General features: G+C 43.5%; 4 protein-coding genes and 1 long non-coding RNA gene across 16 annotated transcripts in view; 2 read left to right on the top strand and 3 right to left on the bottom strand.

Annotated features, from left to right (window-relative positions):
* Positions 1-3,109, top strand: part of LOC8061651 (phosphatidylinositol/phosphatidylcholine transfer protein SFH11) — a 6,327-nt gene extending 3,218 nt beyond the window's left edge. For 4 of the 9 annotated variants that reach the window (XM_021454488.1, XM_021454486.1, XM_021454487.1 and 1 more), the window contains 7 exons: positions 68-117; positions 186-291; positions 397-474; positions 2,120-2,194; positions 2,405-2,506; positions 2,589-2,659; positions 2,779-3,109. In XM_021454488.1, coding sequence (XP_021310163.1) covers positions 68-117; positions 186-291; positions 397-474; positions 2,120-2,194; positions 2,405-2,506; positions 2,589-2,659; positions 2,779-2,806 — 510 coding nt within the window. In that variant the 3' untranslated portion in view covers positions 2,807-3,109. Of the gene's footprint in view, positions 1-67; positions 118-185; positions 292-396; positions 475-2,119; positions 2,507-2,583; positions 2,660-2,778 lie in introns of those variants that run through there. The other 5 variants (XR_002450370.1, XR_002450371.1, XM_021454489.1 and 2 more) reach the window with 5 other exon arrangements.
* Positions 5,468-9,449, top strand: LOC8059758 (luc7-like protein 3). Of its 4 annotated transcripts, XR_002450192.1 has the most exons (9): positions 5,488-5,666; positions 5,759-5,887; positions 5,978-6,017; positions 7,322-7,397; positions 7,465-7,659; positions 7,752-7,955; positions 8,202-8,618; positions 8,707-8,760; positions 8,850-9,449. XR_002450192.1 is itself a non-coding variant. In XM_021454102.1 (8 exons), the coding sequence occupies exons 1-7, from the start codon at positions 5,624-5,626 to the stop codon at positions 8,574-8,576; spliced, it is 1,062 nt and encodes a 353-aa protein (XP_021309777.1). In that variant the 5' UTR covers positions 5,488-5,623; the 3' UTR covers positions 8,577-8,618; positions 8,707-9,438. The 4 variants fall into 4 exon arrangements, 2 of the variants coding, with proteins under 2 accessions (XP_002461945.1, XP_021309777.1); XR_002450191.1 differs by having other exon boundaries at positions 5,468-5,666; positions 8,202-8,760; positions 8,850-9,438; XM_021454102.1 differs by having other exon boundaries at positions 8,707-9,438.
* Positions 64,297-65,251, bottom strand: LOC110432224. Its single transcript, XM_021452212.1, has 4 exons — positions 65,108-65,251; positions 64,783-65,039; positions 64,620-64,692; positions 64,297-64,510 (listed from the first exon to the last, which is right to left on the bottom strand). Exons 1-4 carry the CDS (start codon positions 65,219-65,221, stop codon positions 64,382-64,384), a joined length of 573 nt encoding a protein of 190 aa, XP_021307887.1. The 5' UTR covers positions 65,222-65,251; the 3' UTR covers positions 64,297-64,381.
* Positions 65,466-66,383, bottom strand: LOC110433195. Its single transcript, XR_002450621.1, has 3 exons — positions 66,236-66,383; positions 65,952-66,034; positions 65,466-65,863 (listed from the first exon to the last, which is right to left on the bottom strand). It is a non-coding gene; the product is annotated as an uncharacterized LOC110433195 (long non-coding RNA).
* On the bottom strand, positions 67,937-116,202 carry LOC110432635 (protein transport protein sec31-like). Its single transcript, XM_021453409.1, has 5 exons — positions 116,069-116,202; positions 69,603-70,147; positions 68,767-68,839; positions 68,587-68,672; positions 67,937-68,333 (listed from the first exon to the last, which is right to left on the bottom strand). The coding sequence occupies exons 1-5, from the start codon at positions 116,200-116,202 to the stop codon at positions 68,266-68,268; spliced, it is 906 nt and encodes a 301-aa protein (XP_021309084.1). The 3' UTR covers positions 67,937-68,265.

Genomic DNA, 144,179 nt, shown 5'->3' with positions numbered 1-144,179 from the left:
TATTTTTGTTTGCACTATTATTGTTTGACAAAATAGAGTGAATGCTTACCTCTATATTACTTGTTAGGTTCTGGGGACCAATTACCTTAACACAGTATTAAAAGCTGTTGACCCAAGGTAAAAGTGCATCAAGTCACGTGCAACGTTTGCATCTTTAGCTGCTTGAATGATTGCTCCTTCTGCAGCAATTTACCAGACTTTTTAGGCGGAACATGCACTTGTCCAACAGGAGGATGCTTACTCCAAGATAAAGGACCCTGGACTGACCCAGAAATGGTTCGTGCTTCTAAGGTAAGGTATGTTTCTTTAATAGGTCATTTGAAATTTTCTGGAAATCTGAAATAAAAATGAAAATAAAAATTGTTGGGAGTGATAGAATCTATTTGTGATTCTTAGGAAGCATTTGGTAAAGGTCAGAAGTCTTTCAATGAATTGACTGCCACAATTGCCTGTGAAAGCTTTACAGGTTGTCAGGTATTATGGTATATATTGTTCTTATTGTTCTTGAGCCTTTATCAGCATAGGCCTAATCCTATAGGGTGTTTGTAATATTGTTCTGTGGTCATCAGCCATTGATATGAGTGTATTAAGCCTTTTGGAGTGTTAAACACTTAGCACCTTATCAACCATGATTGTTCAGTTTATAAGCCTGATTGTCACATCTATTTTTTTCTCGAACAATCCGTTGACCTAGTTTATAGAAATAGAGGCCCCATTGTCACATCAATTTTTTTTCTCGAGCACACAAGAGGATTGCGCATCATTTCGTTAAGAGAGAAATTGTCACATCTATGATCTTCCTTTCCTCTAATATGATCCCATCTTTCCCTACTGCCCTTGCTCACCTCTCCACTGAGATTCTTTTTCCTATCTATCCCTCTTTATGCTTTTCACCACTTGGTTTTCTTTTCTGAAGAGATACAATTATCACACAACTTGTGTGCATGCACACTAAGTTACACGGATACTTCAGGGTACACGCGTATCCCGTATCCGATACGGATACGCTGCCGATACGCGGCCAGTACGTACTGGAGAAGTATCGGAATTTTGTTTTTTTTTAAATAATGCGATACGTTTGCCTGATACGTATCCAGCACTAGACACGCGTATCAGGCAAGCTGGATACGGCCCAGCCCATTAAGAGGGCCATATGTGTCGCCTGGGACGGACGCGCAGTCGCCCGACTCGCGCCGCCTCTTCCGCGACGGGTGAAGCACTGAAGCCGGGAGGCCACGACGCCCGCCCGACGCCCGCCGGCCGCCAGCGCCGTCCCTGCTCGCCGGCGACGAGCACCGTCCTTGCTCAGCCGTGGAGCCGCCTGTGGAGTTTCTGCGCGCGTGCTCCTCTTCTTCAGTTCTTCCCGATCCAGATCCCGTGACATCGCATCCGCGCTCGCCGGCCGCGGACCACCTGCGACGAGCCTCTGCTCGCCGGCGACGAGGCCTGCTGGCGCGGAGGCAGCGGCGTGGTGGGAGCAGTAGGAGGCCCACATCCCCTGCTCTCGCGCCCTGATGTTGGGAGAGATATACGAAAGGGAGAAGGGCGGGTGGCGGAGAGGCAGCAGTGTGGTGGAAGCGATGGAGAATTGGAGATGTTACGGGAGAAGTGTCTGGATTGGAGAGAGGACATGGGAGACGTGGGCTGTTGTTGGGAGGCTGGGAAGAGGATAAGATCGACAGCAGAGTTGGGCAGCCAGGTCGACAGCTGTATTCTTTTGTCCTCTTCCTCCCCTTTCTATTTCAGAGTTCAAGGTGATGTAGAACTGCTACTTGTACTGGCTACTTTCAGAATTCTAATATATGTCATTATTTATTTATTTTAAAAAATAGTAAAATGTATCCGCGTATCGGGTTTTTTAGAAAATTGCCGTATCCACGTATCCGTATCCTTCCGATACCGATACGCGTATCCGTATCCGTGCTGCTTAGCATGCACACCTTGCCTACCAGAAAATTATAGTCAGAGAAAATAATCATTACATTGCACCTACTTGTTTATTTCCTTTCCTTCACTTAGTGCCATGCCCAAATGAAGTTGGCTCTCCTGTCTAGTTCTCCCTCATTTTCCTTGCCATAGAATCATCATGGATTCTTGATTCTTTGTATTTTGTTTGCAGGAGCCTTCCGCAAAACAAGTAGATTCCACTTCTCGTAAGAAAAGAACTCTTGGCATGTTGTTAAAAGATGACCAGGTCTTATTTGTGTCATCTTCTTTATTTTCGAATTTCATTTCTATCCCAGTGGAGTTTCACTTCATATCAGGGAAAAAGATGCGCCAGTAAATACTTTAAAGTTTCACAAGGAAGCAAGTAAAGAAAAATATGTCTATGCCAGTTCAGCCAGTATTCCTTGTGTTATGCACGAAAAGTCACATTATTAATACTGAATTCTCTATGGGACAGGTTGGAATTGATACAGGTGAAAATACTCTACGGAAACAAGTCGATGAACAGATCTCGGATAAGATCCGAGAACTTGAACACTGTGCTGCTCAGAGTAAGGAGGTGAGCAAAGGAACCCAAATTCAAGAAATTGCAGCCAAGAAATATCTATATAGCAACTGAATGTAGTTTCTTTGTAGTTCAGACCCTGCAGACACTAATATGTAAGCAACAAGAACTCACTGGCCACATCGAACAGCTGAGAAAAATCCTTCAGTGAGAATTGCACCCCTCCTAGTTCGTTCATTCCTTTAGATGCTGCTGTCTTGCATAGCATTCAACATCCCAAACTAAGAAGATAATCTCTCTACTTTTCTTTTGTTTTTCAAATACAGGGATGGCGTGGGTGCAGATATGAAATGAAAGCCAACATACAAAACTCGAAGTAAATTAGTGCTTGCCGAAGGTGAAGAAAGCCAAAAGGGACAAGAAACGAACCCATCGTTGTAATGTAATAAAGAAGAAATATGCACTAGTTTTCTGTGATGAGTCTTTAACCCCTATGAGCTGTTAAAAAACTCAGTTGTGAATGTCATAGTATTATTCTCGCAACGCCTGTCTGCGGCTGTCTGGACGTCCTCTCAGAAGTCCTGTACCATGTTAAATAAATGTTACTCATGTAATTTACCGTCATGAGATTTAATTCAAGTCACACATCTCAAATCACTCAGCACTTTGAGGTTTCATATGCACCGGAGCGAAACCGCAGGGGGCTTCCAAATAAAATAAAATAAAATAAAAGGCATTCCCCTGTTTTTTTTATTTTTTTATTTTTACAGCCTATGATTATTGTGCTTGCACATTTTTAAAAGAAACTACAACGTCCCTATATGTACTCGTTCATTACAAAATAGAACAAATTGTTTGTTTAGTTTGGGCAAGGCTTTAACTAAAATTAATCTACTAATATGTCATTTATGTGATGCAAAATCATAATCACAAGTAACATGAATCCAGGAAGGTTAGTTTTGTATCAAGACAAGAAAATGAGGTGATAAAGTAATTGTTGGTCAAAGGGTAGTCATAACTAAAGGGATTAAGGGCAGTTTGTGTTCTCCTCTAAACTTTAGAGCACTTTCTTGACAAAAAATCTTTTTGTAGATATTGTGGCGTAGAAAAGACAAGGTTTACACAAATGGTAAGCCTTAACTAGTGTTCCTCTACTACAAATGCACATACTCCCTCCATCCTAAATTAACTGTCGTTATTGGTTTTCGTGCCACAAGTCTTACGTGTAATATTTGTAACTCCAAATAAAATTGTCAAAAAACTAGATTCAAAGATCTTTCAAACAGTACTAGTTATGTACCATAAATATTAATATATTTTAATATATATTTACTCAAAGTTGTTTCATGGAAAACACAAACGATAGTTATTTTAGGACAGAGGGAGTATGAGTTATGACTATCCCTTAAACATGATGTACACATTTGAACATTTTTTTTCTTTGTTTGGTTTTTTTAACACAATGTATTTGTGTGAATATTTTGATAATTGCATATGTATAAAAATAAAAGGGATGTGTTCAAACCATAGGACATGTTTACTTTTGTCCGAGGGTTAAGTGCTTGCTTTATGTTGGAGAAGTATAGCATTTTCCCACAAAAATGAGTAGATGACACACATGTTCCTTAACCGCTCCGTGCTACATATGCACCGAGCAACTCTGTTCACTTAACCCTGTTCACTTAAGGTTATCTGTTAGAATCTGTCAGCCATTCAGCAATGTTTTTCTTTCACAACAAATCAGCGAATAATACTTTCAGTTATAACTTATCAGCCAAGCAAGTAGGAGTGTGATTAGAACAGATACGGACAAATATCGTCCCTTTCATATTAGTTCTTATATTTTCTTTCGGATTTAGGATGAACACAGATAGCCATCGGTTATATATATGTACTAATAAGGCATGTAAATTGCAGAGGAATTGAGATATAATTTATGAACTAGACGATTTAGCTTGAAATTTGACATTCCATAACTTACAAAGTTTAAATACAAGCTTATCCTAAATTCATGGAGTAAGAGATAGAATTTGATTCCATAGATCCTCATGCTAAGTTTCTGCTCTGGAAGAGCATGCTATTTGGCTCGCTCCCTGCAATAGAGTGTAATATATAAGTATCTTCATCAAATGACCAACAATAACACACAAGTATATTTAGTATGTGGCCATATTAATTTAATTGATCAGTGTCGAATGAATTTCAATTCCGAAGACGATCCAAACGGATCTTTAAGAAAACACGACCTAGTACAGGAAGACTATAGAAAAAGGAAAACTATTTATCCAAATTGTAAAATATGCATTCCATAAATTTCATCTGATACTTGGATTTTAGTCACATTTTGTATTTGCTTGTTTGGATGCCAGAATAGTATTCGCTCTATCAAAAAGAAAAAAAATCTCATTCTTGATAAATCAAACAATTTTGAATCTAACTAGGTTTATATATAATAAGCATACTTCCTTTGTTTGAAATTATAGGATGTTTTGATTCTTTTAGATATATAGCTTTTGCTATATATTTATGTATACACTATATCTAAATATATAATAAAAATAATATACTAAAAAAAGACAAAACGTGTTATAATTTGATGAAACCGAGGGAGAGAGTATTAATATTTGCATCTTCAAATATATTATTAGGATATGTATTTCGTGATTAATAAAACCACAGTTATTATACGTCATAAATATTAGTACTCCCTCCATATCAGATTTAAGTCGTTTTGGACAAGATTTGGGTCAAATATTGAGAATATAAATCGTCAATAACCTTTTGCATATGTGAAAATTATATGAATAGGTTTGTCTTGAAAAATTCTTTCATAAAAATATACATATATCATTTTTCCTAAATATTTATATAAAAATAAGAGATCAAAGTTGTGTGTTTGAAGACCGTGTCACTATCCTAAACGACTTTAAAATCTATAACACACTTATATTTATATTATATTATATATATTGGTCAATCTTAAAACTATGTCCTCATGAAATAAAAACTTTCTTTATGCTATTGAGTAGCAAGCGCTAGGGTTCTCTCCCTTGTCTCTTCCTAGTTACTACTAGGACGAACCCAAATCCAAACCCACCTGAGTATAGGGGAAAGTGAAGGAAGAGGGCCGCCAGGCTTAGGGTTTCTCGACGCCTCCTTCCTCTCTCCGCCATGGACGCGCAGCGAGCCCTCCTTGACGAGCTCATGGGCACAGGTAAGTACCCACCAGATCCCCCCTCGCCCGATCGGTGCCGCCCCATGCCCTAACCCTACCTCTAACCGCGCCGCGGGTGCGGTCGTTTGCAGCTCGCAATCTAACGGATGAGGAGAAGAAGGGGCACAAGGAGCTGAAGTGGGACGATCCGGACGTGTGCGGCCCCTACATGGTCCGGTTCTGTCCCCACGACCTCTTCGTCAACACCAAGAGCAATCTCGGTACGGCCGTTCCTTCGTTTTTTTTTTATTTAATGCGCTTTGCGGTGGATTTTATTTTACTCATGATAAGTTGGGTTGGGGTGCTTGCAGGGCCGTGCTCGAGGATCCATGATCTGAAGCTCAAGGAAAGGTGATACTGATTGTTATGCTTAATTGATTGAGATGTATAAAGAAATAAAAATCAACAGGCTTCTTGTAAAAACAAATAAAGTATGACTTTGTTGATGTATAATCTCTTAGTAACTTGTTATATTTAGGAAGCAAAGTAGGGTATTGGATAGACTGCAACTAGGAATAGAGAGACCTTGCTATTGGGAGCCATATGGCATGACACCAAAGTATAAGAGATGATTGTGTTATATGAATTCGTTGAATGGTAGAGTTGAACTAGTTTTTAGTTGTGAGGATTAAGCCATCTTATGTTTCTGTTAGGCCACAAGTTTTAGTTTGATTGACACATCTTTTGTGTGAAATTAGAACTGTTCTGTATGACACCCTCCTATCTAGTCTAAAAAGAAATAGTTGCTCCAGGATAAATTGCACATCCTACAGCAACAATGTTCTCCCAATTTTAGAAGTATATATAGTACATTTTTATACCAAGACATCCAAAAAAAAAAAGGTTCAGCGCTATATTGAGAGATCTGGTGAAGAAGCAATGTTGAATGCGTATTAACAAAGGGTTCGGAAATGTGCCTAGGTATTCTAAATATTATATTTTGTGTAAATTATTAAAATCCTTAGGTGAATTAAGTGAGTTGCATTAGATTAAAATTTAAGAGATAGCTGCCCAGCCTTTATAGTTGGCAAATAGGATATAATTAGCACCCTCATTCCCAATTGACGTCTAGCCATGCTGTATTCTCGTGAAACGATAGTGACTTTTGGCTTCAACTAGCGGGGTTTTTCTTTAATCCAGATGAATATAAATGAACATGTCATATGTGCAGTTCATTTAGCCATTCAGAATTTCATGCTATTGTTTCGCAGTTTGGGATACTTTTTAAGGGTTCTGACAGTTGTAGATTTTCTTGTTTTGTGATCTCATGGAAGTTTTAACAGTTCCATCTAGCGAATAATTCTAAAACAATTATACCACGTTACCAACATTGAGTAATGCTCCTGTAAAACAAGCAAATCAAGCTACTAACATTGAATAATTTGAATAAATGTTAGCTCACAACAGAGACTATTGGTTCAGATTGAATGCTATAATTACTCAGGACAAGAAATTAATATTTTTTTACCTTCAGCCGGTGAGGTGGGCGTTAAAGTTGGTGGTTGTACTCTACTGGATTGGCTTTGTGACTTCAGTTTCATCTGTAGAGATTGCTTTGAACCAATAACTCACATCCATATGATTATATTTTAGCTATATAGGGTAGATATTGAACTATCTATTTGTATCTCACATGGGTTTTTGGGTATGTGCAGCTTTGAGAAGTCTCCCAGGCATGATACTTATATGCGACGGTTTGAGGCAGAGCTTGCACAACAATGTGAGAAATTGGTGAGTCACTGCTTGCTCTTGCAAAAATTTCTGAGTAGTACATTTACCTTTGTTTATTCTGTTGTAGGTGATGGATTTGGATAGAAAGATAAGGCGTGGTCGAGAAAGGTTGGCTCATGATTCTGCTGTGCCAATGCCAATCCCTGGAAAAATAGCTGAGCAGCTTTCAGTGCGAGAAGAACAGGTCAAGAAGCTGCTGGAGCAAATCGAGGAGCTTGGTGAGGCTGGTAAAGTGGATGAAGCTGAGGCACTTATGAGAAGGGTACTGATATGCAACATTCATCTTGTTCCTTTATTATGTTTGAACACTACTTCATCAATTTGTGAAATTCTCACTTAAATTTTGGTTTGCAGGTTGACATTCTAAATGCTGAGAAGACAGCTTTAGCTAACCAAGCAGACAACAAAGTGGCTATGCTTGAGAAGAAGATGGAACTTTGCGAAACATGTGGATCATTCTTAGTTTCTGATGATGCTCTTGAGAGAACGCAGTCCCACGTGACTGGGAAACAACACATTGGTTACGGTATGGTTAGAGATTTCCTGGTGGAATACAAGGTGAATTATCACTTCACTAGAATCGTAAATACTTAAGGATGGGGACGGTGCTCCAAACGGGTACCCGCGGTTCTTCTCTAGTGTAACTAAATGAACTAAATGAAAAAAATGAGGAAAGGAATTGTCTCTTTAGTTCATTAAATTACACTAGAGAAAAACCGCGGGTATCCATTTGGAGAGGCCTCCCCATCCTTATAAATACTGATTTAATTTATTGAGTACTTATGGTGGTTGTATCTAATCCAGGCGGCAAAAGAGAAGACAAAAGAGGAAGAGAGGCTCGCAAGGGAGCAGAAAGCAGAGGAGCGTCAGAAACAGAGGGGAAAAGAGTATGATAGTGGGGGCAGGGATAGAGATACCAGAAGGGAGAGATCTGGGGAGCGTGACTATGACCGTGATCGTCAATATGAGCGAAGCCGTGGAAGAGACAGGTCCTATGATTACAGACAGAGAGGATCAGAGCACCGAAGCAATCCCTACTACAGAAATGGGAGGGATTCTGAAAGAGGCGGACACAGATACAGGAGTGGTGATATGACAAGCGAACGAGGGAGAATGAGGAGCAGATCACGTTCTCCAACCAGACATGGCTATGGAAGATCTAGAAGTCCAGATCATTAGCTGAACATTTAGATAGTTTTATTCACAGTTGGGACTCATGAGGTAGACCGTTCCCTTCTGCTATTTATTACTGTACAATGGGTTTTATTGCAGTGTCGCACCTGTTTAAGTTTCTGCTCTGCTGTAACAGCTCTGTTGGAACCCTACAGACTTCCTTTTTTACATGGGAAAAAAAAATTCTCAGGTAGGTATCCATTGTCATTCCCACAATTTTTGTGCTTCTGATATTCTATATGTATGCTGAAGCTTTGTTTCGATATTTGGAATCAAAAGTTAAGTTAGTAAGGCCGGTACTGGACTTCATATATGGATGATGATGTTTACAGCCTAGAGCAGGTAAACCTTGAACATCAATGTTTCATGTTACACACTTTTTATTTCCCTTGAACTCTGCTAGAAACCTTAGTTGTGCTCTTTGGCTTAGATTTTTACACTGCTCAGGCCAGGTATCTTTTTCTAACAAAATTTATGTGCATAATTACGAGTTATGTACCTTTAATAGTTGACTAGTTGTCAATTTGTCATGAAGTAGTATTGTATTCAGGAAGAACAATCAGACAAATTGATCCACCGTCATTGCCAATCATCAACAATTTCTTTTTCTGGAACCGTTGTAGTGTACAAGAGATCAAGCTTTGCTTTGTAGGTTAGAACCACCAGGATTGGGCCTATTTCCTGACTGTCTAGTTAGTGGCTCGAAGTCTAGTTTAGAGAAGTTCTGTTTCCATGCCAAAATATTAGATAACTTTGCAGTTGTGGAATCCTGTAATTGGTGTGCTGTTTGAGCAGAGTGTATTTTAACTATGCAAACTAATAGATGATTGGCTTCAGTGTTTTTGACATATTAATTATATTTTGGATCGATTGGCGTCACGATCTCGTTGGAGCAATGTCTACTGATGTTATGTTGTTTGCATGACATTCACTTAACATAATACAGTAACATGCTTTGCCATAATTGAGTTGTGTGATGTCTTCGATGAGACTTGAGGTCTCAAAGTGGTTGCTCCAAGTCCTGAGGTAACCACTCTTCTCCAGTTTTGGTGAATAGTTGCCGATGCAAATGATAGAGAAGGTTAGGCCAGATTCTCTGGTGATTGGGAACTAAAGGAGCGATTGCCAGTCCATAACTCCATATGATTTCCGTGTTCTGTGTTCATAATAACTGAAAAGGGGATGTGGTTGGGCGTGAATGCTCAGGTTTGCCCGGTTTCTGGTTTCAAATTTGAACCCACATTTGTTGGAACGGATTGGGTTCAGCACGCATTAAAAACCGTGAAACCAGCTAAACCCGCCCCTATTCGTGCTTGCGCTCCTCATCGGAGCATTGCCGCCGTGGGTATTGTGATGGCGGTGTTGGCGTGGTCGAGAGCCGAATGAATTTGGCTCTAAAAGTTCAAAGCAGCGGCCTCAACTTGCATGAACGCTAAACAGCCAACAACCTAAGTTTCTTGTGCTAAAGTAAACCAAGGGCATGGCCACGGCTCATGATTTGAAAAAGCTGTCGTGCATGCGCAGGATATAGCTTTCCTCAAACCGGTTCATTGTTCTCCAGTCATTTTGGGCCCACATCAACCCATCAATCTTGTGCAACTCCATGCAGATGGTTTCTCTTGCAAAGCAGCAAACAATCTTTTATAGTTGTTTACGGCCAATGAATCGATGCAAGATGTTATGTTGAGTCGACTCCTCTCTGTCTCCGTGAATCGATCTCCTCCAGCAGTTGAGGCGACTCAAGCCAACTCACGTAAGATGATGAGTCACTTTTCTTTTGGCAATGGAGAAGCCCTAAGAAGTCCTTAGGCCATCGAATTTGAACAAGTCATTAGTAAGATTTACTTAAGGCATGGTTCATTAATAGCATGTCAAACTATAAATATGATAGTTTTTTTATAGATGACTAAATAAAGTGATTGCGTAAGCTATTAACTTGTGTAAGTTGTTTTGTGTTATTTGTATGAGCATGAATAATTGATGAGTTAAATACACCGGCGGCCTTTTAAGTTGTCGCCCTGTGCCACTTTGGTCCATGAACTTGCAAACGCGAAAAAGAGGCCTCTAAACTTGTCAGCATGTGCCACTTTGGTCAATAAACTTGCAAACGTGAAAAAGTCTCCCTAAACTTGTCAACGTGTGCCACTTTGGTCCATGAACATGCAAATTTCAAAATATACCGGCTGCATGGCACTGTTTTGCTACGTGGCCGCCTCTGGTAGGCCATGCATGGCACCGTTTATGGTGCTGACGTCAGCAATGATGTCAGCACTTCTTTTTTAATTTACAAAATTGATATATTTTTATTCGTAGCGTCAAATATATCAAATAATATATCAATTTCTTGCATTTATTAATTATAAAAGAGATAATTTTAAAACAAGTAAAAATTATTCGTTTTCTAGGTTTCATATTTTTTCTAGGCAGAGTACACATGAAGAGGCTACACAAAACATTTCATGAATTTAGCATTTCATTAATAATTAGTTATGAAATAAATAAATATTTGTTGACGCATTGAAAGATCCTTTACACGTTTATGGACCAAAGTGGCACAGGCCGACAAGTTCAGGGGCCACTGTTTTGCGTTTGCAAGTTCATGGACCAAAGTGGCACAGGCGGACAAGTTCAGGGGTCACTTTTTCGGGTTTGCAAGTTCATGGACCAAAGTGGCACATGCTGACAAGTTAAAGGGCCGCCAGTGTATTTTACTCATAATTGATTTATGATTCTACGATTTATTGTGGCTTGTGAGCTACTTTATGTTATCCATGTATAAGATCGACATATTCACGTGTTATTTAACTATATGAATTTATTAGTTCATATGATTATGATTTCGGTATTGCTAGCGTCCGGACGTCCGGCGCCAACAACACGTCTGGACGCCGAGCCCCCCCACTCAAACCATACGAAGAAAAAGGAAAAAAAAGAAAAGAAAAATGAAACCTCATCTGCCCCTAACCAATCTGCCTTTGCCCCACTCACCCCACACAGAAGACCGCCCTTTGTCCGCTCTCTTCCAACTAACTCGCCCCGCATGGAGGACTGTCCTTCATGCGCTTCCCGCGCAAGGAGTCCGTCCCCACCCCACGAGCATGGGATCCGCCCCTCGCCTTGCCGGTCCCTAGCAGATCAGCCTGCCGCTAACTTGTCCCCATAGTCTTCCCCCATAAACTTGACACTGCAACACAATGCGCATGACAGTGCAACAACACCAGACATACTGCTACAACAATAGGTTGAAACAGCTGAAACACTATAAACATAGTATTACAACAAATAACGAACAACTGCTGCAACAACATGCAAATAACTACTACAACATACATATTAAAGTATTGGATGAAACAACTAAAACACCATAAACATAGTATTACAACAACAACGAATGGCTGTTGCAACATGTAACAACTAATACAACAACATAGATTAAAGCATTAGATGGAGCAACTGAAACACCATGAACATAGTATTGCAACAACCTGTTGCAACAACATGCAATAACTAATTGAAGCATTGGATGGAGTAATTGAAACACCATGGACATAGTAATACAACAACACTGAGGCCTTGTTTAGTTCACCTTGAAAACCAAAAAGTTTTCAAGATTCCCTGTCACATCAAATCTTGCGACACATGCATGAAGCATTAAATATAGACGAAAACAAAAACTAATTACACAGTTTGCCTGTAAATCATGAGACGAATCTTTTAACCCTAGTTAGTCTATGATTGGACAATATTTACCACAAACAAACGAAAGTGCTACAGTAGCAAAATTCAAATTTTTTCGCATCTAAACAAGCCCTGAACAACCATTGTAACAACATGAAACAAACTACTACAACATACAGATTGAAGCAACTGAAACAATATCTCAAAACACAGTACTGCAACAACGACTGGATCGTCTAGAGAGAACCATTGCAAAAATGATGATATATGAATCCGAGAGCTCGCTGAAACCCTATCCTACGGCAACATCACCAAAAAACATACTGCAAACAACCAGAGAACATCATTGCAACACGCATGAGTACTAAACCCCAAGAGCTCGCTAGAAACCTAACCACCACAACATCCCATAGATCTAGACCCAAAGGAAGAGGAGGAGGACAAGGAGGAGCTAGAGCTAGAGCTAGAGAGGAGGTGGAGGAGGAGCAGAGGAGGGCTCAGATCTAGATTCACAAGAGGAGAGAGGGGAAAGGGAGAGAGATGCCTTAAATTGTCACACCCAGATGTAAGAGAGCATTCGAGTGCCAATCACGTGTGCGCTAGGATCTTAAATTCACACACATGAGTTGACATCATCAATGGTACAAAACACAGTGTTTAAACGAATTACAAGAACGAGTATAAATGTACTATTATTACAAGCCTTGAATCAAAGTATGAACGAAAACTTAAACCAAATTGTTCAATAAATAACTAGGGAACTAATATCGCTGACGAAGCGGGACCACCTTGCCACAAAAAAGGTCGACGTGAGGAACACACGAGCCTAACAACCGGGCGACTCAAGGTAATCCTCGGGAAAGTCGAAGTTGTTATCTTGATCGTCTGAGCAACCTTTAATGATTATAGTAAGGGTGAGTTCATGTCGAACTCAGCAAGCACAGACAGAAAGTAATGGCATGCAAAGCTTAAAACAAGGTACAAGCTGACATGGTTTGACTGCGGTAGCTTTTTAATGGATCACTTTTATTATAACAACCTATTACTATTAATGAGTAGCGGAAACCCAATCCCTTATTTATTTAGTGTAAGTAATCATTAGCATCTTTTAATAAGACTATCCTAACAATTATTATAGTCCGGGGATCCACCCCAATTAAGAGCACAGGATAACAATTCTACCAACACGGAATAGCCATTCTGCCAAAGCACGAGGTAGTAACCTCAAACAAGTTCCATATCCAAGTATCATGTGATTCCAATTTGCTCATCATGTGAGAGTCTAGGCCGCTCGTGACCGTGAGCACGACTGATATATCAGTTTTACACTCTACAGAGGTGTGCACTTTCACTCCAAGTCGTGATTCCCATTTGCCTGGAGTCGCGAGTCCCCAAAACACTACCAAGGTGAGCAGGCAGGGTCTCACTACGAGACCTTTCGTAGGGTCCAACTAATAGGATGCCACTCGTAAGTTTTGGCCAGGGCGCTCGGCAGTCGTGCCCATAGCCATGGCGCACCGATCAACCGACAACTTAATATTTATTACCCAAGTTACTTTCTTACGCCTACCCAGAAAGTAACACCCTACTAGTGGAGGTCCTGCTAATTAGTCAAACCAGAGCCATATAGCTTAGAGCTGCACTGTATATCCTAGGGGGCGCTCCATGACTAAGTCTTTACAAAGAGCAGAGACGGGTACGTCTGGCAACCAAGCCAACCACCAATACCCGCTCCCCCTGTCACCACCATCATCACAATGCTCGCAAGCATCCAACATCTTCATCACTGCAGTGACCAAAGATTTAGCACGTTTTAAGCATCAAGTTGAGTAGGGAATATTCTTTGTTTAAACATGTGTATAAGGTGAGTAGAGCAACTAAGCATACTACTAAACCCTAGTCTACCCATATACATAACCTTAGGTACACAAAGAATAGCAAGTAAAGCTAGTCGGGTCCTTAGGGTTTGCATTTATTGGACACATGCATGAAAAGTAAATGACATTAATGTATAGGTTCAAGATGATCAAACAGTGTCTTCACTTGCCTTGATCGAATTTGGGTTGCTCAAACTCAGCGGAGGTCCTACTCCTCTTCCTTCACGAATGTCTCGTTGGCTATACGCAACAATCATCACACATAAAGGCAATACAAGCAAGCATACAAACTTTAATTAGGAATAGTACATCAAAGCAATAAAAAACAATAAACAACTGCGTAACAGTAATCTACACGTCGATACGAAACTATAAGAACAAGAACCACCTAAATCAGAGTTAAAGCGTGAAAGTTATGGCTAAAACAAGTTGAATGCAATTCTGCAGTGAACTAATTTTGTAATTTAAATAATTAAAAACCGAATTGTAAAAGCATATAGGACTAAACCTATAAATACCACGACGCCAGGGGTTAATTCGTTAAAACCGAGACCTAAATCTAATTATATTTGAACTAACTGGACCGCGGGTTTATTTTTGAAAAGCGTAGGGTCTTTTCTACAAAAAGACCAGGGGCGACGCGTGAGAGGCGGGTCCACGACCTGCTGTGGACCGGGCGGTGGGGTCGTGGTCCACCTGGACCAGGGTGGGTGAAAGGTCCTAATATGGCTAGAGGGGGGGTGAATAGCCTATTTAAAAAATCTACAAACTCACTAGAGCAAAAGGTTAGTAAATAACAAAGCAAAGCTTTTTGCTCTAGCCCTAAAGGGGTGTTTGCAAGCCACCTACCCAACAATTCTAGTTGCTATGATCTCTATGTACATAAGAACTAAGTCTCTACAAGTTACACTAGAGAACTAAGCTACACAAGGCAAAGTAAGCAACTAAACTAATTACACTAGTTTGCGGTAAGTAAAGATAAGATGAGATAATTATACCGCCGTGTAGGGGATGAACCAATCACCAATATAAACAATCAAGCACCGGGAGAATGCCAATCAAACACAATTGAGACACCAATTTTTCTCCCGAGGTTCACGTGCTTGCCGGCACGCTACGTCCCCGTTGTGTCGACCAACACTTGGTGGTTCGGTGGCTAAGAGGTGTAGCACGAACCTCGTCCTCACTAGGACACCACAAGAACCTACCCACAAGTGAGGTAACTCAATGACACGAGCAATCCACTAGTGTTACCTTTCGGCTCTCCGCCGGGGAAGGTACAAGACCCCTCACAATCACCGGGAGATGGCCACGAACAATCACCAACTCGTGCCAAAGCTCCTCCGCTGCTCCAAGCCGTCTAGGTGGCGGCAACCACCAAGAGTAACAAGCAAACCCGCTGCTCAACGATCACTAGTGCCACTAGATGCTCAAACTCTAAGCAAATGCAACTATGATCTCTCCCAATCTCACTTTGGATGAACAAATCTTGAACAAGGTGAGTGGGAAGTGTGGGAGTATGCTCACAAGGTGTATCAACAAGTTAGAGAGTCAAGAGAGTGAGCATGAACCGGCCAAGGCATATAAATAGAAGTCCCAAGCTTCAACTAGCCGTTGGCAGGAAAACCCACTGTCTGCGTTCACACCGGACGCGTCCTAGTTCACACCGGACGCGTCCGGTATGAGCCAGACCAGCGTCCGGTGCTCCTGACCGTTAGAAAAGTAGCCGTTGCCTCTGACACTGTCAAGGCACCGGACGCTCACTTTTGAAATACCGGACGCGTCCGGTGTCACACCGGACCCAAACTCAGAGAGCGCCGCAAACTTGAGTCAACACCGGTCGCCACACCGGACGCACACACCGGACAGTCCGGTGTGCACCGGACTCACACCCAGAGAGCTCTGCAAGAGGAGTTTGCACCGGACGCCAACTCGGACGCGTCCTAGTTCACACCGGACGCAAACTCAGAGAGTTTCACCGAGAAACGAACTCACCGGACGAGGCACACCGGACTCTACGTGAAAACTGTTTCCGTGTCCGGTGCCTCAACTCGGACGCGTCCGACCTCATACCGGACGCGTCCGGCCTGAAAGCACTGCGCGAAAAGTTTCTCAACTTCTACCCTTGCTTCCATGTGCCAACACCAAAGTGTCTCCACACTTGTGCACGAGTGTTAGCATATTTCAAAACATTTTTCAAGGGTTACTTAGTTAGCTCACTAGGTCCTAATGCACATGCAAGGAATCCAATCACCTAGTGGCACTTAGACAACAATTTTCACAACGAGATTACCCCTCTTAATAGTACGGCTATCTATCCTAAATGTGATCACACCCTCTATGGTGTCTTGATCACCAAAACCAAAACCCTAGGCAATACCTTTGCCTTGATCTCCATAGGGTTATGTTTTTCTCTTTCTTCTTTTCCAAGTTGAGCACTTGATCATCTTGAGGTCATCACCATCATCACCATGATCATCTCTTGCTCCATCACTTGGCATGTACCAACCTCATTAAGTCTACACACACTTAGCATAGAGGTTAGTACTAGGGTTTCATCAATTATCCAAAACCAAACTAGGGCTTTCAATCTCCCCCTTTTTGGTAATTGATGACAACCCTTTTTACAAAGATTTTCAATAAAAATTTGTTGGATTCATGTTGCTTGTCCAAGCATTTTACCATGTGCAAAGGTTATGGACAAGTTTCATAAACCCGAATTGGTAGCAATTGCTCCCCCTACATATGTGCTAAGAGTTTGGATTTGAAAGCTTGCACATATGCTTGAATAGGAAATACAGGAGTCAATTTCTACCAAATGATGCTAAGGTGTAAAGAATGGACCTTTGAAGCGTGATACCAATCGGAGTTGCCAATGTACACCATCCTTAGCACCATTAGTAACTAGACAATCACAAAGACTAGAACACCCCGTGAGATCAACATTATAAACAAGGTTCTAGTACCACTTGTGAAACAACTAAAAGTCTAGTTACACTACCTATGCATGCTAGTTCTTCATTTCATCAATCAAACCTATTACTAGTGTAACACCCCAGTGTTATGGTTGCATCAATCATGTGCATAGCATGAGCATCATCATCTATTCAAAGCATATCATGATCATCATCTATCTTGAGCCATGTCATTCTATGCAATTATGTGATTTAAATTGCTTAAAGGGGCTTCCTATGCTTATGTTTGAGTGAACCATGCTTGTGTTTGTGCTCTATGCCTTGGTAAGTAGTTTTTCTATGCTTAACTTAACCTTGGGAACAATGTTCATGTTGATCATTTCTCCAAAATAATCACTTAAGTCATACTTATACAAATAGGCCCAAAAGACCTCTTTTGCTTAGGCTTTTAAAAAGTGTTTCATAAAATGGTTGCATGTCAAAACTTCCTACAGAAAAGTTGTAGCAAATTTTATAAGGAACAAAAGTTGTTTTATGGCCATCTCATGAAAATGATCACAAATAGCTCAAAAGTGACCCACAAGGCAGATTTGGGGCTGTTTCCAACACTTAGAAAATTTTCTAAGTCTGGAATCACTGCAGTTTGCTTGAGGGGGTATTGTTCATCTTCCAGTTTGAATTCTATGCCGAATCAAGCCTTAATCTAGTAAGCAATGTTGGAGTACTCATGTAGCTCTCCAGCATGGAGCAATTAGCCAGCAAAATCATCGAGTGGTTTAGGAGTTAATCGTCGGGCAAAATCGAGTTTCAGTCGGTTTGGGAACTGAATGGAGCCGCCGTCAGACAGGGGGAGCTCGCCGGTGTTGCCGCGTGTCTGGACCCGTGGCGTCCGTACGTCGCCGTTGGTCCCGCACGTCAGTCCTCGACGCGTCCTTCAGCTCGCCACGACGCCCCGGTCGCGTGGACAGCGCCATTCCACTCCCAGTTCCCTCTCTCTCGCGTGCGTCGTCGTCTCCGCGTCGCCGCCGTTGCTTCGGCGAGCTCGCGCGCGCGTGTCTCCTTGTCTCCGGTCAAGCAACTCCGTCCAGTGCTCCGCAAGCCTCTCCACTCCACCGTCGTCAAGTTGGCTGCGACTGCCGAGCCTCGGTGAGCCCGCATTGCCTTCTCCGCCGCGAGCTTGCCTCGCCGGAGTTCCGCCATGGCCGCCGGCGTCGTGGCCAGGGCTCTGTAGCCCACCATTCTTTCTCATTCTTGTTCCAAAAGCTCCGCTAGCTCATGCTGATGCTCGTCCGCATCCTCTTCCGCTCTGTCTCCGGCCAGAGACGCCGGCGGTCGGCCGCGCACCATCGTCGTGCCGCCATTTGCGAGGGCGAGGTGCCTAGAGTCCGGTAGAGTTAGGGTTTTGGGTACCGCTCGATGCGGAATGCAGTGGAGAGCACGATGGTGCCCTTGGCCAGCGCCGAGACCTCGCCGTCGACGAGATCTCCGGCGGTCAAGTCGCGCCTCTGCTTTCGGGTCGCTGGCAGGTGGGGTCCGTTGACTCGCGGGTCCCCTCTGTCAGTCTCTCCTTCTCCTTTGTTTAAATTAGGGTTTGAGCTGTTTTTTGCAAAAATCATATCTCCTATTTCCGAGATCCAAAAATTGTGAAACCAATTTTGTGGTATTCCTTGAGATGGCTAGTTTTTAATAAAAATATAAAATGAACCATGTTTTCTGGGAAAATATTTATTAAGGATTTAATCTTGTTATTCATGGATAAATTCATATCTCTGGTCATACTGTTTAGTTTGCCATGAAAATTTTATGGTAGCCTCTGTGTGATACTAGAATGTTATGATAAATATTTCATGATTTTTGGATTAATGCAACTTTGATATGTAATTTATGATTGAATTGTGGCTTGTTTCCTTGATTAAATTATATAAAATAATTGGTACTTATGCTGGTGCTCTACTTTGGTAGTAAACCTGTTTATGGCATTCCTCATGTGTAAATAATCTGAAATCTGTTGTTTGGCAATATACAAGTCATGTTTTTCAATTTATGAAATAAGCACCTAGCTACATGGTAAATGTATATCTTTAATTTGGTATGTGCAATTGCTGAAAAATTTTTATGGTGATGCTTTGATGCTTTACTTGTGTTTCTGTAATTTTTGTAGATTTTTGTGAGCACTTTGACTAGGCATCTTGTAATTATGCTCTTTTCTAGAGTTAATTAATAAATGCCTTGTTAAGTAAATGTTTGGAAGTTTCCATCTGGTGTTCTGGTTGTGTTATATTATGCTTGTGCTCATAATCTATGGAGTTGGCATGGTTTATGTTTTGGTTATGTCATCAAATAATTCATTAAAGGGTTAAAAGCTGTTCTGGACAGCAAGGAAGTGATTTAACTTTTGCTTCATGATAACTTGGCCTTCTGAGGAACTTGTCTAAATCAAAGTTGTTGTAAACTTATTGAACTAGCTGTGGTTTAAATTTGAGGTCATTTGGCCAAGTAGTTTGAAAGTTATAGCTGTTCCAAGTTGGGTTCCAGAAAATAGGTGCTCTCTGTTTTTCTGGGATAGAACCTGGAACTTTGTTTAAATGACTGGTTTAATGTTTGAATCTTGCTGTGATGTTTAAAGATGATTTGTAGACAATTTCATAAGCTTTCCAGAATGTCCTCACTTAAGTGTGTTGGACCTTCGTAGCAGTAGTTATGATTTATTTACTGAGATACTCCTGTTTTATGTTGCTTGCTGTTTTAGTATCATGGTAAGTTTTGGATTAGGTTAACTTGTTAGCTTGTGTGAACTTGTTATAACTGTGTACTCCATAAATGAGTGCCCAGTGAGTCCATTATGTTAGCAAGCATTCATTCTTTTGTATGCACACTTCTTATTCACCGAGCATGCAATAGGTGCATCGGACGCGGCTGTCTCCTTCGATCTGCAAGCGAATCCCGAAGGCCAGGAAGGCAGCCAGGAGGTGGAGGTCTAGCAAGTCGGACCCGAGGAGCCAGAAGAAGAAGTTGAGTGCCCAAGTCACGAGCCAACCTCGTTCGTGAAAGGCAAGCCCCGGAACATTCGCTGTGTTTCTGTTGAACTATTACGATCTTGGTTTGTTGCGAGTTGGTTTGAAGTCCTTAGTGATTTCGATTGACTACCGGGATTATATGGGCTCAAGTTTGGAAACTTGATTGCTTGTCGATCGTTTCTACACTTGAACTCTTATAATTTGGTCGGTTCTGTGACAGCTGGCATCGGAGCAAGTTCAGCATTATAAATGCAGCGTTTGTGTATTTAAAAACAAAAGAGTTTTTAAATAAAATGGTGTAAATCAATAATTAAGTTATGCCAGTGGTCGAATCCTCCTTGCCCACATAAGGACTATAGGTGGCTAATTAAGTACTGACTTGGGGGGTTTTATTTATGCATCTCCGGCAGTACTCAGGTATGGATGTGTGATGACCGCACTATGCTACCTTGTGGTCTAATGGTGGAGGTAGCCTTCATATGTGAATTAGCCACATATGTCGCTAGATTTAATTTATGCAACGTCGCACCTACGCTCTGGTAAGCGTGAGTTGTGAGAGCATGATCGTCCAAACGGCGGTCTAGGGGAGTGTTCGCGGTGGTTTTCTGGAGTGGTTACATGTCAAAACCATGGAACCACGAAAAAAACTTAATTGGGGAGCATTTAAATTCTCGGGTAGCTGTGGTGTCATTGTTTGTGCATGTTGGGCATGTCCAAGCAATGTGCACTTAGTTTACTGCTTTCTTGAGTGATATTTTGGGGAACTGTTGGGCTGAAATGAAGTTTTCTGCAGGTACTCTAACAGTGCACGTGTAAATCGATAGTTATCGTATCGAGAGACGAATGTATGCCACCGTATATCCGTTAGAATATTAATCTTCTAAGTTTGTGAGGACGTACGGTTCGTGCATGCATCATGTCGCATTCATACTTACATTCTGTCTACTCCTTCCCTTACAATGTCGTCCTCTTTTACCCATGGTATTCGTATTCCTTTCTCCAGATGGACGCACCCGCTTCACCTCGTCCCAGTGACACTTTCTTGAGCGAGTTTGGCACTCCTACTTTGCTCTGGAGAGTGCTTTAGTCTGTCGGGTATACTGAGCCACCTCAGTATTCCTGGTGGGAGTTGGAGAGCACAGGAGGGATACAGTGGTTTGCTGTGCAGGGAGTTGTCCCTCCACGTGGGGACAAGCCTGCATGGACAGGATGGACTTGTAGCTCAGATGGGCAGACTCCTTGGGAGGCAGCTCAGGTTGCAGCTCAGACTATCCTGCTCGATATCTGTCAGAGGTGTGGTGATGACCTGACGGGAGGACCAGCGGCCTCCATTCCCCGTGCTGACCCAGCAGCAGCGGAGTGGAAACAGCCTGATGGTTATGCGTTGGTTCGAGGCGGGGGAGAGAGAGCTGAGAGTTCTAGTCCTGCTATGAGTGCTATGATGGCTGTACTCAAGCTGATCAGTCAGCGAGAGAACACCTATGCACAGGTGATGGTGGCTGTTCGCCAGGCTCAGGAGATGCAACGGAAGGCTGAAAAGCGTGCTCGCAAGTTTCGCAAGCAAGTTAGACTCCTGGAGCAAGCTCAGAAGGAACGCAATGACTGGGAAGACATTGCGGAGTACCGTAGGCAGCAGTGGGTGAAAGCCATTAGAGAGAGAGATCATAAGCAGGATCAGATGAGTCAGTTAGCTATAGAGAAGGAGACAGTTCAGGAGCTCTTGGTGCAGATCACTCGTGAGAGGGACACTGCACTCCGCGTGTCGGAGAACAGGCGTAGAGCATGGGAGATGCACCGAGTTCAGTCTCTTGAGCGGGAGAACTATCTGCAGGATCAGATTGAGGCTGGTCTTGTGGAGATTCACCGTCTCAACAACTTGCTACACCCTATTCCTCGCCCTATACCCGTGTATCTAGAGGTGGGACCTCAGGTGATTGTGGCCGATGATGATGGTATGGAGGTCGATGGACCAGCAGTGGCTGCACCACCTTTGCACGAGGACGTGGAGGACGAGGAGCTTGAGCCGGTTAGCGACGAGGATGGAGAGGCGATCTTCGACGATGACTCGGACGACGAGCCTGGAGTGTAGGGAGTAGGGGGTAGTGTCTTGTGAGGACCTTTTGTAGTCTGGCAGTTAGCAGTGATGCTTTTGTAACCATGTTGTAATATGGAACCTTGACCTTGACTCATGGCATGTACTGTGATGGTGTAATAACTTTATGGACCCAATGTGCAATCTTAACATGTTTGTTATGATATGACGACGTTTCCCGTTGAGGTGCATTTTGCGGATATCTTTGTCATGTGTGGATTGGTGATGTTGTTTTGTGGAATTAAATTATTGTGCCTTTTCTGAAAAGCTATTCTCTCGAATACTTTCAGGCATAAATATAAGTTCTTCTGCGGCAAATCTTGTCATCATCAATGCTCACTGACTGTGTCTTTTCAGATGTCTCGTGGCACCCGAGGTGCGGAACAGCGTGCAAACATGAATCCACCACCTCCTCCTCCACCACCCAACCCTGCTGAGTTAATGCAAATGATGGTGGACAATCAGAGGATGCTCACTGAGACCATCAATCGGATGGTGAATCAGGGTGGTCGTAATGCGCATGAAGGGCCAGCTCCTAACCAGTACAGTAGCTTCAAGGACTTCATGGATACAAAGCCCCCATCTTTCAGAGAAGCTGAAGAACCCCTTCAAGCTGAAGAATGGCTGAACACGGTGGAACAAAAGTTCCGCTTGCTTCGGTTGACTGAAGGTTTGAAGGCAGAGTATGCAACTCGTCAACTGCAGGGTCCAGCAGGCATCTGGTGGAATCAGTATCGGGAAGCTCTTCCAGCCGACACTGTGCTTGACTGGAATCTGTTTCGTGATGCTTTTAAAGGGCATTTCATTCCTCCTGGTGTTATGGAGATGAAACATACCGAGTTCATGCAGTTAACTCAGGGCAACAAGACTTTGAAGGAGTATTTGCATGCTTTCAATCATTTGTCGAGATATGCTCCTGAGTTTGTGAACACGGAGACGAAAAAGATTGCTAGTTTCAAGCGGGGTTTGGGCCCCAAGTTGCTGAAGACTATGGGCCGCACTAAGTGTGCAACTTTCAATGAGTTTGTCAGTGATGCTCTCACTCAAGAGAACTATAACACTGTGTACACTATGACCAAGACTCGCAAGAGGGCTTTTGAGGCCGGGACAGGGTCATCTCAGTCCAAGGCTCCAATGGCAGCTAAGCCCCCGTTCCGCGCTCCAACGCCTAACCAGCGGTACCGCCCTCCGATGAAGAAGAATCAGGTCAAGACGGGTTTTCGCAAGGGGTACTCTATTGCTCTTCGTAGGGGCAACACGGGTCCCAACTATGCCAAGACTCCACCTGCCAACCGTCCGTGCTGGAACTGCAATCAGACCGGGCATTGGCAGAGCAACTGTCCTTACCCGCCAAAGAAGGTCAACCAGGGGAACGTCCGTCAGGGGCGTGTTCACTACACCGCTGTAGAAGTAATCCCTGCTGGTGAGGTAGTTACGGCTGGTAAGTTTCTGGTCAATCAACATGACGCGCTTGTGCTTTTTGATTCAGGAGCATCGCATTCTTTTGTGAGTTCTGAATTTGTGTCTAAGCATAATCTCAAGGCAATTACACTTGATAAGGGTAGTTATTGTATTAGTGCTGCGGGAAATGATATTTCCACCAATCAAGTGGTTTTGGGGGCAACTCTGGAAATAGGAGGCCGTCAGTTTCTTGCTGATTTGGTTGTTCTACCCAGTGTGGGCATAGATGTAATTCTGGGGATGAAGTGGATGAGTGGCAACGGAGTTCTTATCGACACCACCACTCGTGTAGTGATGTTGAAAGACCCGAATACCAAGGAGGCATTTCTAGTGCAACTTCCTCGTGATATTCAAATCCGTAGCACTGTGAATGCAGTTACATCTAAGGCTATTCAGGACATTCCGGTGGTGTGTGAGTTCCCGGACGTGTTTCCTGATGATTTACCCGGGCTTCCTCCGGATCGGGATGTGGAGTTCAAAATTGAATTGATTCCCGGTACCGCTCCTATCTCTAGAAGACCTTATAGAATGCCACCCAACGAATTAGCTGAGCTTAAGACCCAACTAAATGAGTTGTTGAAGAAGGGTCTTATCCGTCCTATCTCGTCATGTCCTTCTGATAGGTTGCCGATATGAATCGGTACGAGGGTGGCCCGATCTTCACGACAGTAGATCAAAAGAACAAGGATAACTTGCTGCGAACAGCGGGTAACTAGCTTTATACCTGACAAAGGTTGGATGCGACCAAGCGACGGGGAGAGAGGCACCGAAACCACGAAGACTTCGACTCGATCTCCGAACGACCGCAGAACCACAATCCAGAGCTAATCCACACAATACGGCGCAGCCGAACGGAAGCCGTAGAGCATGAAGTAGTGGAACCCAGAGGATTCACTTCACAAGTCCAAGAAGAACAAGAAAGAACAAAGGTTGAGTAAGGCACTCAGCAGCACGGCTGCAATATCATGTAGTTTATCAAATCATCAAAGGTTGCTGATAGCTTAGAGGTAGGGGATATTTATACTAGAAACAACCCTCCTAGATAGGTATGAAAACGAAATAGAGCTTCTAGGTGAAGGCAATGTGAAAGGACCCCTCGGAATGGATTCCCGAACTGGCTTCGCGTGACTGTTGGCCTCCAGAGCAGTTTCTAATAAACTGACCATAACTTTTTATTGGGAAGTCCAAATGATGAACCGTTTCTTGGGTATGAAACTAGACTCGAAGGGCTTTCCAGAAATGTATGCCATGTACCTCGAAACGTTGTATATTGGTACAGTTTTGCATGGCAACTTGTACCAACATTCTGTCACGGCAGACTGTTGACCTTCTGAGCAGTCTGTACTAATTCTGGTCTGCAGGCAATATGGTGTATCAAAACTGGTCGCCACTAGATTCATTGGAAAGTAGACTCGACAAGCTTTCCAACAAGTCCTCATGGGCCTTCATAGCTTTTGTGATTAAAAAGTTATGAAGATTTCTTTGCACTGGTCCGTTTTTGACTTCCACTGGTCCGTTTTTGACTTCCACTGGTCCGTTTTTGACGTGTCTTCTTGGACTTGCACTAGTTCGTTCTTCAGAGTCCGATTCATCCTTCTCTTCTTCTATATACTTGAGTACAATCAAGGTAGAACACTTAGGTAGTATATAATTCTCATTAATGTTAAAATGAATCTCACAAAGTAGCGCGTGGACCTCTTGTTGTAGCTTCTTTGCACGACTACGTGTAACCGGTCCATCGATGACTTGGGCTGGTGTCGGTGTAGGTAAAACTTGAGTAGTTGTAGCTTGACTTAGAGCTTGTGACATCTTGCTTACTGGCGTGGTCATATCATCCTCCCCTTCTTGAAAAGGAGTCGTCCTCGACTCTAATTCTTCTGATCCAAAGAGTTGTGCTAGGACATCGGTTTGTAATGTTGTGATAACATCGCAATCTTCTTGTTCCATGATAGCAAGGTGTTTGAATCTATAATTATATAAACCAAGTAGTAGCCTTGTATGTGGAAACCTAAATGATTTGGAATTAAGTTTAGCTTTCACCTTGAGTGGATGCTTGAATGTTGATTGCCTTGGTATGGTCTCATCATCCTCCCTCCCTTCAAGAAAAGTCGTCCACGACTTTTGTTTGCCTGAAAACAGCTCAGACAAAATAGAGGGTGGATTTCCTTGATAATTCCAATAATCATTTCTTTTGTTTTGTTTATTTGTTCCATTATAAATTATTTTTGCATTATTTCCTTTTCCATATAAGAAATATTCTCTCAACTTTGGTGAACCTGCAAACAGTTTAGAGGATGGGAGCACAAAAATTTCTTCCAATCCAATCATTTGATTCATGTTATCATGTTTTATCTTTAGAAGGTCAAACATTTCATCAAATGGATGTTGAGAACTAATGTTATTCCAATAATTATTGTGGCAGCAAAATTTATTCAAGGGTTTAGAAGTATAATTTTTAAACTCAATGCTCCAAGTTGTGGATGAACAACTTTTCAGTGTATAGGCTTTGCTTTGCACAAGATTTCTAACTTTAAGTGGATGGTGCAAACATGCTGACAATATGAATTGATCGAAACCATAAGCACCAAGCATTTGTTGCATCTTAAAAGATTTCTCACTTTGTTTATATCTCAACATTTTTGAGTCTAAATCAGCAAGCTTGTTATATGTTACACAAATTGCATGAACCTGGAAGGTATCTACAATATGTTCTGCAATCAAGACAAATGTAAACTGGAAGCTATGAGTAGTATTCATTGAACTCAAAGATGTTATGTTAGAAATTTTCTCAAGCATTTGTTCAATATTGATAGGCATGTTAAGCATAGTATAACACAAACATTCAAGAGGAGATATCCTTGTAAACAAATCAACACAAGTAACCGACTGGATGAGGTGTTGTTTGTTGTCATATGAAGTGTTGCAGGGATCATTCAAGGCACAAAGACTCTCATCAAAAAGAAACTCAGCACTTGCATCAACATGAGTTCCAGTCAAATCAGCACAAATGTTTTGGTTATGTTTTATTGCTGAAACAGTGATATCACAAATACTCAATATGTGTTGAACATTCAGGTTTGATTTATTTTTCATGTATTTTAAATCCAATGATTCTACATGTACCAAGGTTTGAATCTCTGAATTTTTACCTTCATTGTTGATCTTAGATGGTTTTGATGAATTAACTAAAGGGTTGAGAAATGTGCAGCCATCTCTAAGATGTATGAGCATTGAAACATAATGCATCGTATCACACATATGAATGCAAATCATCATGTATATGAACCATATCAAACCATAGAAAAGATCATGTATCATTGAACTTTGGTTATCAACTTGCAAAATTTCAGCACACGGGTGAACATGTGAAATAATCAAATCAGTGCAAATATTTCGTGTATGGTTAATCCCATTTGAACCATATGTATTATCATAATTACTTGCCTTTTTATTTTGCAAACTCAAATCTGATTTATTTTCAATGACTTTTAGACTTTTTGGTGGTTCAAGTACCAAGGACTGCACCTCTGAATTCTTACCGTTATCCATGTCATGGTTCAGGTTTTGGGCAACACACAATGGGTTTAGTTGAATGGCTACCTTCTCATTTCTCTCAACAAGTATGGTGTTGTCTTTAGCATCCATCTCTTCTCTATTCTCATCACCAACCTGTACATTTAGAAAGACAAAACTAGAAGTAGAGATGAGAGTGTTAGTTTCAAAGATATCCTCACTTGGCCTGCATTCTAAATATCTATTTTTCTGTAGTGTATCCCTCACACTCTCATTGTTGACACTCTCAACCTTATAGTGGGTGGAGTCACTCAACTCTCCTTTGTTTTCACTCTCTCTCATTTTGGCAAGGTGGCTCTCATTCTCACATAGGTTTTGATGCACAATTACTTCAACATCTTGTGAAGCCACATATGCATGTGTATCGTTGTTATTGACAATCACTTGTTCTTCCTCATCGAAGATTGGGGGCTGATCATAATTCACAACATCATTTTCTTCATGAACCTGCATCACAAAAGGAACAAGAATAGAAGGTATTATGATGTCAGAAGTAAATAATTCCTCACATGATTCATCTCTTTTTTCTCTCAATTTTTGTAGATCACTCTCACATAGAGTTTTGTGGCTCTCCTCAAATATTGTGGAATCTCTCATCTTCTTATTTTGAATTCTCTCACTGAATTTTGGTTGGTGCCACTCTTTCTCACGTATGGTGGAATGTCTCATCTTTTCCTTTTGATTTCTCTCACTCAATTTTGGTTGGTGGCACTCTTGCTGAATTTTTCTTTTGGGAGACACATAGTAATCTTCATCATCAATGAGCACACGGGGGCGAATGCTATGCCCATGAGCACCTCCTCCATGTTGTCCACTGTGGCCAAAGAGACCACGACGAGAGTTGACTGAGCTATGTTGTTTAGCCCGACCGCGCACCACAGGAAGACGTTCATCAAACATCTTCTCCATTGCCTCCACTAGTGAGTTTTGTAGTTGGCGTAACTCAGCCCGCGAAACTGATGTTTTTTTTCTCCATATCGACCACCACGAACGCTCGAATTGGATCCTGGCATGTTAGCACTTATGCAAGATATAGTGGAATGGGTAAATTTGTGGAATCACACAATCTCACCTCTTACTTACCAATACTCTTTCCTGTTCTCAAGGACAGTGAATTGTGCTAGTGTAGCAGCTCAACAGAAGTGATTCCGAGGTCGCAAGGATTACGAGTCGAAAGTCCCGGTTTCAGTTTTAGGTGGAGCTATAGGTGGCTAAACAAGGGAGGCTACGGTACTGAAAATCAAGTGATTTGATGTGCTCACAAGATGTAATGTTGCTGGTATATAAATCACCAAGAATCTGAATGTGTGAACTGAATTTTCAATGAGTAAACCGTAATACAACCCCTTTCCTCTTCTTCTACTTTTCCTGTTCTTTCTCTTTTCTTTTCTCTGTTTTTTTTACTTTTTTAACCCTTTTTTTATACTAACAGGGGTGCGGATAGCAAATGAAACACAACACAATATATGTAAAGAGGGTGACTAGCAACTTGATGAACACAAAACACAAGATAATAGTACCGTCAAAGGGCTCTAGGATTTTTTTTGGCTTTTTCAGTGGACTATAGGTGATGAACAAAACAGTAACAAATGATAGATAAACTAAAGGTAGATATGTGGATGATTGTGAGACCTACCGTGACAACGAAAGCTTTGATACCAGTTGATAGGTTGCCGATATGAATCGGTACGAGGGTGGCCCGATCTTCACGACAGTAGATCAAAAGAACAAGGATAACTTGCTGCGAACAGCGGGTAACTAGCTTTATACCTGACAAAGGTTGGATGCGACCAAGCGACGGGGAGAGAGGCACCGAAACCACGAAGACTTCGACTCGATCTCCGAACGACCGCAGAACCACAATCCGGAGCTAATCCACACAATACGGCGCAGCCGAACGGAAGCCGTAGAGCACGAAGTAGTGGAACCCAGAGGATTCACTTCACAAGTCCAAGAAGAACAAGGAAGAACAAAGGTTGAGTAAGGCACTCAGCAGCACGGCTGCAATATCATGTAGTTTATCAAATCATCAAAGGTTGCTGATAGCTTAGAGGTAGGGGATATTTATACTAGGAACAATCCTCCTAGATAGGTATGAAAACGAAATAGAGCTTCTAGGTGAAGGCAATGTGAAAAGACCCCTCGGAATGGATTCCCGAACTGGCTTCGCGTGACTGTTGGCCTCCAGAGCAGTTTCTAATAAATTGACCATAACTTTTTATTGGGAAGTCCAAATGATGAACCGTTTCTTGGGTATGAAACTAGACTCGAAGGGCTTTCCAGAAATGTATGCCATGTACCTCGAAACGTTGTAGATTGGTACAGTTTTGCATGGCAACTTGTACCAACATTCTGTCACGGCAGACTGTTGACCTTCTGAGCAGTCTGTACTAATTCTGGTCTGCAGGCAATATGGTGTATCAAAACTGGTCGCCACTAGATTCATTGGAAAGTAGACTCGACAAGCTTTCCAACAAGTCCTCATGGGCCTTCATAGCTTTTGTGATTAAAAAGTTATGAAGATTTCTTTGCACTGGTCCGTTTTTGACTTCCACTGGTCCGTTTTTGACTTCCACTGGTCCGTTTTTGACGTGTCTTCTAGGACTTGCACTAGTTCGTTCTTCAGAGTCCGATTCATCCTTCTCTTCTTCTATATACTTGAGTACAATCAAGGTAGAACACTTAGGTAGTATATAATTCTCATTAATGTTAAAATGAATCTCACAAAGTAGCGCGTGGACCTCTTGTTGTAGCTTCTTTGCACTACTACGTGTAACCGGTCCATCGATGACTTGGGCTGGTGTCGGTGTAGGTAAAACTTGAGTAGTTGTAGCTTGACTTAGAGCTTGTGACATCTTGCTTACTGGCGTGGTCATATCACCTTCGGTCTTACAAATGCACCTGCTCACTTCATGTATCTCATGAATTCGGTGTTCATGCCCGAATTGGACAAGTTTGTGGTGGTCTTCATTGATGATATCTTGGTATATTCCTGCAATGAAGAGGAGCATGCAGAGCACCTGCGTACAGTGTTGTCGCGTTTGCGCGAACATCAGCTTTATGCCAAGTTTAGCAAATGCGAGTTTTGGCTGAAGAAAGTACCTTTCTTGGGCCATGTCTTATCTGAAGAAGGCATATCGGTGGATCCGGCTAAGGTGCAAGAAGTGCTGGATTGGAAAGTTCCAACTTCGGTACACGAGGTTCGGAGTTTTCTTGGTCTGGCTGGATATTATCGTCGATTCATTCCTGAATTCTCAAAAATATCCAAGCCTATGACCCGGCAGCTTCAGAAGGATGAGAAGTTTGTGTGGACGCCTGAGTGTGAAGAGGCATTCTACAAGTTGAGGACATTGCTGACATCAGCTCCTGTCCTAGCTCAACCTGATATCGAGAAGCCCTTCGATGTCTTTTGTGACGCGTCGGGCATTGGTTTAGGCTGTGTGTTGATGCAGGAAGGTCGCGTTATCGCGTATGCCTCGCGCCAACTTCGAAAGCATGAGGTCAATTACCCTACTTATGACTTAGAATTGGCGGCAGTTGTTCATGCTTTGAAAATCTGGAGGCACTATTTGCTGGGTAATCTGTGTAATATCTACACCGATCATAAGAGCCTCAAGTATATCTTCACTCAACCTGAACTAAACATGCGGCAGCGAAGGTGGCTTGAGTTGATTAAAGATTATAATCTACAAGTGCACTATCATCCGGGCAAGGCAAACGTGGTGGCGGACGCCTTGAGTAGTAAAGCGCACTGTCACTCAATCCAAGTGGAAGATCCGTTGTTGTCACATCTTATGCATCCACTTGTGCTCAACCAGATTTCTTTGGAGAGTACTCTTCGCAATCGAGTCATCGAATTGCAGCAAACAGATGTAGGCATCCACCATATAAAAAGGAAAATGAAAGAAGAAGAAACCAAGCATTTCCGAGTCGATGAGAACGGAATTCTTTGGTTCAAAGATCGACTAGTGGTCCCAAAAGACCGCGATCTGCGAAATCAGATCTTATCTGAAGCTCATTCATCCAAATTGTCTATCCATCCTGGTAGTAGCAAGATGTATCAGGATCTGAAACCTTTGTTTTGGTGGACAAAGATGAAAAAGGAGATCGTTGCTTTTGTCGCTCGTTGTGACAATTGTTGTCGTGTGAAGGCTGTTCACATAAAAGCTGGTTTGCTTCAACCCTTGTCAATTCCTGGTTGGAAATGGGAAGAAGTCAGCATGGATTTCATCAGTGGACTCCCAACTTCTGTTAAGGGTTACGACTCCATCTGGGTAATTGTAGATCGTTTGACCAAGGTTGCTCGATTTATTCCAGTTCGAACTGACTATCGTCCGCATCAATATGCAGAATTGTATTTCGAGCACATTGTTCGTCAATATGGTGTGCCTCGAACAATTATATCAGATCGTGGACCACAGTTCACTGCTCGTTTTTGGGAATGTCTGCATGAGCAAATTGGTACTCATTTAGTCCGTAGCTCTGCTTATCATCCCCAAACTGCAGGTCAAACTGAACGTGTTAACCAAATCCTAGAAGACATGTTGAGGGCATGTGCTCTCTCTTCAAAAGGTTCTTGGATTAAGTGGTTGCCATTAGCTGAGTTCTCCTACAACAATAGTTATCAGGAGAGTATCAAGATGGCTCCATTTGAAGCCCTGTACGGTCGAAAGTGTCGAACCCCGTTGAATTGGGTAGAAGCCGGAGAACGAAGGTATTATGACATCGATTTCGTGAACGAAGCAGAGCAGAAAGTCCGTACCATCCAGCAACATCTGGAAGCTGCTCAAGCTCGTCAGAAAAGTTATGCCGACAAAAGAAGGAAGCCGATTGAGTTTTCAGTTGGTGACCATGTGTATATCAAGGTGTCTCCGATGAAGGGTGTACAAAGGTTCGGAGTCAAGCGAAAGCTTGCACCTCGTTATGTGGGACCTTATCGGATTCTCGAAAAGAAAGGGAATGTGGCGTACAAAGTTCAACTCCCAGTTACGCTTAGGGCAATTTTCCCTGTCTTCTACGTATCACAATTAAAGAAGTGCCTTCGTGTACCGGAGGAACGAGTGGAAGTTCGAGACATCAAGTTGAAATCAGATCTGGTGTACGAGGAGAAACCCGTAGCGATTCTTGATCGCAAGGAATGGGAGACTCGTAATCGTGTGGTTAAGTTCTACAAGGTGTTGTGGAGTAACCGCGGGGAAGAAGATGCTACTTGGGAGACGGAGGATTATTTAAGAGAAGCTTACAAAACATTCTTCGAAAATCAGTAAGCTTTCAAATCTCGGGACGAGATTTTTGTAAGGGGGGAGGGCTGTAACACCCCAGTGTTATGGTTGCATCAATCATGCGCATAGCATGAGCATCATCATCTATTCAAAGCATATCATGATCATCATCTATCTTGAGCCATGTCATTCTATGCAATTATGTGATTTAAATTGCTTAAAGGGGCTTCCTATGCTTATGTTTGAGTGAACCATGCTTGTGTTTGTGCTCTATGCCTTGGTAATTAGTTTTTCTATGCTTAACTTAACCTTGGGAACAATGTTCATGTTGATCATTTCTCCAAAATAATCACTTAAGTCATACTTATACAAATAGGCCCAAAAGACCTCTTTTGCTTAGGCTTTTAAAAAGTGTTTCATAAAATGGTTGCATGTCAAAACTTCCTACAGCAAAGTTGTAGCAAATTTTATAAGGAACAAAAGTTGTTTTATGGCCATCTCATGAAAATGATCACAAATAGCTCAAAAGTGACCCACAAGGCAGATTTGGGGCTGTTTCCAACACTTAGAAAATTTTCTAAGTCTGGAATCACTGCAGTTTGCTCGAGGGGGTATTGTTCATCTTCCAGTTTGAATTCTAGGCCGAATCAAGCCTTGATCTAGTAAGCAATGTTGGAGTACTCATGTAGCTCTCCAGCATGGAGCAATTAGCCAGCAAAATCATCGAGATGGCCGCGCACCATCGCCATGCCGCCATTTGCGAGGGCGAGGTGCCTAGAGTCCGGTAGAGTTAGGGTTTTGGGTACCGCTCGATGCGGAATGCAGTGGAGAGCACGATGGTGCCCTTGGCCAGCGCCGAGACCTCGCCGTCGACGAGATCTCCGGCGGTCAAGTCGCGTCTCTGCTTTCGGGTCGCTGGCAGGTGGGGTCCGTTGACTCGCGGGTCCCCTCTGTCAGTCTCTCCTTCTCCTTTGTTTAAATTAGGGTTTGAGCTGTTTTTTGCAAAAATCATATCTCCTATTTCCGAGATCCAAAAATTGTGAAACCAATTTTGTGGTATTCCTTGAGATGGCTAGTTTTTAATAAAAATATAAAATGAACCATGTTTTCTGGGAAAATATTTATTAAGTATTTAATCTTGTTATTCATGGATAAATTCATATCTCTGGTCATACTGTTTAGTTTGCCATGAAAATTTTATGGTAGCCTCTGTGTGATACTAGAATGTTATGATAAATATTTCATGATTTTTGGATTAATGCAACTTTGATATGTAATTTATGATTGAATTGTGGCTTGTTTCCTTGATTAAATTATATAAAATAATTGATACTTATGCTGGTGCTCTACTTTGGTAGTAAACCTGTTTATGGCATTCCTCATGTGTAAATAATCTGAAATCTGTTGTTTGGCAATATACAAGTCATGTTTTCCAATTTATGAAATAAGCACCTAGCTACATGGTAAATGTATATCTTTAATTTGGTATGTGCAATTGCTGAAAAATTTTTATGGTGATGCTTTGATGCTTTACTTGTGTTCCTGTAATTTTTGTAGATTTTTCTGAGCACTTTGACTAGGCATCTTGTAATTATGCTCTTTTCTAGAGTTAATTAATAAATGCCTTGTTAAGTAAATGTTTGGAAGTTTCCATCTGGTGTTCTGGTTGTGTTATATTATGCTTGTGCTCATAAGCTATGTGGTTGGCATGGTTTATGTTTTGGTTATGTCATCAAATAATTAATTAAAGGGTTAAAAGCTGTTCTGGACAGCAAGGAAGTGATTTAACTTTTGCTTCATGATAACTTGGCCTTCTGAGGAACTTGTCTAAATCAAAGTTGTTGTAAACTTATTGAACTAGCTGTGGTTTAAATTTGAGGTCATTTGGACAAGTAGTTTGAAAGTTATAGCTGTTCCAAGTTGGGTTCCAGAAAATAGGTGCTCTCTGTTTTTCTGGGATAGAACCTGGAACTTTGTTTAAATGACTGGTTTAATGTTTGAATCTTGCTGTGATGTTTAAAGATGATTTGTAGACAATTTCATAAGCTTTCCAGAATGTCCTCACTTAAGTGTGTTGGACCTTCGTAGCAGTAGTTATGATTTATTTACTGAGATACTCCTGTTTTATGTTGCTTGCTGTTTTAGTATCATGGTAAGTTTTGGATTAGGTTAACTTGTTAGCTTGTGTGAACTTGTTATAACTGTGTACTCCATAAATGAGTGCCCAGTGAGTCCATTATGTTAGCAAGCATTCATTCTTTTGTATGCACACTTCTTATTCACCGAGCATGCAATCGGTGCATCGGACGCGGCTGTCTCCTTCGATCTGCAAGCGAATCCCGAAGGCCAGGAAGGCAGCCAGGAGGTGGAAGTCCAGCAAGTCGGACCCGAGGAGCCAGAAGAAGAAGTTGAGTGCCCAAGTCACGAGCCAGCCTCGTTCGTGAAAGGCAAGCCCCGGAGCATTCTAAGCCTCCCTTTACTTTTAAAAGTTTACTTAATATGTTATATCTATTGATGCATTAAGTATAGGAGTTGTGATGAAGCCCTTGCTGCATTTTGACTCCATCCTTGTCCAGATACTCACTACCTGGTTATAGAGTTAGGATCGAGTAGCAGCTTAGCCATGCTTAAACGGTAGAAGTCGGGTGATTTCCTGTCACCTGCGCGATATAGGGTTATGTCGGATCACGATGGCCTATATGTGCTATCGTGGATGGAACCTGATTAATTTGACTTAAGCCGGGCGGAGTTTTGCGAGTTTGTAGTAACTCCATCTGTGGCAGCTAAGGACCGATCGTTGTACGTCCTCTTGTCATGTTGAACACATGCCTGACACTTAGTTGGCCGGATAACTCGTTCCGACCGCGAAGCCGAGTAGTATGACTCAGGCCGGAAGACCGGCAAGTATAAAGTGCGCACTACCGGAGGAAGTGCGGTGTGCGGGGGACCATTGGCGTAAGCCCAAAGGCAGGTGAGTTAAAATTCCTGACCTCTCTGGCAGAGTGGTAGCCCTGGGAGTGCGGCGCTGATCGGAGCCGCGATTCCTGAGTCGTACCAAAGGTGACCCGTTGGCTCTCCGACGGGGGATGCTTGGGTGAGTGCTAGGAATAACCCTCCAGCTGGATAGGAATTCGATTCGAATCGCCGTCTCTCCCGGTCAGTGAGAACTTGACAGAGCAGCGGCAAACGTAGCATCCACTAATGAACTTGGTTCAAGATAATGACGATAGCAAGAAGAACATATGATGAACTTGATATGGTTATTATTGCTTGTAATAATCAAGTGATGTGTTGTAGTACAGGTGCTAATCTAGTGGTAGGCTGATGATAAATAAATATGATGCTCTTACATTGTGTTAGTCTTAATAAAGGCTTTTGGCAAAAATGTCGAGTCAACCAGCTCTACTTTTATATCTTAGCCTTGCATGATCCTTGGTGTCTTTTATGTTTTACTAGACGGGTAAGTCTAGCTGAGTACATTCTCGTACTCAGGGTTTATTCCCACCTGTTGCAGATGACATCTTCTATGACGGTTTCTGCAAGACCTGTCTCCATCCCGCTAGGGATGAGGACTAACCGTTGGGCACGGTTCTCTAACAACCTCGTATCTGATGCTTTTGGAAGGATGGCATAGACTCTGACAGTCACTTGAACTTAAGAACTGAATTTGGAAAGAGTGTGTGTAACTATTTTGCTTCCGCTACTTCGAACTTGTGTTGTAATAACTTAATACTCCGATGTGGTGCCGCTTCGACGGCAATGTATGACTTTGTAACATTCGCTGTGTTTCTGTTGAACTATTACGATCTTGGTTTATTGCGAGTTGGTTTGAAGTCCGTAGTGATTTCGATTGACTACCGGGATTATATGGGCTCAAGTTTGGAAACTTGATTGCTTGTCGATCGTTTCTACACTTGAACTCTTATAATTTGGTCGGTTTTGTGACAACTAGCATACACCACACAAGCGAGGCATCAGAGAGAAAACTCCTAAAACTAATGCAAATGCAAGCAACCATATGTGATGCACATACAAATGCAACATACAAGTTTATGAGCTTGCTCCCCCTACTTGTGTGCTTCAAAATTTTAATTGATCCCCTTCTTTTATCATGTTACTCCCTTATCTTAAATCTTTGGAAAATTTTCTCCCCCTTTGTCATCAAAGACCACAAAAGGTGAGCTCAAATTTTAGATAAGTTAGTGTGAAACCAAGTGTAGTGAAATCATTTTCCCAAATTGGTCCAATCTAGATTACTTGCCTAAGATATTTAACTCGGTTTGATCCAAGGACAAGCTTCTTCACACCTCCAAATAAGGGTTATCTTGTACCATGTTGAGTTAAACACTTATAGCTCATATTCTAGATCAAACACTAGGATTGCAAGCCCACAAACATGTCATATGCTACCACTAGATCAAGTCAAGCATAGAAGCAATAGTGGTACCATATAAGCATCAAATTCATTTGATTTTCATGAATGATCCTAAGACATATAAAGGAATGACTAGATGCACTAAGCAAATCCTTAGCATAGGATGAATGATATGTCAAACAATTTTACCTTGCTTTGCTCGAAGGAGAGGCATGTCATATAAGTGGGGTGCATCAACACATATTTGAGAAGTCAAGTATGTTCAATTCATTCCTTAGCTTGCAAAACCTCTTCTCATCAAGTGGCTTGGTGAATATATCGGCAAGTTGATCATCGGTGCCTATGCTCTCAATGCAAATGTCCCCTTTTTGTTGGTGATCTCTTATGAAATGATGACGGACATCTATGTGCTTTGTTCTTGAGTGTTGAACCGGATTGTTGGTGAGCTTCACGGCACTTTCATTGTCACATAGCAATGACACTTGCTTGAAGTTGATTCCAAAGTCCTTCAAAGTTGCCTTCATCCATAGGATTTGTGCACAACAACTACCAGCCGCAATGTACTCCGCTTCGGCGGTTGATAGTGCAACACTATTTTGCTTCTTGGATGACCATGAGACAAGTGATCTTCCCAACAATTGACATGTGCCCGAAGTGCTTCTTCTCTCAACTTTGCATCCCGCATAGTCCGAATCGGAATATCCAACAAGTTCAAACTTTGCACCTTTGGGATACCACAAACCAACATTTTGTGTATGCTTCAAGTACCTCAATATTCTCTTTGTTGCCTTCAAATGACTTTCTCTTGGTGAGGCTTGGAATCTTGCACACATGCATACACTAAACATGACATCCGGTCTTGATGCGGTCACATAGAGTAGGCTTCCAATCATAGACCGATACAACTTTTGATCCACCATATTTCCACTTGTGTCACTATCTAGGCTTCCATTTGTTCCCATTGGAGTGCTAATTGCCTTTGCATCATCCATTCCAAACTTCTTGAGCATGTCTTTTATGTACTTGCCTTGACTCACAAATGTGCCATTCTTCAATTGCTTGATTTGAAGACCAAGGAAGTAACTAAGCTCTCCAATCATTGACATCTCAAATTCATCAGCCATCATGTTGCCAAACTCTTCACAAAATTCTTGATTGGTTGATCCAAATATGATATCATCAACTTATATTTGCAACACAAACAAGTCTTTGCCGATCTTCTTGGTGAAGAGAGTGGTGTCAACCTTGCCCATCTTGAAACCTTTAGAGAGTAAGAAATCTCTCAATCTCTCATACCATGCTCTTGGTGCTTGCTTCAAACCATACAATGCCTTTCTTAGCTTGTAAACATGGTTGGGTTTCTTGTCATCTTCAAAACCGGGAGGTTGCTCAACATAAACTTCTTCATTGATATAGCCATTGAGAAATGCACTTTTCACATCCATTTGATATAGCTTGATATTATGAGCACAAGCATAGGCCAACAAGATCCTAATTGCTTCTAATCTTGCAACCGAGGCATATGTTTCACCAAAGTCAAGACCTTCAACTTGAGTATAGCCTTGTGCTACCAATCTTGCTTTGTTCCTTACAACCATCCCATCTTGATCTTGTTTGTTGCGAAAGACCCATCTAGTACCAATAACATTGTGATCACTAGGCCTCTCAACTAATTCCCATACTTGATTTCTCTTGAAATTGTTAAGCTCTTCATGCATAGCATTAACCCAATCAACATCTCTCAATGCTTCATCAATCTTCTTTGGCTCAATGTGAGACACAAAGGAGAAATGCTCACAAAATGATGCTAATCTTGATCTAGTTTGCACTCCTCTTTGAATGTCACCTATGATATGATCCAATGGGTGATCTCTTGCAATATTTGTTGGTTGGAGTATTTGCACTTGATTGCTTGCACTTTGTTGATCATGGGATGATGTACTAGCTTGTTGATCTTGCACTTGTGTACCACTTGTAATAGCTTGATTTTGATCATGAGAACCACTAGCTTGCACATTAGAGGTAGGAAGCACTTGATCTTTGTCATCTTCAACATCAATCACCTCTCTAGGCCTTAAATCACCAATATCCATATTTTTCATTGCATCGGCCAATTGAGTGCCTCTCACATCATCTAGATTCTCATCTTCCTCTTGAGAGCCATTGGTTTCATCAAACTCAACATCATGCACCTCCTCAAAAGTACCACTAGCCAAATTCCAAACTCTATAAGCTTTGCTAGTAGTTGAGTAACCAAGCAAGAATCCTTCATCACATTTCTTTTCAAATTTGCTCAATCTAGTGCCTTTCTTCAATATGTAGCATTTGCAACCAAAAACCCGAAAGTATGCAATGTTGGGCTTTCTTTCATTCAAGAGCTCATATGGTGTTTTCTCCATCATTGGGTGATAATAGAGTCGGTTGCTATAGTAGCAAGCCGTGTTGATTGCTTCGGCCCAAAAAGAATGACTCACATTGTACTCACTCAACATTGATCTTGCCATGTCAATCAAGGTTCTATTCTTCCTCTCAACAAGACCATTTGATTGTGGAGTGTATTTGGCCGAGAATTGATGCCTAATGCCAAATTCATCACAAAGCTCATCAACTCTTGTATTCTTGAATTCACTTCCATTGTCACTTCTCACTTTCTTGATGGTTGTTTCAAACTCATTGTGTATTCTCTTGACAAATGATTTGAAGGTTGCAAAAGCATCACTCTTGTCACTAAGAAAGAATACCCATGTATATCTTGTGAAATCATCCACTATCACAAATCCATATTTATTTCCACCAATGCTTGTGTATGTGGTTGGTCCAAATAAGTCCATGTGCAACAACTCAAATGCCTTGCATGTACTCATGATGCTCTTCTTTGGATGAGTGTTGCCAACTTGCTTTCCGGCTTGACATGCACTACAAAGCTTGTCTTTCTCAAATGTGACATCTTTCAATCCTCTAACAAGATCATGCTTGACTAACTTGTTTAATTGTTTCATTCCAACATGACCAAGCCTTCTATGCCATAACCAACCCATGCTAGATTTAGTGAGCAAGCATGTTGACAATTGAGCTTCACTAGCATTGAAATCAACCAAGTATAGATTCTCATATCTAAAGCCTTTGAATATCAAGTTTGATCCATCTACACTTATGATCTCTACATCATCAACTCCAAATATGCATTTGAAACCAAGATCACAAAGTTGAGCTACGGATAGCAAATTGAAGTTCAAGCTCTCTACTAGTAGCACGTTGGAAATGCTCAAGTCATTGGATATAGCAATTTTACCAAGCCCTTTGACCTTGCCTTTGCCATTATCACCAAATGTGATACTATCAACACCATTGTCATTATTTGGATTGATTGAATTGAACATTCTTGAATCACCGGTCATGTGTTGTGTGCACCCACTATCAAGCAACCAATGCCTTCCTCCGGCTTTATAGTTTACCTACAAAACAAATCAATGTTTCTTAGGTACCCATACTTGTTTGGGTCCTTGGAGGTTAGTGACTAAGCTCTTTGGTACCCAAATGGCCTTCTTCTTTGGACCCACAATTGGTGTACCAACAAACTTAGCATGCACACCCTTCTCACCCTTGGTAAGCACATAACAAGAATCAAAAGGAATGTAAGATACATTAGCATTTTTCTTGTTCTTGTTCATTTTATTGCAATTAAGCTCTAGGTGCCCAACTTGCTTGCATTTGTTGCAATACCGACCATTGCTCTTCACAAAGCTAGGCTTATGAGTTGCAAAAGCTTTCTTGCCCTTCTTGGGGGTATAGCCTAATCCCTCTTTGTTGAGAGAAAACCTTTGGCTACCCAAGCACTTTAGCAAGCGGGCCGCACCACCATAGGCCTTGCCTAGGGCGTGAGTGAGCTCATCCACCTCTCTCTTGAGAGTCTCATTTTCAACCTTTAGTGAAGCATCACAAGTGACACTAACACTAGAAGTGGAGGTAGAGTTGGTGGTGGTGGATGAAGACCTACAAGAAGAGTTAGTGGCAACAACAATAGGTAGGTTGGGTGATTCTTTAATTAAGTCACATGTTGTGCCCACATCACATGATACAACAACATTTTTCTTGTTCTCTTCTAACAACAAGGAGTGAGCTTTCTCAAGCTTGGTGTGAGCCTTGCCAAGCTTCTCATGGGCTTCCACTAGCCTCTCATGATTAGCATTGAGCTCATCAAAGGATTGCTCAAGAGCTTTTAACTTCTTGGCCAATTCTTTGCACTTCTTGTTTTTAGATTGAATAAGAGAATCGGCTTGTTCTAACATGTCCATGAGTTGTTCATTAGTGAATTCATTTTCATCATCACTATCACTATCATGTTCATGTTCACTTTCACTTTCACTCTCATCATATTGTACCTTGTGGCCCTTGGCCATGCAGCATGAAGGAGTGTCGAAAAGTGATGGCTTGTTGTTGATAGCAATGCTTGCAAGCGCCTTCTTCTTGGATGCCTTGTCGTCATCACTAGAATCATCATCCGAAGAAGCATCACTATCCCATGTCACAACATAGGATCCACCCTTCTTCTTCTTCTTGAAGACCATCTTCTTTTCTTTCTTTTCTTTCTTCTCCTTCTTGTTCTTCTTGTCATGCTCATCATTGTCACTATTGTAAGGACAATCCGCCACAATGTGATCGGGGCTCTTGCACTTGTAGCATAGCCTCACATGCTATTTGTTCTTGAAGTGATCTCTTCTCTTTCTTGTGTGATAGTCCTTCTTCTTCATCATCTTGTCAAATTTGCGGACAAAGAGTGCTAGTGCTTCATCATCACTATCATCATTGGAACACTCCTCATCACTTGATTCTTCCTTCTTGGCCTTGCCTTTGTTCTTGCTCTTGGATGAAGAGCTAGCCTTGAATGCTACACTCTTCTTCTTCTTGTCATCATCATCCTTCTTCATGACCTCATCATCATCATTGTCATTGTATTGATCTTCGGTCATGACATCTCCAAGTACCTCATTGGGAGATACACCGGTCAATCCACCTCTAAAGATAATTGTTCTTAATGTCTTGAACCTCTTGGGCAAGCACATCAAGAACTTGTGAATGAAGTCCTCATCCTTCACTTTCTCACCAAGGCCTTTGAGATCATTGATGATGACTTGGAGCCTATAGAACATCTCCGGTATTGATTCATCATCCTTCATCTTGAAGTTTGAAAGCTTGTCCTTGAGCATATACAATTTGGCACTTTTTACCGTTGTAGTGCCCTCATATGTTTCTTCTAGCCTTGTCCACACTTCACTTGCTCTCTCAAGATCTTTGACTTGTTCAAATACCTTTGAATCAATGCCATTATAGATTGTGTTGAGAGCCATTGTATTGCATTGCTTGTTTGCTCTCTCATTGTCGGTAGGGTTAGCGGGGTCAAGGATCACAAAATCATTCTCCGTGACTTCCCACTCTATCATTTATTGATCCAAGGTACATTTTCATCTTTCTTTTCCAATAGTCAAAACAACTTGTGCCATCAAAGAACGGTGGTTTGCCCCCAACATGGTTGAACACTATTTGAGCCATAATTTGAGCACCGAGGTTGTTAAGCCTTCACAAACGGTGACCACAGCTCTGATACCACTTGAAAGGTCCTAATATGGCTAGAGGGGGGTGAATAGCCTATTTAAAAAATCTACAAACTCACTAGAGCAAAAGGTTAGTAAATAACAAAGCGAAGCTTTTTGCTCTAGCCCTAAAAGGGTGTTTGCAAGCCACCTACCCAACAATTCTAGTTGTTATGATCTCTATGCACACAAGAACTAAGTCTCTAAAAGTTACACTAGAGAACTAAGCTACACAAGGCAAAGTAAGCAACTAAACTAATTACACTAGTTTGCGGTAGGTAAAGATAAGATGAGATAATTATACCGCCGTGTAGGGGATGAACCAATCACCAATATAAACAATCAAGCACCGGGAGAATGCCAATCAAACACAATTGAGACACCAATTTTTCTCCTGAGGTTCACGTGCTTGCCGGCACGCTACGTCCCCGTTGTGTCGACAACCACTTGGTGGTTCGGTGGCTAAGAGGTGTAGCACGAACCTCGTCCTCACTAGGACACCACAAGAACCTACCCACAAGTGAGGTAACTCAATGACACGAGCAATCCACTAGAGTTACCTTTCGGCTCTCCGCCGGGGAAGGTACAAGACCCCTCACAATCACCGGGAGATGGCCACTGTTGGGTATTTTAAACGCAAACAGAAAAATCCGCAAGCGCACGGATACCGATGTAGCCTTCACCCAAGAGTATTCCAGAGTATCGATTTTCCACAGAGAACGTGAGTGTACTAATTAAGATCCAAGATCGCCCAAGGATAACTATATAATTATTTTTGGTGGGAAGAGAGGAAGTTTCCTGAGAGTTCTCTAGTTGATCTAAGAATCAAGAATTACTTCAAGATTATCTATTTCGGGACATCAGAACACTAACCACAGAAAGAGATGAGAAGGGGGCTAGGAAGCTCTGACTACGGTCCTACAAACACCGATCCGAACGAGGTGGAATACATCGACCGTTAGGGCTGTCACTACCCTAAGGCTACCACAACAATCCGCAGGATTGGGTGCAATTCCAGGTAATTGCAAGACTAAACACCACGTCTAATCTATTAATTACTACTCTAGCGTTATAAAGACTAGAGCACTTGATGCAAGCGGGAATCCATAAATAACTTGAATGTAAATAAAAGTAATTAAAGAACTCAGGAATTGTGAATTGAAGAACTTGGAGAACGATGAAGAACGAACCAGTTGCTGTAGAAGTACAATGTTGAGGAAGATCCGACAGATCCGGCTCCTCCTCCGCTCTCCTCTTCTCTCTCCCTATTTTCTAGATTACAACTAGAACTAACTAGAACTAGAACTAGAGGAACTAGAACTAGAGGAACTAGAACTAGAACTAGATAAACTAGAACTAGATCTAGATGAACTAGAGGTAGAACTAGAAGAACTAGAGGGATCCTCTCTACTTGGATAAAGAATTGAAACCCTAACTTTGATTCTGTAGAAGAGGTATGATCTCCAGGGGCCAGGGGGTCTGGTTTTATAGTCCCTTCAAGTGAATATGGGCCGTCGGATCAAACCGACATTGATTGAACGGTTATCCTTGATCCCTTAGGTCGGTGGAGCACGATCCGCGAAGTTGAAGCTGATTGGTTACTATAGCTGGGCGGGCACCCAAGGGACTTGGGCGGGCGCCCTGCCCCCAGGCCCGATCGGCCTCCCGTTCGTTCCCGTGGCTTCTGGAGTCTTCTAGATGGTAGAAAATTGCGCGACACGTTAATATCTCTATGTAAACCCGACGTGTGGGTCTTTCTTTCATATTTCCTGATAACCCCCTGCAGAAATAGACAAACACCAAAACTCATGGAATTCTGTCAGATAAAACCCTAAGTCTAGGTGTTGGTTCCATTTAGATCCTTTTCCATGATTAGTTGATGGTTAAATGTGAGCATTAAGGACCGTCAACAAGCTCCCCCAAGCTTAACCTTTGCTCGTCCCTGAGCAAAGATGAACTCAAGAGTTTCTGCAGTGGTTTCATGCCTTAAAGATACACATGCGTTCAAACAAGATCTCATCTCTAGGTTAGGGTAAACTGTTAAGATTTAAATTTACTCATTTTACCTTCCACCATGGGGCTTGTAACCGTCACTTGTGTCTTGAGTAGTTAAAAGATAGAACGGTCTAGTCAAGCACCATGTCTCTTGTTCTTCGATTAACTATAGCTCTGCAGTTTTTGCAGATTTTCAAATAAAACTCAGAGATTCCTTGTATGACTCTCTATAGTCTCTCTTTTGTGGTATTTCTGGATCCTTACCAAGGCAGTGATGGTGTATGCCTTCTCTCAAAGTATGTGGTATTTTTGGTATGAGGCACAGTGGCATTGCCTTCTCTCTCACCCTACTCTAATAAGGTTTTGATATCTGGAGCTCATAGGTGGGAGACAGCTAATACATACTTACAAGACATTTATTGCATAGTCAAACCATGGATCCAGAAGAACAAGTCAATAAGTCAAATCAAGAATTGCACGTGTGGCGAATGAATGGTGTATGGTGATGATGGTGATAACAATGGTGAAAGTCTAATTCTACTTTTGCTCTTTTGAGGGGATACATACCTTTCTTGCTCTTTTGAAACTTTTTGAGGAGAATGAGATGCTCTATATTTTCTTTTTCTTTTCTCTCAGGTAGGTATCTTGTACCCCTAATTCTACTGTCGGACACTTGTCCATTTTTACCTCTCGTCTCACTTTTTCTTTTCTTTCGAGGTTCCGGGCACTTGCCCCTTTTTATTCCCTCGTATCTTTTTTTTCTCTTTTTTTTTCTTTTTTTAGAGCACTCATCTCCTGAAATAATATAGCAAGTGGTAGTAACCAAGATAACTTGAGCATTTATTTCACAGGGAAAAACATAATTAGGAGAATGTTTTTGGCTATTCTCTCCCGGATTAGAAGTAGAATATTTTTGGGTGGTTCTGGAGATGGAAATGGATGGATATATGTGGATGCGTACTTCCGAAGTAGAAGTAGCATGTATGAGTGAACGTGCAAGTGAATCTTGATTTAACCACATGACAAGCTCCTAAGGGTCTACACAGCTTGACTACACTCAATGCTCATAAGTAGTAAAGTAAATGTGTGGTTCATAGTCTAGCAAGCATGTATATATGGTTGTGGTAGGAATTTAAACTCTCATCATACAGGAACTCATCATGCAACACTTTAAAGATTTTCAAAGATAAAATTCTCCAGAATTCTAGGATCTCTAGGAACAGATAAACAGCAGCTCAACCTTCCCATATCATATCCGTTAACGACTTAGACTTCAGATCAAGTACTCTCCCCACAAGTTCAGGTTTAGAGCAAATCTTAATTAATAACCGTCATGCCTAAACTTGAGAGAGATTTCAATTTTGAGAACTAGTCATGGTAGAACAACTATTCATCATTTCCATGTGAGAGCTTATCATGATGGTTCATAGCAAACTTTATTTATTTATTTATTTAGCAAACTAAGCAAAAAACTATATATAAGCACAAAATTTTTATTTGGGTTTTCATGATTATGCATCTTTTTATAATTAGAGTAAAGTACAAACGTGAATAGAATACTTAGCTGGATAAATGGGGGTGCTCTCCCCCAAGCTAGATTTTGACGTAATTTCTTCTGATGTAGCTGGTGGCAGAGGTGTAGTTGAATGTCGGCAGCACTCTGACAATGATTAGGATGTCCTCCGTCTGCTAGTCTTCTTTGATCCTTGAATTCTGTGGAGCTCAAATAGACAACAAAGCTTTGTGGAACTAGTTAAGTGTTAGCATAAATATTTAGCCTTTATCATGTTGAGCCTCCTCAATAAATGTTACTCTCTTTAGTAGGATCATAAATTTATTTTTATATTTTCATTTTTATAGGACAAGAATATATTTATTTTATTTTTATGCCACCACAGTGAATGTACTTATGGGTTTTATGCCATGAGCATACTCACATGGGGCTTACTATTTTTAACATTTTTATTTTCTTTTCAAGATGATATGAACCTGATTAACTAAGCAAACTATTTTAAAATAATTGAAAGGAAAAGGATAATTACCAAGTTTACCTCTTGGCAAGGCGTTCGGTGTTTTTACGTCCTCCGAACGGGACTCTCCGTTTCCTCAGTCGTCCTGGGATTCGCTGGATGGCATAGTCGGTGGTTCCGGCAACGCCTCCTCTTCATGTATAGCTATCTTCTCTCTCCACACTTGACTTGGTGCTACGGTCTCCTCAGGACAGTTCTGTTCAAGTTGTATGTCTTCAGACATTACCACTTCTCCTTCGTAGTCCGTCCATCCGTCCTTGATGATTTGCCTCCTCTAGTTGCGGTTGCATCGTCTTCTTCTTGTCCTGACCTTCTCAGAGGGGAAATGCATGTGGACTTCTCCGGTTCCAATGTAGATGATTGCTTTAACGGTGTTGAGGAACAGTCTTCCAAGGATGATGGGTGGATCGTACTCGTCTTTTCCCATGACAATAACCTTTCGGAATGTCTGATCTGCCATCTGGAGCTGAATGTATGTCGGTTTTAGGGGCATGGTTCCGAACAGGAGCTGATAAGTGACTGCGGCCATTATGTTGACGTCAGATCCGGTGTCGTAGAGTGTCTTCTGAAAAGAATATCCGTTGATTGTGCACTCGATGCTTGGAACACCAGGGTCGTCCTTCTTGATCAAGAAAGGCGACTTGAGTTGACGATCTTGACCTCCTTGAGCTGCAGTGACCATCTTAGCTGACTCAGTCCACATTTGCTTGTTCCTGTTCCCCCTGTTGATCCTCTTCCTTGGTTCCTTGTCGGGATTGATTTGAGATTTGTGTAGTCTTGTTTTTGAAGTAAAACGACTCCTTCCTCCCTTTGATGTAGAAACTGATCTTGGCAGCATTAGCGTAGATGACAGCTCCTGAAGTGTTCAAGAATGACCTCCCTAGGATGATGGGTGCCCTCTCATCAGTACCAGTCTCTATCACCACGAAGTCTGCTGGAGCATATAAGGTACCAACTCGGACGTAGAGGTTCTTCAATATTCCCTTTGGGAAACTTAGTGTCGATCTGCAAGCTACAAACACATGGTTGTTTCTAGGAAAGGATGTGTAAAGAATTGTTCATAGAGTACCCTGAGCATAATGTTAACGCTGGAGCCAAAGTCGCAGAGTGCTTCTAGGAAGTCCACCATGCCGATGGAGATCAGGATGACGGGGCGTCCTGGATTGTCTCTATTGACCGGCAGAAGGTCAGTAATTACTTCCACAACGGGGTTACTCCAGTAGTTACGTCCTCAAGCATCTCAGGGCAGTGATTGCCTGAGTGTCCAGTATCTCCAGTGTGTTTGTGCTCGTAGATCTAGGTTCTTCACTTGGTGGAGTCTAGGAGTTGTAAAACTCTTTCATATTTTGCTCGAAGTGTACCTGCTCATAGAGACAAGGCAGAGATCAAGTGCATGGGCCCTGTTGGTGGAAAACACCAACAGAACCAAAAGTGTATTTGTTCTTCTCTAACCTTAAGCATAGTGAGCAAGACAAAGTTGATGGATAATAAGATCATGGATGTAGCATTTAAAACATTTGTCAGATCAGATCGCTCAACCTAATGGAAAGATAATCTATCTATACTTATCTTTTGTTTATATCTTCCAGAGATTGAATGTGCAACATTTTAGCTTATATGATTAGGAGTGTGGGATCATGAAGGTAGTACTATAAACAAAGATTAAAGGACTAAACATGCTGAATTAATTGGGTTGGTTAATTTAGAGTTATAAATCATACATGTTTGTCTCTTTATTCATGTGAACGCTAGAACCAAGGAGAAGCTTATAGAAGTGATAGTCAAGTACCTTAAGATGTTACCTTACTTGAAGAGTGATGGCACAGTATCACCTTATGGAAGCTTTCCTTTCTTAGCGGTTGTGCATCGTGTTTGTGGCACCCTCCATGGATCATCTCTTGTGAGCTATGCCTTGCTTGTGTAAATTGTTAAACTTCATGTGTCTCTCTCTTTGTCTCCAATATGAGTTTATCTCAGGACTTCCCAGGTCGATATTGAAAGTTTTCTTGCAGGGGTTAGTCCAACAAAATATCCAATATCTACTATAGCATACTATCAGCTCAAAGATCAACCTAGACACCATGTCTAATTTGATTTAGGAGGGCATTTTAACCTAAGCATCATGCTTAATTTAAACTCCCTTGGAAATAAGATCATCATTCCAAAACTAAGCACCATGCTTAATTAAGAGATAAATGAAACTACTCCAAACCTAGACATATACTAAAGCAAATAAAGGTAGCATGAGAGCGTTTATAGAGATCTACTCAAGTGGAGATGAAGTAGTGTGATTAGTATTTAACAAATTGAGCATGTCTCAAAGGTAGGGACAACCAACATAGCAACGTGGCAAATGATGTTTTTATGTAAAGTACTCCCCCAACCATGAATTTTGCAAAATTCAAGTTTGGATGAATTTAATTCAATGTTGTATGATTGTTGGTTGGACATACCTTGTGCTTGTCATTCATCCGATCTTCTTGCTCCAATCCTGAAAAGGTTAATGACAAGAATACCCGAAGGAATTTTTTTACAATTATCCTTATATGCTCAACACACAAGGTAATGTTGCAAATAATTAAAAGCTCATTTTACAATCTGATCAGTGCTTGTTTTAGGACACTAAGCTTGTCCTTGGGAAACCATCAATGTATGTCGGCGAAGTGGTTTCCCCTCCAACGCTGACCTATATCAAGATCAACTCAACGAGATCTACAATATTTAATATAGACATATGCATCGACAACTGCCCTTTTAAAGTTTTTATAAATAGAAAGGATGAGGGGGTTGGAGATCTCGAATGTGGTGATGTTGGAAAAACCAATGGATTGGGAAGATGTTGCATATGAGCATGGAGCAAATGAAGTGGCTATGAAATAAATTCCATGCTCATTAATGCTTAGAGTGAAATCCATGTGGTATGGTGAAAATGATAAGGTGAGTGTGGTAAAAAAGGAAAAGAAAAAGGATACACGGACGACTTGGTTAGAAACTAGCACAGCTACCATTCCCCGGCAACGGCGCCAGAAAGCTTGTTGGGTATTTTAAACGCAAATAGAAAAATCCGCAAGCGCACGGATACCGATGTAGCCTTCACCCAGGAGTATTCCAGAGTATCGATTTTCCACAGAGAACGTGAGTGTACTAATTAAGATCCAAGATCGCCCAAGGATAACTATATAATTATTTTTGGTGGGAAGAGAGGAAGTTTCCTGAGAGTTCTCTAGTTGATCTAAGAATCAAGAATTACTTCAAGATTATCTATTTCGAGACATCAGAACACTAACCACAGAAAGAGATGAGAAGGGGGCTAGGAAGCTCTGACTACGGTCCTACAAACACCGATCCGAACGAGGTGGAATACATCGACCGTTAGGGCTGTCACTACCCTAAGGCTACCACAACAATCCGCAGGATTGTGTGCAATTCCAGGTAATTGCAAGACTAAACACCACGTCTAATCTATTAATTACTACTCTAGCGTTATAAAGACTAGAGCACTTGATGCAAGCGGGAATCCAATAAATAACTTGAATGTAAATAAAAGTAATTAAAGAACTCAGGAATTGTGAATTGAAGAACTTGGAGAACGATGAAGAACGAACCAGTTGCTGTAGAAGTACAATGTTGAGGAAGATCCGACAGATCCGGCTCCTCCTCCGCTCTCCTCTTCTCTCTCCCTATTTTCTAGATTACAACTAGAACTAACTAGAACTAGAACTAGAGGAACTAGAACTAGAACTAGATAAACTAGAACTAGATCTAGATGAACTAGAGGTAGAACTAGAAGAACTAGAGGGATCCTCTCTACTTGGATAAAGAATTGAAACCCTAACTTTGATTCTGTAGAAGAGGTATGATCTCCAGGGGCCAGGGGGTCTGGTTTTATAGTCCCTTCAAGTGAATATGGGCCGTCAGATCAAACCGACATTGATTGAACGGTTATCCTTGATCCCTTAGGTCGGTGGAGCACGATCCGCGAAGTTGAAGCTGATTGGTTACTGTAGCTGGGCGGGCACCCAAGGGACTTGGGCGGGCGCCCTGCCCCCGGGCCCGATCGGCGTCCCGTTCATTCCCGTGGCTTCTGGAGTCTTCTAGATGGTAGAAAATTACGCGGCACGTTAATATCTCTATGTAAACCCGACGTGTGGGTCTTTCTTTCATATTTCCTGATAACCCCCTGCAGAAATAGACAAACATGAAAACTCGTGGAATTCTGTCAGATAAAACCCTAAGTCTAGGTGTTGGTTCCATTTAGATCCTTTTCCATGATTAGTTGATGGTTAAATGTGAGCATTAAAGACCGTCAACAGCCACGAACAATCACCAACTCGTGCCAAAGCTCCTTCGCTGCTCCAAGCCGTCTAGGTGGCGGCAACCACCAAGAGTAACAAGCAAACCCGCTGCTCAACGATCACTAGTGCCACTAGATGCTCAAACTCTAAGCAAATGCAACTAGGATCTCTCCCAATCTCACTTTGGATGAACAAATCTTGAACAAGGTGAGTGGGAAGTGTGGGAGTATGCTCACAAGGTGTATCAACAAGTTAGAGAGTCAAGAGAGTGAGCATGAACCGGCCAAGGCATATAAATAGAAGTCCCAAGCTTCAACTAGCCGTTGGCAGGAAAACCCACTGTCTGCGTTCACACCGGACGCGTCCTAGTTCACACCGGACGCGTCCGGTATGAGCCAGACCAGCGTCCGGTGCTCCTGACCGTTAGAAAAGTAGCCGTTGCCTCTGACACTGTCAAGGCACCGGACGCTCACTTTTGAAATACCGGACGCGTCCGGTGTCACACCGGACGTGTCCGGTATGCACCGGACCCAAACTCAGAGAGCGTCGCAAACTTGAGTCAACACCGGTCGCCACACCGGACGCACACACCGGACAGTCCGGTGTGCACTGGACTCACACCCAGAGAGCTCTACAAGAGGAGTTTGCACCGGACGCCAACTCGGACGCGTCCTAGTTCACACCGGACGCGTCTGGTGTGCACCGGACGCAAACTCAGAGAGTTTCACCGAGAAACGAACTCACCGGACGAGGCACACCGGACTCTACGCGAAAACTGTTTCCGTGTCCGGTGCCTCAACTCGGACGCGTCCGACCTCATACCGGACGCGTCCGGCCTGAAAGCACTGCGCGAAAAGTTTCTCAACTTCTACCCTTGCTTCCATGTGCCAACACCAAAGTGTCTCCACACTTGTGCACGAGTGTTAGCATATTTCAAAACATTTTTCAAGGGTTACTTAGTTAGCTCACTAGGTCCTAATGCACATGCAAGGAATCCAATCACCTAGTGGCACTTAGACAACCGTTTTCACAACGAGATTACCCCTCTTAATAGTACGGCTATCTATCCTAAATGTGATCACACCCTCTATGGTGTCTTGATCACCAAAACCAAAACCCTAGGCAATACCTTTCCCTTGATCTCCATAGGGTTATGTTTTTCTCTTTCTTCTTTTCCAACTTGAGCACTTGATCATCTTGAGGTCATCACCATCATCACCATGATCATCTCTTGCTCCATCACTTGGCATGTACCAACCTCATTAAGTCTACACACACTTAGCATAGAGGTTACTACTAGGGTTTCATCAATTATCCAAAACCAAACTAGGGCTTTCAGTGGGCCGGGTGCGCGCGCGGCGAGGGGTTAGGCAAGCCGTCGCGGCGCGCCATGGCTGCGGTGGTGGAGCTCGCCGCGACGGCGAGGCGGGGCGTAGGGAGCCATGCCGAGGGCATGAGCGCGCTACGTGGGGCACGGCGGGTGCGGTGCGCGGGTTGGCCGCGCGATAGAGGGGTCGGGTCGAGCGGCCCTCACAGCGGGGCGGCTCGGCGGGGGCCGTGGGGCTCCGACGAGCCCGTGTGCGTGATAGGGAGAGGGGTAGGATGCTCCGAGGACACCTACGCGTTCGTCTCCTTCTTGCGAAGATTAGGACGTGCTTACCTTGACGAGGGGCGACGGCGAGGGGCCAGACGGCGACGAGGACGTAGGGCGGCGGCGCTTGAGACTTCGACGAGATCGAAAACAAGAGCTAGGGCTTTTGTTCTAGGGAGGCGTGCGGCAGCTGTGGGACGCCCTTAAATAGGTAGAGGCGAACCTCGGTTCGCATGCGGCGTGGAAACCGAGGCGACGACGCTCTCCCTGTCCGATTCAGACGGAGGTTAGGGGTGACTCCCCCCGACGGGTGGGGGCCCGCCTATCAACGGCGGAGCGCGGGTGCAGAGGGTGGGCGTGCGGGGCGGGTGGAGCTGGGCCACGGCCCACGCGACGCGACAGAGGGGGAAGGGTGCGCTGGGTCGCGCGGGGAGGGTGGGGGAAAGGAGCTGGGCCGACGGGAGGGTGGAGTCGGCCCTTCTTTTCTTTTTCTCATTTTCTTTCTTTGTTAAAAATTAAGTCAAACACTTTAGGCACCAAATAAAAATCAAATAATTCAAGCAAAAATAAATGCAGCAGCGTGAATGCATTCAAACAAGTTTTCTACCTTATATTTGATTTTAATTATGTTTATAAATTATTTAATATTTGCCTAAAATGCCAAACTCCACTGAATTTAAATCAAATTCAAACTAAAATTTGAAATTCAAAATTTGGAGTGTTATATAAATCGAAATCCCTCCCCACCTACCTCGTCGGAGCTGTGCCATCATCTTTAGCTCCAGATGCATGGAGGTCGCGAGAGCGAGGGAGAGAGCAGGAAGGAAAGGAGGCGTGCCACTCATTGGAAGCTGTTGTCGTCCCGCTCCACTCTGGTGGCATAGAGGGTGTGTGGGTCACAGCGGGGAGGGAGGGAGGGAGGGAGGGAAGGAGGGAGGGAGGAGCGGCTTGCTAGTGGCGCGGCAGAAAGTGCAAGCGTGTGGTGCGAGCGGCAGGAGCGGCAGCGAGATGAGAGGAAGACCGGAGATGGAAATGAGGAGTAGATAAGAAGACATGGAGAAGCAACGAAATGAATAGATAGGAGCGTCCGTACATCCGAACGTATGGTGTATATCATTACCGTTATGATTTTATCATTTAATATATCTTGAATATTGCCCATACCATTCGAAATCTTATGCTTGTGGACGAGTAAAAGTTAGGAATCGTCGGGGGGTCCACTATCATCCCTTGATGATACTTCCTTTGTTCACAAAAGAATACAACTATCATTTTTTAGAAGCAAAACAATTTAAACTTTGACTAAATTTTTATGAAAAAGTATGAACATTGATAGTATAAAATAAGTATCATTAGATTAGTTAAAAAATATATTTTTTATAACATTCGATCTACATGTATAGTAACCGTTCGATCTACATGTCATATTATATGAGCCTTCCATCATTCGTGATCTTACTCTCCCTTTTTAACAACCATTCGATCTACACGTTGTGCTATATGAGTCGTCTCTCATCCATAATCGTACATGTATAAGGTGTAAGAGTCCTTTTCAATCTCAAATATGTCTCACATTACGTGTAATGCCGCCCGTCATAAGTCTTACACTAGCAAAAATACCCGTTCGTTGCAACGAGAGAGAAAAAGCTATTAGATGTATATCTATATGTCTATTACCTAATTATATATATCTAGACCTAATAATAAAGAGGTAAAATTTTCAGGTCTTTTTTTGCCATCTTTTTTTGTCTGTCTTCCTCTAACTACCGAATGATGAAGAGCTTTCTTTTTATCTGGACCTATATATAACACGTGCTCGTACAAGTTAGAATAACTTGCGTCTAAACCAATACGGAGTAGGAGTCCTAATATAAATAAATTCCTCACATTCTAAGTATTCTAAATAGAGCTCTTAATAGTCAAAAGGATAAGAATTATGTTCTTTATTTTGCTCCGCTTTCTTTATTTAGTTAGATGTCAATTGGAGGTAAAAGAAAAATCAAAGTCCTAATATGTAGTTCCTTCTTCTTCTCTAATAATAAAAAGGTAAAATTTCTAGTTGTTTTGAATTTTGGTCGAACCCCATTTTGAATTTTGGTTGAGCTCAACTATTCACTTGTTTCGGTCTAAAATTGATTAAAACTCATGTTAGACTTCTGAGTTAGATCAGCCCATAACTTTTCTTTTTTCTCCTAACCCAATTGGATCAGAAGTCCTCGTGTCATAAACAGAAAAATAAATTAAAAATAATAAGAAACCAGAAGCATCGTTTAATTAATTAATCTTTAGATATGGTGAACTAAAATTTGTCTACAATCCTGCCCGTCATAAGTCTTTACATGTAAGGTGTAAAAGTCCTATTCAATCTTACATACGTCTCACAGTACGTTTATAATCCTGTCCGTCATAAGTTACATTTATTTTAGGTAGATAAGGCCTCGTTTAGTTCCGAAAAGTGAAAAGTTTTCGGTACTGTAGCACTTTCGTTTGTTTGTGATAAATATTATCCAATCATAGACTAACTAGGATCAAAAGATTCGTCTCGTGATTTACAGCTAAACTGTGTAATTAGTTTTTGTTTTCGTCTATATAGTTAATGTTTCATGCATGTGCCCCAAGATTCGATATGACGGAGAATTTTGAAAACTTTTTGGTTTTCAGGGTGAAGTAAACAAGGCCTAAGTCAAAAGTGAAGTACGATTTCTATCTTTGACATGCGCCATCTTTGTAGGTATGTACTGTTGTTGTGTATTGCGCCGACTGATTGCTTCGCGGCCGCTAGACGCCGCCAGGCCAAGGGTGTGCCGAGCACCTGGACGTAGACGGAGATGTAAACTGGTCTTTGACTTTAGGGGTTGGCATCAAAACTCATGGTTCCGGAAACATATTTCGGCGTCATAAATTTTGGCTCGGAGGTGGCTAGCCACGCTCGCAGGGCATTTTAGGTGGCACTAACGTGCTAGTACCTCAGAGCCACAGATCTTGGATCTGAGGGTCGGAGTTATAGATCTTGGCGTCGACCTCGGAGCCATAGATCTTGGCGCCGAGCTTAGATCTAAAAACTATGACTAAATTTTACTGTCTGAGTCTACTCTCATTTGTTCCTTCTTTCTCTCGGGTTCTTGTCGTTTATAGAAGCAACTACATAATATCGAAGTCTCTACACATTCAAAATAAGCAAAATTTATACACTCCAAATACATTGCCTAACTACATCACATAATAACATAACTATATATATATATATATATTTGCTATCTACCTATATAAAATAAATTTACTAAGGCCTTGTTTAGTTTCCAAAGGGAAAATTTCTCGACACTGTAGCACTTTCGTTTGTTTGTGGTAATTATTGTCTAACCATGGATTAACTAGGCTCAAAAGATTCGTCTCGTCAATTTCGACCAAACTGTGCAATTAGTTTTTATTTTTGTCTATATTTAATACTCCATGCATGCGTCTAAAGATTCGATGTGACGGGAAATCTTGAAAATTTTTGGGTTTTTGGGTGGAATTAAACAAAGCCTAACTATATTGCCTAACTACCCATCAAATCTAACTATAGAACTAGATAAATATAACTAGATTAGTTATATATAGAACTAAATTAGCTAACTATATGACTATATAACTAGTTAAGAGGCCATCCTCATCACCCCACCGTCATCCTCCACGCAATTGGTGGCAAGGGCAGTCTCCTCCTATATGAGGGTATAAACCCTTATACTCTCATGGCTTGACATGGGCCGCACCATCGGAGCTGGCCTTGAGCCGTACAACGCTAGTCAGTATGCACCGCAAGACTATAAGTACCAAATAGGATACTTTACCTCTAACTTTATCCCTTCACCGTATATAAGGAGAGGCGGGGTCTCCTAGAGAACATAACTCATTACATTCCATATTATCAATATAATCAAACGCAGGACGTAGATATTACGCTCTCACGACAACTGAACCTGAATAAAATCTATGTTTGTGTCTTATATCACCATCTAGTTTGTAGCTTGTGCACATGTCTGTTGACAATCTACTACATTGTGCATACCCCTAGGTAGACCGCTGACCATATTTCGTCGACAGTGGGGCGCCAAGTAGGGGGTGTGCCTATAGCTTCTAGGCAAGCCAGATGGTCATCATCCCCGACTTCGCGGCCATGACGGACGGCCTCACGTTCACCGTCGGCCAGATCAACTAGACCACCAGCTTCAACCACTTCACCACCAGAACTGTAGAGGAGGTTTAGATCCGATCTGCGCCAATCACTTCTTCGCCGACATTGGTTGTGGCTCCAACAACGCTGGCTATGGCTCCAACCACTCCAGCAACGTCTCTGACCACGCCGACAGCACGTTGCCCGCATCTCTGCTATAAAGGGAGGCAGATCGACAACGCCGACCAGCTCAGGGCTATTGACTGAAAGGACCTTGATGTCGTCTAGGAGGCCTAGAGGGGGGGGAGTGAACAGGCCTCTAAAAATTCTGCTCAAACAGAAACTAAAACTCAGGGCGGCACTGCTTCCTACAACCGTGAGTCCAATAGAGCCCAAACTTGGTGAATGTGTACTAGAGATATCCAGTGACAAATCTGCCAAGTTTTAACTCAAAACTCTAACAGATTAGAGGGCGGCACTGCCGGCATTGGAGGGCGGCACTGCCGCTCTACGCAGGAGGAACTTAGTACAATTCAAAATTCAACCAAGGAAATTTATAAATTTCCTAACTTCCTACAGATATGTTAGTCATTGAATAACAATTATACGCAGTAGAACAAGTACCACCAAGTAGATTGGCCACAAATCCTACAATCACCTCAACAACAATAACAATACAAGAATGTAAATCATCACACGATATTTATCCTGTGGTTCGGTGTCGCCACTAAGGCTGGCCTAAGTCCACGTTGTTGAGGTGCCCACATAAGGACCGGCTTGCCACCAAAGCTTGCCCTTCCCTCATTCTCCAAACAAGAGTGTTACCTTTTGAAGGAGGGGTGATTTCACTAGCTACAATAGAGGCTTAGAAACTGTCCCGCTGCTCACCACAAGCACGAGAGCTTGCCGGACGACGCCTAGCCATCTAGGAGGCTTCACCTCCAAGAGTAACGAATGCACAACAAAGATTGATGAAGTCCAGTAAGTGCTCAAGGTTAGGATTGCTCTAATCTTCACTCAAGCCCTTAATCACACAACCCCAACACTTAATTATGTACTAAGCACTTCACTCTCACAAAGAGAGGGTTGGGGAGAGGCTTTGGGAAGGCTTTGGAAAGTCTGTAGCATCAGCAGCACGACCAGAAGCCATGGGATGGGTATATATACTCATCCCACTTAAACTAGCTGTTAGGATTTGAAAACTAGCCGTTGTGACTGTACTGGGGCGGCACAGCCGCCCATTAAATGCGGCACTGCCGCTCTTTTAAAAACATCACAGGTCACCTTACGGAAAAAGTCATAACTTTTTATTCCGAACTCCGTTTGTAGTGATCTGGGACTTTTCAGAAAGCTTGTTTTGAGGGCTATCTAACCCTATAGAGAACAAGCTTCAATATCAACTTGTGCAGGTGCAGTGCTAAGTGTTTTCTCTCATATTAGCTAATTAGCACTTGGGTTCGGTTAGTTTGAGCGCTTGAGACTTGTCTATCATTCGTATTGCATCCCTCTTGATAGTACGACATACTTATACTCAAGAACAAGAGAATATAACCAATGTAATCACTTGAGTCTTCAATGTCTTCATATGTCAGTTCTGCTCAATATTACTCCATAAAGGGTTGCAATCAACTTTGTCTCCTTTCTTTGAGCAAACACACCTTGAGCATGTGACTTGACCCATTTCAACACATATGACTTCATCTCCATGGCTTCAAGTCACTTATACTAATTATTTGATCCTCAACATAATATGACTCCTCATAGCTTGATTAGTTCCTCGACTCAATGCAAGTACTCTCTTCTTCACTTTAGCCATGGTACCTCGGTCCTTAAGCCATCGCTTGTCCCTTCACCTCCACTTAGTCCCTCGAAGCCCTTTCCTTGCTATCTTCACCTTATCAAGCTATACTCAAGTCATATCATATTAAGCATCCATTGAATAACCATTTCTTCAATATTGTGATCCTTGCGTGAATATCTTCTAGATATAAATATTGAGATCAATCAAGCTTCAGTTTGACTCACATAAAGACATATATGGATCAACATCAATATGATCAAGCCAATTCACAGTTCCTTATATCCTCTCTATTTTGGCTTGACACTCAATACTCACTTCAATCTTTATCTTCATACTTCTAGCTTGATCAAACCTAGTTCACTATCAAGCTCTTGTTGTTCATGAAAAGCAAGCCATTGTAGAGACTAGAGACCAATCCAAGAACATCAATTCATGTCTCTTTTGCCATTTTCCAAATATGCTTGCTTTCACATGGTGCTATGATATCCCACAACATAGATTTCATTTGCATTGTTGTCTTTTACTTGAGCTAGATTGTTTCCATAATCCTCCAATACAACAATACATAATTTAGCCTTCATTTCAATACTTATGTGGCATGTCATCAAGTTTGCCTGCTTGTTGAGCCTTGAACATACTTGTTAATACACAATCCACAAGTATATGCAATAGACTCAATATCTTGGTCAACACTTAGCAAACTTATTAGACCTTTAATTATGTTGTCATTCAATTCACCAAAACCCACAAAAGGCTAGATGCACTTTTAATCTCCCCCTCTTTGGTGATTGATGATAACACAATTAAAGCTTACAAGAGATTAATAAACATTAAGATTTTGAATCCTATGATATAGTGAGCTCCCCTTAAATATGTGCATAGAATTTCAAATTTTGGCCTCAAATGCCAAATGCACATTTTCAATAAGGTGTGGGAACTCTCCTATATCTTAGCATCCATGAGGTGAAAGGTGTCAACATGATAAACGTGATGCTCATGGCAAGTCATGCACTCAAAGTTTGCTGGCCAGCAGAGGGCGGCACTGCCGCACCTGCTAGAACAACACAGAAATAAAGGCAACCACCACTCAAGGCATGAACATTACACACTAACATAAATAGTCCTTATCAAGAGCATAAACTATCCTTGCACACACAACACAAAAATTTGAAAAATCTTATATGCCTCTCCTTTACCCTTTTTAATCCACATATCAATCTCTCCTCCCTTACACTTCTAATATTTCTCCCTCTTTGGCATTAATCTCCAAAAAGGATCTCTCCACCAAAAGGAAGAAATAATGGTAGACAAGTGAGGGCAAGAGGTAGGTAAAAGTTTAGCATATAGGATTTCTCTTCTAAGTTTTCTACGAAACCAAGTATGCAACACTTTAAGTCAAGATTCTTGAGAAGTTATTATATTTAGCTCATACCTCACTTAGTTGATAGTTCTAACATGAGACAAACTCACTTTATCACCACAAGAGGTATCAACCAAATATCGAAATCATTCTCTAATTGTCACCATAAGAACAAACTCATGGTGTGGCTCAAATATTGCATACACATGCACACACTAGCATGTAAGGGCCTAGATGTACAAAGGTAATACAAGAGTTCATGGAGCGATATACCTTTGTTCTAAACCTCATAATCTCCACTGTGATCATGATATTATGAATTTAGTGCTTTGATGGGCTTGGTGAAATGCAAAAAGACTTTATTTGTGCCCATCTCTCTTGATCATAGGAGATATCACAAGCTTGTACTTGATTTCATTTGAAAGTCTATTGCTAGCTCTTGTTGTCATTTTGAGGTATCAATTGAAGACATATTTCTTGATATGCCAGATTGAAAGATTATCCACCAATACCAATTGAAATATCATCTTCACAATTTTGACACCAATCGAAGGAATATTCAAAAGTTGATGCCAATTGGAATGAATGCTTGTATCTCATATTGTCACCTAGGTAATGCTCACAAGACAAGAGATCTCATCAAATTGCACAAGCTAGAGTTTCACAACTAGTGAGCTTTTGTATGTGGAAGGTATGTAAGTCAGTAATTGCAAAACCTCATAACATAGACTAAATTCCCCCTTTTTGATAGTGCTATCATATATATATATATATATATGTGGAAGGCAAGAACATATGCACTTTTGGTCAATTAATTCCAAGGGAATTTAAGCTATATTATGGAGAGTATCTACTTAAGAGGTAAAATTGCAGTCTAAGTGAATATGAGAGATAACTTTACCCATTTAGATTGAGTTAATGTAACATACCCATGAGAAACTTATTCTCACTGAGAGACTACACAAATTCACTAGAAGAATAGGTTAGTCTCAAAGACACAAGACATAGAATGGGCTCCCCCTTAATATATACAGCAAGTACTCGGATTACTTGCAAAGTGCATTTGAATCGGTTTAAGAGTCAAGTGGAGTTCATCCTATATCTTGGTCAAGGCATCATAAATTTGCAATAGTTGAAATTATGCCGAGAAAATTTACCACCACCAAGGTAGATAGATCACCACATAGATTTTCGTTTATATGACCATCATAAGTGACAGTCCAATGATTTGGATGGTCATATATTTCTCAATTGATGACATGTGGTGAATTAGAGCTCTTATGATCATCCAAGATACAAATTTATGTTCCTAGTTCTTTTTTTACCTAAGGCAACCCACATAGAGAGCAAAAGACAAAATTCATGAAATTTATAAATTATGAACTAGGAGTTCCACTCTTTGTTGACAAGATTATGGGTGATCAAAGGGATGTGTCATGAACACTTGAGGAGCTCTAGAGAGGAGCAATAGCAATGAAAGCCCACTCTTCAATTCTTTTCTCCAATTCATTCAAATTCAGTTCCACTAAAGGATTGAGGCATTCAACACCAAAACCGGGAGTACTTGGTTTAGAAAGACCAAGACCCCTAGAATAATTATGAAGCACTAAGGGAATCCATTTGAACTATCCATTCTCCTTTTCCCATGTGTGGGACTGCATAACATGCACTGGATAGAACCAATAGTCCAACAAGATATAGTCCAAACTCCCCCTAATTTGTGCATAGAGGAGTACACAAAGTACACTTAAGCATATTAACAATGTGAGGTCAAGAGGGAAGTTTACACTGTATTTCAACTGATTTCAAACTCCTTCAGGCTGCTGCAATCCACTTAGTTTCAGCTAGTTTTCAGTTGCTTCCAATTGATTTTAGCTAGTACCAACTGATTGTAACTCATTTTTGCTACTTGTCACTGCTGAAGCCAACTAGTTTCATCAAGTTTCAACTGATCTTAGCTGCTGTTTGTGAAAGTATGCATTTGAATTCTTCTAACAACTAATTGCAACTTAGGGATAGAAGCGGCGCAGTTTGTCTATGTGCCAGGAGTTGGGCAAGCGCGTTCCATCTGAGTACGCCAGTCTGTAAGATGTAGGGCGTGTAACTTCGGTGATGACAAAAGGTTCTTCCCAAGGTGTAGACAACTTGTGCATTCCCTCCTGGCTTGTTTTCCATTTGAGCACTAGATCACCGACCACGAAAGAGCGGTCTTTGACGTTCCTGTTGTGGTATCGCCTAATAGCCTCGAGATATTTCGCTCTTCGAAGACAAGAAGTCAGACGCCTCTCTTCTGTGCAGTTGATTTCGAGCTCTCTGGCGAGGTCGGCTGAAGACTGGTCAAAATGTTCAACTCTTGGGGATCCAAAGGCCACGTCCACAGGGAGCACTGCCTCGGCCCCATAAACCATGAAGTAGGGGGATACCGCCGTGTTCCGACTAGGTTGTGTTCGGAGACCCCAGACCACAGCCGGTAACTCTTTCATCCATTGCCCTGGTGCCCTGTCGTTTTCAGTGTACAGTCTCTTCTTGAGAGCATCAATAATCATTCCGTTTGCCCGCTCGACTTGGCCGTTGGCTCGCGGATGGGCTACTAACACATACTTTATGACTATGCCTCTGTCATCGCAGAAGGCCCATAATGTAGTGCCGGTGAACTGAGTGCCCAGGTCGGTGATTATGCTGTTAGGAACCCCGAATCTATGTATGATTTGATCGAGGAATTCCACAGCCTTCTCGGAAGTTGCTTTGACTAGTGGCATGTACTCGATCCATTTTGAGAACTTGTCAATTAGCACGAACACGAATTTGAAGTTGCCGGGAGCCGATTTGAACGACCCGATCATGTCGAGGCCCCAACAGGCAAATGGCCAAGACTACGAAATTGTCTGGATCTCGTGAGCAGGTATGTGGGTCCGTTTGGCAAAGAACTGGTATCCTTCACAATTTCGGACGAGTTTCTCAGCGTCGGCGACTGCGGTTGGCCAGTAAAAGGCTGCTCGGAAAGCCTTCCCGACCAGTGTTCTAGAGGCGGCGTGGTTACCATAAGATCCGACATGTATGTCTTCCAGTAACTTGATGTCGTCGTCTTGGGATATACACTTCAGCAAGACTTCCGAACTTGCGTTCTTGCGCATAAGTTTGCCATCGACCAGTATGTAATTTTTGGATCGCCGGATAAGGCGCTCGTTCTCCATTTTATCTTGAAATTCCGAACCGTTCAAGAGATACTTGATGAAGGGAATGCGCCAGTCATGGTGGTTGGTTGTCGGGGGGGGTGTCGTCCACGAGCATTGCTTCGTTGGGTGACTTGTCGACCAGGTCCGTACCTGTTGACGGTCCTTAAGTATCAAATTTAATTAACAAATAAACAAAGAAAAGGATCTAAATGCAACCGACACCCAGACTTAGGGTTTTATCTGACAGAATTCCACGAGTTTTGGTGTTTGTCTATTTCTACAGGGGGTTATCAGGAATTATGGAAGAAAGGCCCACACGTCGGGTTTACATAGAGATATTAACGTGCCGCGCAATTATCTAACATCTAGAAGAGTCCAGAAGCCACGGGAACGAACAGGAGACCGGACGGGCTCGGGGGCAGGGCGCCCGCCCTCCCCCCTTGGGCGCCCGCCCTGGCCTTGAGGCCAATCAGCTTCAACTTCGCGGATCATGCTCCACCGACCTAAAGGGTCAAGGAAAACGGTGCGATTAATGTCGGTTTGATCCAACGACACACATTCGCTTGGAAGGACTATATAAGCAGACCCCCGGCCCCTAGAGGAGAGGACCTCTGAACCCTAATTCATTATTCATCTTGGGAGAATAAGCCTCTGATCAAGCCCTGGATCCACCACATCAATTAGATCTCTAGTTTAGCATAACTACGTAGGATTACAACTAGAAGGAGTCAATCTTCGATTGGTTTCAGGATCTGTCAAGAGGATTCTTGGTAATTCTCTATTGTTCTTCAATTGTTCATCTTTGTTCTTCAATATTATGAATATGACTTTGTTCTACTTCAATATATTGATTATGACTTTGCTCTACTTGTTTATATTCACAATTATATTGTTCTTAGTTTATCATAGTTATAGGCTTGACTTAGTTAGATTGGAATTATATACATGTTTAGGATCGTATAGCGTTTATCCATGTGTACCGTGGGTAAATGATAAGTATTGTGTAGGCGTGGTGCCTATACCGTATTTATCTGCGATTGTACCCTATATGCCAGATCGGGGGGTAGTTCGTGGTAGTGACAGCTCCATTGATTCTTATATAGTCCCCCTCTCGTGTAAAGGGCTGGCAGAGCAACATTATTACAGGGGATTTATTGCTATGTTTCCCATATTCTTTGATAATATCACTATGCACGGGCGTAGTCCTGTCTCGCAATGATTGCCAAGTATAATTGCACTAACTATGATATGCTAGACTTTATAGTTGAGAATAACTTAGGAAATATTCTTGTAGTTCGTCCTAATTCCATGCTAATGACTTGCTAGAATATCTATTGAGGTGCTTATCATATTTATATGTGGCTAAGTTATGCTGATCAGATTAATTATCTTTGTCACCATTCATACTTTATCTATACTAGGTAGCGTGCCCGTGCGTTGCTACGGGATAGCTAACATTTTTTATTAAAAATACACGTATCGCACAATAAAATAATAATATTATAATAAAACTTAAATACCAGCTATAAAGTGATATTTATCTTAAAGAAGCAAAGTTTCTGAACTCAAACATAGTCACGGAGAGCATGATGTTATAAGTTCATAAATTCTACTTTATAGACCTTTCGGTGATACGACCAAAATAATGTTTAATATCGGCAGGAAGAAATCTTCGATATCCATTTCTTTCGTGCGCTAGTAAATACACAAATAAGTTTCGCCGCATCTCCATACCATCCTGTCACACATTTGAGTATATGTATATATATTAGTGTGTGTCGCATGGATAATACTACGTTTTTATAAAAAAAATTTGTATAAAAACTGAGACAAACTGTTATACTCACGGTATAAATGTGTGTGGCTTGTGGTCTATTCCATGCAGACATATACTGTAGGACGAGAAATCCACTTAAGTACCTGTATCAAGATTCACAATCAGCAATATATAGAAATAGTTAAACCATATGTATTTGTTATTGTAACCGATGGTGATTTTGAGTTATTTACCCATCTATGTCCTCTGCAATGTTTTCTGCCCGTTTAAATTTCCATTTGCAAACATCCTCATCCCATCCAGGAATATATTTATTAACTGCGGTTGTGTAGTTGTAGCTAAATCCAAGAGTGTATTTGGCATACATAAGCGCTGGTGTGTCTTTACACCACTCTTCAAGAGGTCTAGGGTCAATCATGATGAGCATTTTTTCCCGCATGTCGAAAACATAAAGCATATATTTTCGAAAAGATAGCCACGGTAAAAGAAACTACAAACACGGTACGATTAGAATAGATTATAGGGAACAATCAATAAAATGTTGAGCAAAAGACTTACGTATCTGCATTGTGCTAAGTTGTACTTCATATCCTCACATATACCAATCGCAGCAGCCATTTCTGTTGTTTTGTATTTTTTACGATATTCTGGCATCTTTGTTAAAGCACACATTCTCTGAAAGCAAAGGATAACGAGAGTCAGTATTAGTATGACTTGAAAAAGTTAAGACAATATAATATATCACCTAATTTATCCTATAGATGTTAGACTCCATGCAAAAATATACTTACACAAAATCTTAAGTCCATGTAATGCTTCATAATATTATTATAATTTTTCATTATATTATACTCTCGAGCCGCCTGAAAACGAACTCCTATTTCGAAACATGTGTTTTCTTTATCACTCGAAACGGGTTTATATGAATTGTCTCGATGTAGCCAGTCACTATCTTCATAGCCATTGGTGTTTTCCGTGGTTGATTTAAATCCATCTGGTACAACATAATTATATTCTAAATAAGCAAACAAATGACTAATACAAGTAGGTGATATACAATACTATATGTCTCACATAAACGAAAAAAATGGTAATACAAAATTCAAAAACGGAAAATTAGAATACGGTGGACCTCTGGACCCAGCAGCTAGAGAAGTTTCTGCCTTTTTTTGATGATATTTTTCTCTACGTTTTTTTTATTTTTTTCATCCCTTTGTTCTTGACTCATTGTTGCATGTCTTGGCTTTTCTCTTTCCCTTTTACGTTGCACACGTTCATCAGCTTGCACTTGTGAATTTGATGATGTATAAACAGCTGTTTGAAAATAAGTTCATACAAATTTACTTAATCACCACCAATAATACAAGTGAAAGTGTGTTTGGAAAAATGTATGAACAATTACCTCCATTAATGGAGTTTGTCAAGTCTGCAAATGGCGTACGACCTTCATTATTTTGTATAGGGTCCATTATGAACAATCTCTTCCTGATACCAGATGATAGAAATTAGATGCTATAGCTTTCCCAAAGAAGGAATACACATGAGCTAGACGAAAACGCACGGTTTGCTAGAATGGCAAATACATCTTAACTGGAATGCCAAACAACAAACAACAAGCAATGGAACTCCATTTAGTTTTCAAAATTTGTCAAAGATTCCACATATTGAGAGAGAAACTGAACTCACCTAGTTGTTTCAAGTCCCGCAACCTAAATAGCATGATATATTGAAATCAAAATCATGATTAGGCCATAAAGAAGCTGAATAAAATGAGAAGAGGTAATTAACTAAACTCAGTCACCTCTGGAACTCTTCGGTATCAACAAACTGCAGGGCCAACTGCACAACAAAGACCGAAAAGTTACTATTTATATGGGAGTGCTATGAGCAGCAGAAGTTACATGAATGGCACTGCAGCATAGCCAGTTCCTGAGATATGCTATATATAAGACGATAGCTTTATTAAGTTTTAACACATCCAAATCCAGTTGTAGCCTTAATGAAAGTGCAACTTGTTGGAAGTCAAAAGTGGTTAAAGAAGGGTTTTAATTCCCTAGTAGTGCTAGGGGCTTGGAGTATTTGGACACATCGCAATGCGTGTGTATTTGATGGAGCGACTCCTAGCATATCAAGAGCCCTCAGCGCTACTAATGATGAACGACATCTTTGGGAGATGGCAGGCGCACGGTGCCTCTCTTCTTTGACTAGTCCGGTGCATGAAGAGTAGCGAGTGAGGAGTTGGTCGGTTTCTAAGTTGTAAACGGCGTGCGTGTAATCTCAAATTATTAGAGTGGCTTGTGTTGTGTGTGTTGGTGTTAGTTTTTTTTTTGTTCTTTGGTTGTGTGGTACCTTTTATCTTCTTAATATAATGATACGCAGCTCTCCTGCGTGTTCGAGAAAAAAAAAGTGGTTAACCAATTTGCCAGCAATGAAAAAACAGAGGTACCAGGCATGACTATCAGGGCTATGCAAACAGGTTACCGATAGATGCATGAATGCAAACTTCAGAAGCTGTCAAAGCATACTCGTTTAGTATTTGTTGGACTATTAGCACCAACCTGTTTTTGAAAGGGCCTAGCGAGAGTAAATAAATTTCCTATTGACCCTTATGCAGAAGTCTACAAATGTTCAATGTTTCTAAAATGAGAATATATGGCTTATCAATAAAAATGGTTAGTAATGCTATTTAGATAACACTGGGTCCATGACTATTCAAAACTGAAATTAAAAGAGTACAAACCTAAGTGGTCATCTATGGTGTAAAGTAAAACACCGAGCATTGACAATTTATAAGATGTAAAGAGGATGGGGTCAGCAGCGAGCAGGGGAGGCCTGGGTCAGCAGTGAATGACTGGAATGGTTAGTGGAGGGTGGGGTGAACACAGGAGTTGGGCGGCATGGACACAAGGTGCTGCTGGCTGGGGCGGCACCGCGGACTCCATGTACATATTAGTAATCTAGCTCTTATAATCTGCAGTGCATAAATAAAGCATGTACATATTAGTAAATTTACTAACTCCACAAATAGTAGTCAACATTGTATTGATCATAGACCGTAACAACAGTTGCAGTTTAATAAGTTGTGTGAGTTCAAAGAATTTTCTAATGAGTGTTGAGCACAGTCCAGCAGCCAGTCAAATATATTAATATGTTGGCCTTGCCCCGAAGATCATATAGCAAAATTGGATATGTATTGTTATCAAATAAACTTCACTTTTCACGATTCAAATAAACATTTTTCAAGTAGCCATTCAGTCAAAAAAGAAAGTAAAAGGAAAATAAATGTATATACATTACTGCTATTATTTCACCAATGCATGCATGAGAAAGCAACACATCCAAGATTTATCCACTGGTAACACAAAGCAGCAATTGGAGATAGTGGGATACGAATTTCAACTATCATAGTTTGTTACAAAAAAATGTTTCTAAAGCAAACAAGAGAGAATGTCACATAAAAGCCAAACTGGCCATTCAGTCAAAAAAGAAAGTAAATGGAATATGCAGTCCAGACCCTCCTGTCAGCTTTGTAAGAACAATTCCATTACACACATTTAATCATATAAATATTTAGAAACAGATACACACTTCTCAACTGTCTGAAAGGAACAATTTCCAAATACACAATAATTAAATTTTTTAGGATCAGAGTGTGTGGACAGGAAATATATATATCATGGCGCAAACAGATAATGTATCCATACTCTATGAGACAGTCATGCGATGTATACTGCAGGCCTCTGAAACTGATTATAGTTCTTGTTGGACTTACAAGAGGTTTTATCTGCATAACGAAGACCATGTTTTAGGTTCCAAAGGTCAATAACTATGAATTGTTGAAACTCAAAAACTAAGCTTTCCTGGAGAAAACAGGTGAATGAAAATTTTGCACCAAGAATTACAATCCAGAAAGTGGGGGAGCCATTTTTCATCAGGAAGAAAACAGTATTTCCATTCTCCTTCAATCAAGTCAAGTATATAATAGTATAATAGAACAATTGTGGTCGATGAATTCTGCAAAGAAATACAGTACACACCTTGCCTGCCTTTCTTCTTGTTGTGGAGCGCGGCGAGGCAGTGCTTGTCCCAGAGATGCGCCTCGAACCTCCCCGTCCACCTGTGCCTGTTCAAGTGTTGACATGCAGCGCCACGCGTATCAATGTTATGAATGTTGGCATCTCTGGGACAAGCACAAACTAACAGCTTCACAAACTAACAGCTTAGCGACTCGTTGACAGACTTTAGGGGAAACCAGCATCAGGGCCGGCGACTTGATCAGCACCTTGGCTCCTGCACGCACCATTTATCACCATCAGCCCAATAATGGTTTGAGCTAATTATTGACAGATACTCAGAAATCAGGGATGGTAACAGTTGAATACGTGCGTAATCGGCATTCCTTCTGAGCACATACAAAACTGAAAACCACGCCATGGCCACAAAGTGTAAAATTCACCGCTGATTCTATTGTTTTCGTGCGTAATCGGCATCCCTTCTGAGCACATACAAAACTGAAAACCACGCCATGGCCACAAAGTGTAAAATTCACCACTGATTCTATTGTTTTCCTTCCAAAAAACAGAGATTTATTAGAGTTTATATGTATCTATATAGAATCTAACAGTGAACAATTTGATTACTGATTACATGTCCTTATTAGTACAATGTTTTAGTTCAATGTAAAGATGAAGCCATGGCGCCAGCTGGGCTTCCAGAATCTGAGGTGAGGCATTGCCAATCTAGTGCAGAACTTCTGGTCATAGGCATGCCAGGCTTTGATGACAATTCATATGCACAAATGTACTGAATGTCTGAATTCAGAAGGTCTCTAGTTCATGGTGACTGGTATAAAACCCAATTACTCAGTGAGGCACATTTCAGCTCGAGGCAGTATTGTCTATAAATCCCAGTGCATAATGAATTCGGGGAACTCATGATGTTCAGAATAGATGAAGTAAATACGGAATGAAGAGTGACGGTGCTTTTAAAGTATATGCGAACGAACGAAACCAACATCAGCGCGTGAGGAGCGTGCCCGGGGCGAGCGGCTCACCGTTAGCGTCGCAGTTGGCTTCGGTGCCGCCGCTGGCGTCGCCGTGGGCCTCTGCGCCGAGGAGCCGGCGCTGCCCAGGAAGCCGGACGTGGAGCGCGGCGGGTCGCCGGATCCGCGCGACCTGGTGTGGATCCGCGCGTCCTGGCCTGGGTCGCGGCGATCTGCGTGGAGGAGGAGCCTGGCGAGGGGGCGTCGAGGAGAAGGCGGGCGAGGTCTGCGTGGAGGATTCGTCCGGCGCGGATCCGTGGAGGAGGAGGCGGGCAAGGGGGCGTCGAGGAGGAGGCGGGCGAGGTCTGCGTGGAGGATTCGTCGCGCGCGGATCCGGCGATGTGCGTGGAGGAGGAGGCGGGCGAGGGGGCGCGAGGATGGAAGGTGGCCTGGGTCGGGGTGCGAACACGGGGAGAGGATGGAAGGAGACGGGGAGAGGATGGAAGGAGAGCGGGGGGCGCGGGTATTGAGCGGAGAGCCGCGCGGGACGATTCGCAGGAGGCAGGACCAAAGCGGGAGGGGAAAATGTCGCACCAAAACGATGTCCCCTCTTTAGTCTTTTTAGTTGTAGTTGTAGGAGATTTTATGTGACATTTATCCCTATATGAAAGAGATAGATAAATGCTCTCAATTATACATGCAATGATAAATACTCAATCCTATATTTTATTCCGTAATCAACATTGATGTTTAGCAATTCCTTCCCAGTGGTAAAAATATAAATAACAATACCTGGAATACTTCCCGATTAAAATACTACATCGGTATTAATCTGTGCGCTTGCAGATCTTATTTATTATTTATTTAGAAGAGCAATTGCATATTTCAATACCGCGTCTCTCATTTATTATTTATTTAGAAGAGCAATTGCATATTATTAATCAACATTGAAAGTTTGGCATTTTTGGCGCCGTTATCAGAATTAGAAAACTAAGTCTACTTTTGGTAATGACGTTAAGAATGCCCAACAAGCATTTTTGGCGCCGTTACCGGAGAAGGTTGATTACTAATCAGGAATTGAATATGGAATTTTGAGTCATCATTCACATCACTAATATGATTGAGATTATCAATTCTCTCATACAGTTTTACCCCGATATTTTTCTATTTTATTTTATGCAGGGTAATGTATGAATAGAAGACATCTTTCAGGAAATTTTGTTGACAATCCCGAAGCATTATTCAGAAAAACAAGAGCCAAGCTCAAGAAGAGATCATCAACACTTCAGCACGAAGCTTCATCCAATCAAGAAGATCACCGAAGTTTCACCCGGAACTTGTATTTAGAGTTCGAAGCCATGGCGAACAAATCGATCCGTGAGTTCTCAGCTCCCACTACGGACAACATCCGTACTGAACCTGCTGCAGAGATCGACGACAACTTTGAGCTCAAGCCTGGACTTATCAACATGGTGCAATCCAACTAGTTCTGTGGGAAGGCACACAAAGATGCTAGTGCTCATCTCCAACACTTCCTGGAGATTTGCACCACATTCACCATATCAGGAGTCCCCGGAGATGCTATACTACTTCGCCTCTTCCCATTCTCACTGTTGGGGAGAGCGAAGCAGTGGTTCTACGCTACAAAGGAGAAGAATACTATGTGGGCACTCTGCTCCATGAACTTTCTGGCTAAGTTCTTTCCCATGGGCAAGACCAATGCCCTCCGTGGAAAAATTATAAGTTTTCAGCAACAACATGATGAATCCGTTCCAGAAGCATGGGAGCGCTTCCAAGACTACATCCTAGAATGTCCCCATCATGGAATGGAGAGCTGGCTACTGATGCAGACGTTTTATTATGGGCTCGGCAATAGTACCCAAGAGACCATGGATGCTGCAGCTGGAGGAGCATTCCTATCACTCACCATATCACAAGCCACAGCTCTTGTGGAGAAGATGGCGTCCAACCAAGGCTAGAATGAAGAAAGGACCCCAGACACGCAAGAGAGGTGGAGGTATGCATCAGCTCAAGGAGGTAGACATTCTATCTCCTAAGCTAGACCTGCTCATGAAGAAGCTCGATGATAGAGCTGGAGATAAGAAAGAAGTCGTGCACATCTACGACTCTCACATGACTTGTGAGGAGTGTGGAGATACTGGACACTCAGGCAATTGCTGCCCTGAGATGCTTGAGGATGTGAACTACATCAACAACAACAACAACTATTACAACCGTCCTCAACAAAATCAAGGTTGGAATCAACAGAGGCCTAACTACTCAGGTAATTATCAAGGTAACAATTCTTACAATAATAATAATAATTTTCCACCTCTGAGAGAGTTAGTGTCTAATCAAGGAAAGCTAATGGATAACCTATCTAAGAAATTGGCATCTATTGATAAAATGCTAGAAAATATAAATAATAGAATGGATAATTTCTCTATTGTCATGAAGAATCAAATTAGCTTTAATAAAATGATTGAATCTCAGTTAAATCAAATAGCTGCTGCTGTTCCCGCTACTAACCCCGGTATACCATCACAACCGGAAGGATTAGAATCTGCAAATCTTGTAGACATGTTTGATGCAGGTAACTACTTGAGTAACCCCATCACTGAAGTTACTACTGACCTTCTGCCGGTCAAGAGAGGCGATCCAGGACGCCCCGTCATCCCGATCTCCATCGGCATGGTGGACTTCCCAGAAGCACTTTGCGACTTTGGCTCTAGTGTCAACATTATGCCCAGGGTACTCTATGAAAAATTCTTTACATATCCTTTATTAGAAACAACCATGTGTTTGCAGTTTGCAGATCAGGCGTTAAGTTTCCCAAAGGGAATATTGAAGAACCTCTGTGTCCGAGTTGGTACCTTGTATGCCGCAGCAGACTTCGTGGTGATAGAGACCGGTAATGATGAGAGGGCACCCGTCATCTACGCTAGCGCTGCCAAGATCAGTTTCTACATCAAAGGGAGGAAGGAGACGTTTTCCTTGAAGAACAAGACTACACAAATCCCAGAGCAATCCAGAAGAGGACTAACACGAGGAACAGGAACAAGCAAGTGTGGACCAAGTCAGCTAAGATGGTCACTGCAGTTCAAGGAGGTCAAGATCATCGACTTAAGTCACCATTTCTGACCAAGAAGGACGACCCAGATATGTCAAGCATCTATTGCTCCATTAATGGATATAACTTCTACAAGACACTTTGCGACACCGGATCGGGCGTCAACGTAATGGCGGCTCTTGTTCGGAACCATGACCTTAAAACCAACATACATTCAACTCTAGATGGCAGATCAGACATTCCGAAAGGTTGAAGGTATAGTAACTGATGTCCCTATCGAAATAGACGATCATTTTGTCTACACAGACTTTTCAGGTTATTGATATGGGAGAAGACGAATACGATCTACCCGTCATCCTTGGAAGACCGTTCCTCAGCACCGTTAAAGCAATCATCTACATTGGAACTGGAGAAGTCCATATGCACTTTCCCTCAGAGAAGGTAAGCCGCTATTTTACTGATCCTAAATATATTGTTGAAGACTCTAAGCAGGTCAGGACAAGAAGAAGATGACGCAACCGCAACCAGAAGAGGCAAATCATCAAGGACGGATGGGCAGACTATGAAGGAGAAGTAGTAAGGTCTGTAGACATACAGCTTGAACAAGATTATCTTGAGCAGACCGTAGCACCGAGTCAGGTGTGGAAAGAGAAGATAACTATACACGAAGAAGAGGCGCCGCCGGAAGCACCGACTACGCCACTCAACGAATCCCAGGACAACTGAGAAAACAGAGAGTCCCGTTCGGAGGACTTAAAAACACCGAACGCCTTGCCAAGAGGTAAACTTGGTAGTTACCTTTTCCTTTCAAATATTTAAAATAGTTTGCTTAGTTAATCAGCTTCATATCATCTTAAAAAGAAAATAAAAATGCTAAAAAATAGCAAGCCCCATGTGAGTATACGAGTGACATAAAACCCATAAGTACATTCACTGTGGTGGCATAAAAATAAAATAAATATTTCTTTTTTGCTTTATAAAATAAAAATATAAAAATAGAAAGTAACACTTAATAAGGAGGCTCAACATGATAAAGGCTAGATATTTATGCTAACACCTAATCAGTTCCACAAAGTTTTGTTGTCTATTTGAGCTCCACAGAATTTAAGAATCAAGAAGACTAGCAGACGGAGGAAATTCTAATCGCTGTCAGGATACTGCCGACTTTCAAATACACCTCTGCACCTGCTAGCTACATCAGAAGAAATTACGTCAAAATTCAGCTTGGGGGAGAGCACCCCCATTTATCCCGCTAAGTATTTCTATCTATCTTTATACTTATACTATATTAAAATATAAATATACATAACCATGAAAAACCAAATAAAGATTTTATCCTTATATATATATGTCTTTTGCTTAGTTTGATTAATAAATAAATACAATGGCTATGCTAAATTGAATCTTAATAATAAAACTCTAGCATGGATATGATGAATAGTTGCTCTGCCTAATTTTAGACTTTGAGTTCTTTCTCTAGTTTAGACATAACTGTTATAATTTAAAGCTTACTCTAAACCTTAACTTGTGGGAAGAAAACTTGATCTAAAGTCTAAGTTGTTAACGGATACGATATGGGAAGGTTGAGCTGCTGTTTATCTGTTCCTAGAGATGCTAGAATTCTGGAGAATTTTATCTTTGAAAATATTTAAAACATCACATGATGAGTTCCTGTATGATGAGAGTTTAAATTCCTACCACAGCCATATATACATGTTTGCTAGACTTTGAGCCACACATTTACTATTTACTGCTTATAAGCATTGAGTGTGGTCAAGCTGTGTAGACCCTTAGGAGCTTGTCATGTGGTTAAATCAAGATTCACTTGCATGTTCACTCACACATGCTGCTTCTACTCCAGAAGTACGCATCCACATATATCCACCCATATCCATCTCCAGAACTACCCAAAAATATTCAACTCCTAATCCGGGAGAGAATAGCTAAAAACATTTCTGTTTTTCCCCTGTGAAATAAAAGCTCAAGTTATCTTGGTTACTACGACTTGCTATATTATTTCAGGAGATGAGTGCTCTTAAAAATACGAGGAAATAAAAAGGGGCAAGTGCCCGGAACCTCGAAAGAAAAAGTGAGACGAGAGGTAAAAATGGACAAGTGTCCGATAGTAGAATTAGGGGTACAGAATACCCACCTGAGAGGAAAGAAAAAGAAAATATAGAGCATCTCATTCTCCTCCAAAAGTTTCAAATCCCCTCAAAAGAGCAAAAGTAGAATTAGACTTTCACCATTGTTATCACCATAATCACCATAGACCATTCATTCGCCACACATGCAATAAATGTCTTGTAAGTATATATACTTTATCTCCCACCTATGAGCTCCAGATATCAAAAGCCTTATTAGAGTAGGGTGAGGGAGAAGGCAATGTCACTATGCCTTATACTACAAATACTATATACTTTGAGAGAAGGCATATACCATAACTGCCTTGGTAAGGATCGAGAAATATCACAAAAGAGAGATCTGAGAGAGTCATACAAGAAATCTCTGAGTTTTATTTGAAAATCTGCAAAAACTCCAGAGCTATAGCTGATCAAGAATAAGAGACATGGCACTTGACTAGACCGTTCTATCTTTTAACTACTCAAGACAGAAGTGACGGTTACAAGTCCCATGGTAAAAGTTAAAATAAGTAAGTTTTAAGTCTTGACACTTTACTCTAACTCAGAGATGAGACCTCACTTAGAAGCATGTGTACTGTCAACTTTTAAAGGTATTGCAACAACTTCTGATCCATCACTGAGATTATCCTTGCTCAGGGACGAGCAAGAGGTAAGCTTGGGGGAGTTTGTTGACAGTCCTTAAGTATCAAATTTAATTATTAAATAAACAAAGAAAAGGATCCAAATGAAATCAACATCCAGACTTAGGGTTTTATCTGACAGAATTCCACGAGTTTTGGTGTTTGTCTATTTCTGCAGGGGGTTATCAGGAAATACGGAAGAAAGGCCGACACGTCGGGATTACATAGAGATATTAACGTGCCGCGCAATTATCTTACATCTAGAAGAGTCCAGAAGCCACGGGAACGAACGGAAAGGCGATCGGGTGTTGACGGTCCTTAATGCTCACATTTACCCATCAACTAATCATGGAAAAGGATCTAAATGCAATCAACACCCCGACTTAGGGTTTTATCTGACAGAATTCCATGAGTTTTGGTGTTTGTCTATTTCTGCAGGGGGTTATCAGGAAATACGGAAGAAAGGTCCACACGTCGGGTTTACATAGAGATATTAACGTGCCGCGCAATTTTCTATCATCTAGAAGACTCCACAAGCCACGGGAACGAAGCGGAGGCCGAGAGGGCTCAGGCACAGGGCGCCCGCCCTAGTCCTGAGGGTGCCCGCCCTGCTACAGTGGTCAATCAGAGTCCAATTCGGGGACAACGCTCCACCGACCTAAAGGATCAAGGAAAACCATGCGATTAATGTCGGTTTGATCCAACGGCCCATATTCACTTGAAGGGACTATAAAACCATACCCCCCTGGCCCCTGGAGATCATACCTCTTCTACAGAATCAAAGTTAGGGTTTCAATTCTTCATCCAAGTAGAGAGGATCCCTCTAGTTCTTCTAGTTCTACCTCTAGTTCATCTAGATCTAGTTCTAGTTCATCTAGTTCTAGTTCTAGTTCTACTTAGTTCTAGTTGTAATCTAGAAAATAGGGAGAGAGAAGAGGAGAGCGGAGGAGGAGCCGGATCTGTCGGATCTTCCTCAACATTGTACTTTTGCAGCAACTGGTTCGTTCTTCATCGTTCTCCAGGTTCTTCAATTCATAATTCCTGAGTTCTTTAATTACTTTTATTTACATTCAAGTTATTTATTGGATTCCCGTTTGCATCAAGTGCTCTAGTCTTTATAACGCTAGAGTAGTAATTAATAGATTAGATGAGGTGTTTAGTCTTGCAATTACCTGGAATTGCACCCAATCCTGCGGATTGTTGTGGTAGCCTTAGGGTAGTGACAGCCCTAACGGTCGACGTATTCCACCTCGTTCGGATCGGTGTTTGTAGGACCGTAGTCAGACCTTCCTAGCCCCCTTCTCATCTCTTTCCGTGGTTAGTGCTCTGATATCCCAATATAGATAATCTTGAAGTAATTCTTGATTCTTAGATCAACTAGAGAATTCTCAGGAAACTTCCTCTCTTCCCACCAAAAATAATTATATAGTTATCCTTGGGCGATCTTGGATCTTAATTAGTACACTCACGTTCCCTGTGGAAAATCGATACTCTGGAATACTCCCGGGTGAAGGCTACATCGGTATCCGTGCGCTTGCGGATTTTTCTATTTGCGTTTAAAATACCCAACAAGCTTTCTGGCGCCGTTGCCGGGGAATGGTAGCTGTGCTAGTTTCTAACCAAGTCGTCCGTGTATCCTTTTTCTTTTCCTTTTTTACCACACTCACCTTATCATTTTCACCATACCACATGGATTTCACTCTAAGCATTAATGAGCATGGAATTTATTTCATAGCCACTTCATTTGCTCCATGCTCATATGCAACATTTTCCCAATCCATTGGTTTTTCCAACATCACCACATTCGAGATCTCCAACCCCCTCATCCTTTCTATTTATAAAAACTTTAAAAGGGTGGTTGTCGATGCATATGTCTATATTAAATATTGCAGATCTCATTGAGTTGATCTTGATATTGGTCAGTGTTGGAGGGGAAACCACTTCGCCGACATAAATTGATGGTTTCCCAAGGACAAGCTTAGTGTCCTAAAATAAAGCATTGATTAGATTGTACATGAGCTATTAATTATTTGCAATATTACCTTGTGTGTTGAGCATATAAGGATAATTGTAAAAAAAAATTCCTTCGGGTATTCTTGTCACTAACCTTTCTAGGATTGGAGCAAGAAGATCGGATGAATGACAAGCACAAGGTATGTCCAACCAATCATTATACAACATTGAATTAAATTCATCCAAACTTGAATTTTGCAAAATTCAAGCTTGGGGGAGTACTTTACATAAAAACATCCTTTGCCATGTTGCTATGTTGGTTGTCCCTACCTTTGAGACATGCTCAATTTGTTAAATACTAATCACACTACTTCATCTCCACTTGAGTAGATCTCTATAAATGCTCTCATGCTACCTTTATTTGCTTTAGTATATGTCTAGGTTTGGAGTAGTTTCATTTATCTCTTAATTAAGCATGGTGCTTAGTTTAGGGCTGATGATCTTACTTCTAAGGGAGTTTAAATTAAGCATGATGCTGAGGTTAAAATGCCCTCCTAAATCAAATTAGACATGGTGTCTAGGTTGATTTTTGAGCCGATAGTATGCTATAGTAGATATGGGATATTTTGCTGGACTAACCCCTACAGAAAAACATTCAATATCGACCTGGGAAGTCCTGAGATAAACTCACATTGGAGACAAAGAGAGAGACACATGAAGGTTAACAATTTACACAAGGAAGACATAGCTCACAAGAGATGATCCATGGAGGGTGCCACAAACACGATGCACAACCGCTAAGAAAGGAAAGCTTCCACAAGGAGATACTGTACCATCACTCTTCATGTAAGGTAACATCTTAAGGTACTTGACTATCACTTTTATAAGCTTCTCCTTGGTTCTGGTGTTCACATGAATAAAAGAGACAAACATGTATGATTTACAACTCTAGATTAACCAACCCAATCAATTCAACATGTTTAGCCCTTCCACCTTTGTGATCCCACACTCCTATTCATATGAGCTAAAGTGTTGCACATTCAATCTTTGGAAGATATAAACAAAACATAAGTATAGATAGATTATCTTTCCATTAGGTTGAGCGATCTGATCTGACAAATGTTTTAAATACTACACTCATAATCTTATTATCCATCAACTTTGTCTTGCTCCCTATGCTTAAGGTTAGAGAAGAACAAATACACTTTTGGTTCTGTTGGTGTTTTCCACCAACAGGGCCCATGCACTTGATCTCTGCCTTGTCTATGAGCAGGTACACTTCGAGTAAAATATGAAGGACTTTTACAACTCCCAGACTCCACCTATTGAAGAACCTAGATCTACGAGCACAAACACACTAGAGATACTGGACACTCAGGCAATCACTGCCCTGAGATGCTTGAGGACGTAACTACTGGAGTAACCCCGTTGTGGAAGTAATTACTGACCTTCTGCCGGTCAAGAGAGACAATCCAGGATGCCCTGTCATCCCGATCTCCATCGGCATGGTGGACTTCCTAGAAGCACTCTATGACTTTGGCTCCAGCGTCAACATTATGCCCAGGCTTGCAGATCGTACGCTAAGTTTCCCAAAGGGAATATTGAAGAATCTCTGTGTCCGAGTTGGTACCTTGTACGCCCCAGCAGACTTCGTGGTGATAGAGACTGGTACTGATGAGAGGGCACCCATCATCCTAGGGAGGCCATTCCTGAACACCTTGGGAGCTGTCATCTACGCGAGTGCTGCTAAGATTAGTTTCTACATCAAGGGGAGGAAGGAGACGTTTTCCTTCAAGAACAAGATTATACAAATCTCAGAGCAATCCCGACATAAACCTAGGAAGAGGACCTACACGAGGAACAGGAACAAGAAAAAGTGGACCAAGTCACTAAGATGGTCACTGCAGTTCAAGGAGGTCAAGATCGTCGACTTAAGTCACCGTTCCCGACCAAAAAGGACGACCCAGTCACCTATCAGCTCCTATTCGGAACCATGCCCCTAAAACCGACATACATTCAGCTCCAGATGGCAGATCAGACATTCTGCAAGGTTGAAGGTTATTGACATGGGAGAAGACGAGTACGATCAACCCATCATCCTTAGGAGACCATTCCTCGGCACTGTTAAAGCAATCATCAACATTGGAACTAGAGAAGTTCACATGCACTTCACCTCTGAGAAGGTACGCCGCTATTTTACTGACCTTAACTATATAGTTGAAGACTCTAAGCAGGTCAGGACAAGAAAAAGACGACGCAATCGCAACCAGAGGAGGCAAATTATCAAGGACGGATGGGCAGACTACGAAGGAGATGTAGTAAGGTCTGAAGACATACAACTTGAACAGAACTGTCCTGAGGAGACCGTAGCACCGAGTCAGGTGTGTAGAGAGAAGATAGTAATACACGAAGAGGAGGCACCACCGGAACCACCGACTACGCCATCCAGCAAATCTCAGGACAAATGAGAAAACGGAGTCCCGTTCGGAGGACGTAAAAACACCGAACGCCTTGCCAAGAGGTAAACTTGGTAGTTATCTTTTTCCTTTCAATTATTTAAAATAGTTTGCTTAGTTAATAAGGTTCATATCATCTTGAAAAGAAAATAAAAATAAAAATAGTAAGCCCCATGTGAGTATGCTCATGGCATAAAACCCATAAGTACATTCACTGTGGTGGCGTAAAAATAAATATATATTCCTATCCTATAAAAATGAAAATATAAATAAGATTGTAATCCTACTAAAGAGAGTAATATTTATTGAGGAGGCTCAACATGATAATGGCTAGATGTTTATGCTAACACTTAACTAGTTCCACAAAGCTTTGTTGTCTATTTGAGCTCCACAGAATTCAAGGAAAGAAGACTAGCAGACGAAGGACATCCTAGTCGCTGTCAGAGTGCTGCCGACATTCAAATACACCTCCGCCACCTGCTAGCTACATCAGAAGAAATTATGTCAAAATCTAGCTTGGAGGAGAGCACCCCCATTTATCCAGCTAAGTGTTCTACTCACGTTTATACTTTACTCAAATAATAAAAAGATGCATAATCATAAAAACCCAAATAAAGATTTTGTGCTTATATATATATCTTTGCTTAGTTTGCTAAATAAATAAATAAGTAAAGTTTGCTATGAACCCTCATGATAAGCTTTCACATGGAAATGATGAATAGTTGCTTTGCCATGACTAGTTCTCAAAATTGAAATCTCTCTCAAATTTAGGAATGACTGTTATTAATTAAGATTTGCTCTAAACCTGAACTTGTGGGGAGAGTACTTGATCTAAAGTCTAAGTCGTTAACGGATACGATATGGGAAGGTTGAGCTGTTGTTTATCTGTTCCTAGAGATGCTAGAATTCTGGAGAATTTTATCTTTGAAAATCTTTAACATGTTGCATGATGAGTTCCTGTATGATGAGAGTTTAAATTCCTACCACAACCTGTGGGGGTATAAACCCCTATACCCTTACGGTTAGACTTCGGCCAGGAAGCTTGGCCCATTACGAGATGAGTTCAAGGCTTGATCCGACAACCTGGAGTTTCGCGCAAGGAAACAAGATGGGGAGATCAAGCAGGATTCTAGTCGGTTAGAATAGGAATTGATATCGAATTATCCATGGCAATTGTAACCGACTAGGATTAGTTTCCAGATCTGTAACCCTGCCCTCCAGACTATATAAGGAGGGGCAAGGGACCCCCCTAGGACACATCATATTCTCTCAACACAAATTAATACAACCAGACGCAGGACGTAGGTATTACGCCAACTCGGCGGCCGAACCTGGATAAAAAGCTTGTCCGTGTCTTGCGTCACCATCGAGTTCGTAGTTTGCGCACCGTCTACCGATAAACTACTACTGTGGGTATACCCCAAGGTAGACTGCCGACCAGCTTTCGTCGACAGTGGCGCGCCAGGTAGGGGGTGTGCGTGCAACTTTTCCGGCGAACAAGATGGTCACGATCCCAGCTTCCGCGACCGTGCCTGAAGGCCTCACGTTCACCGTCGGCCAGATCACGTGGACGACATGCAGCGGCGGCCTCACGACCACGGTTTCAAAAGAGATCCAGATCCAATCTGAGATCACGCCGTCTCCGACCACACGCGTGACGGCACCAAGCGCCCGACCACCGTTCCCACTCTACAGGGGAAAGAAGATCGACTGCTCGGACCTTCTCCAAGCGCTTGATCGCGCTGACTCCAAGCTACTCGAAGTTTCCCAACTAATAGACGGAGTTCTGCGTCGGTCCGACCAAGCTGCTCCAGCGGATTTTTTCAAATCCCGCCGGCCAACTCGTGTCGCCACACACGAACGGCTGGGAACGTCTCTGACGATAACCTCAACACCCTCAGGACGATCCGTCGAGCTCAAGAAGGAAGATTATCCTTGCGGCCTGAACAACTCGGCCTCTATTTACTCACAGCACACCCAATCCGTTTTCAGCAAGGCGGGTTGGTCGCCGACAAGGAACAATCGTCACTACGTCAACATGGTGACAATCCGAGAACTACGGGACGGCCAGGTTTCCAGCACCAACTCAAGCACCGGTTTCGTCCCCACCGAGGTTATAAACACCGAAGACAAGGACTACGACCTGGATTTTCCTTCACACCCTCCGGGTTTCAACCGATTCCCGATATTCCCCCCCGGCGAGGGGATATTGTGTTCAATGTCAGCGCCGACGAACCGGTCGTTGATGGAGAAACAGATGACCAGAGGCAACTCCGCGAACAGCGCAACGCCGATCGCGCCCGACGACGCGCAGACGAGCAACAACAAATGCCACCAAATAATCTCAACGATGCCTTTGACATGGTCGGGGACCAGCCAGTCTACAAAACGCCAAGCGCCAACGTGGCTGTCGCCATGGCTAACCTAGATCGGCTTCCTGATACCCCCGAATGCCAGGGAGTCCGGACCAGCATCCGAGCACACCTGATCGCTGCAATGGGACAGACAGCCACTCTGCTCAAGAGAGTCCAGGACGTCTCTTATACGGAAGCCGCCTCCGACCAGACTAATCGTAGCCGGGCCTCACCGAGCAGGCGTCACCGCAGCCGCTCCCCCGACAACCGTCGAGGGGACTCACGGCGCGACGATGGTGGTCGGGACGCCGACGGTCGCCGCAAGCAGAACCGCGTACGCGGCCAAGAAGTAAATCAGCACAGGGATCTCCGCCACAACATCCCTCCCAAAGATGCCCGGGACCGCATCAACAGGCGCGCCGCAGAGAGAGCAGTCCACGAAAACCTGCGCCGCATCGAGTACGATGCAACGCATGGTCCTCCGGGCCTAAGACAGTTCTCCTCACACCTCCGCCAGGTCGTGTGGCCCCGCAATTTCAAGCTCAAAAAACTTAAAAAATACGACGGCAAGGAAAATCCAGAGAACTGGATCACCCTCTATGAAATCGCCGTCCGATCAGCGGCAGGGGATGAGCACGTCATGGCTAACTACTTCCCCGTAGTCCTCGACCAGGCTGGTCATCAGTGGCTTCTCGGCTTGCCCGAGGACTCCTTCGACTCTTGGGAAGAGCTACGCCAGGCTTTCATCGACAACTTCATCGCCACATGCGAGCAGCCTGGAAACAAGTATGACCTTGAAAGGATAAGGGACAGGAAGAACGAACCTCTGCGCGATTACATCCGACGATTCTCGGATATGCGCCTCAAAATCCCGAAGATTTCCCATGACGAGGCCATCTCAGCCTTCATCAAGGGCCTGCGTTTCCACGAAGCGCTGAGGAACAAGCTGTTGCGTAAACGTCCAACAATGGTAGCAGAGCTCCTCGCCACGGCCAAAAATTACGCCGATGCCGATGACGCAGAAAAACTAATCCGAGACGATGCGAGAGGTCCCGACCAGCCTCCCCGGCGAGATGACGGTCGTGGTCGCTACGACAGCAGAAACCACCGCCGCTCCGACAACCGCGATCACCGAGAGGGTTGGGATCGGCGGCGCGACAGCCGCGACGACTTCAGAGGAAAGCGCCCTCGCGACTACGACCACGAAGTAAATACGGTCAAACGTCCCAATGGACGACGGGACTACCAAGAAGACTACAACAAAACGTTGAAGGGACCATGCCAACTACATCCAAAGTCCAATCATACCATGGAAGAGTGCCGCGTCCTCAAAAGTATCTATACACGGCGGGCCGCCCAAGACGACTCCGCCAAGAAAAATAACAAGCGCGACGGACACGACCACGAAGATGAGGACGAGGACCAAGATAGGGACCCCCGACACCAGTACGTCAGCCCCACTGACGTGGTCCACTCCATTTTCGGGGGCAAGGTCTCCATTGAATCTAAGCGAGAAAGAAAGCTGTTAAAGAGGGCTTGCCTCAACATAGACAGCACGGACGGGCTGATCGTAGACCCAAAATTCCCCCCGTGGTCCCACAGGGAGATCTCGTTCAGCAGGAAGGACCAGTGGGCCGCTATCCCAGAGCCGGGTCGTTTTCCCCTGATTCTGGACCCTTGCATCAACAGCATCAGATTCGAGCGCATGCTCGTGGACGGGGGAAGCTCCATTGACATCCTCTTTCGCAACAGCCTGCCCGCCCTCAAGATATCTCCTGCACAACTAAAACCTTACGACGCCCAATTCTGGGGGGTTTTGCCAGGTCAAAGTTCAGTGCCTCTCGGACAGATAACATTGCCTGTCCAATTCGGCACACCCGACCACTTCCGGACGAAGTTCATCAACTTCGTAGTCGCGGATTTCGACGGGACCTATCACGCCATACTGGGCCGACCATCGCTGACAAAGTTCATGGCAGTCCCGCACTACTCATACCTAGTCCTTAAGATGCCCACGGAGAAGGGTGTCCTAACCGTCAGAGGCAATGTCTACACTGCGTACACCTGCGAAGAAGAAAGCTTCAAGATCACCGAGGCAATCGACCTCTCAATCCGCATGGCAGAAACAGCAAACCAAGCCGCACAGCTGCCTCCCGACCAGCTCCGACTACCCGAACAGGCGACAGCCAGGAAGAACTCAAAATCCAAGGAGTACAAAGAAGTGCAGCTGGTCGAAGGCAGCCCCGAGAAGAGAGCCCTCATCGGGGCCAACCTGGATCCAAAATAGGAAGACGCGCTCGTCAGGTTTCTAAGGGACAACGTGAGCGTTTTCGCATGGAAACCCGCAGACATGCCCGGTGTCCCACGAAACCTGATCGAGCACTCCTTAAATGTCTCGAAGACCGCAAGACCAATCAAGCAAAAACTGCGACGGTTCGCTCGTGACAAAAAGGAGGCTATTAGGACAGAAATAACACGGCTTCTAGCAGCCGGATTCATAAAAGAAGTGTATCACCCCGATTGGCTTGCCAATCCGGTTCTTGTACGCAAAAAGAATAATGAATGGAGAATGTGCGTTGATTACACTGATCTCAATAAACACTGTCCTAAAGATCCTTTTGGTCTCCCTCGCATCGACGAGGTGGTCGACTCAACGGCCGGATGCGAACTCCTCTCCTTTCTAGACTGCTACTCTGGTTATCACCAGATCTCGCTAAAGGAAGAAGACCAGATCAAAACGTCTTTTATTACACCTTACGGCGCATACTGCTACACGACCATGTCTTTCGGACTCAAAAACGCCGGAGCCACTTATCAACGGGCCATCCAGCAATGCCTCCACGACGAGATTCGCGATGACCTCGTCGAGGCCTATGTAGACGACGTGGTCGTAAAAACAAGGGACGCGAGCACCCTAATCGACAACTTAGACCGAACTTTCAAGGCGCTCAATAGGTACAAGTGGAAGCTCAACCCCAAGAAGTGCATTTTCGGCGTTCCTTCCGGTCTACTGCTCGGCAACGTCGTCAGTCGCGACGGCATACGACCAAACCCTTCAAAAGTCAAAGCCGTACTCGACATGCGACCACCGAAGAACGTCAAGGATATTCAGAAGCTAACCGGATGTATGGCCGCCCTCAGTCGTTTCATCTCAAGGCTGGGAGAAAAAGGCCTCCCTTTCTTCAAACTATTGAAAGCGTCAGAAAAATTTTCTTGGACAGAGGAAGCCGACGCTGCGTTCACTCAGCTTAAGACCTTCCTCACTTCACCACCTGTCCTCACAGTGCCTCAGCCCAATGAAGACCTACTTCTTTACATTGCTGCAACCGACAGGGTTGTTTCCACGGCAATAGTGGTCGAGCGAGATGAACCAGGTCACGCCTACAAGGTCCAGAGACCCGTTTACTTCATAAGTGAAGTCTTAAACGAGTCCAAGGCCAGGTATCCACAAATACAGAAGCTTATATACACCATTCTGATAACGTCAAGAAAGCTGAAGCACTACTTCGACGGCCATCGAGTCCTGGTGACAACCAGTTTCCCTCTCGGGGACATCCTGCGCAATAAAGACGCCAATGGCAGAATCGTGAAATGGGCGATGGAATTGTGCCCATTTTCCCTGGAGTTCCAGAGCCGAACTACGGTCAAGTCTCAGGCCCTGGTCGATTTCATTGCTGAATGGACGGATCTCAATGAGCCTCCCGTTCCCGATGTCTCAGACCACTGATCAATGTTCTTTGATGGGTCCTTGAACATCAACGGTGCCGGCGCTGGGATACTGTTCGTATCACCCAACAAGGACAAACTGCGTTACGTCCTTCGGATCCTTTTTCCGGCGTCAAACAACGTCGCCGAATACGAAGCATGCTTGCATGGCATAAGACTAGCCGTTGAGCTGGGAATCAAGCGACTCTATGTCTATGGCGACTCCACTTTGGTCATCAACCAGCTCAACAAGGAGTGGGACGCAACCCACGAGAAGATGGATCTCTACTGCAAAGAAATTCGCAAATGGGAAACCAACTTCTACGGCATAGAGTACATCCACGTGGTCCGGGATAAGAACCAAGCAGCAGATGCGTTGTCGAAGTTAGGCTCATCTCGGGCCCAGATCCCGCGGGGTATTTTCGTCCAGGACATCCACGAGCCGAGCGTAGGCTCCTCCCTGGTCGACAAGCAACCCACCGAGGCAATGCTCATAGACGACGCCACTCCGACAACCGGTGGGCGTGACTGGCGTACCCCGTTCATCAAATACATATCGGACGGGACAGGCCTTCAGGACAAAACAGAGAACGAGCGCCTCATTCGACGATCAAAGAACTACATCCTGGTCGACGGCAAACTCATGCGGAAAAACGCAAGCTCCGAAGTACTGCTCAAGTGCATACCCCAAGATGATGGTATCAAGCTCTTAGAGGACATACATGCTGGATCCTGCGGCAATCACGCCGCATCCAGAACGCTGGTCGGAACGGCTTTCCGAGCAGGTTTTTATTGGCCAACCGCGGTCGGCGACGCAGAAAAACTGGTTCGACATTGCGAAGGATGTCAGTTTTTCGCTAAGAGGACCCACGTACCTGCCCACGAAATTCAAACCATCCCGTCGTCTTGGCCCTTTGCTTGCTGGGGGCTCGACATGATCGGGCCATTTAAACCAGCCCCGGGCAATTTCAAGTTTGTTTTCGTGTTAATCGACAAGTTCTCCAAGTGGATTGAATACATGCCTCTGGTCAAGGCAACCTCCGAGAAGGCTGTGGAGTTCCTCAATCAAATCATACACAGATTCGGCATCCCGAACAGCATAATCACCGACCTGGGCACTCAGTTTACTGGCACCACTTTTTGGGACTTCTGCGATGACAGAGGCATAGTCATAAAATACGTGTCAGTGGAACATCCACGTGCCAACGGTCAAGTTGAACGTGCTAACGGAATGATCGTTGACGCCCTAAAGAAAAGGTTGTACACCGAAAACGACAGAGCACCCGGTTGATGGATGAAAGAATTGCCGGCAGTGGTCTGGGGCCTCCGAACTCAGACCAGTCGAAACACAGGGGTGTCTCCCTACTTCATGGTGTACGGTGCAGAGGCGGTCCTGCCGTCTGACATACTGTTGACACCATTTTTGGGCACGTGTCCAGGATGGCAGGATAGGGTGGCAGTACGATGCGGGTTGCTGATGAGGATGGTTGCCGATGAGGGAGAGGTTGAATGTGACTAAGTCCACAGGCAGTAATATGGTGCCGATGACTGGATAAAAAGGTCTGCCGATGACTATGGCAAGGGGATTGCCGATGACGCGAAGGAGGAGTCCGGAAGCTGCCAGTTGTCATGTGGAGGAGTTTCGGTTTGTCACGAAGGATAGTTTTATTATTTCCTTAGTTATTTGCATCGTTTTGTATACGGATTCCGTGTAATTTGGAATTCGAATTCTAATCGTGTCTGGTCGTAGCTCTTTGAGCAGGGTATAAATATAAACCCTAGGACCTTGTAATCAAAGAATCAAGAAATCAATCAAACACACGTTTTTACTCATATTCCAGCATCTACTTTTCGACGACTTCGTCATACTTTTTTCCTTTTATTACGAGTTCTTAGGAATTCGTCGACTTAAGCTCGGCGTGTTCTCGAGTTCCGCGTGAGTACCTCTTAGCCGTGACATCCGGGCGCATCGCTGTTGTCAGGACTAAAGTATTCGAGTTATCACCTTTGCCGATAGCAAGGTCAAATCGGCTGGCACGCCTTAACGTTTGAATCAGGTATTAGCCCTTTGTGTTTGCAGATCAGTTTTGCATCAACACATCTTTTGGCACGCCCAGTGGGACCGATTCAAGATCAAGATCAACATGTCGATCTCTGACCTCGATCAAGAGAACGTTATCCCCGTGACGGAAGCCAACCTCAAGGATGAGCAAAAGCAAGCTATTGCCCAAGCCATGGAAGAGTTCAAGCAGCAATGCCTGAGGTCTTTCAGCATAAACAGGAGCGGCGAAGTGGTCCAGAAAGATGCACTGCCGGCACCACGACAGGTCACCTTTGACGCCAATCCTGGCAAGCTTCAAGATATGGTTGACAATGCCATCAATCGAGCGTTGATTAACCAAGCTGGTGTACTGTCTAATACGGTTTTCAACGCCGTGGCAAGAACTTTCAAGGAAGGACAAATCCCGCCAGATTATGTGGGGCCCTCCCATCATCAGCCAACGGCACCAGAGGTCACGGCTCCATCGGCTGCCTTGACGAATGCAAGTGCACAGTCTGCCGTCCCTCCAAGTACATTGGGGACTACAGGTGCACTATCTATGCCGATGGCAACCAACCCACAAATTTCAGTTGGGCAGCATAAACTGACAACAGATATGTTGGCATCGGCAATGTCAGGGTTAACTCTTCCTCCCAACTGGTGGGGTTATGGTATGCCTCCAGAGTTGACGCCGGGAACATCACAGATAACTGACATGAGGGGCAAAACTCCTATGACATCGGCACCTTCCAATGTGCCGGTGAACCAGAGTCCTCGGTATACCACAACTACTACTGCAAGGCCTCACACTGGAAATCCTCAAGATTCAATGTTCCAGATGCCCAACGCATCGGCAGAGTCAATGCTGATGCAACAGAGGCCTATGGCCCAGTCGGGGTATGTCAATTCAACGACGGTACCCAATTACCAATCATCGGCAACACCTATGCCGATGAAAGCTAATAATGGATGGCTTGGACAGCAAGCCTTTCCACAATCGCCCCAGCAGGGTTATCAGACTACAGGGTTCCAGCAAGGGCAGGTCTATCCCGGGTTCCAAGGTCAGGGGATTCCCAACCAGCCAATAAATTTTGGGCAGCAACTCGGAGGACAGCCAATCGGTGGACAGCAGTTTGGTAGTCCGCAGATTGGAGGACAGGTGACCAATACAATGTTCCATGCAGGTCACGTCCCAAACAGACACGTGGAGGTTCGCCACCAAGTGCCAGATCCGCAGCCGCCTCATCGGCAAGATGCCGATGCGTATTGGGCCGATAAGATTGCTGAAGTAATGAGGGAACAATTTGGGATAAAACCCAAAGTCAACACTTATTCTTATCGGACACCGTATCCTCCAGCGTATGATTTGATCCCGCTTCCACATCGGTACAAGGTACCGGATTTTACAAAGTTTTCCGGACAAGACGACACGTCAACTATGGAGCATGTCAATAGGTTCATTATTCAATGTGGAGAGGCTGGTAACAGGGACGAATTGAGGGTTCGTCTATTTTCATCATCATTGTCTGGATCGGCCTTTACTTGGTTCATATCATTACCTCCCAACTCAGTAATTACTTGGGCCGATCTAGAGAAGCAATTCCACAGATACTTCTTCTCGGGGGTTCATGAGAAGAAGATCACCGACTTGGTCAAGTTGAGGCAACGTAATGATGAGTCGGTTGAGGGATTTGTGCAGAGGATACGAGAGGTCAAGAATAAATGCTATAGCCTGGTTCTGGATGATCGGCAGCTAGCCGATTTGGCTTTCCAGGGTTTGTTGCCACATATCAGGGATAAGTATGCCTCTCAGGTGTTCGAAAGTTTAAGTCACTTGGTGCAGAGGATATCTGATCAAGACATCAAGCCTTTCGAGCCTAAGAGGGCATGGAATAAGAAAGTGTCATTTGTTGATGAAGCAACAAACTCAGATTCCGATGAAGAACCAGTAATCGGTTTGGCAGAGTGGGTAAAAAACAAGAAGCCGATGTCTTGTCCTTTTGGGCAGAAGGAACTAGAGAAGTTTGCCTTTGACACCGCTAAGGCCGATAGGATATTTGACTTTCTACTTCAGGAAGGTCAAATCAAACTGTCACCTAACCACGTGATCCCGTCGGCAGAAGAGTTGAAGAGGATGAGATATTGCAAGTGGCATAATGCAACTTCACATGACACCAACGAGTGCAAAGTATTCAGACAGCAGCTGCAATCGGCTATAGAGTCAGGGAGAATCAAGTTTGACAGTTCTAAAGCCCAGAAGCCGATGAAGATAGACCAACATCCTTTCCCGACAAACATGTTGGATGCTAAGGGGAAGGCTAAGGTCTTAACGTCGGAGACAACTGAGAAGAGCGCATCGGTAGATCCTCAGCATCAAGTTACTACTGCCGATGCAAGAAGTAAAGGCTTGGTCCAGGAAGGAACTAGCTCAGGAAGGCTTCCTCGATCTGGCATCGTCATAACTCATAGGAGGCCTCGAGAAAAATGGCAACAACGGGAAGATCGGTATCGACGCCAGCAGGAAGATTATCAACGGGAAGAAGAAAGACGCCGACAGGAGTGGAATCGGCACAGGGATCATTGGAATTGCCCATTCTTCATCCATTGTTGGGAGGAAAATATCAAGCTTCCTACTGTCAGAGACTGCCCTGAATGCAACGGTTATGATCGGTACGATAGGAACGATCGGCGTTATCATGATGATGAACGGCGAGCTAATGGGCCGATCAGAAGAAGGGTGTCAGTTCATGACCGGCTGGGGGCAGATTCAGTGGGCACAACAGACTTAGTGACCGTGTCCAGTATTTTCCCAGGAACCAAGAGGAGCTCGAAGGAATGGCTGATGCGCGGGTTCCCGATGAATTCATATTTTGCAGGGATGCTAACACGCATCGCATGGAGTCAAGGGAGAACCAACGCCCGACGGCAAGGCAAAGGCCACTTCCTCCACGGTGCCCTCAAGGATTAACCAAGACACAGAAAAGGAGATTGCAACGAGAAAGGCAAGAGGAGCTAAACAAGGGAGAGAACTCTGGAAGTCGGCAGCCGTCAGACACTAAGAGGGAAGGTCCATCGACAGGCGTCAACATGGTCTTCATGTTGCCGATAGAGTTTCTTGCACCAGCCAGTGACGATGAGTTGGAATTTTCTGATCAGATAGCTCAGTTGGCTCTGGATCCGATGACGGCTATCTTTGAGAAACCTGCCGATGACGAGAGGCAGCATCTTAAAGCTTTGTTCCTCAAAGGAAGGGTTGATGGGCAGCCAATGACTAAGATCCTAGTTGATGGTGGAGCTGCTATTAATATTATGCCGTATGCAGTATATCGGAAGCTTGGGAAAGGGGATCAAGATTTGACCAAGACCGATATGATGCTCAAAGACTTTGAAGGAAACGTGTCTCCAGTCAAGGGGGCGATATGTGCAGAGTTGACCATCGGCAGCAAAACCTTGCCGACAACTTTTTTCGTGATCAGCGGAAAAGGTGCCTACAATTTATTATTGGGGAGAGATTGGATTCATGCCAATTGTTGTGTCCCATCTACAATGCATCAGTGCTTGGTTCAGTGGGTAGGTGACAAGATTGAGATCGTCCCAGGGGATTCTTCTTATGTTATCGCATCGACAGAAGCGGATACTTATGAAAAGACTAGGTGCATTTCAGGAGAAGTTTGGGAGAAAGATTTTCTCAAAGTTGCCGATTATGAGATTCCACCGATCCAAGCAGTCGGTTCTGACGCCGTTTTTTAATGGATAGATTCGCCGATGATGGAAAATTAGGCCAGGGATTCACATCGGCCGATGATTTGGTAGAAGTAGATATAGGTAGTGGTGATAAGCCTAGGCCTACTTTTATTAGTGCTAAATTAGATCCTGAGTGTAAGCGACAATTGACTAGTTTGTTAAAGGAATATAAAGATTGCTTTGCTTGGGATTATACAGAGATGCCTGGTTTAGACCGATCAATTGTCGAACATCGGTTACCCATCAAGTCTGGATTTCGGCCACATCAGCAACCAGCCCGCCGATGTAATCCTAACATTCTACCTGATATTAAGGCCGAAATCACTAAACTTATTGAAGCTAAGTTTATTCGGCAGTGTCGGTATGCCGAATGGATTTCCAATGTTGTTCCGGTTTACAAGAAGAACGGGAAGCTTCGCGTGTGCATTGATTTCAGGAATCTCAATAAAGCTACGCCGATGGATGGATACCCAATGCCTATCGCCGATCTACTGGTTGATGCTGCGGCTGGCCATCGGGTCATCAGCTTCATGGATGGTAATGCAGGATACAATCAAATATTCATGGCAGAGGAGGATATTCCAAAAACCGCATTCAGGTGTCCTGGTCATGTTGGACTATTTGAGTGGATAGTCATGACTTTTGGGTTAAAGAATGCTGGTGCTACTTATCAAAGGGCTATGAATTTCATATTTCATGAGTTCATCGGCAAGCTCGTAGAGATTTATATTGATGATGTGGTGGTTAAGTCTGGAGATTTCTCAAAGCATCTTGCCGATTTACGAAAAGTGTTGGAGTGCACAAGGAAGCATGGATTGAAGATGAATCCCAACAAGTGTGCATTTGGCGTATCGGCAGGGCAGTTTCTTGGTTTCATGGTACATCAGAGGGGTATTGAAATTAGTCGAAGATCTATTGATGCTATCAATAAAATAGTGGCCCCTACCAATAAAACCGAGCTCCAATCCTTGATCGGCAAGGTGAATTTTATCAGAAGATTTATATCGAATTTATCTGGGAGGATTCGTGCTTTCAGTCCTCTCCTTAAATTGAAAGCCGATCAAGAGTTTGTTTGGGGAGAAGAACAGCAGTTGGCTCTGGATGAAATCAAAAAGTATCTAGTAAATCCTCCAGTTTTAGTTCCACCTCAACAAGGGAAGCCCTTCAAATTGTATTTATCTACCGATGGATCGGTTATCGGTTCAGCTTTAGTTCAAGAATTTGAAGGGAAAGAGAGGGTAATTTATTATTTGAGTAGGAGGTTGATTGATGCTGAAACCAGGTATTCGGCCATTGAGAAGCTGTGCTTATGCTTATATTTTTCATGTATCAAGCTGAGACATTACCTGTTGTCGGCCGAATGTGCTGTTGTTTGCAAAGATGACGTGGTCCGATACATGCTATCTATGCCGATTATGAGTGGTAGGATCGGTAAATGGATTTTAGCGCTGTCGGAGTTCGATTTGCGTTACGAATCGGCTAAGGCAGTCAAAGGGCAGATTATGGCCGATTTTGTGACTCAGCATTGCGGTCTAGTGGAAACCTTGGAAATTGCACCCTGGACGCTCTTCTTTGATGGATCTACCTGTGACCGGGGAGCAGGAATCAGCATTGTATTAGTTTCTCCTAAGGGGAGGAAGTATGAGTTTTCCTTGCCGATTGTTGCTACATCAACAAATAATCAGGCTGAGTATCAAGCTCTGATCAAGGGATTGGAGTTGTTAAGAGAAGTTCGTGCTGATGCTGTTGAAATATTCGGGGATTCTATGTTGGTTATAAATCAATTGGCCGGAAGCTATGAATGCCGAAGTGAAGTTCTCATAACCTATTTCGAGAGAAGTATGCAACTGTTAAAGGAATTCAAGGACTTCCGATTGGAGCATGTTCCCCGATTGCATAATGAAGACGCTAATCGGTTAGCCCAGCATGCCTCGGGATATCAGCCAATGATTAATGCGACATCGGCAGTCAGTGCCGGTGATTGGAGGAAAGAAATTATTGATTATCTAAAAGATCCATCCAAAAAAGTTGAAAGACGGGTTCGATTTCAAGCGACCAAGTATGTGCTCCTTGAAAATGAATTGTATTATCGAACTATCGACGGAATTCTTCTCCGATGCTTGGGTGATGATGAAGCCAGAAGTTTGATGGGGGAAATCCATGAAGGAGTGTGTGGAGCGCATCAGTCAGCTTTTAAGATGAAGTGGATGATTCGAAGGAATGGATATTTTTGGCCAACCATACTTGAAGATTGTTTTAAATATTTCAAGGGATGTCAAGGTTGTCAAAAGTTCGGTAATATCCAGAGAGCACCCGCATCGGCTATGAATCCTATAATAAAACCTTGGCCGTTCCGGGGATGGGCCATCGATCTGATCGGCCAGATTTATCCACCATCTAGCAAAGGGCATAAGTTCATTCTAGTTGCCACTGACTATTTCACTAAGTGGGTCGAAGCTATTCCTTTGAAGAAAGTCACATCGGCCAATATGATTGATTTTGTGAAGGAGCATATTATTTACCGATTTGGGATTCCCCAAACGATTACCACCGATCAGGGCACCATGTTCACGTCAGGGGAGTTCGATGAATTCGCAATCGGTATGGGAATTAAAGTGTTGAATTCTTCTCCTTACTATGCTCAAGCCAATGGGCAGGCCGAAGCGTCTAACAAAGGAATTATCAAGCTTATTAAATGAAAGATTGAAGAAAATCCTAGGCGGTGGCATACATTGCTAAATGAAGCACTATGGTCTTATCGGATGGCTTGTCATGAATCAACCAAGGTGTCACCCTATCAATTGGTGTATGGACATGATGTAGTGTTGCCTTGGGAGATTAAGGCTGGATCTAGGCGATTATCTTTTCAAGATCAATTGGCTGCCGATGATTATGCCACTTTGATGACCGATGAGTTAGATGATTTAGCAGGGCATCGGTTAAAGGCTTTAATGAATATAGAAGAAAATAAGAAGAGAATTGCTAGATGGTATGATAAGAAAGTAAAGGCTAAGGAGTTTACCGATGGGGATTTGGTATGGAAGTTGATTTTGCCAGTCGGGACTAAAAGTTCGAAGTTTGGGAAGTGGTCTCCTAATTGGGAAGGTCCTTATCGGATAAGACACTCGGCTCCTGGTAATGCCTATATTCTAGAAACTCTCGAAGGAGTTGAATTTCCCAGAGCATTAAATGGCAAATATTTAAAGAAGTACTACCCCAGCATATGGGTCGATGCATAAAAGTTTAAGTGCCGATAACACTCCTATCGGCTGGATTTAAATGTTTGGGGGCAGACTTAATGTTTCAAAAGATGCCAATAACAGTCTTATCGGCTAGACTAAAAGCTAAAAGCGGGAAAACAAAGGTGTGTTGCCGATGAAAGCTTCAGATGTTCAGCAGCGCTTGGATTGCCGATATGGCGCGCAGCCGGATCTGATTGGCTGTCTCTATCTCTTTGATATCATCATCGGCAGAACCTTCTATCGGCCTCAGTTTCCTCTTCAGCTGCAGCGCTTTGCGGCCGTGGACGTTTCGTTCTTGTTCAAGGTGCTTGATGGTCTCCGGCAGTTGACTCTCTTCTTGCTGGGCTTGGGACAGAGCATCCTCTACTTGCTTGAGTTCGGCCAGTAGAGCTTCTCTTTTTGCCGATAGATCAAATACTTTCTGCTTCAGTGCATCACCTGAGGACTTTAAGGTGCCGATGTTCTTATGTTTCTCGTCGGCTAAGAGTTTTTCTTTCATCATCTCCTCAGAGAGCTGGATTTGAGCGGCTCTATCGGCAAGGCGTCGAGTAGCTCTTTGGTACTGTAGCTGGCGGCTTTCTAGGTATGCAGCATGGAAGAGCGTTTCTTCAGCATCGGCAGGAATTTGGCCTCTAAGGGTTTTGAACAAGGCCTTGGCTGGGTCAGAATCGTTGACCAGTTGAGCAGTGTCTTGATGAAGTATGGCCGATAGCTCCTCCAGCTTAGCCCTGGTTTCTACCGATACAGTCCCAATTGCCCGAGAGGAGCTTGCTTCCTCACCTTCTTCTTCGAAGATATCAATGGCGAAGGAGAATAAGCTATCGGGAGAATCTTGTTCCTGAAAATGAGAATGAAATAAGTTATTTTTATGGTCAAAGCTTCGGCAGACGATGCTGGTGGAAAAGTTGGATGACTTACTTGTTTCAGGGCAATTTCTTGCCTTTGACTCAAAGATACTGATGGAACTACAGGTTGATCGGCAGATGTTGCCGATGGAACGATATCGCCTGAAAGAAGACAGGAAGGGTTATGAGACTAAATGAGAATAAGTTTATCGGCGGAAGTATTGTTGAGATATGTTACCCGGAGGAGGAACAACAGTTGTCCGAATCGGGGAAACCGCCAATGATATAACTGGACCTGCCGGGCCAGTTGTTTGTTCACCTACGTCAGCTGATGTACCTTCCGTTTGAGGTTCTTCCTGCTGGGGTTCTTCCATCTGTGGTGCTTCCTGTATTGGTTGGGGAGATGGTGCTTGCTGTGTCTGGACTTCTGGAGAAGAAGGGGAAGATTCCACCGGGATTGGAGACACCGGAGGAGGAGGAGGAGTTGCCACTTTCTGGCGCTTTGTTCCAGCCTTAGCACCTTGGGTGCCCTTCCTCTTTGGCTGGCTAGACTGGGGGGCATCGGTACCTTGGCGTTTGGCTTTTGCCGATGCACCAGTTTGCTGCAACAACAAAAAGGAGTTTATGAGCATAGATAGCCGATACAAAGATAGTTAGCATAAATGAAAAGGGTTTGACAAATTGCCCTGAAAGCTTGCGCCAGAGTGGAAGCAGCTACCGTTGGCGATGTCTGAGTCTTCCTGGTGGTAACTTTCTTGAGGCGCGCACCCCGGTGCACGATGGAAGCCAGAGTGGGAGCATTATGGCCGATTGAGGAGATCGGGCCTGATGGGAACAAGTCGATCGGCTTGCCACTCCTGCTAACCGATGGGGGGGTGTTGTCAATCTGCAAAAGGAATACAGGGGTAAGTTACCGATGGAAATAGTATTGGAAAATGAGACATCGGTTTAAAATACTTACAGTGTCATCAGGGACTTCGTATTTGGGGTCGATCATGCCGCGGTATGAGAGGGCCGATCTGCAGAATAGATTCTCTTTCCATTCTGCCCACCATAGCTTGTATGCCTGAGTGATAAAGGCAGCTGGAACCCATTCTGACAGATCTACATCTGTATCGGCATTTGGTGGTAGCTGGGCTACTCGAGTCCACTCGAGAAGGTTGGCGATGGGTTCTCTGGGCTTTATTACATCGGCATAAGGAAGTGCAATCGGCAATTGGCCGAAAGCTAGTTGGCGAGCTAATGCCGATGGATTATAAAATTCATAGGTTTGGGGAGAGGTTTTTGTGCTACCGAAGAAATTCACTGGTATGGCTCTGGGAGTCACAATTGCCATCATCACCTCATTGTCCCTGTCGAGAGCTTCATCAAATGGATTGAAGGTCAGAGGGAGCATATTGTCTGGGTCGTCATAAGCCAGCCATGGTCGTTCATCTCTAGCCAGACCCTCATACAGAGTCTCGAAGAATCGGCCGATCTGATCCGGATTGTTCCCTGAACCGGGTAAGACTATAACGGCTTCGCCAAAGTTCAAGGGGGCACACGTTGCCGATTCCTCTTCACCCAACACATGATTCTCGGCTATATCTCTTGGGAAGTGCTGTGAGAACAAGTTGAAATCAAGGCGCTTATGCAGGTGCAGATTGAGCCACATATTAATAAACCACCAGGGGCCTCCCAAGTTGCCGATGGATTGGCCAAGCAGGAGTTTCTGGGCTACCTGATGAAGAAGGTGGTAAACAGCGCTGGGCAAATATCGGCCGAGAGGAAATTGGCCACCGCTAGCCAGTCTTTCTGCTGCCGATAGATAGACGGAAGTTGGTCCTGCCGATCGACCACAGAATACAAACTTGTCCAGCCACATGTTCAGAAAGGTGGTTTGCTCCTTTATGGTGACAGGCCCTCTCCCGCGGTACTTCTGGATGTACCCTGACCAACCGCCGATAGCGCGAGTCTCCACTTTGGCACTGGGGGCAGTATCAAAAAAATGGGTGCTATCGGCAGAAGATATATCTAGCCCAGTGAGCATGGCTACATCGACAAGGGTAGGAGAAGCAGGGCCGTGGCCAAAAACAAAAGCATTGAGAGTGTCTGACCAAAAGTAGGATGCAGCTATCAGCAGCGACTCGTTCCTGTGCATATCGGCAATGGATAGCCTAATGCATTGAGCTAGCTTCCTCTCACCCCACTGGACTTCATAAGAATTGCTGACCCTCAAGAACCAATCTTTCCACCCTACAGTAGGGCTGGGCCAAGAGCGAAAGGTGTCTTTCCACAGATCTAAAGAAAAGTTTTCGGCTCTAAAGGGGATCCTGTTGGTTTCTACATTGATAAGGTCGGTTGGATCTGGATTCCCTAGAGGGCCGAGGCACTGAAGGTGTGGTTGATCGGTAGGGATGAAAATTTTGTTGGACAATTCCTAGTGTTTTGGGGAATAAAAATACAAAGAAAAAGGAAAAGGAAGATATTCAGTAGGATGAATCGCAGATGAACAGGAATGCGAGAAAAAGTACAGGAGATGAGATGGAAGTCTGACCTCAGGGACGACGAAGCCAATGGCCATCTTGTCGTGTAGAGGACGTTGGAGGGCACCGGAGTTGATGAAGAGGAGTGCTTGTCGGAGATCTTGAGGGTTGTAAATGGCGCCGCCGCTGGAAAAGCAAAGTTGGATAGTAGAATGGTGTAATGGGGGAGGAGTACCCAAGAAGGAACTATTTATAGGACAAGATGGGCAAGGGCAAATCCGACTTATTTCTTTGCCGCATCCGAGAAGCCCGAGGGTACTCAGGTGGATATGGTAACTGTTCGCACAGTAATCCAGGGATTGTGCAGGTGATTTGACAGGAAGCGGTCATTATCTAAAGATATTTTACTGTGCGAGATCTCCTGGTCGGTCCATCGGCGATATTCTATAACGGTCATCTTGCCGATGGGCGGATAGAGGGGAGGTAACCGTTTTTGCGAATATCCTGGTCAGAGCATCGGCAGGTCTTTGTAACGGTATTGTTGCCGATGTATGACCAAGAAAGATGCCCGTTTAGGAAGTTGGGGATTTCAAGGAATCTGCAGAGGATTAGGATCAGAGTTGTCCAGATTGAGGTTGTCGGTTACCAGATTAGGAGCATTAATTGCGGAGAAGGCATCCTTACTGCAGAGAATTTCGGAGCATTAATAGTTTTATACTCCGAAACTGGGGGGCATGTGTTGACACCATTTTTGGGCACGTGTCCAGGATGGCAGGATAGGGTGGCAGTACGATGCGGGTTGCTGATGAGGATGGTTGCCGATGAGGGAGAGGTTGAATGTGACTAAGTCCACAGGTAGTAATATGGTGCCAATGACTGGATAAAAAGGTCTGCCGATGACTATGGCAAGGGGATTGCCGATGACGCGAAGGAGGAGTCCGGAAGCTGCCAGTTGTCATGTGGAGGAGTTTCGGTTTGTCACGAAGGATAGTTTTATTATTTCCTTAGTTATTTGCATCGTTTTGTATACGGATTCCGTGTAATTTGGAATTCGAATTCTAATCGTGTCTGGTCGTAGCTCTTTGAGCAGGGTATAAATATAAACCCTAGGACCTTGTAATCAAAGAATCAAGAAATCAATCAAACACACGTTTTTACTCATATTCCAGCATCTACTTTTCGACGACTTCGTCATACTTTTTTCCTTTTATTACGAGTTCTTAGGAATTCGTCGACTTAAGCTCGGCGTGTTCTCGAGTTCCGTGTGAGTACCTCTTAGCCGTGACATCCGGGCGCATCGCTGTTGTCAGGACTAAAGTATTCGAGTTATCACCTTTGCCGATAGCAAGGTCAAATCGGCTGGCACGCCTTAACGTTTGAATCGGGTATTAGCCCTTTGTGTTTGCAGATCAGTTTTGCATCAACACATACACTTCGGATCTCCTAGAATCGAACACTTCGACCAGGCGACCGCTGACAACGCCAGAGAACTCGAAATCAATTGCATGGAGGAAAAGCGTTTAGATTCTTGTCTCCGAACAGCAAAATATCTCGCGGCAGTCAGGCGATACTACAACAGGAACGTCAAGGACCGTTCCTTCGTGGTCGGCGATCTGGTACTTCGATGGAAAACAAGCCAGGAGGGAATGCACAAGCTATCCACTCCCTGGGAAGGACCCTTCGTGGTGACCGAGGTCACACGACCTACGTCCTACAGATTGGCATACCCAGACGGAACACGAGTGCCTAACTCTTGGCACATAGACAAACTGCGACGTTTCTATCCATAAAGTTTTAATAACTTTCCTTTGTAAGTATCTTATAATTGTTGATAATGAAATTCTCTATTTTTTGCCTATACCTTGTCGCACACAGCACTCGGCAAAACTCCTGCAATGGATGCTCTTAACGACTACCAAGACGAATACGGTGACACGTCACTCAGATATTCTTACATCGCTCAAAAAAAAACAGTCATGACAAAAAGCAAACTTTATTACAAACTTTACATACAAAGTTTACAATAAATACCCTGACGGGCAGACACTAGTCTATTCCTACAGACTACTCTATTGGCCTAGCTGCTCGGGCTGATCACCCGCCTGGCCCTGCTGCCCGGACGAAGGGGTCGGGGCCACCGGCGCCTGGCTGGTCGAGACCGCAGGCGTCGACCGCCCATCTCCCGCAACGGACGCGCCCGACAACTCCCTGGCCGACTTATCTGAACTCGGCTGGTCTGGGGGAGTGGCCGTTCCGCACAGATTGATGTCGCCGATCACTGTCGACGACAAGTCCAGCAGACTACCCCGAAGCTCGTCCGCTTCCTGTGGGCCGACCTCCTTCGGGTACCCCTTCTCCAGCCTGCTCAAGTCGACCAGGGGGTAGTGGGCGCGCACCATGCTGAGGACGTGCGCGCCGGCAAACTCCCCGGCGTCCTTCACGAACTGCTGGAGCCAGTCCCACGCCCGTTGCGCCTTCTCGACCGGGGTCAACTGCGGCGCGCGGGGCTGGCTCTCCGGGAGCTCGGGACTGATCAGGTCTAGGACTGGGGACACTCCTTTCCAGATCCTGCAACAGTTGACCTTCCAGGAGTCCCGGTCCTTGATCAGATCATCCAGGTGCTTCTTGGCGTTCATCTTGAGCACTGCAAACGAAACAAAGCGTTATTTTCGGCATACCAAACAAACAAAGGGGCGACAAGCAGCAGCTAACAAGGCGGCACCCATTACCAGATAATTCCCGGTCCTTTCGACCCAATTCCTCTCCTGCTCGCCGCCCGGACTCCAGCGCACCGGCGAGCTGTTGGCTGAGCTGCTCCTTCTCTTGTCGGAGGCGCGCCACCTCCTCCTCCAAGTCTGCGTGAATCATAAACTGGTCAGTAAAGCAAACTACACAAGTACGCAAAGCTACTCGGAGCGTGTGACTAACCTTCTCGCTGCCGGTACTGGTCGGCCAAGCGACGAGTGAGGTCAAGACGACGCTCCTCTTGGGCACTCATCTCGGCCACCTTCTCCCCGACTTCCGACCGCAGCCGGTCTACCTCCGCGGCAAGGGCCTTGTTCTCGGCCACGACGCCTTCTATCTGGTCAAAGCACCGTTTCCGGTACTTTGCCGTTTTCATTGCGCCCTACAACGCGAGCATATAACGACCATGCAAGACAAGGCATAGAATGTACAGCAGTACAAAAAGTCGCTTACCTTGACTTCGTCGACGAGGCGCTTGGCCGCGCACTCCACCCTGGTGGCCTCCTCGGTCTCGGCGAGCTCCTCATGCCTGATAAAGTGATCCCCGCGTTGGCGCCACACATACAGGTGTTGGCGGCCATCACGGGGACGACCCTCAATCTCTTCCACCTCGTCATCGGGGGCCGCCCGGGTTTCCTCCTCCTGCGCTGCGTCACCCCCGGTGGTGGTCCCAGGCATTACTGGCCCTCGGACCAGACCTGGGGAGCCTGCAGCCGAAGAGGTTCCTGCTCGGGGCGGCGTGGGGACTTCACTCCCCCCGGCAGGAGGAGGGGTCGGGGATCTTCCCTCCTCTTCTGTGGGGCCAGCTGGGGGAGCCTCTTCAGCCCTGGTCGGGCTGCCTGTCGTAGTCGGTGCCGCGGTCGGGAGCCCCTCGGTGCTCCGATGCGCGGCTGCAGCTGTAGGCTGCTCTGTGGTCTGGGGGGTCGTATCTTCAGCAGCGCGGACAGGCTCCCCCGTCCCCTGGCTGGCAGCCTGGCCGGGGTCGACATCCGACGCCGCACTACAGGAACAAAAGTATAATTTAAAAAAAAAAGCAAAGAGGAGTCCAAAATACGTAAGTCGAACACTTACAGGTCTGATCGACGGTGGGTCGCGGTGAACCTCCTCCTCGCCCGGCCGGTCGGCACCTGCGCCCCCATCTCGACAACTTGTGGTGCAGGGGGGTCGCTGGCCACTCGATCAGTAGCGGCCGGCGCGTTATCTGGGCGGCTCCAAGGCCGTCGGACTAACGACGGCGCAGCCTCCTCGTCGTCGTCGTCGTCAACGATCCGCACGAGCCGACGACGCTTCGGCGCTTGGCTGCTCTCCGCCGGTAGATCTGCTGGCAACATCGGTGTCGGCAAGGGATCTGCCGGCAATGGCCTTTTCCCCGCTACCCTCTCCTCGGTGGTCGGGACGGGGCGGGCTTGTTCCTCCTCACTGCTGGTGTAACGAGTACACCTAGCAGCATTGCCTTCTGGCAAGTCTTCTCCCGCAGGATTCTCCATCCCCGGTGCCAGTGATACATACACTGTGCACCGGTCGACATCGCCGATCTGCAAAAGCAACAAAGATGAGTCTGCTACAGACGATATACGAATGCTAAAACAAAATACTCTGCAACATACCTTTGGTGCTGGTCGGCCTAACTTGAAGGCTTGCACCCGATCACTGCCGCGGATGAAGCCTCCGTCCGCAAAGTTGAACAGCTCGTTCAACAGCCGTTGTACCTCCGCCTTCTCCAAGATCTCCGGTCACATCCTGGTCGGGTCCACGCTTCCGGAATACTCGTACGCCGAGTGCACCCTCTTCTGGCAGGGCATCACCCGACGACAAATGAAGTTGCCGACCACGCCAAGCCCATCCAGGCGCGACCAGTCGATCAGCTTCATCAGATCCGCCACTTGACCGTCGAACTCCGGTCGGTCGGTCCAGCTTACCCTCTTCTCGGGAATGTACCCCACGTCGCAGAACGTGGAGCTGCCCGGTTCCTCCCTGACGTAGAACCACTTCCTATACCATTCGGTCAAGGAAGTGTTCCATGGACAGTGCAGGTAGTGCTTCTTCATTCCATCACGAAGGTTGAGGTACACTCCACCTGCAACCTTGGAGCCTCCAACTGCTCCCTTCTTCCTCAAGCAGAAAAGGTAACGAAAAAGATCGAAGTGCGGCTCTATGCCAACATAGGCCTCGCACAGATGAATAAACGTGGAAATAAGGAGAATTGAGTTCGGGTGCAGATTGCAAATCCCGATCTCATAATACAGAAGAAGACCTTGGAGAAAAGGATGAACTGGAACCCCAAAGCCCCTCTTAACGAAATCTTCAAACACGACGATCTCACCGGCACGAGGGTTGGGGAAGCTTTCTCCTTCCGGTGCTCTCCAGCCGCCGAGCTCCGAGCTGTGCAGGAGTCCCATGTCGACGAGGTCACCGAGGGATTTGGTGGTGCTGCGGGACTTCTTCCACTCCTTGGCCATCAGTTCAGCCCTCTTCTTGGCGTTGCTCTTCGCCATTGGAGGTGAGAAGTGGATTTGGGTTACGAAGATGCAGGTGATTGAAGGAGGCGAAAATGGAAGGCTTGAGGGCAATGGCAGGGTAAGGAGTACATGCGGAACTGTCAGGCTTTTATAACCCGCAACTCCACCTCTCCCACTTCCCGTATTCTCGGGAAGTGGGCGGGCCATGCGGCGGATGCGGCGTTTCGGTTTATAATGATTATAGACAATTAATGCGGCGGAGTTTTCGTACCAATTGATGGTTCCCTTTTTCTCAAACCACGCAAAGGGCGGCTGTACAGTTGCCAGGCGCAACTTTTTATGCGTCCATCCGACAACCCATCAGGAGGTCTCGTCATGTCAACTTTAACTGAAAAGATCGTTTCAATAAAAATAAGACAAATATGCCAGAGAGTCAACAGTCCGGGGACTACACCGACCACCGAGCACTCGACGCTCGGGGACTGGTCGCCCAGTCTATCAGCTCGGAACTTCAAGGACTGCACCGACCACCGAGCACTCAACGCTCGGGGACTGGTCGCCCAGTCTATCAGCTCGGAACTTCAAGGACTGCACCGACCACCGAGCACTCGACGCTCGGGGACTGGTCGCCCAGTCTATCAGCTCGGAACTTCAAAGACTGCACCGACCACCGAGAACTCGATGCTCGGGGACTGGTCGTACAGTATAGCAACGCAGAATTCTAAGGAGCGCACTTGGTGCTTGGGGACTGGTCGTCATACTATTATACACCCGGGGACTGGTCGATTAGTCTATTCAATTGCAGACGGACTGGTAAATTCTATTTTTTAGACCTTGCTACAAGGCTCATACTTCGCCTTCCAGCAAGCTCGGGGACTACATCGGTACGATGCATCTGGCGATGCATCTTAGTTACAGAATTTCTTTGAGGACTTTTATTTTGACCCTGGCACCACGTGCCTACGTCACCTACTACCAGGCTCGGGGACTAAGTGGGCACACTTCACCTTGCGGTGAATATGCTTGCTTTTTTGATGTTTATACGTTTCAAAAAAGTAAAGTGGGCACACTTCACCAGGAAAAGAAATCTTTTTAAATTTATAGCACCATGCATTCTTCGAACAACTCGCTTCTTCGATGTCAATGTTGATCAACTGTCTTTTGAGTTGGTCAAAGAACCGTTGCAACTGTTTGGGTGACTTTCCCACTTATTGAAGACGTCAAGTCTCACTGATCGAAGAAGCTCAAGACGGCGGTTACATCACAATACATGGTGCTCGGGGACTAGCTGTGGGGGTATAAACCCCTATACCCTTACGGTTAGACTTCGGCCAGGAAGCTTGGCCCATTACGAGACGAGTTCAAGGCTTGATCCGACAACCTGGAGTTTCGCGCAAGGAAACAAGATGGGGAGATCAAGCAGGATTCTAGTCGGTTAGAATAGGAATTGATATCGAATTATCCATGGCAATTGTAACCGACTAGGATTAGTTTCCAGATCTGTAACCCTGCCCTCCAGACTATATAAGGAGGGGCAAGGGACCCCCCTAGGACACATCATATTCTCTCAACACAAATCAATACAACCAGACGCAGGACGTAGGTATTACGCCAACTCGGCGGCCGAACCTGGATAAAAAGCTTGTCCGTGTCTTGCGTCACCATCGAGTTCGTAGTTTGCGCACCGTCTACCGATAAACTAATACCGTGGGTATACCCCAAGGTAGACTGCCGACCAGCTTTCGTCGACACAACCATATATACATGCTTGCTAAACTTTGAGCCACACATTTATTTATTTTTTTTACTGCTTATGAGCATTGAGTGTGGTCAAGCTGTGTAGACCCTTAGGAGCTTGTCATGTGGTTAAATCAAGATTCACTTGCACGTGCACTCACACATGCTGCTTCTACTCCGGAAGTACGCATCCACATATATCCACTCATTTTCATCTCCAGAACCACCCAAAAATATTCAACTCCTAATCTGGGAGAGAATAGCCAAAAACATTTCTATTTTTCCCCTGTGAAATAAATGCTCAAGTTATCTTGGTTACTATAACTTGCTATATTATTTCAAGAGATGAGTGCTCTAAAAAATAAAAAAAAGATACGAGGAAATAAAAAGGGGCAAGTGCCCGGAACCTCGAAAGAAAGAAAAAGTGAGACAAGAGGTAAAAATGGACAAGTGTCCGACTGTAGAATTAGGGGTACAAGATACCCACGTGAGAGGAAAAGAAAATATAGAGCATCTCATTCTCCACAAAAAGTTTTAAAAGAGCAAGAAAGGTATGTACCCCCTCAAAAGAGCACAAGTAGAATTAGACTTTCACCATTGTTATCACCATCATTACCATGCACCATTCATTCGCCACACATCCACATCTTGATTTGACTTATTGACTTGATCTTCTGGATCCATGGTTTGACTATGCAATAAATATCTTGTAAGTATGTATTAGCTGTCTCCCACCTATGAGCTCCAGATATCAAAACCTTATTCGAGTAGGGTGAGAGAGAAGGCAATGCCACTATGCCTCATACCAAAAATACCACATACTTTGAGAGAAGGCATACACTATTACTGCCTTGGTAAGGATCCAGAAATACCACAAATGAGAGACTAGAGAGAGTCATACAAGGAATCTCTGAGTTTTATTTGAAAATCTACAAAAAACTCCAGAGCTATAGTTAATCGAAGAACATGAGACATGGCGCTTGATTAGACCGTTCTATCTTTTAACTGCTCAAAGACAGAAGTGACGGTTACAAGTCCCATGGTAAAAGGTAAAACAAGTAAGTTTTTAGTCTTGACAGTTTACCCTAACCCAGAGATGAGATCTTGTTTGAACGAATGTGTATTTTTAAGGCATAAAACCACTGCAGAAACTCTTGAGTCCATCTTTGCTCAGGGACGAGCAAAGGTTAAGCTTGGGGGAGCTTGTTGACGGTCCTTAATGCTCACATTTACCCATCAACTAATCATGGAAAAGGATCTAAATGCAATCAACACCCAGACTTAGGGTTTTATCTGACAGAATTCCACGAGTTTTGGTGTTTGTCTATTTCTGCAGGGGGTTATCAGGAAATACGGAAGAAAGGCCCACACATCGGGTTTACAAAGAGATATTAACGTGCCGCGCAATTTTCTATCATCTAGAAGACTCCAGAAGCCACGGGAACGAAGCGGAGGCCGAGAGGGCTCAGGCACAGGGCGCCCGCCCTAGTCCTGAGGGCGCCCGCCCTGCTACAGTGCTCAATCAAAGTCCAATTCGGGGACAACGCTCCACTGACCTAAAGGATCAAGGAAAACCATGCGATTAATGTCGGTTTGATCCAATGTCCCATATTCACTTGAAGGGACTATAAAACCAGACCCCCTAGCCCCTGGAGATCATACCTCTTCTACAGAATCAAAGTTAGGGTTTCAATTCTTCATCCAAGTAGAGAGGATCCCTCTAGTTCTTCTAGTTCTACCTCTAGTTCATCTAGATCTAGTTCTAGTTCATCTAGTTCTAGTTCTAGTTAGTTCTAGTTGTAATCTAGAAAATAGGGAGAGAGAAGAGGAGAGCGGAGGAGGAGTCGGATCTGTCGGATCTTCCTCAACATTGTACTTCTGCAGCAACTGGTTCGTTCTTCATCGTTCTCCAGGTTCTTCAATTCATAATTCCTAAGTTGTTTAATTACTTTTATTTACATTCAAGTTATTTATTGGATTCCCGTTTGCATCAAGTGCTCTAGTCTTTATAACGCTAGAGTAGTAATTAATAGATTAGACGAGGTGTTTAGTCTTGCAATTACCTGGAATTGCACCCAATCCTGCGGATTGTTGTGGTAGCCTTAGGGTAGTGACAGCCCTAACGGTCGACGTATTCCACCTCGTTCGGATCGGTGTTTGTAGGACCGTAGTCAGACCTTCCTAGCCCCCTTCTCATCTCTTTCCGTGATTAGTGCTCTGATGTCCCGATATAGATAATCTTGAAGTAATTCTTGATTCTTAGATCAACTAGAGAATTCTCAGGAAACTTCCTCTCTTCCCACCATAAAATAATTATATAGTTATCCTTGGGCGATCTTGGATCTTAATTAGTACACTCACGTTCCTTGTGGAAAATCGATACTCTGGAATACTCCCGGGTGAAGGCTACATCGTTATCCGTGCGCTTGCGGATTTTTCTGTTTGCGTTTAAAATACCCAACATCGGGCGAGGGGGCAGGGCGCCCGCCCTCCCCCTTAGGGCACCCGCCCTGACCTAGAGTCCAATCAGGACTCGCTTTGGGGATTACGCTCCACCGACCTAAAGGATCAAGGATAACCGTTCAATCAATGTCGGTTTGATCCAACGGCCCATATTCACTTGGAAGGACTATAAAACAGACCCCCTGGCCCCTGGAGGAGGGCACCTCTCAACCTTAATTCATTATTCATCAGGAGAAGAAGCCTCTGATCAAGCCTAGAGCCACCACATCAATTAGATATCTAGATTAGCATAGCTACATAGGATTAGAACTAGAAAGAGTCAATCTTCGATTGGTTTCCGGATCTGTCAAGAGGATTCTTGGTAATTCTCGATTGTTCTTCAATTGTTCATCTTTGTTCTTCAATATTATGAATATGACTTTGTTCTACTTCAATATATTGATTATGACTTTGCTCTACTTGTTTATATTCGCAATTATATTGTTCTTAGTTTATCATAGTTATATACTTGGCTTAGTTAGATTGGAATTACATACATGTTTAGGATCATATAGCGTTTATCCATCGGATCCATGGGTAAATGATAGATATTGTGTAGGCGTGGTGCTTATATCGTATTTATCTGCGATTGTACCCTATATGCCAGATCGCGGGGTAGTTCGTGGTAGTGACAGCTCCATTGATTCTTATATAGTCCCCTCTCATGTATAGGGCTGGCAGAGCAACATTATTACAGGGGAGTGATTGCGATGTTTCTCATATTCCTTGATAATATCACTATGCATGGGCGTAATCTTGTCTCACAATGATTTCTAAGTATAATTGCACTAACTATGATATGCTAGACTGTATAGTTAAGAATAACTTAGGAAATATTCTTGTAGTTCGTCCTAATTCCATGCTAATGACTTGCTAGAATATCTTATTGAGGTGCTTATCATATTTATATTTGGCTAAGTTATGCTGATCAGATTAATTATCTTTGTCACGATTCATTACTTTATATATCCTTTATGTGACACTTATCCCTGTATGAAAGAGTTAGATAAATGTTCTCAATTATACATGCAATGATAGATACTGAATCTTATATTCCATTCTATAATCAAAATTGATGATTACTAATCCCTTCCCAGTGGTAAAAATATAAATAACGATACCTGGAATACTTCCCGGTTAAAATGCTACATCGGTATTAATCTATGCGCTTGTAGATCTTATTTGTTATTTATTTAGAAGAGCAATTGCATATTTCAATACCGCATCTCTCATGTCATGCTGGGGATGACAACTTGGCTTAAGTGGTATGAGGGATAGGTTTGGCATTTTTGGCGCCGTTATCAGAAATAGAAAACTAGGTCTACTTTTGGTAGTGACGTTAAGAATGTCGAACACTTATATAGTCCTTCCAAGTGAATGTGGGCTGTCGGATCAAACCGACATTGATTGAACGGTTCTCCTTGATCCTTTAGGTCGGTGGAGCATGATCCGCGAAGTTGAATGTGATTGGCCCCGAGGCCAAGGCGGGCGCCCAAGGGGGGAGGGCGGGCGCCCTGCCCTCGAGCCCGTCCGGTCTCTCGTTCGTTCCCGTGGCTTTTGGACTCTTCTAGATGTAGGATAATTGTGCGGCACGTTAATATCTCTAGGTAAACCCGACGTGTGGGCCTTTCTTCCATAATTCCTGATAACCCCTGCAGAAATAGACAAACACCAAAACTCGTGGAATTCTGTCAGATAAAACCCTAAGTCTAGATGTTGATTGGATTTGGATCCTTTTCTTTGTTTATTTGCTGATTATATTTGATACTTAAGGACTATCAACAGCATGTACCATCACTGCCTTGGTAAGGATCCAGAAATACTACAAAAGAGAGATATGAGAGAGTCATACAAGGAATCTCTGAGTTTTATTTGAAAATCTGCAAAAACTCTAGAGCTATAGCTGATCAAGAATAAGAGACATGGCACTTGACTAGACCATTCTATCTTTTAACTACTCAAGACAAAAGTGACGGTTACAAGTCCCATATTGAAAGGTAAAATAAGTAAGTTTTAAGTCTTGACAGTTTACTCTAGCTCAGAGATGAGACCTCATTTGAAAGCATGTGTACCGTCAACTTTAAAGGAATTACAGCAACTTTTGATCCATCACTGAGTCTATCATTGCTCAGGGACGAGCAAGAGGTAAGCTTGGGGGAGTTTGTTGACGGTCCTTAAGTATCAAATTTAATTAACAAATAAATAAGGAAAATGATCCAAATGCAACCGACACCCAGACTTAGGGTTTTATCTGACAGAATTCCACGAGTTTTGGTGTTTGTCTATTTCTGCAGGGGGTTATCAGGAATTATGGAAGAAAGGCCCACACGTCGGGTTTACATAGAGATATTAACGTGTCGTGCAATTATCTAACATCTAGAAGAGTCCAGAAGCCACGGGAACGAACGAGAGACCGAACGGGCTCGGGGGCAGGGCGCCCGTCCTCCCCCCTTGGGCGCCCGCCCTGGCCTCGGGGCCAATCAGCTTCAACTTCGTGGATCATGCTCCACCGACCTAAAGGATCAAGGAAAACTGTGCGATTAATGTCGGTTTGATCCAACGGCACACATTCACTTGGAAGGACTATATAAGGAGACCCCCTAGCCTCTGGAGGAGAGGACCTCTGAACCCTAATTCATTATTCATCTTGGGAGAAGAAGCCTCTGATCAAGCCCTAGAGCCACCACATCAATTAGATCTCTAGTTTAGCATAGCTACATAGGATTAGAACTAGAAGGAGTCAATCTTCGATTGGTTTCTGGATCTGTCAAGAGGATTCTTGGTAATTCTCTATTGTTCTTCAATTGTTCATCTTTGTTCTTCAATATTATGAATATGACTTTGTTCTACTTCAATATATTGATTATGACTTTGCTCTACTTGTTTATATTCGCAATTATATTGTTCTTAGTTTATCATAGTTATATGCTTGGCTTAGTTAGATTGGAATTATATACATGTTTAGGATCGTATAGCGTTTATCCATGTGTACCGTGGGTAAATGATAAGTATTGTGTAGGCGTGGTGCCTATACCGTATTTATCTGCGATTGTACCCTATATGCCAGATCGCGGGGTACTTCGTGGTAGTGACAGCTCCATTGATTCTTATATAGTCCCCCTCTCGTGTAAAGGGCTGGCAGAACAACATTATTACAGGGGAGTTATTGCTATGTTTCTCATATTCCTTGATAATATCACTATGCATGGGCGTAGTCCTGTCTCGCAATGATTGCCAAGTATAATTGCACTAACTATGATATGCTAGACTTTATAGTTGAGAATAACTTAGGAAATATTCTTGTAGTTCGTCCTAATTCCATGCTAATGACTTGCTAGACTATCTATTGAGGTGCTTATCATATTTATATGTGGCTAAGTTATGCTGATCAGATTAATTATCTTTGTCACCATTCATACTTTATCTATATTTTATGTGACGTTTATCCCTGTATGAAAGAGATAGATAAATGCTCTCAATTATACATGCAATGATAAATACTCAATCCTATATTCTATTCCATAATCAACATTGATGTTTAGCAATCCCTTCCCAGTGGTAAAAATATAAATAACGATACCTGGAATACTTCCCGGTTAAAATGCTACATCGGTATTAATCTGTGCGCTTGCAGATCTCATTTATTATTTATTTACAAGAGCAATTGCATATTTCAATACCGCGTCTCTCATGTCATGCTGGGGATGACAACTCGGCTTAAGTGGCATGAGGGATAGGTTTGGCATTTTTGGCGCCGTTATTAGAATTAGAAAACTAAGTCTACTTTTGGCAGTGACGTTAAGAATGCCCAACACTACCGACGCTTGGCGTGTGAATGTCCTGAACGAAAACGCATTGCGGAATTTGGGCCCGGGATGATCCTATCTTTGACAGTGCATCTGCTGCTTGATTCTAGTCCCGGACCACGTGGATGTATTCTATGCCGTAAAAATTTGATTCCCACTTCCGGATTTCTTTGCAGTAGAGGTCCATCTTTTCGTGAGTGTGTCTCACTCCTTATTTAGCTGGTTGATGACCAAGGCAGAGTCACCTTGGACGTCAAGGCATTTGACTCCTAGTTCAACAGCCAATCGAATACCGTGCAGGCAAGCTTCGTATTCGGCGACGTTGTTTGATGCTGGAAAGAGGATCCTAAGGACGTAGCGGAGTTTGTCCTTGTTTGGCGAAACGAAAAGTATTTCGGCACCGGCTCTGTTGATGTTCAAAGATCCGTCGAAGAACATTGACCAGTGGCCGGAGACATCTGGAGAGGGGGGCTCATTGAGATCTATCCATTCCGCGATGAAGTCGACCAGGGCCTGGGACTTGACGGTGGTGCGACTCTGAAAATCCGAAGAAAATGGGCATAACTCCATTGCCCACTTTACAATTCTGTCGTTGGTGTCCTTATTGCGCAAAATGTCCCCCAAAGGAAAACTAGTAGTGACTAAAACACGATGGCCGTCGAAGTAGTGCTTCAACTTTCTTGAGGTGATTAAGATGCCGTAGATTAGCTTTTGTATCTGAGGATACCTGGTCTTGGATTCGTTTAGGACTTCGCTTATGAAGTATACAGGCCTCTGGACTTTGTAGACATGGCCTGGTTCGTCCCGCTCAACCACAATCGCCGTGGAGACGACCCGATCAGTTGCTACTATGTAAAGGAGCAGGTCCTCATTAGGTTGAGGTGCGGTGAGGACGGGTGGTGAGGTAAGGAAAGTTTTGAGCTGGGTGAACGCAGCGTAAGCCTCTTCTGTCCAGGAGAATTTCTCCGATGCTTTTAGAAGTTTGAAAAAGGGGAGCCCTTTTTCTCCCAGCCTAGAAATAAATCGGCTAAGGGCAGCCATGCACCCCGTGAGCTTTTGAATGTCTTTGACGTTCTTGGGTGGTCGCATATCGAGCACCGCCTTAACTTTGAGGGGTTCGGCTGTATGCCGTCGTGGCTGACGACGTTACCGAGCAGCAGACCAGAGGGGACCCCGAAGATGCATTTTTAGGGTTGAGTTTCCACTTGTATTTATTCAGTGCTTTAAAAGTGCAGTCTAAGTTGTCGATCAGGGTGCTCGCGTCCCTGGTTTTTACGACAACGTCGTCGACGTAAGCCTCGACGAGGTCATCGCGTATCTCGTCGTGGAGGCATTGTTGAATAGCACGTTGATAGGTGGCTCCGGCGTTTTTTAGTCCAAAGGACATGGTGGTGTAGCAATATGCACCAAAAGGAGTGATGAAGGAGGTTTTGATCTGGTCATCTTCCTTTAGTGAGATCTGGTGATAACCAAAGTAACAGTCGAGAAAAGAAAGGAGTTCGCATCCGGCCATTGAATCGACCACCTCGTCGATACGAGGGAGACCGAAAGGATCTTTAGGACAGTGTTTATTGAGATCAGTGTAATCAACGCACATTCTCCATTCATTATTTTTTTTTCTTACAAGGACTAGATTGGCAAGCCAATCGGGATGATACACTTCTTTAATAAATCTGGCTGCTAAAAGCCATGTAATTGTTGTCCTAATAGCCTCCTTTTTGTCACGAGCGAACCGTCGTAGCTTCTGCTTTATAGTGAAAGGTCCTAATATGGCTAGAGGGGGGTGAATAGCCTATTTAAAAATTCTACAAACTCACTAGAGCAAGAGGTTAGTAAATAACGAAGCGAAGCTTTTTGCTCTAGCTCTAAAGGGGTGTTTGCAAGCCACCTATCCAACAATTCTAGTTGGTATAATCTCTAGGCACACAAGAGCTATGTCACTACTTACACTAGAAAGCTATCTAAAGTTTCTATACAAGAAGTAAACTACTCTAGTTTGCGGGAAAGTAAGAGAGATGGTTTGATCTTTATACCGCCGCGTAGAGGGGATGAACCAATCAATAATATGAAGTCCAATCATCGGGAGAAATCCAATGAACAAGCACAAAGGAGACAAACAATTTTTCTCCCGAGGTTCACGTTCTAGCCGGCACGCTACGTCCCCGTTGTGTCGACCAACACTTGGTGGTTCGGTGGCTAAGAGGTGTAGCACAAACCTCGTCCTCACTAGGACACCACAAGAACCTACCCACAAGTGAGGTAGCTCAATGACACGAGCAATCCACTAGAGTTACCTTTCGGCTCTCCGCCGGAGAAGGTACAAGACCCCTCACAATCACCGGGAGATGGTCACGAACAATCACCAACTCGTGCCAATGCTCCTCCGCTGCTCCAAGCCGTCTAGGTGGCGGCAACCACCAAGAGTAACAAGAAAACCGCAACTAAAACGATCCCCAAGTGCCACTAGATGCAATCACTCAAGCAAATGCACTTGGAATCACTCCCAATCTCACAAAGATGTATAATCTATGAAGGAGATGAGTGGGAGATGTTTTCTTAGGCTCACAAGGATGTCTAGTAGTCAAGAATGCCTAGAGAGTGAGCCCCAAGCCGGCCAAACACGTATTTATAAGCCCCTCAAGCAAATAGAGCCATTGGCTCTTTCACTGGGCAAAACTCGGGGTCACCGGACGCTCTTAAAGGGGCACCGAACGCTCAGCCCTTGCGTCCGGTGCTCCAACGTCAGCCACGTGTCACCTTTTGAACTTCTCGTGTCAGAGTCTAACGGTCACCTGCAGTGCACCGGACGCTGAGCAACCGGACTCATGCGCAGAGAGGGTCACAAAACGCCCGCACACCGGATGCTCAAGCCAGCGTCCGGTGCCTATCGTCCAGTGCCTTACCCTAACTGGGCCAGGCACTGTCTGCGGGAGGGAGAGAGGAACCCATCCTCTCTCTACCCTTCAAGCTCCACCTCCTTCTCAAAGTGTGCCAACACCACAACGTGTGAACCAACGTGTGCACGCGTGTTAGCATTTTCACAAACATTTTCTTTGAAGGAGTTAAGTTAGCTCACTAGGTTCTAAATGCATGCTCATGAACAATGACACCTAGTGGCACTTGATAACCGCTTAGCCAAAGAATTCTCCTCTTTATAGTACGGCTATCTATCCTAAATGTGATCACACTCTCTATAGTGTCTTGATCACCAAAACCAAAACCCTAAGCAATACCTTTGCCTTGATCTCCATTGGGGTTTGTTTTTCTCTTTCTTCTTTTCCAAGTTGAGCACTTGATCATCTTGTGGTCATCACCATCATTACCATGATCATCTCTTGCTCCATCACTTGGCATGTACCTACCTTATTAAGTCTACACACACTTAGTATAGAGGTTAGTACTTAGGGTTTCATCAATTATCCAAAACCAAACTAGGGCTTTCATATAGGTCTTGCGGTCTTCAAGACATTTAAGGAGTGCTCGATCAGGTTTCGTGGGACGCCGGGCATGTCTGCGGGTTTCCATGTGAAAACACTTACGTTGTCCCTTAGAAACCTGACGAGCGCGTCTTCCTATTTGGGGTCCAGGTTGGCCCCGATGAGAGCCGTCTTCTCGGGGCTGCCGTTGACCAGCTGTACTTCCTTGTGCTCTTTGGACTTTGAGTTTTTCCTTGGAGTCTCCTGCTCGGGTAGTTGGAGTTGGTCGGGTGGAACTTGCGTGGCTTGAGCTACAGTTTCTGCCATGCGAATCGAGAGGTCAATTGCCTCAGTGATCTTAAAACTTTCCTCTTCTCAAGTGTACGCGGTATAGACGTTGCCCCTGACGGTTAAGACGCCCTTCTCGGTCGGCATCTTGAGGACCAGGTACGAGTAGTGTGGAACCACCATGAATTTGGTTAGCGAGGGGCGGCCTAGGATTGCGTGGTAGGTCCCGTCAAAGTCGGCGACCACAAAGTTGACAAACTCAGTGCGGAAGTGATCTGGTGTTCTGAACTGGACGGGCAGCGTTATCTAGCCAAGAGGTACTGGACTTTGACCTGGTAGGACGCCCCAGAACTAGGCGTCATACGGCTTCAGTTGCGCTGGAGTTAACTTGAGAGCAGCAAGTTGTTGTGGAAGAGGATATCAATGGAGCTACCCCCATCAACGAGGACGCGCTCGAACCTGACGCTATTGATGCATGGGTCTAGGATCAAAGGGAAATGCCCTGGTTCTGGGATGGCGGCCCACTGGTCCTGCCTGTTAAAGGAGATCTCTTTGTGCGACCAGGGGGAAATTTCAGATCGGCAATCAAGCCATCAGAACTATCGACATTCAGGCAAGCTCTTTTCAAGAGCTTTCTTTCTCGCTTGGACTCGATGGAAACTTTGCCTCCAAAGATGGAGTGTACCACGTCGTTGGGACTGACATATTGGTGTCGTGGGTCCCTATCCTGGTCGTCATCATCATCTTCCTAACCATGTCTGTCCTGCTTCCTATTTTTCTTGGTGGTATCCCCTTAGGCGGCCCGTTGTGTGTAGATGCTTTTGAGGACATGACATTCTTCCATCATGTGGTTGGACGTAGGATGGAGTTAGCACGGTCCTTTTAGCGTCTTGTTATAGTCTTTTTGGTAGTCTCGCCGTCCGTTGGAACGCTTGACTGTGTTCACCTTGTGGTCGTTGTCACGAGGTCGCTTTCCTCTGAAATTGTCACGGCTGTCGCGACGCCTGTCCCACCCTTCTCGGTGGTTGCGGTTGTCGCTGCGGCGAGGATTCCAGTTGTCAAAGCGTCCGCGACTATCATCTCGCCAGGGAGGCTGGTCGGCTCCTCTCACATCTTCTCGGATGAGTTTTTCTGCGTCATCGGCATCGGCGTAGTTTTTGGCTGTGGCGAGGAGCTCGGCGACCATGGTTGGCCTTTTACGCAACAGCTTGCTTCTTAGTGCTTCGTGGAAGTGTAGGCCCTTGATGAAGGCTGATATAGCCTCGTCGTGAGAAATCTTTGGGATCTTGAGATGCATATCCGAAAAGTGTCAGATGTAATCGCGTAAGGGCTCATTCTTCCTGTCCCTTATTCTCCCGAGATCGTACTTGTTGTCGGACTGCTCACAGGTAGCGATGAAATTATCAATAAAAGTCTGGCGTAGTTCCTCCCAAGAATCAAAAGAGTCTTCGGGTAGGCCAAGGAGCCATTGGTGTTCGGCTTGGTCGAGGACAACTGGAAAGTAATTGGCCATGACGTGCTCATCCCCTGCTGCTGACCGAACTGCGATTTCATCAAGAGTGATCCAGTTCTTGGGATTTTCCTTGCCGTCATATTTTTTGAGCTTCTCAAGCTTGATGTTGCGGGGCCATATGACTTGGCGAAGGTGTGAAGAGAACTGTCTTAGGCCGGGGGGGCCGTGTGCTGCATCGTACTCGATGTGTCGCACGTTTTCATGGACTGCTTGTTCCGTGATGCGCCTGTTGATGCGTTCGCGGACATCCTTAGGGGGGATGTTGTGTCGTAGGTCCCGGTCCTGGTTTACCTCCTGACCACGTCCGCGTCTTTATTCGTGGTAACTGCCGGCATCCTGACCACGGTTGTCGCGACGGGTATCCTTCCTTCGATTATTGGCAAGTGAGCAGCTACGACGGTGCCCACCAGATCGCGGTGAGGTGCGGCTGTGATGAGTCTAGTCGGAGGTGACCTCCATATAGGAAATGGCTTGAACCCTTTTGAGCAGAGTAGCGATCTGTCCCATGGCCGCAATCAGATGTGCCCGTATGTTGGCTCGGATGTCCTGATATTCGGGGGCGTCAGGAAGGCGATCCAAGTTTGCCATGACGACAGCCACGTTGGTGCTTGGTGTCTTGTAGACCTGCTGATTTCTGACCATGTCGAAAGCATCATTGAGATTATGTGGGGCGAGCTGTCATTCCTCGTCTGCTCGCCGTTGGGTGCGGTCGGCGTTGCGCTGCTCTCATTATTGTCTCTGCTCGTCAGTTTCTCCATTAACAACTGGTTCGTCATTACTAACGTTGAAAACTAGGTCTCCTCGTCGCGGTGGAAAGACTGGGAAGTGAGAGAAACCCGGCGGGTACGGTGGCAGATCCAAATCGTAGTCTTCGTCCTCATGGTGTAAGACCTTGGTAGGGACAGATCCTGTACTGGAGCTTGTACTGCTGGATTTGTCTTCTAGCAGGGTGCGGATGGAGACCATGTTGACGAAGTGACAAGATGTTTGCCTGTTTTGGCTCGACGGCAAGCCTGTCATCTTGAATAGAGATTGGGTATGCCGCGAGAACTGGTCGGCCGCGTTGCTCACACCGTAAAGGCAACACTGGTCCGGAGGACTCGTCTTGAGCTTGACGGTCTGTCCCGTGGTGGTCGACGTTATAGTCAAGGACGTCTCTAGCCGTTCGTGCGTGGAGACACGAGTTGGTCGACGGGAGTCGGAAAAATTTGTTGCTGCCACCTGATCAGACCTTCGTGAAATCGAATCTATTGATATTTGGAACGCAATAAGGAATTGATCCGCAAGCGCACGGATATCGGTGAGCACTTCACCCGGGATGTTATCCAGAGTATCGTATTTATTTTTTTTACCACTAGGAGAAAGAGTGCATCTGACTAACCTGGTCTATTACTACTAACCTTTAAGCTACAAAGAATGTTTCTCGATGTGAGTGATGTATAAAAAAGACTGCAACCGTAGTCTCGTTCTAACCTTGGTAAGGATGATCTACTGTTCTATTGGGGAAGCTCACGGAATCTAGACACCACAGAGGATGTTCAACCCGCACCTATAAACCCTATCGATCCTACTAACGGGATATGGGCTGCAAAGGTAACTCGGAAATGTCATGTTCCTCGCTACTACCGCGGTCTAGCTAGTCAGGGGATATCTATGAGTATTCTAGCCCAAACACCACGTTTACGCTAGAGATGATTACTCTAAACTCTACGCGAAGAGATCAAAGTAAACTCATAAACCAAAGAACAATAAAACAAGAACTTATTAGAATTTAGAAGTCGAATTACTGAAGAATCCTAGGAGCAAGCTTCGGGTTAGGAGAACTTGATCCCGCAGGTACAACCTCGGAGTAGACACCGACAGGCCGGGCTTCCTCCGATCTACACCTCCACTCTATCTCTCTCAATCTAGTAGATCTAATCTACTCACATTCGATGCTAAGCCCTAAGTCTATTTAGAGAAAAGGTTATCCTTCGAGGGCACCTCTCAACTCTATGATGAACTTCTCTCCCCTCCAGGGGCTAGGGGGTCTGCTTATATAGTCCCCTCAGGTGAACGTGGGCCGTCGGATCAAACCGACATTGATTGAACGGTTATCCTTGATCCTTTAGGTCGGTGGAGCGTAATCCGCGAGATTGGCCGTGATTGGCTGAAACTCCAGGGCGGGCGCCCTAGGGGGGAGGGCGGGCGCCCTGCCCCCGGGCCCGATCACCTTCCCGTTCATTCCAGTGGCTTCTGGAGTCTTCTAGATGGTAGAAAATTGCGCGGTGCGTTAATATCTCTATGTAATCCCGACATGTGGGGATTTCTTCCATATTTCCTCATAACCCCCTGCAGAAACAGATAAACAACAAAACTCGTGGAATTCTATCAGATCAAACCCTAATTCTAGGTGTTGTTTGTATATTGGTCTTTTCCTTTGTTTATTTGATAATTAAAACTGATACTTAAGAACCGTCAACAAACACCCCCATACTTAGGCTTTTACTCGTCCTCGAGAAAAGGATGGTTAAGAAAAATATCTGGGGATAATAACTTTTTCTTCATACCTGCAGGGTGTTAAAATCCACTGTGTACCGTAGTCAGGGAAATATATGGTCAAGAGTAGAGATCCTTTCTTCCCAATCCTGTCACTTGGAGTTTTTGTATATTTTTGAAAAGAAATTTTGCATACCTTTATCCTCATAGGTTCTCTCAGGTCACTCATTATCTTTTATTTATCTCACTGAGGTTGTTTTAATTTGCAAAAATTCTTAAGCACACTTACCTTGCATTTATTGCCTGATCAAAATAGGATCCGAGGAGAGGAATGCCATACTCTAGATCAAAGACTTTGGAAATTAAAAACTTGTCAACTCTTACTGGCATATTGCTTATTAGAGGGACTATGGGCTATCATTTTCTTTCTTTCTCCCTTTTTTTAAGTGGATACCGAGGTACCCCTAATTCTCCTACCGGACACTTGTCCATTTTTTTCTGCGAGGTTGTCGAGCACTTGCTCCTTTTTATTTCCTCGAAATATCCTTATTTTTGCATAGCCCATGCCTCTAACGCAATAATACTTCGGAAGAGTCAATCTTTCTGAATAGATGTCTTGATCTTAGGAGCATGATAAATCTCTCAACAAGGGTCTAACTCATTTTGAACAAACTTAATACAGAGTAGATGGCTCTTATAATTATCATTGATATTTTCAGGTTTATCAGGCATATAAAACACTAAGGATTGTAGCTAGAATTTTTTGAAGTTTTAAAATAAATTCTCCAAGCAGCATTGATATCAAGAATAAAGTACTCATACTCTACCATATTTCACAGTGACTTAAGTAACACAGGGTTTTAAAATGATTTTTTTTCAATAGTTGCACGTTTTAAGGAAATATCACAGAGTGAGATTAATCATGATTAGAGACATTTTAATCTTTTTAATTTATCATGTCGGAGACAATATTCTGCATGAACCAAGATATATGTGTGTGTGTAAAGTGTGCAGAGTATGTACCTGATTCGTGGAGTGGTGTAGTCGAAGTGTGTTTGGCATGTCGAGGGATCTCCCCCATACTTGTTTTCTGCTTTCTTGCACAAAAAATAAAGTAGAGACACACAAGACATAATAATAATAATACTCTTTATTAATCTTGAGGCATTTATTACAAATGACTAGTAATGAACTGAAGCTAATAGTAAATCTAAACCGAATTTAAAGATAAATAACTAAGATGCATTGCCTCAAGATCTAATCTAGATAACTTAGCGGCGCTCTAACTCCCTGATCTTCTTATTGGCACTAGCAAGATCATGGCTAAGACCTAGTATAATGGTGTTCTAGTTAGAGAGCTGCCTAGTGATAGAGTTAACCGAGGACTGGAGGTCTATGATGACTCTGTCTAGCCTACGAACGTCCTCATCGATATCTACTATAGTCCTGCGACGCTTAGGAGGTGTCTCAAGAGCATTGAGAGCGTGCTTCGGGGCTGCCTTTGGAGGGATAAAACAGACTTTGGCTGCTCTAATACCCTCAAAGTAAGGCGTCTCCTCCTCCGTAGTGTAGCGGATGCTGCTGATCTCGCCGCTCCGGTTAGTCTTGACTCCAACGACCCTCTCATTGGGTCTAGGTGGCAGGATCCTTGTGCCGGCTGGCACCTTGACGGTGGCCTCCTTCTTGGCTGATGGTCCTTTGAGAAGTAGGGGTTGCGGTGGTGCGGTGAGAACTGGTTGAGCATGGTAGGATTGGGCGGAGCTGCGCTGGCGTAATGGCATGGCTTCTAGCTGTCGCTCTGTGTTGGCTGGGACGAGAGCGTGGGCATCGGGGTCTTCCTTGGGCTTCATGTTGAGGTCGTAGGGGACGACTTCCCAGTCGTCATGGAACTCTTCGGCCATTGGAGCAGCGAGGGACCAAGCAAGCTCTTATTGAAGAAGGAGAGAAGGCTTGTATGAATTGGTGTTTGAAAACTGACGTCAGGGGTTTGTTTATATAGGGGTCAAAAAGTGCCTCTAGGGTTTGCTCGGGCTACTCCCACCGCCGTGCGTGCGAAACTTTCCATTTGTAGGATTATTTGGTTTACCATAAATGTGTTTACCGCGACGGAGGAAAACGGGACACAGAGGGGGCAGGGGCTGGGCGCCCGCCCTCTTCATCAGGGCGCCCGCCCTGTGCCTGGCCCCTCTGTGGGCCCGCTTCCTCGACCGTGCTTCTAGATGTAGACTTTATTAGGAAAATATATACATGGCCCTAAAACGTCAGATTAAAAAGGTCGGGCTCTAAATCTCTATGGGAAGGTAAAAATGGATCACGTCTATCTCTTCTAATTCTTTATTGGCCTCTAAAAATAATTTAAGACGTTGACTATTTACCTTGAATAACGTACCTTTGTCATTTTGAAGAGTGATAGCTCCGTGGGATGATGAATTGATTACCTTGAATGGTCCTTTCCATTTACTCCGGAGTTTTCCATGCCCGAAAAGCTTCACCCTAGAATTAAAAAGTAATACCTTATTGAAAGCCCAAGTTTGGTTTTGGTAATTAATGACACCAAGTTGCTAATGCCTTGTGTTCAAGTGATTTGAGTTAGGCATAGCAACACATGTGATGAAGGTGCATGGTGGCATGGAAAGGTGGCCACATGATCACAAAGGGATGAAGCATGAAGTGAAGATCATGATGATAGATGAGGAGCAAAAGTTATCAAGGCAAAGGTATAAACATAGGGTTTTACTTTTGCCGGTCTAAGATGAGTAGAGAAGTGATTGACTGGGTTTAGGATAGATAGCCGACTATCAAGGGGGGAAATCACGGTCATCTCTCGAATCTAGTGCTACTAGGTCCATATCTTGAGCATATAAATTAGGATCTAGTAACGTGCTAACTTAACTCCTTTGGATAAAAATGTTTGTGAAAAGCTAACACACATGCACTTCGGTGGTGGACACTTGTTGGTGTTAGCACATTTGCAAAGGAGGTGGAGTTCCTAGGGTTGAGAGGGGTTTGGAGTTCCACGGCGCTTTTGAAAAAAAATAAGTGTATGTTTTCTATTGCGCCGGTGGGAAATTTGGAGAAGTCGCGGGAGTGTTTTCTCACTAAGAAACACTCACCGGACGCTGAGTGCGGAGGCACCGGACGCTGGCCTCAGAGTCCGGTGTGCTTGACCCTGCTAGGGTTGAGCACCAGACGCACTCTGAGAGTGTCCGGTGGTTAGCGTCCGGTGTGCGGGTGTTTTGCGACCCTCTCTGCACATGGGTCCGGTGAGCACCGGACACTACCGATGCTTAGCGTCCGGTGACCCACAGGTTTGTGGAACTCTCTGCGCATGAGTCCGGTGTGCACTAGACGCGTCTAGTGTGTTGCAGGTAGCCGTTAGAATCTGACACGCAAGATTCAGGACACACACGTGGCCAACTCCAGTGCACCGGACGCAGGGGGTCGAGCGTCCGATGCTCACTTAGTAGCGTCCGGTGCCCCCGATTTCAGCCCAGTGAAAACAGCCAACGGCTAGTTTCTTTGAGGGGCTTATAAATAGTTGGTGGCTGGCTTTGGGAGGCTCACTCTTGCACATTTGATTACTTGAGACATACATTGAGCTAGAGAACACTCCCTCCACTCATCTCCTTGCTTGATTGCTAATCCTAGTGAGATTGAGTGAGATTCAAGTGCATTGCTTTGAGAGTTGCATTTAGTGGCACTTGATTCTTGAGTTTGCTGCGGATTTCTGTTACTCTTGGGTGTTTCCCAACGCCCTAGATGGCTTGGAGCAGCGGTGGTGTTGAGCTCGTGATTGGAGATTGTTTCGAGCCTCACCAAGTGACTTGTGAGGGGTTCTTGAGCCTTCCCCGTGGGAGACCGCAATTGGCTACTCTAGTGGATTGCTCGTGGCTTGGAGGATCCCCATCTTGTGAGTGGATGTGCGGCACTCGCTGAGGGTTTGGCTTTGGATTGCCAATTAGCTCATGATCCATCAAGTGGGTGTATCGCCACAACGAGGAGTAGCTTGCCGGGAAGCAAGTGAACCTCGGTAAAAAATCTTGTGTCATCTCTTGCCGAGGTCTCTCTTGTGATTGTGCACGTGATTGATTGGATATATTTCTACTCTACAACGTTGGTATAACAATCACTCCCCTCTCCTTTACCTTTGTGCTTACCTTGCTAGTTGTGTAGCTTGTTTAGCTTAGCCTTCTTGTTGTAACTAGTGTTTAGCTTTCTTGCTAGACTTGTGCAGGTGGCTTGCATAGCTTAGTTGTGCTAGTGCTAGAATAGCTTCGCCTTTTGTTTTACTAATCAACTTGTCTAGTTGAAGTTTGTAGAAATTTTAAATAGGCTATTCACCCCCCCCCCCCTCTAGCCATTTGGACCTTTCACTTATCTCCGGGTGCGAACTCCTTCTTCTTGATCCTCTTGTCATGCCACCTTTTGACTCTTTCTTTGTAGATCTTCGAATTGTGATATGCTTTCTATCGCCATTCTTCCAATTCTGATAGTTGCATTCTTCTATGATCTCCAGCGACATCTAGGTCTATATTCCATCTCCTTATGGCCCAGTGTGCTTTGAATTCTAGTTCAACATGTAGGTGGCAAGTCTTCCCGTATACCAATTGGTATGGGAACATTCCAATTGGGGTCTTGTACGCTGTCCGGTATGCCCAGAGTGCATCGTGTAACTTGTCTTTCCATGTCGTTCCCATCTCATTAATTGTTTTCTGAAGAATATTCTTGATTTGCTTGTTGGAAGTCTCTACTTGGCCACTTGTCTAAGGATGGTAGGGGGTAACAACGTTGTGATGGATTCCATGTTTTGCTAGATATTGCTTGAAGCGTTTGTCGATGAAGTGTGCTCCTCCATCACTTATCACTACTCTGGGAACTCCAAATCTTGGAAATATAACTTCTTCAAACATCCTCTTTGAACTGATGTTGTCGGCGTGTTTGCAAGGTAGTGCCTCTACCCACTTGGAGACGTAGTCAACTGCCACCAAGATGTACTCACACTTCTTTGATGGGGGAAATGGACCCATATAGTCTATTCCCCAGACATCAAAGAGCTCAATCTGAAGGTTGTTGGTGAGTGGCATGGCATCCCTTGTGTTTATGTTTCTATGCCTTTGACATGGCCCACATCTTCTGATATATTGCTTCGTGTCTTCATACATTGTAGGCCAGTAGAATCCACACTGCCAGATCTTTGAATGTGTACGGAATGCTCCATAATGGCCTCCATATGGTGATGAATGACATTTGTCGATGATCTTCCATCCTTCCTCGGTGGTCACACATCTCCTGAGTAAGCCATCAGAGCATACCCGGAAGAGGTATGGCTCATCCCAGATATGTGAACGACTTTCTTGAATGAGCTTCTTCTTGTTTGCTCCTGGTGGTACATACCCTGAAACCATAAAATTAACAATATCTGCATACCAGGGGTCATACCTGTTAATCCCGTAGAGCATGTCGTCCCGGAGTGAATCATTGATGGGGGTTTCCTGTGGATTCTTAAAATACATTCTAGACAAGTGATCAGCAACAGAATTTTCTACTCCCTTTTTATCTTTTATTTCTAAGTCAAATTCTTGAAGTAATAAGATCCATCTAATCAGGCGAGGTTTAGCATCTTTTTTAGTGAGCAGATATTTTAGTGCAGCATGATCAGTGTAAACACTTATTTTAGCTCCAACTAAATAAGATCTAAATTTATCAATGGCAAAGACAATAGCGAGAAGCTCTTTTTCAGTTGTTGCATAATTAAGTTGAGCTCCTGTCAATGTTTTACTAGCATAAGCAATTGCATGATGCTTCTTATTTTTTAGTTTGTCCCAAAACTGCCCCCACAGCATAATCACTAGCATCACACATAATTCCAAAAGGCAACGACCAATCAGGGGTTGAATGATTGGTGTAGAGATGAGTGCATTCTTTAATAAATTAAAAGATGTTAGGCATGCATCATCAAATTCAAAAGGGGCATCCTTGGCTAGCAAAAGAGTGAGTGGTCTAGCAATAAATGAAAAATCTTTTATAAATCTATGATAAAAACCAGCATGGCCAAGAAAGCTTCAAATTCCTTTTATGTTCACAGGTGGAGGTAGTTGTTCAATTACTTCAAATATAGCTTTGTCTACCTCAATACCTCTTTCAGACACGAGGTGTCCCAGCACTATTCCTTCTATAACCATAAAATGACATTTTTCCCAATTAAGGACTAAGTGCTTTTCTTCACATCTTTGCAAAACCTTGTCTAAGTTTTCAAGACAACTATCAAAAGTTTTTCCATATACAGAAAAATTATCCATGAAAACTTCCATAATCTCTTCAATCATATCAGAAAATATGGACATCATGCATCTTTGAATAGAAGCCGGTGCATTACATAACCCAAAAGACATTCTACGGTAAGCATAAGTTCTGTATAGACATGTAAAAGTGGTTTTGCTTTGATCATCGGGATGGATCGGGATCTGGTGATACCCTAAATATCCATCTAAGAAACAAAAGAACGAATGTTCGCTAATCGCTCTAGCATCTCATCTATGAAAGGTAAAGGAAAAATGATCCTTTCTCGTGGCTTTGTTTAGTTTTCTATAGTCTATGCACATCCGCCACCCTATGACGGTGCGTTGCGGAATTAGCTCCTTCTTTTCATTCAAAACAACGGTCATGCCTCCCTTTTTAGGCACAACTTGAACTGGGCTCACCCACTCACTGTGTGGCACAGGATATATAATCCCTGCATGCAGCAACTTTATAACTTCCTTTTTAACTACCTCTCTCATCGCGTTGTTAAGTCTTCGTTGGGGCTCTCGAGAAGGTGAAACAGAAGGATCTGTTGGAATATGATGGGTACAAATCATAGGACTGATTCCTGTGAGATCTTGGAGTGAGTAGCCAAAAACTGAGTGATGTTTCTCAAGAATAGTCATTAATCGCAGAGTTTGCTCCTGAGTGAGTTTATCACTAATGATCACAGGAAACTCTGGATTATTGTTTAGGAAAGCATAGATAAGACCGGGTGGTAAAATTTTAAGCTCTATTGGAGGTCTAGGTGTTTCTGCAAACTCGTATAAGGGTTCAGGTTCAGAAGGTTCAGCTTCTTCTTCTATGAAGAAAGGAGCTTCATCTTCCAAGTCTGGTTCTTCTAAAAGCTCTAGAGATGCAGCCTTTACCTCCTCCATAGGATCAGGCAAAAGATATGACTCGGCCTTATTATTTAAGGAGTGTGAAATTGTTATGGGAAATTTAAAAGTTTTTCCAAAAGAAATGTGTAGCTTTCAGTATGACCTTCATAAAGGAGTCTTCTAAAAGGTTATCCTATCAACAGGTCAAAGTCCCATGTATCAAAGACATAGAAGTTCAAATGAACCATGGAGCCTTCTACCATAAGGGGTAGGACATTAATAATTCCAAGACTGGGGACTAATCGTCTCGAAGATTCCTTTATGACCTTTGTCGTGGGGGTTAAGACCAAATTTTTAAATAATTTAAGTGCAAAAGATTCAGACATGATGTTGATCCCCACAACAGGATTATAGAGAGCATCAAAGTGATTAGAATCATAAGCACAGCATATAGTTATAGGAGGTGTATCCAAACGGATCACATCAGAGGAAAACTCTGACTCTTCCAACCATTCGCTACTCATGACTGAGATAAGCTCTCTCAATTGATATTCAGTTGGTAAACAAATGCTGAAATGGTCGTTCTGGGGTATGTCTATAGAATGGTAGTTTGAAATGTTTCCAAAATCGGCAAAAAGGTTAGATTCTATATCCAGCATGAAATCAGGTGGTGGAATTTCTTCCTTTTGTGGCTCAGAACTTGGGATAGCTAAAGTAGATGGAGAATTTGGCATAGTGTCTACTTCGGCTTCATGGGTTTCAGCATGAAGGGTATTATCCATCTCAGCTTCTAGGATTCTATCTAGGATCACTCTAGCATCATCAGTAGGGATGCGAAAGAAAGAACCTCTAGACATTGTATGTACCATTTGTTTATGATTTTTCTAAAGACATCAAAAACAGTGAAATAAAAGAACAGGGTCTTCCAGATTAAGGTTTGGACCAGATTCTAAAATATCAGAAAAACGTTTCCAGGATTTTCCCAAAGTTTCATTATCTTTTTGTTTAAAAGATAGGACTTCGAGTCTAAGGTCGCCGATACGGTCGAGGGAATAAAAATCTAGACAAAAGTTGGCTCATAAAACTCCCCATTCTCCTCGTTGTTGACCTACCTTCTAATTATACCATTGTCTAGCTTCTCCCCTTAAAGAAAAAGGAAAAAGCTTCCAACGTAAGGTTTTATCAGAAATGCCTTCAATGCGAATACAATCACATGTTTGCTCAAAATCTCTAATATGAAGGTAAGGGTTTTCGTCTTCCTTTCTTGAAAAAGATAGGTTTTGAATCATAGCAATCAACCTAGAACTTAACCTATACTGGGATGTTTGGATAGGCTGTGATGACTGCTATGGTAAAAGGTCAGTTTCCGAAGGTGTTGCAAATTGATAGATCAATTTAGAATCTTGGTTTTCCATAAGGTAAGAGTAAAGAAAATAAATAAAGAATATAAAAGATAAGAAAAGATAAAAGTATAGATACAAGCTAGTAGTAAGACTCAAGGTTATCTCAGCAAACCATATTTCTCCCCGGCAATGGCGCTAGAAATGCTTGTTGATATTTGGGAACGCAATAAGGAATTGATCCGCAAGCGCACAGATATCGGTGAGCACTTCACCCGGGATGTTATCTAGAGTATCGTATTTATTTTTTTACCACTAGGAGAAAGAGTGCATCTGACTAACCTGGTCTATTACTACTAACCTTTAGGCTACAAAGAATGTTTCTCGATGTGAGTGATGTATAAAGAAGACTGCAACCGTAGTCTCGTTCTAACCTTGGTAAGGATGATCTACTGTTCTATTGGGGAAGCTCACGGAATCTAGACACCACAGAGGATGTTCAACCCGCACCTATAAACCCTATCGATCCTACTAACGGGATATGGGCTGCAAAGGTAACTCGGAAATGTCACGTTCCTCGCTACTACCACGGTCCAGCTATTCAGGGGATATCTATGAGTATTCTAGCCCAAACACCACGTTTACGCTAGAGATGATTACTCTAAACTCTACGCGAAGAGATCAAAGTAAACTCATAAACCAAAGAACAATAAAACAAGAACTTACTAGAATTTAGAAGTCGAATTACTGAAGAATCCTAGGAGCAAGCTTCGGGTTAGGAGAACTTGATCCCGCAGGTACAACCTCGGAGTAGACACCGACAGGCCGGGCTTCCTCCGATCTACACCTCCACTCTATCTCTCTCAATCTAGTAGATCTAATCTACTCACATTCGATGCTAAGCCCTAAGTCTATTTAGAGAAAAGGTTATCCTTCGAGGGCACCTCTCAACTCTATGATGAACTTCTCTCCCCTCCAGGGGCTAGGGGGTCTGCTTATATAGTCCCCTCAGGTGAACGTGGGCCGTCGGATCAAACCGACATTGATTGAACGGTTATCCTTGATCCTTTAGGTCGGTGGAGCGTAATCCGCGAGATTGGCCGTGATTGGCTGAAACTCCAGGGCGGGCGCCTTAGGGGGAGGGCGGGCGCCCTGCCCCCGGGCCCCATCGCCTTCCCGTTCGTTCCCGTGGCTTCTAGAGTCTTCTAGATGGTAGAAAATTGCGCGGTGCGTTAATATCTCTATGTAATCCCGACATGTGGGCCTTTCTTTCTTATTTTCTGATAACCCCCTGCAGAAATAGATAAACAACAAAACTCGTGGAATTCTGTCAGATCAAACCCTAATTCTAGGTGTTGTTTGTATATTGGTCCTTTCCCTTGTTTATTTGATAATTAAAATTGATACTTAAGAACCGTCAACAGAATCCACCAGGTTGGAAGCTTCGAGAAGCTTGAGGTCGGCGCGATCGAGGGCTTGAAGAAGATCCGAGTTGTCGACATGCTTTGCTCTGTAACGAGGGAGTGGAGGTCAGGTGCTCAGGGTCGGCGTGATCGAGGTCGACGCCACTGCTCTCCCAGATTGGATCTGGGTCTCTTCCAAAGTCGTGGTCGCAAGGCCGCTGCTGTGAGTCGTTCAAGTGATCTGGCCGACGGTGAACGTGAGACCTTCAGCCACGGCCGCGGAAGCTGGGATGATGACCATCTTGTTCGTCGGAATTGCTGTACGCACACCCCCTACCTGGCGCGCCACTATCGATGAAAGCTAGTCGGCAGTCTACCTTGGGGTATACCCACGGTAGTAGTTTATCGGTAGACGGTGCGCAAGCTACGAACTCGATGGTGACACAAGACACAGACATGGTTTTTATCCAGGTTCGGCCGCCGTGTGGGCGTAATACCTACATCCTGCGTCTGATTGTATTGCTGTGGATTGTGTTGAATTGAGATTCGATGTCTAGGGGGGTCCCTTGCCTCTCCTTATATAGTCCGGAGGGCAGGATTACAGATCTGGAAACTAATCCTAGTCGGTTACAATTGTCATAGATAGTACGATATCAATTCCTATTCTAACCGACTAGAATCCTGCTTGATCTCCACGTCTTGTTTCCTTGCGCAAAACTCCAAACAGTCGGATCAAGCCTCGAACTCGTCTCGTAATGGGCCAAGTCTCCTGGCCCAAGTCTAGCCGTAAGGGTATAGGGGTTTATACCCCCACACTTGTTACTGCTTGTAATCTGATTGCAACTACTTGGACTTGTATGAGTTCTTTTCTTCCAATCCTTTATCCCAAACTGATGCTGCTCATTTTTAGTAAATCTTTCATGACCAACTTGAGAGCCAACTGAATTTTATTATTGTTATGCAATCCAATTCCAAACAGTCAGTTTTCAGATTCTGTCATCCTCAGAGAAAAATTCATATCTCTCAGACCACTAGCCCAATATGCATGAAATTTGGTAGAGATCTTCATCTATGAGTACACTAACATCTATATAAATTTCAGCTCATTTGGACTCCATTTGATAAGTCAAAATAAATTTCTACCAAAACTGCTATGCTCTGAAACTGCAATGTTGAAGCTGACGGAATTCAACTCAAAACTGATTTTCTTCTAAACCAATCTTCATGTCAACTGTACAGCAATAAGTACTAGATATATATGTCATGCTCTCAAAGTTTTAGGTCAATTCATCAGTGTTTGGATTTCCAAATCCATGCTTGAAGGCAGCCAATTCAGATTTTCAAATTTCTGGACAGATTTGATATTTCACAATTCTTTTTTGCTTCTTGTCCAATCTTGAGGTGGATTTGGTTGAGAATATTCACAAGATTCAATTTCCATTTAGCCCTCTTATCAATACTTGTCACCTTGTGAATTCTTCTAATATAGCTCATCCAATTCAACCGCAAACTTGATTTCATTCAAATTCAGATTTTTGATCAATATGGCCTAGCAACATCTTACTTTAGGTGAAGAGTAACCTTAAAGCTTGTGAATTCTTCAATTAAGCCAATCATAACCTCTTATTGATTTCCTATGCAAGCTCAATACAAAAGGGCATTAGAAACACAAGCACTAGTTTCTCACTTAGTAACCCTTTATATGTGGATGACAAGTGGGTCACTAAATAGAGAAACCTCATAATATGGACTAAATCTCCCTTGATGCCACATGCACAATCTTTGAGTGGAATGAAAGCGTGAATGTGCATGGTTGGTCAATTAAGTCCAAATGGTAGATTTAAGCCATATTATGGTGAGTGGCTAAAGTAGGTGAACCAATTTCAAATCAGTTAGAGAGAATACATCATATGATTTTGAAAGGATGATCTTCATATAATGGAACACCCCATTTGAGAAACACATTCTCATTTAGTGAGACTACATAAATCACTTAGAGAAATGGATAGTCCCACAACTCTAGTCATAGAGTAAATTCCCTTATGATAAGTGCTCTAAGTATTTGAATTTCTCATATAACACTTTATTCATTTAAGAACTTGGGATTTTCACTCTATGTCTAGGTCATGGCAACAATAGTGTAATCAAATTGAAATATGACAAGATATACTCACAGCCATTGCAACATGTAGATGCCCATAAGACGAATATGATAATTTTGGCAATCTACCATATGACTAGATTCCATCAAGTACAGATTTCTTGAATTGTGAATAATAAGTGTCTCTACTTGAGCTTTCTTGAAATTCTTGGTTTGAGGTCTATATAGGAAACTCAAGTCATCTATGTTGCTTGGTGTGGATGACCAGCAACCAATAAATATCTCCAAGTACTTCATTTATCCTAAGTGACTACACAAGGCACAAAGAAGTTTAGTTTTAAAATAAATTGCACTTGAGATATAGTTGTTACCATCCTTCTTGAAATATAATGGATCCAATGGCTCTTCATCTTCACTTTGCTTATCATGATGTTGTAGGCTTCATCCATGTCTTGGACTGATGTCAGCTGCTGCTATCTATATAGGGGCGGCACTGCCGCTCTAAGGGGCGGCACTACTGTATCAGAGGTGTCAGCGGAATTGGTGTAGCAGCAACATGAGGATATCATTATCTATGCAACTTAGACTTCTTTGGTCTCATATCACTAGTGACCATTTTCTTGATTTCCTCATAAGGTGATTCCTCATTACCTACGACATGAACAAGATCTTGCTCTACTAGAGAGCCATTAAAAGCATCATATGACAAATGATTTACTTAAGCTTAAGGTACTCTAGCCACTCTTAATAATTCACAAATACACACATACTTGTGAACTACTAGAGACTACACAAGTCAAATGGCTAGCTAGTGTCAACCATATAAGTAGATACAATATGAATTGTTTGATAGCTTGAGTGAATATTTTCAATCAACTTGCTCAAGCACCCAAAAGCATCATATCACCTTCAAGTACCTACAACACTCATCATGCACAATTTGGTACCCAAATTATGTTGGGTCCATCATGGTTAGTCATAAAAGACTTAGGCACCCAAATGGCCCTTGTGCTAGCACTTGGTGAACCAATCACCTTTCTAGCACAAGTGTCATTTTTAGATCTCCTAAGCATATTTGAATCAATTGATGAGTTGAGCTTAGGAGTGTTAGCTATGGGACAATTTATGCTTAGGTGTCCCTTTCCTCTATAAGTGTAGCTTCTTGTTAGCCTTGTTTTCTTGCATTCTGCTTGCTACCTTGCGGAAGAGCCTCTTTGTTGATGATGACAAACCTTCACCTTTCTTGTTGGGACATGAGTCAATTTCATGTCCCTTCTCTTTGCATTCATAACACTTCCTTGCTTCTTTTTATCTTGTTCTTTGGAAGTGTGGCTTGGTCATCAACCTTGTTGGAACACATAAAAGCATTATGTCCCATACTAGAGGACTTGACATGAGCCATCTTCTTCTTTTCTTAAATCTTGCTCATGCTCTTCTCTTCTTTCTTTAAGGTGTAGTCTTTCACATGGTGACCCTCTTTCTTGCACTTGAAGCAAGTGTTGAGAGTCTTCTTTGGTTGATGTTGCACCTTGATGGCTTTGGGAGCTTTGTTGTTCTGTCTAGACTTTTTTATTATGAGCTTAGTTTGATTAGGAGACAGATTGGTAGCCTTCCCATTTTTGCGGGGCGCGGCACTGCCGCCCTTGGGGTGCGGCACTGCAGTGGTCTGTGTAGGCTGAACTATACCAAACTGCCCCCTCCTCTCAAACTGCACACATTCAAAACCATTCACTATTTTCTTTCCAGCATCTAGAGTTTTGTCATTCATGCACCATGCTGCTATGATTTCATTGAGCCTAGCAATCTCCTTTCTCATGACCTCCATATTAGCAAGGTTAGTGGCATAAATATTTAAATCAAGATTAAAGCATTTTCCACAACCTTGGCTAGTGGAGGGAGTAGGGGCATCCTTTGCCTTAGAGGGATTTGAGGTGCTCTCCCAAAGAAGACTATATTGCAGCTCAAGCTCTTTGTGCTTTTCATCTAAGTCACAATACTTTTGGTTGAGTGCAGTATTTGTCTTTTTTATGAGAGTATGGTCATCTTGCTCTTTAGCCAAAGCCTTGTGCAAGGAGGCCACCTCACTTCTCTCTAATGCAAGAGCTTCCTTACTAGCAATATAAATATTTTATTGTGCAATAAGATCATCATCTCTAGTTGCTAGTTCAGCTTGGATGCCCTCTAAATCCTCCATTAGTTTAGAGATGAAGAGTTTGGTCTTAGGATCCATTTTTTTAATTATGTTATCAATCTCTTCATCACTAGATTCATCATCACTAGAGCTATCACTAAGATCACTACTAGAGATGTCACTAGGAGGTGAAGGAGGTTTGGCTTTTGATTTTACCTTCTCACCTTTTGCCATGAGACACATAGGAGAAGTGACATGGAGAGTTGAGCTTCTAGGTGAGGTGGATTCATCATTTGGCCTCCACCAATCACAAGCTTCTCCTTCCTTCAAAATGTTAGAACAACAAAAACTAGAGGAAGTAAAAGTACCACATGTAAAAACATTGCTCTCACCAACCATTTCACTACCATCAATTATGTCATGTGTTGGCGAGGAAGTGGATGTGGTATGATCCATTAGGCCTTTTAGGAGAATCACCTGAGGCTCATTATTTGTCGATGAAGTTGAGCACTCCTAAGTGGTTCCTCCAATGAGAGCAACTTTCCATCACATTTGGAGCTACCATATTTTCCGTTGAGCGTGGTCCAAATAATATGAGCATCATCAAGTGGTTCACCATCTCCAAATATGATGGCATCAAGAACATCTTCACTCAAAGCACTAAATAAGACATTAGTAGCTTGAGCATTGTATTGTAAGCATTTCACTTCCTCTCTAGATAGATGGTCCAAATTGTCACTGGGAGGTAAAATGCTCACATCTACAATCTGCTCTATTTGAGGACCCATGGCCCTAAAAATGTCAAGCATACAAGTAGACTAAGATGTATAATTTGAGCCATCTAAAAGTAGAAGCTCTAGAGATACCTCCTCACTTGTCGACATCGTCTTTCAAGGCGGTTAAGCCCCAAATTGAGAGCCTTGCTCTGATACCAATTGAAAGGACCTTGATGTCGCCTAGGAGGCCTAGAGGGGGGGTTGAATAGGCCTATAAAAATTCTGCTCAAACAGAAACTAAAACTTAGGGCGGCACTGTCTCCCTTTGAGGGCGGCACTGCCTTCCTGCAACTGTGAGTCCAATAGAGCCCAAACTTGGTGAATGTGTACTAGAGATATCCAATGACAAATCTGCAAAGTTTCAACTCAAAACTCTATCACATTAGAGGGCGACATTGCCGGCCTTGGAGGGCGGCACTACCGCTCTGTGTAGGAGGAACTTAGTATAATTCAAAATTCAACCAAGGAAATTTAGATCAGATAAATTTCCTAGCTTCCTACAAGTATGTTAGTCACTGAATAACAATTAACGCAGCAGAACAAGTACCACCAAGTAGATTGGACACAAACCCTACAATCACCTCAATAATAATAGCAATACAAGAATGTAAATTAGCACACGATATTTATCCTGTGGTTCGGCATCGCCACTAAGGCTGGCCTAAGTCCACGTTGTTGAGGTGCCCACATAAGGACTGACTTGCCACCAAGGCTTACCCTTCCCTCGTTCTCCAAACAAGAGTGTTACCTCTTGAAGGAGGGGTGATTTCACTAGCTGCAATAGAGGCTTACAAACTGTCCCGCTGCTCACCACAAGCACGGGAGCTCGCCGGGCGACGCCTAGCCATCTAGGAGGCTTCACCTCCAAAAGTAAGAAATGTACAACAAAGATTGACGAAACTCAGCAAGTGCTCAAGGTTAGGATTGCTCTAATCTTCTCTCAAGCTCTTAATCACATAGCCCCGACACTTAATTGTGCACTAAGCACTTCACTCTCATAAAGAGAGGGTTGGGGAGAGGTTTTGGAAAGGCTTTGGAAAGTCTGGAGCATCAGCAGCACGACTAGAAGCCATGGAATAGGTATACATACTTATCCTACTTAAACTAGCCATTAGAATTCGAAAACTAGCCATTGTGACTGTACAGGGTGGCACTGCCGTCCTTCTAAAAACAACGCAGGTCACCTTACGAAAAAACCATAACTTTTTATTCTGAACTCCGTTTGCAGTGATCTTGGACTTTTCGAAAAGCTTGTTTCGAGGGCTATCTAACCCTGCAGAGAACAAGCTCCAAGATCAACTTGTATAGGTGCAGTGCTAATTGTTTTCTCTCACATTAGCACTTGGGTTCGGTTAGTTTGACCACTTTAGACTTGTCTATCATTCGTATTACATCCCTCTTGATAGTACGTCATACTTATACTCAAGAACAAGAGAACATAACCAATTTAACCAATTGAGTCTTCATATGTCATTTCTTCTCAATATTATTCCATAAAGGGTTGCAATCAACTTTGTCTCCTTTCTTTGAGCAAACACACCTTGAGCATGTGACTTGACCCCTTTTAACACATATGACTTCACCTCCATGGCTTCGAGTCACTTCTACTAATGATTTGATCCTCAACACAATATGACTCCTCATAGCTTGATTAGTTACTCAACTCAATGCAAGTACTCTCTTCTTCACCTTAGCCATGGTACCTCGATCCTTAAGCCGTCGCTTGTCCCTTCACCTTTGCTTAGTCCCTCGAAGCCCTTTCCTTGCTATCTTCACCTTATCAAGCTATACTCAAGTCACATCATATTAAGCATCCATTGAATATCCATTTCTTCAATATTGTGATCCTTGCTTGAATAACTTCTAGATATAAATATTAAGATCAATCAAGCTTCAGTTTGACTCACATAAAGACATATATGGATCAACATCAATATGGTAAAGCCAATTCATAGTCATTATATCCTCTCTATTTTGGCTTGACACTCAATACTCACTTCAATCTTTATCTTCATGCTTCTAGCTTGATCAAACCTAGTTCACTATCAAGCTCTCTTGTTCATGAAAAGCAAGCCATTGTAGAGACCAATCCAAGAACATCAACTCATGTCTCTTTTGCCTTTTTCCAAATATGCGTGCTTTTCACATGGTGCTATGGCATCCCACAACATAGAAGCTATTCCATAGGTTTCATTTTTATTGTTGTCTTTTGCTTGAGCTAGATTGTTTCCATAATCCTCCAATACAACAATACATAATTTGACCTTCATTTCAATACTTATGTGGCATATCATCAAGTTTGTCTGCTTGTTGAGCCTTTAACATACTTGTTAATACACAATCCACAAGTATATGCAATAGACTCAATATCCTGTTTAACACTTAGCAAACTTATTAGACTTTTAATTATATATTGTCATTCAATTCACCAAAACCCACAAAGGGCTAGATGCACTTTCATCGACCAAGTTGCTTGGCCTTCTTACTTTGACTACCTATCATGTCACAGTAATGATCACCTCGAAGAACGGCGCTACGACAACCACGACCACTGTCATGACAACACATGGAAAGCTTAAGGACCAGACAATTTTGTCGCTACCAAACAGACTTTCGTCCAAAGATAAGTGCACTTCTAATATTTTATTTATTTTTGGCATAATATTTTGTATAATGTACTTGACATGATTATCCTTCGAAACAACTTTTTAGTTAGCCAACTAGTTTTTTCTCCTATACGAGTTTTCTAGAGCTAGCATTGTCTCCGACTCCTCCCCACACGTGTAGGGGTGCAAATGAGTGATGATTAGGTGCACCTCTAAACCTCTTTAGTTCAAATATTTATACTACTTCTCCAAAAAAATTAAGAAGTAGTACAAATATTTGAACTAAAGAGGTTTGGAGGTGCACCTAAAGGTTACCCCTTTGCACCCCTACACACGTGCACGAGATCCACCCTCTGCGTTCTGGGTGGTCGGCAGTAGATCTCTAACGATGCTAGCAATCATACACGTGCCTCCACGCCTCATGTTCTAGATTGTTTGTTCGACCAGAGCTGGTGCAAGCTTTAAGATGAATTAACTACTCATGCTAATTTTAATATAACAAAAAGCTAAAAACTTATGTCAGTACTGATTTTTTCTCTAGAGTTTATTTATACATCATGTACTACCTATTCTCCATATTTATTTTTTAGGAGCTTGGCTCAGTCAACAAGCTATGCTCGGAGACTCGTCGACCATTCCCCACGCTGTGCTCGGGGGATGCTTCGACCACCGAGCACGTTTACATTTCCAACCTCCACTACACCACAACACCATAATTAGCGCCGGATGATTTGATGCTAAAAGCAGCTACAACGTCAAATGGTCTGACGCTAAAACTATATAGCGTCAGACTTCTACAGACGGTGTAAGTGCTGACGCTAAAAAGATACAGCGTCGAACCATACTTTTAGCGTCAGACAGTCCGTCACCCTGAATATATTTTGCGTCAGACCATCCATTGCTATTTTTCAGCGACAGATAGTCTGTTACCATACCTACAGCGACAGATGATCCAACAATCCATGCAATTTTAGCGTCAGACAGTCCAACAGACAATATAAATATATAAAAAAAATAAATACAATTGCAAACCAGCACATATATGATACCCAGACTCAAACTGAAGTTTCATCACATAAAGATACACAAACATATATCACATGGAGTTCAATCCATATATAACAATACATTGTCTTGCACACAGTTTGAACCATCCAACAAAGTTTGGTTCCAAAAGGTTACATGAGTGCACATCCCAAAAGACTACTAGTTCAAATGTTTGAGACAGCAAGGTTTGTGCACAGTCACTTGTACAAACTAAAAAACCAAAAGCCATGGTTCAAACAATAGAGAACATCCATCAAGTTAGGTGTGGAGAACCATTTTCCAGGAACTCAAGGCAAAGACTTGTGGCCAGCGCTTCCTAAAAAATATAACCATAATTAGGAAATTGTAGAAAATATGCAAATTTGTACAATACTAGTTTGTAATCAACAAAATGATGCTGAGAGAAAAGCTAATTCAGACTTTAGAAAGATTAGTTACTTATTAACTCAAAATACTTGGTTTTTAACAAAGCCATTACATATTCTGTTCCTAGATCTTTACAAACTATGCATACAGTCTGATATTTCAGTTTACCAAGTGAAACTAAGTCATGTTTTCAAATAAAAGATGAAATATATATATATATATATATATATATTTGTGAGCTAGGTGTCACTTCTCAGTCAAAGTATATGCCAATTCAAATCATGCAGCTCTTTCCTTGCACCAACAGCATGGTGATAATACATTTACGTACTATTCCAAATTTTTACCAGGAAGCAAGATAAATATCCTAGCTTCAGAAATCAACAGCAAGGTAGACTGAGGCAGAGCTGTCCTCTCGGCCACTGAATGGCCGTGTTTATTTCCTGCCTGCTCGGCCACTGAAACCTTGCAGAATGGCCGTGTTTATTTCCTGCCTGCTCGGCCACTGAAACCTCTGGATTCGGCTGGCTTACCAGGAAAAGAACCAGCAATGTGGCAGCACGGTCAACTTTGGGGCCTGGGGGTGCGTCCTCCACCGTCGCGTGCTCCACGGCAACGTCGTCTACAGGGCCATGTGCTCCACCGTGGCTTGCTCCAGGCGGCGGCGGGTAGGATTTGAAGTTCTGCACTCTGACGCACAGAGGAAAGGGTTAGAGGCAGCTCCGACCGGTGCGAATCCCGTCCGTAGGGGCTGTGCTGCGGGGAGCAGGGAACTTACCGGCCTCGAGCGCACAGCACAGAAGCCAGTAACGCCGCCCGACGCTGGCTTCAGTTGGTGGCGCAGTCAGATTGCAAGCGGTGGGTGGCGCAGGTGGGAGTAGGGGGTCGGCAAGGCTCCAGCGAGGATAGTTAGGCGGGGACGGCCATGTTCCAGGCGGCACAGCAGCAGAGCGAGGGTGCGGAGGTCATGGAGCCGGGCGGCGTGGAGACGCTAGCTGGCCGGCGGCGCGAGATTTGGAAGGACGAAGAGTGCGGCGCGGGGAGATTTGGGAGATGGCGCGTGGAGGCGGAGTGTGGGCGGCGGCTGGATGGAATTTGGGGAGGCAAATATATCTAGGTTTTCTTACCTGGTGCCCATTTTCTTTAGCGTCGGACAGGCCAACGCTGTATCCAGTTTCAGCGTTAGATCGGCTAACCCTATAGATCAATAATTATAGCGTCAGATAACAACTCGCTATATATGACTTCAGCGTCAGATCGTCTCTCGATTTTCTTTACCGTCAGATCCTCCAACGGTTAAAAAACATTTACCGTCAGATGTCTGACCCTAAAAAAGTGTTGTGGTGTAGTGCTCGCTCAGGGACTCGTCGACTAGTCCCTATGCTATGCTCGGGGACTGTGTCGACCACCGAGCACGTTTACATTCCTAACCGTGCTCGGGGACTCATTAATCACTCCATACGTTGTGCTTGGGGATTGCTTCGACCACTGTGAAGGGTCAAGATGGCGAACTAGAGGGGGTGAATAGTCCTTTCTAAAACTTTAACATACCGGCTAACCAAAATAAATGCGGAATTAAAACTATCGGTCTAGCCAAGACTACATCCCTCTATCTAAGTTTTCTAACACCTTATAAAAGATCCTAAACAAGCAAATAAGGTGCTATCTTAGCAAGAGCTCACCTAACCAATTCTAGAAGCAAGGTCACACAAACCTATACCACTAGTACTTTGCAAACTGAGGGAGCTCCTACACAACTAGTAAGCAAAAGCACAAAGCTCCTAAGCTCACTAGCAATGCTCAATAACAAGGCAACCAATGCTAAATTAGAGAGCGCAAATTACTTAGCTACACAAACTAAGCAATGTGACTAACAAGGTTACACAAACTGAATTAGTCATGTAAGGGGAACTACTTCTAGCTACACAAGCAAGAAGGTAACTAGCAAGCTACACAAGCTAACTAATTACAAGAGCAACTACACAAGCACAAGTATATGAAAGTAAATTCAAGCTTGTGTTAGGAACTTGCAAACCAACAGAAAGAACACTACTAGAAACACAACCTTTGCCGACAGGGAAGTATAATAGCCGACGGGTAGTTGGCCAAACCGTGAATGGCCAACAGTGAATATGTGATCGACGGTTATAAGGTCCACCGTCACTCATGTGTAGGATAGCCGACGGTACAACCTATTCCCGAGGGTTAGATATCAACCCGTCAGAAACTACACTAGAATGCCGAGAGGGAAGTATAATAGCCAACGGTCTGGGTGACACCGTCGGCTTTTATGTCCAATAGCCGACGGTACACACTATTCCCGAGCGTTAGATGCCGACCAGTCGGGCACTATACTAAAAGGCTGAGAGGGAAGTATATTAGCCGACGGTCTTAGTGACACCGTTGGGCTTTGTATCAAATCACCGACAGTACGCACTATTTCCGAGGGTTACATGTCGACCCATCGCGCACTGCACTAGAAGGCCGAGAGGCCAAATAAATTGCCAACGGTTTTTAGTGACACCGTCGTTAATTTTATCAAATAGCCGACGGTACACACTATTCCCGAGCGTTAGATGTCGCCCCGTCGAGCACTACACTAGAATGCCGAGAGGGAAAGGTTATTTGCCAACGGTCTCAGTGACACCGTCAGTCTTTGCATTGAATAGCCGACTCTACAAACAATTGCCAACGGTTTTAGTGGCACCGTCGGCCTTTATATTTCAATATTCAAATATAGTTTTGCATGAAAAGATGATTTCAAATCAAAAGGTTGTAAATTATAGAGTTTCGTAACTTTTAAAGATCTACAATATTTATTTTGATTATTTTTTCATTAGAGGTCATTTGAAAAGATCAAATTTCAAATTTATTGGTATAAAAAGCCATGACTTACACATAATCCTCGAGCGCCTACTGCCAGTTGCACTTAGGGGTTTCATCCCTGAGAAGGAATGGAAGGATATAGCAGAATTATGTTTTTTTATCGACAAATATGTGCCAAGGAAATTGATCGAGAGATAATGCGTAAACTTGAGGAGGAGATTCCAGTTCTTCTATGCAAGCTAGAGAAAATGTTTCCACCAGGGTTCTTTAATCCAATGCAACATCTAATTGTGCATCTTCCATATGAGGCAAGGGTAGGCGGACCTGTGGCATTTCGTTGGATGTACCAACATGAGAGGTGATTAATTAGTTTTTCTAAATCAGTTAGTTCAGCTGGGTTCATTTTTTTGTTATTATGTCACTAAGCATTCTATTAATATTTTGCTAGGTACATGCATGACCTGGGCCTGAAAGTGCAGAACAAAGCTAGAGTTGAGGGCTCTATTGTAGAGGCCGAGATTGTGAAAGAGATAACTGACTTTTTTTCTGGATATTTTGCTGACCATGTTCGTACTAGATGGAAAAAGATTGATAGATACAATAGTAGAGGAACACACGTGAAGAATGATGGCTGCAGTTTAGATGTTTTCCAATACCAAGGCACCCTTCATGGTAGGGGCGTGCCTCGTGATCTCTCAGAACAAGAATTGAATGCAGCGAGGCTATATATTTTGACCAATTGCTCTGCTGTAGATCATCATCTTGAGTAAGTGATGCAAATAACATTTTTTTAACTATTCTAGCAGAGGTTCTATAACTGTATATATTTGTAGGTCATTTATGGCACAGAAGCGTGCTAATAATCCTAGGTTGTCAGTGAAGGCCCTGGACCAATTGATGACAAATAAATTTGTGGACTGGTTTAAGAACACTGTAAGGTCATATTATTCCTTAATTAGTCAAATTTCATCAACACGTGCGTATATATATTTTCTAATAATCATTTTTTTATAGTGTAGAAAGGATACTGAAGCAGATGAAGAATTGTGGAATTTAGCCAATGGATGCAAGTCTAGAGTACTATCATACAGCTCGTATGATGTTAATGGCTATAGGTTCAGATCAGAGCGATATGAGAATTCCCGTGCAAAGCTGACCACAGTGAACACAGGGGTTTGTTTGACATCATTCACCTCAGATGATCAACAACTTGACTATTATGGTGTAGTCGAGGATATTATCAAATTGTCTTTTAATGCTGGTAGAAAAATTGAAATGGTTCTCTTACAGTGCCGCTGGTTTGATCCCATCTCTGGTCTTAGATCTGAACCAAAACTAGGTTTGGTGGAGGTCAAGCCATCTTCAAGGCTGGTGAATTTTGAACCCTTTGCCATGGCTCACCAAGCCACACTAGTATACTACTTGAAGTACCCATCTCCAAGGCCTGATTTGCGTGATTGGTGTGTTGTTAATAAGATCCAACCAAGGACCTTGACCAACCTTGACAGAGATGCTGCACATGAGCCACCTACTAGAGATGTATTTTTCCAAGAAGATGAGCTACAGGGAAGCTTCTCCATTGATGTTGATGGCTTGGTTGATGACGTACCTGTATCTTCAGAGGCCATGGATGATGTCCTTGATCCCCAAGACATTGAAACTATAGAAAAGCAAAACAGCACTGAAGATCAATTGAATGATGACATTTCTTGTCATGGGAGTAGTAGTGATGAAGAGCAACAATTACTTGAAGAAAATAGCGACCAGGAAGATATTGACGACGATGAGGAAACCACAGATGATGATTCCTTAGAATTTGATCATGATGATTATTGAATCCTTATTTTAATATGTACATTAGTATCTTACTATTTATCTTTCATGTCGAACTAGAAATATGTCTTCCCAATCTGAATGTGGTGCATGCTTGTTCGATTGATGATTTGGTTCACTTATTTTACTTGTGTATCACCTATTTTTTTGTGCCACCTCATCTTGTTTAATAAATATTTTATGCAACGTACTAATTTCCATGTATATATGAAGCAGGATGAGTGGCCGCTTGAAGCATAGACCTATGTCATCATCAAGGTCAGTGGGTTCCATATCAGCTGCTCCAAGGGAAAATAATGGATTGGCTTCAGCAAGTCAGCAAGCAACTGAGAAAAAGAAAACTCGATCAAGGACTGATAGTGGTGAAAGACTTCCAGAAAGTGAAAGACCCACAATCAAGGCTGCTGGAGAGTAAGTAAAAGACTTCCAGAAATGTTTAGTGTTCAGCATGTAGCATGTCCTATTTTTTTCTAAGTGCTGATGTAATGGCAATTTAATCAAGTGCTCATTGTTTAAATTAAATTTTAGCAAGGACAGCTTATCCATGATGGAGAACAAAATGTCTTGTCATTAGTTTAGTACCCTACTTATAGATAGTTGTATGCACCAGCATAGTTATTTAAAAAGTTTGCAAAGACTAAAAAAAGTATGTTGTATTTTTAACATTCCACATCTTCTGTAGGGTAGGTGTATTCAGTAATGGCCGGTTCCATGATGTTTTTCTTTAACATTTCATTTATGTATCATATATCTTTTATACCTATATGATGATGTCATTTGTTTTAATGTAAAATTATCAGGAACTGGGAAGTGCATCCTTATCGAACTTCTCGCAAACCCCCAACTGTAATTGGTGCTCTAGTTCGCGAGATGTATCCTGACTTTGTTGATACACCAAATGGGAAGAAGCCAGTGCTAACATGGGAAGATTTCAAGAGGACTACCATAACTGGGGTATCAACTGATAAGAAAGTATTGGAAGAGTTCTGGGTATGTGTTACATGTACACAGTAACGCTTACTGACTAACATTGCTATTATGTATAATGTATCTCAACTGCAACTAACTATAAATAATATAATTGTCCAGTGGCGTTTCAAGTGTCTTCCAGAAGATAGAGCCAAGGCAGATGCTGTCTTGGAGTTAAAATTTAAGAACATGGTGCCTAAGATATTAAGTGAAGAGAAGCGGGCTGTCACAAAGAAGCTATATAAGGATGGTAATGTGCCCCCAGAAGATGTGGACGAATATGGAAATCATTGGCCAACAAAAGAAGCACTTATATCTGCTAAACCAACAGACTTTACAACCAATGAAGGTTGGGCTTTGCTATGTGAGCACTGGAGTTCATCAAAATTTAGAAAATCATCAGTAACGGCAAAGCAAAATCGCCTAGCTGGAGATAATATTGTATACCATCGCAGTGGCTCAAGAAGCTTACCGGCAACACGCCAATGGCTGGTAAGAACCCAAACCAAAAAGTTATGACTTCATAGAGTACTTATGTACAATGTAC

Source organism: Sorghum bicolor, chromosome 2 (genome assembly GCF_000003195.3).
Source record: "Sorghum bicolor cultivar BTx623 chromosome 2, Sorghum_bicolor_NCBIv3, whole genome shotgun sequence".
Taxonomy (NCBI): domain Eukaryota; kingdom Viridiplantae; phylum Streptophyta; class Magnoliopsida; order Poales; family Poaceae; genus Sorghum; species Sorghum bicolor.
This window is presented reverse-complemented; position numbering and strand designations above follow the sequence as displayed.

What these genes read in the sequence shown, in the direction of transcription:
- LOC8059758 (XM_021454102.1), top strand. Translation starts at nt 5,624, where the DNA reads ATGGACGCGCAGCGAGCCCTCCTTGACGAGCTCATGGGCACAG. An exon ending in CAACACCAAGAGCAATCTCG is followed by an intron (nt 5,888 to 5,977) that starts GTACGGCCGTTC and finishes GGGTGCTTGCAG; the next exon opens with GGCCGTGCTCGAGGATCCAT. An exon ending in CTGAGGCACTTATGAGAAGG is followed by an intron (nt 7,660 to 7,751) that starts GTACTGATATGC and finishes TTTGGTTTGCAG; the next exon opens with GTTGACATTCTAAATGCTGA.
- LOC110432224 (XM_021452212.1), bottom strand. Translation starts at nt 65,221, where the DNA reads ATGTGTGCTTTAACAAAGATGCCAGAATATCGTAAAAAATACAAAACA. An exon ending in ATTGCAGAGGACATAGATGG is followed by an intron (nt 64,693 to 64,782) that starts GTAAATAACTCA and finishes ATCTTGATACAG; the next exon opens with GTACTTAAGTGGATTTCTCG. An exon ending in AAGCCACACACATTTATACC is followed by an intron (nt 64,511 to 64,619) that starts GTGAGTATAACA and finishes AATGTGTGACAG; the next exon opens with GATGGTATGGAGATGCGGCG.
- LOC110432635 (XM_021453409.1), bottom strand. Translation starts at nt 116,202, where the DNA reads ATGATAGTCGCGGACGCTTTGACAACTGGAATCCTCGCCGCAGCGACA. An exon ending in AGCCAACTGCGACGCTAACG is followed by an intron (nt 68,840 to 69,602) that starts GTGAGCCGCTCG and finishes TGGTGCGTGCAG; the next exon opens with GAGCCAAGGTGCTGATCAAG. An exon ending in CAAGAAGAAAGGCAGGCAAG is followed by an intron (nt 68,334 to 68,586) that starts GTGTGTACTGTA and finishes TTCGTTATGCAG; the next exon opens with ATAAAACCTCTTGTAAGTCC.